The sequence below is a fragment of the Pavona decussata genome, unplaced genomic scaffold, assembly GCF_977016875.1.
Source record: "Pavona decussata unplaced genomic scaffold, jaPavDecu1.1 SCAFFOLD_25, whole genome shotgun sequence".
In the NCBI taxonomy this organism is placed as follows: domain Eukaryota; kingdom Metazoa; phylum Cnidaria; class Anthozoa; order Scleractinia; family Agariciidae; genus Pavona; species Pavona decussata.
In genome coordinates this window covers 734,136-848,471 of record NW_028145448.1, presented here as the reverse complement: position 1 = coordinate 848,471, position 114,336 = coordinate 734,136, and the positions used below count along the sequence as shown (strand labels likewise).

Below are 114,336 nucleotides of genomic sequence, written 5' to 3'. Positions count from 1 at the left end.
ACATATTTTCTAGACAAAGACAGACTTGCGTGGGCTGATTATTTAAAGAAAAAACGTCAATATTTGTCAGAAACGATTACCATTAATATTAAACTGTGGTATTACAGCTACAAAGTGGCGGCCATATTATATTATTAGCCACCAGAAATAGGTCAAGACTTTAATTTTTTAACGTAATCATAACTTGGCGGGAATCTTACCACCAGACTATCGACGACTCGCTGGCAAATTCTGCAATTTTTTGGCTAGTTATCCTAACCCCCAATATAAATGCTAACTGCAAGCTACCTGAGCTGAATTAAACCAACCGGAGTGCTAATTAGCCTTACCGTAGTGCTATGTAGGCTAGCTTTTTAAGCTAACTGGAGTGTTATTTTGCGCTAACCTAAGCTTCACTTCATGTAATTTTAAGTAAATGTCTAAGGTCAGTATGAGATATGGAAACGAGTCTTTAGCTAAAGAATCAGGGTCAACCAGCGAGACTACATTTAAACAAAATACTTGAAATGTCTTCTCCTTTGTCCCCAGATCGTTTTTTCCACTTAAAGACATATTTGTGTAAGCAAGAGAGGATCAAGCTAACACAGACTGCTCTGTTCGAGTGCTTCAGCTGAAAATTCCAGTTGCAGAAAGTTTTAGGAAACGGAATTTTATTCCATGAATTTACTAGCTGTTAATGGTTTTATAAAAGTGCTTGCTAACCTTTTTTTTTCGTATTTTAAACGACACATTTGCTTCTTCATAAACGAAAGGAATTAGTTTTCCAGTAAAACGAAATTTTGAGCTGACAGTTTTCCGTACAGAAATTAGATTTTGTTCACGACCAAGAGAAGATGAAGAGGTATACTCCCCCCCCCCCCCCCCGCCGGGTGGGGACTCTCATATGAAAGGGGCGGGGATGCTTGTCATCTCGCTTAGGGGTTTAAATTTCGGATTTTGGTCTCACTTAGGGTGTTCTGGGTAAAGAGCCATTATATTTAGCCATGAAGGTCTCGTATAGGGTTGCACGCGAAAAGTTACTGTATTTTTTATTTGCCTGTGTTTTAAAATGGTCTCTTTTAGGGGATCAAAAAAGTTCGGGCCATGCCCAGATTGGTCTCCTTTAGGGGTTTGATTCAAAACTTCCGACGAGCATACCCGCCCCTTTCATATGAGAGTCCCCCGGGGTGTACCCTTTCATCCTCTCGTGGCGAAACGCAGTACCAAGAAAGAAAAAAAAAAAGGAAACAGACTAGCGTTACGGTAAAATAAAACTAGTGTCGGTGAACTGAGATCTCTAACGTTTCTAGCAAATCCCTTTGCCACGTTTCTCTCAAATTTACTTTGATAAGTGTATTGACATGAAGTGTTACTGATTCGTGCTCACGGCAATTATCGTAATGTCATCTGTTGTTTATTTATTTATTTGGCTGCATGTGAAGGAAAAGGGTGGGAGGGGGCTTAACATAGAGGGGAGTGTAATAAATTTCTTCCTTTAAAAGAAGTTGGGAGGGGGGGAGGGGGGGTTAGTAGAGGGTTTATGTTCAAACTTCTAGCAATGTTATTTCTGAGAATGATGTATTATTCAGTAAGTGACACAGGCATACTCGGAAAAAAATCCGAGTACACCTATCAGGAGTCGAACTTGAGACCTTCCGCTTACCAGTTCGGATGTTCTACCACTGAGCTACAGGAGACTCGTAGGAGCTAAGGCATTAAACTAGGTTCATGGGACAAACATCCTGCTTACTGCTAGGATTGGAATGTCAATGTGTGACATATGCGCAATAAAAAATAATGTGATGGAATATTTTAAGCCTGGTGAATGAATGATAATGATGTATATTATTCAGTAATTGACACAGGCATACTTGGAAAAAATCCGAGTGCTCCGATCAGGAGCACTCGGATCTCTGTCCATTTTTTCAGTCAGACGAAAAACTTTCTTCTGAGAGAGTTCATTCTGGGGATCTAAGATTGCAACAAAAGAAATCGGCTAAACTGAAAAAAAAAAATAAATAAAATAAAATAAAATAAAACAACAACGACAACAATGAACAAAAGGAAACAGAAAAAAAAATAACATTGTTATTGAAACTTTTAGCAGACGATTACCTGACACACTTATGTTCACTTCCTGCACGACAGGTACTTCTACTTAGCGTATACAATTCCGTCAACTGAGGTAAGATAAACGAAAGCAGACATCACGTACAAGACGATTTCGAACCTGCCTCACCAAGGAAGTCAATTTAGATAAAATTATTTATAGTTCCGAATACTAAAACGTATCATTGTATCACCATCGAAGATTGAACGTGTACGTGCTGTCGAATTATTTACTTTAAGGCAATCCGGACGTAGAAAGTGGAACCGGCTATGTTTATTGAAGGAATCTACTGTCAGGTTATGGGCGCTAAGATGATGGAAGGGTAAACTGCATAAAAATAGGGTTAATAGAGTTAGAGGAGCATTTCGTAATATTCAAGAAGAGAGGAAGGGAATAAAGAGGCTTGGAAAAGAGTTTAACTGGAATAAAGATGGCCAAACATTTTAAGCATGAAATTACCTATTTAAACTTCCTCTGATTTCAAATTCGATTGTTGAAAAAAAAAAAAAATAAATAAATACTAAGGCTACAAATCTTTGACATTTAATTTCAGTTTTGAGGAGAACTCAGTGATTACTTAGCTTCTTGGCTTTCCCGGGACGGCATAAGTGAGCAGTGGTTATCTTTAGTTCGCGACCACTGACCATCGTAAAGGTACATTCCTAAAATCACGTCTGTCACAAATTTAAGCCACATACAATAAGACAGGGGCGCTTCTGAGCTCCATTGTATCTAATTATTTTTTAAATTGTTTTTAAAGCTTATCAAGAGATTAGGTAAGATAAAGCGAACGAGTTTATTTGCGTGCTGGTTGTCACTTTTGAATTATAGCAAGAGCCGGGATGAAGGTATCCTGTCTTAATTATAGCCCGCACAGCAGGCGTAATCGGGGAGAGCGAGAAAAGTGAGAGACAAAAGGAGGACTGGGGAGAGGTCCCAGTCTCCGGTCGGTCCCCGGAAAAATTCTAGGGGTGCGGGGTATTTTGGTGTCCATACAGGAAGTCGAAAGTCGAGGAAGTCGAGAATAGGTTTGCGTTCTCCTACGTCAAACGCAATAAAGTGATACTTCCGAACGCTACTAGGTAAGTGGATCGCGAAACGTTCAAAGACAGGCTGCTTTTCGTTACAATCAGTGTTATAATTAAATTTCTTCCTGTTTCGATCTATCATGGTAACATTAAGAACTGAAATATAAAAAGTGGGGAAAAAACGGTCGACTCTAACACTGCGAGAAGGTGGTAAAAAAGTACACGAGATTAGGAATTTGGCAGTCAAAGCGTACTCAAGCTTCTTCTGAAACAGGCAGAATCACATGTTAAGTTAAACGTATGGTTGACTATGTATTTCGAACGGTAAAGTTGACGGTGGACGCCGCGCGCCTATGCAAATAAAGGAAAGGAACAAAAAGTGACTTCCCACTAAAATACCGAACAACTCCACATGAAATGACTGCTCAAAAACGTTTATTTGAATGGGCAAACATCAAGCTGGACTTTTATTTACAGACAAATGAGTCGGGACATAATTTTGTACACACTTTATGATGTGAGTTCCGGAGGGCTAACGCTGTAATATAAACGAAATAATGTATAATCAATTCGGATGAGCAAATAAATGAAAATTATGCGTCTATCGTAAGTAGCTCATTGTTTGTTCGGTAATGAATATCCATGAATGTCTGATTAAATATACGAAGAGGATTTCCTTTTAAATGAAAATAATTGAGACAAGCTCTATTCTGTTGAAAAACGTTGGCTTCTCCATGACTTTGCACACGCAACAAAAATGTAATACAAAAACTGAAGTGTATTTCAAGCTGATTGTAACCAGGAAAAACAGCAAAACATTCAACTCTTTTTCTCTCTAGGTACATTTCCATTACAATAATAATAACCTACGAAACTAATTTTCAATGTTTTTACCAAGCTAAACAATTGCAGAAAATATATCCCACGCAATGATTTCATTCCAACAATAATTTGAATTTCCGATGACCGTGATTGTATTTGCGGCTCTTGCGTGGTATGTATCGCGTATAGATTTTACTTTTGTTCTTGTACGTCTGATACAAAGTTAGAGATAAATCACATAGAGCTTAAATAGCGCTTTGATATGCCATATCGGCCTAACGACTCAGATATTAAATTGACACCAAATGAAAAGCTAGTCACTTTCATTGCCAGACGTATTGAGATTTTTCAAAAATTATGACATCTAGTGGTGTCATTATGCAAGAAACACATCCAACAACGAAAGTATCATTGCTTGTACATGTTCTTAGAAAGCAAAAAATTAAAAAAATAGAAAACTAAAAATAAAAAATAGATCGATGTCTTAAAGTCAAAGTCCGAATGAGCGTATTCGTCTAAAACATTTCTTTGAATGGAATTTATTTTCCCGAGTTACCACTCGTATAGCATATATACAGAATTCACGCATTATTTGCCCAGCAACGAAAGAGCTATGACGCACTTTCGAGTAAACATTTACTTTATTTCTCAACTTATCGCCCTGACGTGCGACGTTGGCATGCTGAATTAGTGTACCCGGTCACGTTAATGTTGTTGGAAGTTTACAGTGACATCTAAAATTCATGCGAGCGGGTATATGAGCAACTTACGACCTCGTCTGGCATTTCCATGAAGGTGTCGCCTGAAGCACACTAATCCATTGTTTGAAATATATCAGACCCGATGACTTTCAAGCAGCTTTAGAATCACTTTGAAGCGTCCGGATCTACGTAACAATAAGCGTTACGAACAAAAGGCAAAGTAATTTGGTTTACATCGGGCTACGTTGCGGTTGCTGTACTCTGACGTCTTTCACACTTCTTGCTCGTTCAAGTAACTTGCATAGTTGACAACTCAGTCTTGAGAACTGTGCGTTATTAACGCGGTTGCAAAGGGAACTAGTGAGAAAAGAGGAGAAGAGCTTTTGTAATATGGCAAAAACGTTGGGGCGTCTGAAGAATCGATTCATGTCAAAGCTACGTCGACCATTCTGTTATAAGCGAGTCCGCAACAACAAGGATGGACTGCGAGAGCTTGTTGGTAGCTGTGAAATCAAGACGCAAATGGAGATAAGTCCAGATTTGAAAGCTGCCTCTTCTCATGGCTCGCAACTTAGGAAAGAAAATCACCGCCAGAAATATGGCACAGGAAAGCCTCGAATACAACGAGACCTTTCTTCTACAGAAGTAACGGACATGGACGATTTCCAAGAAAATAATGCCAGGAAAGACGAGATTACAGAAGAAGAATTCTCGCAAATGAGACCAACTATGCAAGAACGAAGACGCTCTTCGGCTTTCCAGCGATTGAAAAACTGGGTTAAACCCGAGCACAGAAGAGATGCGATTTGCGAGCAAATGGAGAGAGAGATTGAAACAAGCGGAGTGAGTTTGAGGCAGTATAGAAAATTCTTGGCGACAACGTACATTTTGTACGATTTAAAAATGCTCTGAGTAGTTGGAACGGATATCCTACTGCGTGAGCTAATGAACGATACAGGACAAAACTGCAGTGGAAGAATTTAAATTCGAAATAAGTACGAAGCTGAAGTTAAATGCCCACAGTAGCGTAGTCATAGAAGTTCGAATAACTGAACAAACTAATCGAGACATGTTTCGGTTTGGAATATCTCTAGTGTCGAAGGGAAGATAAGAAAATGCAAATTCAAAAGCGAAAAAGAAAATGTCTTTAAGCGAAATTTAGAATTTAATAAAATTACGAAAATTAAGGCATACAACTGAGCCTTTTCATATTCCATGGAAAAGAATTATGAAAACTAGCTTAAAAATTGTCTATATTTAAACGGGAAGTTTTAAGATTTAAGACACCGACAGGAAAGATAACAAATTAAACATGGAAAGCATAAATCAGAAAGCTCTATTTGACAACCGAGATATTGTCAAATTTAGAGCGGTAGGTACTTTTTCGAGACTGTAGCAAGCCTTTAAGGATAATTTAGGGTAGCTTAAGATTTGTGTAAAGTGTGCAAGACGCCACAGACTGCCCTTCTCTCCGAGTTGAATTTTCACGGCAGAAGCAGTCCATTACAGGCAGCGATGCTGAGGGTAAACATTTGAGACAAATGCTAATGGGTATAAACTAAATTGAAAGCATGATAGCCAAAATGTGAACAGCTGAAAAAACTCCACAACAATAGAGTGACGAGCCAAGCCGAAGACGATGGTTGTCAATAAACAGAATTACACGACTTAACTCTGTGCAAGAGTTTGGAAGAACATAAAGCGCGTGATTTTTTAATTTACGTGGTGTGTTTTAAATATTAAACGAGTTAGTCTTTAAGGCAATATTGTAAATTTTGCTGGTGGTTTTTCAATTATGACGAGTTTTACTATGTATTCTTCAAAAATTGGACGACATTATCGTCGAGACCAGTAAACACAAAATTCCGCTCTCAAAACAGACGTGCGGAAAATACATAGCTTTTCTAACAGTCAAAATTAAACGCGAAGGAAAGAAGTGAGATTTACTTATAAACATAATCCAGGGTTTACATTTACAGGTGAACAACACCTGGGCAGTGTTAAAAGTTCTCAAGAGATAGTATTCAATTTTCATTATTCATACGCTTTTATGAAGTCAATTTCCTGTGAGATCCATCGACTGATTAGCCCTTTGATAAGTATAAATATTCTCCAAACTGTTTTCTATCCATTTCTCGTGGTACTAGTTGGGAGATTCTGTTCTTCGTTTATTCTTATGTCCCGTATGTTTCATGACGTAGTGAAATCGTAAGGAGAAACGAGGTTTTGGTCACCATTGGTTAATAGACCCTTCTCCAGCCATACAAACGTCTGTAAATGTTTCATTTTTCAACTTACATTTTCTCAGCTGCTTTTACACCTGATATGCTGAAACTTTGCAGGGTTACCAAAGTAAAAGTGCTCTTTCTAGTGCTGGTATACGTTTTTAATTCCAACTTATTTGAAATTTCGGCACCATTTTGGAGAAGTGTCTATTAAATCCCGGGAAACACTGTTGCGAATACTGAAAACAGTGATTTCCCTTCCCTCTGTAAGTCAACTTAAGCGATTAAACTCCTCAGCAGTACTTTCCTCCAGTCTTGTACCCAGAGTCCTCAGGCACAGTATATGTCCCCATACATAACGTACCTATTCTGGAGAGACGCTAGAGTACTGGAATTTTTTCACCGCAGGAATTTTGCAGTAAAACAATACAATAGGCCATTTCCAAGTTTGCTTTGAACCTCATTACGAAAGCGAGGCTAAGGGCGCGTTTTTTTATTCACAATTCTGGAATGAGAATGGACAGAATGTAAAATGCGCGCGTTTTTCTATTCCGCATTCTTATTCCGGAATGGACAGAATGCCATTCCATCCATTCTGCTCTCAGGGGCAGAATGAACAGAATGTTGCGAATGAAATCCAAGATGGCGAACGGCGAGATGAGCGCTGCGGATTCAAATACGTCTCTACAAGGGAAAAAAATCAGGTTACACTTTTGGACAAAATGAAACATTGCTTCTAATTTCATTGTACCAAAAGTACAAGGAAAATTGCTGTGATAACGGCTACAATGGCAGCCTCTTCGTCGGCCGCCATATTTGTTACGCACTGTTTACTCGGCCAGGACCGACGGGAGTTTTTTTATGCAGACAATTCGAATTATTCCTCGCATTCCGTACCAACCATTCTTATTCCAGAGTTGTGGATAAAAAAACGCGCCCTAAGTACTACTACTAAGCTTTTTACGCGAAAATTTGTTTTGTTTGCGTATGAATGAAAACTAATTTTCATAATAAAAACTATGCACCGAGCGTCGCTTTCATGAGGTTCAAAGCAACTCGAAAATGGCCTGTTATTTTTCCCGGGTAACCAACCGCTGGCCAAAGAACCTGAGGACTCTGGGTACGAGCTTGGGATCATGGGAAGCTCTTTTAGAGTCTGGAGGGATGAAACACGTGACCATATTTCACCCGTGGCATAATTATGGCGTCTGCTCAAAAATGGGGTTACAGAGGAACAGCGTAATAGAGTGACAAGGGGAGACAGCAATAAAAAATAAAAGTTGGGGACAAAAGTACGACACGACCACTGACTTGTTGTATCGACGTCGCACCTACAAGGAAAAAAGCTGACCCTGCGACGAAGTAACCTACCCTACGACAAAGAAGTAACCCACCCTACTAAGGACGAGAAGCGATTATGTCCCCAATCTGACGCGAGTGGGGAGCCCGTTGAAATTTAACTGTCAAGAAGAGAGAGGGGTTGTGGGGGCGAAAAATCAAATTACTTTTTTTTTCATACTAAAACGCCACGAGAAAATGAGCTGTGTCACTGATTCGCAAGTAAAAACAACAAATGATGTCGCCAGGGACAGAAAATAGACACGCTGTACTGCTTTAAATTGAGCATTTATTCTCACTTTTACCAAGGCAAATATAATTATTACATTAAAAAAAACCTCCCTTTTAATTTAAATGTACCCTTGGATTCACCTTATCGAACAATATAATACAACATCTAGGAAAATAAACGTGCAAGGATGCATAGACGAGGCATCCTTATAATAATTTGATCAAAATTTGATCTCCCCAACTTGTCCGAAACCAGGTATTGAAAGGGACATTTTTCTCCCGGTTACTTATTCCGTCGTTCAATTCAAAGAAAAGGAAACTGCCTAGAAACTCACACTGCCCATTGGCCTGCGCGCAGACGTCTTCAACATCATTCTAGCCTGTGAACAGGCGCTGTAGTTGGGAAGCGAGCGAAAAACTGGTGGGAATAGCGAGCAGATAGCAGATGGGAAAGCAACCCGGGGCACTAAAAGAAAGAAACGATCACAGGGAAAATCAGCCAAGTCCTGCCTTAAGTTCGCGCAAGCAATTCCTTTGGTGCGTCGAGCTAAGAACTCTGCAATTGCTACTGAACACAGACGGAATTACTAGCGCGAGTTGCATTGCATGTTCACCAAGAAGCTTTTACAAATAGAAATTTGTATTGGACACATGATACAGACAGTGATCGAAGAGCACTTACAAAACATGAACAGGAACAAACACAACCTTGAAACCGTGACTTGATTTGGAATTAGAAATATAAACTTGTGCAACGACCATCTTTTGGGGAATAAAGTTTTCAATGCAAGTCACTTTGGCCGTAGAATTTATAACCCTTTTTTCTTCTTCTGATTTTCGTTTAATCCTTCAATATGAAAATATTCTCTGAACTAGGTAATCCATGAATGGTAAGCGCCTGTTGGAAGAACTGCTTCTGATGTGGTCTAACTGGTCTGGGTGGACTAGAAAGTCTTTCGTACCAGTGAGGGACATTTTCGAGGAGCTAGAGTTCGTGTGTCCCGTCTGGCTTGGATGGCTGGACCGGTGATTCATGAATGGCGCGCGCCTGATGGAAGTACTGCTTCTGATGGTCTAAGTGGTCTGGGTGGACTAGAAACGCTTTCGTACCAGCGAGGAACATTTTCGAGGAGTTTGCCACAAATACCGCAGAAGACGCCGCGAAATCTATCAGCGCAGTTTAAATACGACTGCACGGAGCCACAAGAACTTGTCTTTAGACAATCAGTCTCAATAGGCGAGCCGCCAGCCAGGCCTTACCAATAGAAACCGCTCCGGACTATTGTCAATTAAAACCTAAAACACTATTGCTTTGTACATTGGATAGATCCATCTATTTACACTCGCTCTTGTAATCAGTGTGGAGAGACACCTTTGTAGATTCACAGAAGGGTCGCCCGTCCATTTTCAACTGATTTTCTTAGTTTATGAGTTGGTAGTAACTCGTGCATTTATCTTCACGTTCATAGTTTTGCGGCGGACAAGAGCTCCTCGCAGATTTTCTTGTAAGCCCACGTGTCTCCCTTCATCCGCTTCCGACGAATACCTGGGAAGACCAAAATGCGCGATAAGGACAATTGTGCTTAGTGACCTGGTCTTTGATTGGAAGCGAGGCTGGGGGTCTCTTGTTTCGATACAAACCTCACTACTTTTCATATGTAGATAATGCTACTCTTATGCTAACTAGTTTCTATTTACATATGAAAAACAGTGAGGTTTTTATAAAAACAAAGTCACAGTCTCGTTTCCAATCAAAGGCCAGGGAACTAAGCACACAACTGAAATGGGTAGTTTCTCTCGAAAGATAACTTAAAACAAAGAGCCAAGAGGTCGCGTCCATAGATGCACAGCTTACCTTGCAAGACTTTCATCCGCGTGTCTTAGAGGCAGCAATGGAAAAAATGATAGCTTTTAGCGACAAGATCGGCTGGTGATCGAATTTACCTTGTATTTTTATTTGGTACTGTTGTTATTGGCCACGTATTTAACCTGTATTTTCATCTGCTAGTGCTACCGTTGTTATGACAAACATAAAAGACCAATATTCCAGACGCAAAGATAATGCACAGTTCTTATCTTTTTACCAACGCCAATCTTTACCTTCGATAAAATTCACACCGAAAAATGGATGCCACACGACAAATATTGAAACATTTCCGAGGCTATCGATATCTTTTCTCTTTATTTTACAGTCGATGTACATCACGCGTGACAAGTATTTTTGAAATTCACACGTCAGTTCTGAACATCGCCAGCGATATTTCAGAGTTCCCGCAGAAATTTTCGTTAGTTTATTGACGGTATAAAGATGTGAATTTTTCTTTACATTACAGCATTACGTATTTCAAAAATAACAATTGTTTCTTAGGTATTTGGATTTTTTTTTTCAGTTAATGCGTCTTTTTCGAAAACTTCAAGTACTATATCAAATGCCGGACATTACAAAGAGGAATTTAATAATCATTCCATTCTCGGAAATACTTGTCACATGTGACGTAGACTGACTGTAAGTTAGATTCAAGAACTCGTTTACTTTTTTTGACAGGCATATAAATACAGTGTTGTGGGTAAAGAAAAGAACAAAGCTACATTCCTGTATACCTATCATTTCCATCTTGGGGATAAGGCAGACTTCCATTTCGAATTCAAGGACAACTTTTCCTCTGTCGTCTATAGATTTACATCGAAGCGTATACCTGCAAACATAAAACCGGTCGAATAATCCAGAAATCGATTTCATCGGCTTAGACAATAACATTTTATGGTTCAAAGGTTGGGTGAAACCGAACACAAATCAGAATAGTAATCATCAACGAGGAATTTTGCTATGCAAGTACAGTGACCAATACTACAAAGAAATATAGGTGCGTTTTTTTGGGAGAATCCAAAAACGGATTTCTGATCTCAGATCATTCGGATAATGGTGCATCAAAGGAACCGACGAATCCACTCTGGACAAGGATTCGTCGGTTCCTTTGGTGCACCATGATCCGAATGATCTGAGATCACAAATCCGTTTTTGGATTCTCCCCCCCCCCCTCCCCCCCAAAAAAAACCGCACCCCTCTTGGGCTCTAAAGGCCCGTTTAAACGGTTTCAACATTTGCTTCAACATGCGTTCAACACAGTTGTTGAACCAAATGTCGGGGCGTTTGAACAGGTCGTCCAACATAGCTGAAAGTGTAAAAAAATGTTGAAAGCTTGTTAAAAGCGTCTTGAATCAAATTTACATTGAATTCAAATTTCCTTTGTTCTTGAAAATGTTGAATTGAGTTGGAACCGTTTGAACACTCCGTTCGTCCACCATTTGCCCAACATCCGTACAACTTTTGTCGGCGGAGATTTCACTGTACATACCCTTTCTGTTTAAACATGATGTCTGCGAGCTCCAGTACACGCTTAAGCTCGTCCAGAACCTCATCTGAGCTTCTTGTCGAAGTCGAAGACACGTTATACAGAGCCTGCAAGACAGATAGACAGAAACAAAGATCGTTTATTGAATAATGCGTACTTTGCAGTCTCAACAAATGAATTACAGTGGAACCCCGATTTTACGATCGTCGATCTAACGATATTCCCGATTTAACGATCAACATTCTGTGTCCCGGCAAAAGTTATTCAAAAATCGGGAGTTTGTTTACAACGATATCCCGATTTAACGATATGATTTTGCTGTCCCCTCGCCATATCGTAGAATCGAGGTTCCACTGTACGTGGTAAATCAATAATGAAAGAAAAAGTGTTCAAGGCACATCACATACAAACATCAATATTAATTTAACCATGGTTTTACCTTGACCTTCCTCGGCCCGTGTGACCCGAGTCCTCTCGGTGTGATCGCCTCCACAATTCTGTTCAGACCATCCTCAATGCTACCCATAATGGCCTACAAAAGAAACAAGATTAAGGAAGGCCATTTTATTGTTGACAGGGTGGGAGGGGGGATTCCAGATAAAATTCCAAGAAAGCTTTTGCTACACTGCAAAAGCAACCAGGATCATTCGCGGTCGGGAGCGAAGGGAGGTACACTGTAGCGGGCTAGCAGCAATGAGACGCAACCAAGTTTTTGCAGAAGGAACACAACACAACTAGCACAACTAGCGAAAGATAATTCATTTTTAAAATACTTTTAGTCATTAGTGAGTGTCACAATGAAAAAGTGTGCAGCTTAAAAGGGACAACCCCAACCCCTCCACTCAATGCACTTAATGCCGTCGGCGAGACGTTTAAACCCTTGGATCTGTCCCTTCGGGGTCCTCATCAGAGAGGTTCAGCTGTAATTAAAAGAAATCAGTGATATTTTGTTATTCTCAATGCCTAAACTCACCCTTGAGCTCCACTTGCTCGTACTAGAAGGCGTGTCTACTGAACCGAACCTCTTCCTTCCAATCGTGAATGGAGACTTGAAAGGTGTCTTCTTAGCGGCCTTGTCAAGGTTTGTGTCCAGCGACTGGGACCAACTAAAATTGCGATACAGTGTAAGTTCCCGTTTAGTTTTAGTTTTAGACCACGAACGGCAAAGCGAGAGAACCACGCGCGCGAAAATTGCTTCCCGCGGGGAGAAGCGACGCGCGGAAGGAAGCAAAAAGATAATAATAATAACAAATAATTTATTCGCTTACATTGCGCATTTTCCATGACAAGATGATCAAATGCGCATTACAGATACAGCACTCACTCACTTTACTATCCCAAAGAAAAATCAGGGACTACTGGTAGTCTAGTTGAGTTTAAAGGATTGTTTGTTTTGATAGGGTCTGGCCTGGTGAGCAGGAATAATTTTATGCTGCTTTCATAATGAGCACCTTTAATATTAGCCCGCGTGGCAGACCCAAGAAAGAGGAAGGGAGAAGGGAAATCAGCCGTGCGCGCGACGCGCGAGTGGAGCGAGGCTAACTACTACTACTGTAAAACTTGCGTTTAAAGTTGGGATTTCTTTTGGCCCTAAATATCAGCGCCAAAAGAAATAACAGCTTTAAACACAATTTTTATCAATGGCACTACACAGTGTTTAACATATTTTGGTTATACTACTACGGTATCCGGGCTAAGACATAACACGGTGACAATGTCATTTAACAACTTTTTTTCACGGCATTCCAGGTTCTTGTTTTCATATGTCCGTGTTGTTCTGCATCTCAACTAGAGGGTAATGCAGGATCGAGCGTGCCAAGTTGGTGGAAGGTGCTGAAATCCTCACAGTACTGTATCTTAATCTTGACCATATTACAAAAGGGATCACCTACATGTATGCTGTACACATAATACTTTTGTTTAATTAGACCTTTATCACGGTAATTTATAATTTTGATGTGGGCCAGGTTACTTACACGTCTCCATACAAACGTCTAAAAAATTTTCAAACTTGACAAAACTATACCCTCGCTGTTTTAAAAGACAAGATTGTCAAACTTGGCCTTTTTACTAATTTAAAGGTGCTGTTTACAACAATGTTGATGGTTTTTCGTTACCTAGCCTTTTTAATTGTCGTGATAAATGTGAAGTTTGTTGTTGGTTCTCGCCCTTGCTCCAACAGGTTCTTCTCTGGGTACTCGGTTTTCCGCTCTCCTCAAAACCCACATTTGCAACTTCCAATTCGATCTGGATTATTGTCAAGCACTTTATCATGAGCCTCTAGCTCGGGAGATTGTGCGCTAGCCACTCCCCGTGTTATTGACATTAAATATTAAATTACTTTACTTTTAAATTACTTCAACAAGTACAAGAGTTAAAATGCTTACAGTTTAGCCTGGGACATTGGTGTAAAGCCACTGGCACCAAAGTCGTAGTCGGAGTGAGACATGGGTACTTCACAAGCAGCTCCTTTACAAAAAGAGGCAAGATTGATAACAAACAATATATCAAACCTACGGTAGCTATTACTAATATATAGAACCTAGTTTAATGGCCTTAGCTCCCACGAGTCTCCTGTAGCTCAGTGGTAGAGCATCCGAACTAGTAATTGGAAGGTCTCAGGTTCGACTCCTGATAGGAGCACTCGGATTTCCTTTTTCCGAGTATGCCTGCGTCATTCATTGAATAATACATCATTTTCAATACATAAATTAATAACCTTTTCAATGGCATAGCTTGCTGTCTCGACTCGTTCGTACTGTATGCAACCAAGCTGTTAAAATAACGACTTCAATTGTCGCAGATTATAAGACTGCAAAACAGCCCGACCGTATTGTTTGTACGCCGTACCAGTGCAGAGCCTCTCACGCAACACAAGCATGAGAATACATGCTTCCAGCACTTCTCGAGTAGAAGTCGCGGGAGGCAATTTTCACGCAAGCGCAACGCAATTAAGGGGGCCTGCTCGTAGTAAACTTGTCAGAATTCACCCTGGTAAGGCTTCATATATTCGGGCATATACTGTACCTTTAGCTGCTGGTGTTCTCCTTGAGCGAGGTGTGATTGGCGCTAATGGTGGTGGCATCTCCACTGGTGCCTTTTTACTATTGGGTGTCGATGGCACACTTAAGGGAAGGGTTCCAGCACGCGGCTTTCTGACTGGAGGTTCCATATTATCCTCCTGTCTATTAAACACGGCTTTTCTGGCTTGATGCTCTGTGTAAGGCAAAGGTTTGGGTGGCCGAAGGATGTATTCTGTGTTTTCCGAGTTGGGCACATTGGGATGCTAGAAAGAGCAGGGAGCATTGTTAAGCCCAATGGGTGATGAAAATTATTGCTTGTGTCATAAGGCTAACTTACAAAATAAATCAAGGGAAATGGGAAATTTGGCCCTAACAAACAACAACAACAAATTAAATGACTGGATTGCGACAAATGGATTTCAACTCGCAACCTGTCCATTCGCGCATAAATGTCACCGTATGCACTGACCCTTCGGAAAAGTTTAGTTAGGAAGCCCCAGATGTCTGAGAAAAACAACTGAGGCAATTTTTTCTGCTGAAACTGATATGAATAGGAGTTGAAATTCAAACATTGCAATTTTATCACGGGCATAGTATTCCGTCGCCTACAGGTCAAATTTCAGAAGGCCACTCCAGTGATTTGCTTAGTAGAGTAACTATATATTGCACTCCAGTACCTCGTTCTCTTTGCTGTCAATGCCCTTTCTTGACAGTTTCCTAAAAATACATAAAAATGTACATTAAACGTCTCCCGTTTAAAATAGATCACAACAACATTTATCACTGAAGAGTGTAATATTGATCAGCTATCTATTTTTACTAAGAAGCCACTATAAGGCCTCGAAAACGCTTCCTTTTAGATACGTTTTTATCTATTGTTCACACTAAAATGATAGAAAACGCTGATGAAAACGGAGGCTTTTGAAAACGCATCCTAAACATGAGTTGAGATAATTGCGAAGTAAACAGATGAAATAAAGTTATATTTGCAGGTGACGTTTTCGTTGGCGTTGCCGTCGTCGCTGCTTAAAAATTAGTCACTACTGACCTACTGTTGGGGTGGTGCAGATATTTTCTGGAACCAAAATAAAAAGTTACATTTAACAGTGACGAGTGAACCTTAGAGTAATCCTTACTTGGAATATCTTGGCAACAACTCTGGTACTTGACCCTTAGTTTTCTTCTTACACAGAAGGAAATACGTGGCCGTGACTTCATCAAATTTCCACTGAAAACGTACAAGCAGAAACAAAATTTAAAAATGTTTGGAAAAAAGCGAAGTTCTGCCAGTTTCATTTCCAGTGTGAACTCTCTGGTCCATCACTCCACAAGTTGGTCAAGTTGGGTAAGCCGGAAAAAGAAAACAAACTGAAATCAGGGTGTACTGTTTTCAATACAGATGTAGCACTTTGCATCCTAGACAACGAAATAGTTACTTAGACTGAATAAGTGTTTTCCGTTTGCAAGAACTGGCCGGCCTGACTGTAAATCAAATGCATCGTTTTAAAGGGGTGGTGCTACAAAATCTTCAAAAATAACTACTTCGAAAATGGAATGCGCTATTTTGAAGAAATTCGAAGGACTAGGATAAAACTAAATACTTCAAATCGGTGCACTCCGTTTACGAACTGACTGGTCTGGCTTGCCAGTTCTGACAAATGGAAAGCGGCCTTCATATAACATGATGTTGCGTAGGAGAAAACGTGATAACGACAGTGTTCAATGACGAGGACAAGTAAACACATTTCAATTTGCATGTTATTGTAACGCGGCCTTTGCTTTACAACAATATCATGACCCAATTGGTACTAACCTCTGACACTCTCTTCGTCATGGTATCAAGTGGAACGTCATAATAGAATGCAATCTCTAGAAGAACATCAGGGTCAGGCTTGTCCTTCTGTTTATTCAAAAATTTAAAGAAATTGTTAACAATGAATTCATCTGCCGTAGAACAAAAGTGAACTTTCAAACACGTACAGAAGTGTCAGCCACACATACCCTGATGCGACTTGTCCATCTAACAGGCGCTGCATAGCCCTTCATCATCCATTCATGACTTAACAGACCCTTGATGGTGACACGTTTCTTGGGATTCACCTGTTATGTCATCAGCAAAAAGTTTTCATTTACAGACTATCATTACTTCAGAAGGGAAGTAAGAGATAAGCATTAACTGGCAAAATGACAACTAATCTTTATTGTATTTAGCACCAACCTGCAACAACTGGCTTAAGATTTTGGCGCTACCTGTGAGGTAAAAAAGATCTATTATGCAATTTTGATTCACAATTAAGCTCTTATTAAATAAATAATATAGCAATGCTATGCCAAAATTTGTACTTTGACTGCTTACAGGCTCTTTCTTTCTGCAAACATGTTGTGGCATAAAAAGGAGCATGGGCCGAGCAATTGGGATGACTCGAGGAAGCCACATGCAAGTTGCCCCAAATGTTGGTTTCTTCAATTGCACATTCAATTCAACAGATAGTTTGTACTCTTTCTCTCAAAAAACGTTTTCTAGGAGTTTACCCTTTGGAATTTTAAAATTTCAAAAACAGACAGGGACCTATGATTGTTACATGATAATCAATCTATGCCAAACTAGGACAGTTTTATTTTTAGCCATTCAAATGTCACTACCAAATTTCCAGCTGACACAGTTTTCAACCAAAAACTTCAGTTTCTGGTGCTTTCAAGACCTTCGAAAATGCCACAACGAACAAAATTCTAGGACTTAAGAAATTTCAGGGTGTTTACATATACAAAGATCTAGCCTGTGTAACAAGCGATTCTGAGGGGTTTCATACATTTTTCACTGTTTGAACGTGCAGAAATTGGGATAAGAGAAAAAAAAAATCCGTTCCTTTTGCTCTCATCCCAATATCCGCATGGTCAAAAAGTGAAAAGCGCACAAAACCCTGGAAACGTTTGGTACGGTAAGCAGGCTAAAAATCATCTTCAAGTGACATCATTTACCTGGTGAAAGCCACTCTGGTACTTCATACTCCCCCTTCTGCAAAACATTAAAATGGAATAACATGAAAGACTAAAATGCTAATTGAAATCATAAACTAAGGGGAGATTGGTACGAGTGTGGGAGTATAGGATTGTTTGGATAGACAGATGAAAATTGTGCCGATGAATAACTGCATTTTTTAGCAGTTGGTTGTATAGGAAATACTTTCTTAGTTGAAAAATAATTAAATAAGGGCTTTGCCGTCCCAAGTAAATGCTGAAAAATGCACTTATTCGTTGGTGTGATGCCCATCCATCTACCCAAACAATCCTACTATCCCCTACTCTTACTAATTTTCTCACAGCTTTGGAGTGGGTAATTGCTTCTGACTAATGCCATCCAATTTTTGTTTGACAGAACTACATGTAAATAACCATACATGTTTGTCCTCTCTTCAACTCTCTCCAACCTCACCCACCCTCAGTCAGGGATAAAAATGGCCCTAAACTCTTTCTCTCTATCAAGCTACCCACCCCCCCCCCCCCCCCGTTAAAATTGGACTTTTTTCATGTTGGGTTATCTCCAATATGCTTTACATGAATTTTTAATGTCATCTCAGTCTGCTACTTTTTCTAACAATTAATTTTATTCATAGCAACTGTATTGTTACAGTAGTTTAAAAATGCCCAGCCACAATGCACTTGTACAAAAAATGAATATAAGCTTCTACACAAACCTGAATTAGCTTGTACAACTTGAATGTGTTTTCGTCATCAAATGGCAAAAATCCACAAAGGAGAGCATAGAGTAGCACTCCCATACTCCACAGGTCCACCTTAGAGCAATTAAAAAAAACATTCAAAATTTACACTCTGCACGATGATTCAGAGCCAATTGATATTAATTAAATAGTTCTACAGTTGTATAATTTTTTAATGCCATTTAATGTTGCAGTTAATTGTGTAGGATGTGCACATTTTGGTTGAATTTAAAACTTTTTGATGCTACACCGCTACAGAGTCGAAAGCTTAGAATTTTACTTTCAATACAGTGTTAGCGGCAAAAATTTATCAGGTCAACTGAAATACAATTTTTTTAGTTGTATTACGATGCCAGGTGGCCTCAGCTAACCTCATTTCCATGATAAGGGAAACCTGATATAAGTTCTGTAAGGGAAAAAAACATATCAATAAAATTGATTAAACTGCATGTAACAACTTCATGACAAAATGGCAACCAGGCACCTGTGCCAGACCACAGATGGAGGAATTAAAGAAAGATTTAGCATTATGTTTATGGCAAACTGCAAAGAGCAGAAATGACCATGTGGCCACATTTATTTCACTCTACATTTGCCACTCACCGATTTCAGTTTATCAGTAAAATTGATTAGTTGTCAGTTTTGCATTAGCATTGAAGGCCAGAATTTGTTTGCACTATTCTAATGTATAAGAGAAGTACCAAGGAACAGATTTTTTAGCCTGCTTTTGTCATATTTTTTAGCTGGCAAACTTCCAGGGTGTTGACACATCATGAAAGACGAATGTTTGGTTTTACCGACTGAATTAATAAGGTAATTTGGCCACTGAAAAGAAATTTGACTGCTGACATTTCAAACTCTCTTGTTCTTTTCCTTCTGTGATGTTTGCAGTGCTGACTGTTGGTCAATTTGTTGAGCATGGTATTGGTCTGTATTGACAATATTTTTTTTATAGTCAGGATAGCCATGTGATTTGAAGAATTGACACATTTCGTCTGATAGTTGGAAAATCTGAGTCATCACATGACTGCATAAAATGTTGAAGTCTAGGAAATTGAGATAGAGTCTTTAGTGTGTAACGGGTGAGAAGCTGAATATAGTAAACAACTCTGTGAGTCTGTAGGTTTGTAGAGCACACTGCAGCTGGTGGTGAGATCGTTGCTTTTGATTGAAACTTTGATATCAATGAAAGCGAACAAGGTTTCAGAAATTTCCCAGACCTTTATTATTATTATAAAGTCGGGTGAAAGGACATGGGAATGAACATTTCCACTCATTGAATTGTGCTTGCTGTTACCTTTGAGCAAAGGAGCTGTGAACAATAAAGTGCCAAATGAACTCAAATATCAACTAGAACTAACCAGGAGCTGCATATGCAGGTGAGCCACAACATGTGTCCAAATGGTCTGTCATTCCACCTCTTGGTTTAGCCACCAATCCAAAGTCAATAAGTTTTATATTCTGTAATTGAGAAATGAAAACAATTGAAGGGATTTCTGCAAAAGGGGCATAAGCACAGTTCTGGACTTGAAATTTGAATAGCTTCAAAACAGCATTTTTTTGGCAAACAGACTGGACATCAAGTAAAAAGGATTTTTCTGTCAGTATTTACGGAAGTTTTTTTACCTAGAGGGTTACTTTAAGTAGACCACTTTCCTTATAAAAACAGGGTTTACTGATATCACTTGTATCTCATAATTGCTTAATTTAAAGGTTCCTTTTCTAGCATACCAAAAATCAGTAACTGTCTATGCTGAAAACTTAACGATAAAAACCAAGGGGATCTCCACTCCAATAAAAGCTGAGGACCACCTTAACATAATTAGACATGTAATCAGTTACCAACATAATAATTTATAATTTAAAAATTTATAATGCGCAAGTATCTATACAGTCTAGATATAATCAAATGCGCGATAAAAATAAGCATCCTTTGAAGAGGCTTTGTGCCACAAATAAGAATTCAGGCACATTTCCCATATAATTTAAAAAGCAGTGTTCAAGAAAAGAGAGGGGTCTCAGATCAAAGATCCGAAAAAGCTTGCTTCTCGACCCAAAAAAATGAATGGGAAACTTACAGATTACCTTACTTGTTTAAAAACATGTACTTTGTAAAAGATAACATAAATGTAAAATTATCTGTAATGTAAGAAAAGTTAATTTTTGTGCTTTTTACCTGATCCTCATCAAGAAGCAAGTTTTCCTAGAACACAAAAAAATTTAAATTTAAATATTTAGTATTAGTATCTCATAACAACAACCCTAACTTATCCCTACCCTTCCTTTCCTAATCCTCATCTTCCCTCCCCCTTGATGCTGTATCTACATGTACTCTACCATTTCTCTTCCATCCTCTGATAGCCAGTCCCATTAAAAACTTTCATTTAACCATTTTTGGTTGAGACTGGGTTGATACACTGTACATGTACAGTGTGTACCGTGTATCAGGGAGTAGGAATGGTGTAGTGGTGAGAGCACTTGCCTCCCACCAGTGTGGCCCGGGTTCAATTCCTGGACTCAGTGTCATATGTGGGTTGAGTTTGCTGTTGGTTCTCGTCCTTGCTCTGAGAGGTTTTTATCTGGTTATTCCAGTTTTCTCCTCTTCTCAAAAACCAACAGTTCTAAATTTCAATTCGATCTAAAAAGTGTCCCCAATAGTGCTCTGTGCTAAATACATTGACACTTAAATAACGTGATTGCTTGATTGATTTGATTTGACCGACTGTACAATTCACCCAACCATTACAACTGAGTTTAGTGGGGACTGAACACGTTAATGAGCCAACTAAAAGCAGTGGAATACTTTTTGTTTAATCAAAGAATATAATGACATGAAAAACTTAACAATGCCATTACTAATTAGCAACCAAGATCAGTTGATCCCAGTAAAACACAACCAGCCCTACAGCTGTACAGGCAGGTCACATGACCCCAGCTGCAAATTAAAAAAAAGAGACTACTGCTTACTGGTTTGAGGTCACGGTGAGCATATCCTCTGTCATGAATGTAAGCCACTGCAGAAACAATCTGCCTGAAGAAACCCCTAGCTTCATCCTCCTGTTATTAAAAAAAAAAGAAGAAGTAGGTTTTGTATACAAAAAGGTCATTGAATTACGCTGACAGTTGGCATCTAAATTACACCAAAATAAAATAGAAAATAAATAAATAAATAAATATAGATATAAAATACTATTGCATCTGAGCTCACCTTTAGTTTGTCCTTAGCAACAATGTAATCAAACAATTCTCCACCGGGTGCATACTAAAACAAAATGAAAATATACATGAAGCATTAGTTATGTGGGCACTGGAAACATGCATACACACAATTTGTCCATGTAATATATGTCTCAACAATTCAATTAAAAATTAATGCAATTTACATTAACTACTAAATTCCTTTCTCCCTTTCAAATGTTTGTCGGACCTAAACTGGACTCATGGCACAGGTCAAAGGGACCTGTAACTGGGTTTTTGATGAAAATGGGTACATGTATGTAGTTCACACAATGGGACAAGTCCTTGGGACTACAGTGTACTTCCCACAATACGTCCCAAGGACTTGTCCCTGTGTCTGACCTTTATATTAAAAACAAGAACAAGTACAGTAGTCAACCACAGTCATGCCAAAGTGCTCACAGTACACCTTGCCTTCAACAACATACCTCCATAACCATAAAGATGTATTCATCTGTCTGGATTACATGATACAGCTGGCACACATGTTGATGAGTCAGGTTTTTCATGGCATCTATTTCACGCTGCACTCTTGGTAGGTCAGACTGAGTAAAACACAATTAGCATATAGTTGGTTTAATCAGGATCAAGGCTGCTGCCTAACATGAGCCCGATAGCCTGGGGCACCCAAGAAAAAATTAATGTTCTGGGCGCCTAATTATTTTACAGCAGCACCTACACTGTAACACTCCACACGTTGGGCTCCTAACTTCTGGGCTTTTGGCCTTGTGGGCACCTTGAAATTTTTCTAAGGCAATATCCGAGAGGATGACACTTTACTTGATTATGAAAACGTCAGTGGCACATGGATGTTAAAATGAATTACCATCAATAGAAAGTTAGAATTTTGTGTACAATATATGGAAGAACACCAAGGAAATCTAAAGAAAATCTTACAAACAAGGCCAAGAAAACTGGAGAGGGCATGGATAAAGTCAAGGGAAGATACATGTACACCTGTACTACTGACCTAAACTTTCACATTCCTACAATGTAAGGTTGCCTCCAGGACATTCACTTTTTCATGTACTATACCCAAATTGCAGAGACTAATTTGACTCCCATGATTAATAACAGGATTTCCACTTAACATAGCTTTCTAAATAGATGGAACAAAGTTTAATAAGTGTGCACAGCTGTACAGGAAGGTGTGCAAGCTACAGTTACTGTAGTAGTGACTCACATATCATTATTTTGAAGGGTGCCATTGGTCTATGTATGTATGTCTTCCAGCCTGCTACTGACAACTCAGTTTGTGGAAGGTCAGCCACTAGCACCAATTAGCAACCCTTTAAGGTGACTCGACCCAGTTATTTTTTGGTGGTACCACCCTACTTTGAAGCTCTCTGGTATCCCCATCTTTACTTTTATTGTAAGTGTAACACATAGAATGTATAACATATAGATTAATCTACAATATAGCAAAAAAATTGTGGCGATCGGAGTAAATGTCACGTGGTTATAGTGCCACGCCCCTTTGAGGTCTGAGTCGAAATTCTGCTGTTGCCGGCTTTTTTTTCGTGAGAATCTCGCGGCTACACATAGCGCGCATTACTGCCTTGCGCTGAACAGAGTTTCAACAAAATCGCAAAGACCCAATTCGAGAAATTTAGCGCTTTCCAAATTTAGGTCATAATTTATGTAAAAATGGTAAGCAAACTTTACACGATTATATCTAATAAACTATGAGATTTATTCCTTTATTTTGAGGAACTTTATAACAGATGGGCCCTTGCAAGTCAGCAGAATTTAAGCTTTAGAGTCTTGTAAATGCGTGCGATTTCGAGCAATGCAAACATTCAGAAATTATAGTTTTTAGCTATTTGTTGACGCTTGTCAACGTTTCAGAGTCCTCCTCACAAAAAAAACATTTTCTTAAAAATTCATAGTTTTTTTTCCTTCAAATTTTTCAGGGCTACAATTAATGAAATAACTACCCGGATTCTGAATTTCATGGTCATTGAAAAACTGTGACATTATCTTCTATAAGCCCAAACTTGAGTAAACATTGAAGATTTTTAGCGTTTTGGCTGAGATTGTGCTTTGGGAGTTTTCTATTGTTTCGAGTCTGTCATGATACAGCATTCTTGGTCAGCACGCGTGCTATGACCACGCTTGTCTGACTTCCAAATGCACTCATTCCACCGGACATTGAACGGGTGCTTAACAAGAATGCTGTATCATGACAGACTCTAAACAATAGAAAACTCCCAAAGCAAAAACTCAGCCAAAACGATAAAAATCTTCAATGTTTACTCAAGTTTGGGCTTATAGAAGATAATGTCGCAGTTTTTCAATGACCATGGCATTTAGAATCCGGGTAGTTAGTCAATCAATTGTGGCCCTGAAAAAAATTGAAGGAAAAAAAAAATACCAATTTTTAAGAAAATGCCTTTTTTGTGAGAAGGACTTTGAAACGCTGACAAGCGTCAACAAATAGCTAAAACTATAATTTCTATATGTTTGCATTGCTTAAAATCGCGCGCATTTACAAGGCCCTAAAGCTTTTTGATGATTTGCAAGGACCCACCTGTTATAAGGATCCCCAAAATAAAGGAATAAATCTCATAGTTTATTAGATATAATCGTGTAAAGTTTGCTTACCATTTTTACATAAATTATGGCCTAAATTTGGAAAGCGCTAAATTTCTCGAATTGGGTCTTTGCAATTTTGTTGAAACTCTGTTCAGCGCAAGGCACTAATGTGCGCTATGTGTAGCCGAGAGATTCTCACGTAAAAAAAGCCGGCAACAGCAGAATTTCGACTCAGACCTCAAAGGGGGGTGGCACTATAGCCACGTGACATTTACTCCGATCGCCACAATTTTTTTTTGCTATATTGTAGATTGATCTATATGTTATCCATTCTAACAGTGTGTTAAAACTAACGATAAAAGCAAAGGTGGGGATACCAGAGAGCTTCAAAGTAGGGTGGTACCGCCAACAAAAAACTGGGTTGAGTCACCTTAAGCCTGGTTTCCATATGTCAGGAAAATCCCAGACGATTGGCGATTTTGCTATTTCCCAACCATCCCAGATTTTACCGACTTATGAACACATGAAACCACAGGCATCCCTGATAATCTGGGATGGTTGGGGATACATTGTAAATCTGGAAAATCAGGAGTATTTCTGCAGTATTTTGCCAAGCGCCTCTGATTTCTACGATGGTTGGTGATCATTCATGGCATATGAAAACATAAAAATAATGTTGGCTATCGGTGGCATCAGTAATTGCCTAAATCGATACCAAATCTCTCAAAACCTCAAAAATTCAAAATAGAGGACCTTTCCTGGCATATTTATTCTTGTCGTCAATGACAGTTGCCGATACTTTTATCCAGTAATGACAAAATCTGGGACAGTCGCAAAACAACAAAACTGCTGGTCATTTGGGATTTCCTCAACGTATGAAAACCAGTCACCACAGCTTGCTTATTTAAGCCCACTACTCTGTTCCCTGATCCCTAAAAAGGTACCAAACATGTTTTAATTTGGAGGTTAAAATATTAAAAAAACAAAAAAAGCACTTACACCAAGCTCTTTCTTGTTCATGACTTTTATGGCAACCTAAAATTAAAAGAATGTTAAGTAAAGTGTACAGTGTACAAAGTAATTCATCAAGAAAGGATTGTAAATATGTGCACAGCCCGATTTAGTCAGGGTCCAAATGCCAGGATTTTAAGTCCCATGGGAATTTTGTGAAGCAAGCAAGCCACTGGTCTAGATGTCTTTAAAAATATAATGTACGTAACTCATTACATGGTACAAAAACAGATCACTGGGAACCAAACACTTCTTAAATCTCATTACATACAGTACCTTCTCTCCAGTCAGATTATGAACAGCAAGCTTCACCTTTGCAAAACCACCTAAAATACAGCATGAATATATTAATTATTATAAACAATTTTTTTTTATGAAAATAATTTGATTTTCCTAACACTGATATTTACATGTACAAGGTATTGTCAGTGGTGACAGTAGACAAATTTCATGATCATACGTGTTAAATTTTACAATAACTGTCAAAATTCCTGTGCACTGATTGGTTTGTAACTATTGTCTATAAGAGTACAGACAATAAAAATGAAGTCAGATGTAAGATGCATGCTTTTTCCAGGTTATTGTAAATAACAAGTTGACGGCAGTTTTCTATGGTCTATACTCTGATAAACCATAAAATGATGTCATAAAATGTTCAAAAACTCGGCAGTGAATTGTAGAAAGCTGCCGTCACTTTGTTAAATGTACAGTTGACTCTCATAACTCAAACCTCATGCTAACTTGGACCAAAATTGATTTCACCTGGATTTGTCATACAGACAAACAGTATTGTAATTTTACCCTTGGTAACTCGAACCATCGATAACTCAACCTCCTGCAAACTCGCTAACTTTTCGTTTCCCTTCAGGTCATTTTCTAGACAATTTTACCCTTGACTACTCAAACCATGTTTGTCAAGACGTGACAGGTCAAAACAAACAGTACTGAGTCTGTAGTCCAAAACATTGAATTTATTTTGAAGCAGCCGTGTGTCAGACACTGACAGTCCAGTTCAGGTTTCACAATACCTTGACAAAAGGACATTTTTACTTTATATTGTCCCTTTATAAAAACTCAGTGTTCATGTACTAGGAAACATGACATTTCAGGTGAATTGAAAACTGCTTTTGAATTAGTCATGCGAGCAAAAATTGTTCTTCTGATAATCATGATCGTGATTACCTGGTTTTGATACTTTAAACTTTTAGCTGCATTTTTTAAATAATGAAATGATCTTGATCAAGGTGTCTTGAAAGCACATTAACTCTTTCAATCATTTATTTGATAATTAATAAGATTAAAATTAATAACATTACTAAAACACTGTTCAAGGGACTGCACATGAATGATGATTGTATAAACAGTTCCAAAACAATAACACTCTCATGAGGTTTTCACATTACAATCAACATTTTACCCATGCCTAATTCAACATTTTGCATTGCATTTTGTAAATCTGATTTCCGTCTCTGGCATAACACCATTTTGATAAACTGATTTGGAAAACAAAAGACTTTTTAGTAACACTGATAACAGTAATGCTAAACAACTCTTGAAAAGATTATCCCATGCGGGTCAAGCTATGTAAGTGGACTAAAATTTTTCTCTTCCAGCAAACGAAGCAAGTATTGTAGAAATGAGAAAAGTTTATCTTCACAGCACTACATTTAGTTTTCTTCTGTTTGCGTCCTGTTGAAAAGTAATTTCCCTTGCATGTATTTTTGAGTACAAACATGAACACTACAATTCCCATGTTTTGTTATCAGAAAGATAACAACAATAGAACAAAAGAAAAATTGCTATGTGCAAAATTCCAAGGATTTTGCAACCCAAAGGGCAGACATAACATTAGTCATATTTATGAACCTTGGCAGTAAAACAATCTGTGATATCCCCCAAAGAGAGCAACAATGAATTTGCAGTGAAAGAATTTCTACTACAGTATTTCTTACACTCTCCTCTTGTGTATTCATACATGACTTTTACATTAATAGAGACTAACCAATCTTATCATTTATGCATGCCTACGCACAGTGTATGTCACATATCAATTACAATGTAATATTAGTTTTTTTTAAGGACATTAGGTCAAAATTTGATCTGAGTTCTCACAAAAATTTCAAATTCTTATAAAGTTGGTTTATCATTTAACAAAATATGCTAGACATTTGGTCAAATGTTTCTGATCAACAAGAACACGTTCTGTTAAATAAAGTTGGCCTTTCGAAGAGTTGAGAAAGGAGGTGTAAGCACAAAAGATCTCAAACTGGCGTAAGAAAACTATAATATAAGACCAGAAAAAAAAAAAAAATCAATTTGGAATGTCCCAACCGGAAAATTAGGGAGACTAAAGTTAAACAGGATGTCCTCTTTGCCTCTCACCATAAAAATTAATTTTTGGAATTGTTTACATTATAGCCAATACTAACCAACTGCATCTGCAAGAGCATACATGTACATGTACAATATTTCTACCATACATGTACAAGCTCCTTCAAAAGATGCATTCTACTGTAAGCACTCTATTGTAGGAACATTTGGTTCTTGGGCTTACTGCGTCTCTGTTAATGCACTGTTACCGTAAATGATCTAATAAACGCCGAGGGCGTTTATTGAATTTCAAGGGTCCGAAGGGGGTGTTTAAAAGAGAGAGGCGTTTACTCTAATAACTGTCACATGGTAACCGAAATACAGTATTATAATAACCTAAATGACAGAGTTTTAGCAGACTATCAAGTCCATCTGCTGGTAAGTCTAAACTGTCTACAAATCCATAACAGTATATGGTACATACAAAGCATACAATGTCAACATCCAAGTCCTGGAAATTGAGCAAGACGCAACTCGCACACTGGTGTTAATAAAGCAAGAACGCAAATAAACTAATTGATTGTATTGTACACCTGTTTCTAGTTTATGTGTGGTTTTCAGAGAGGGAGGGATGTTTATTAGACAGGGGGCATTTGTTAGAGAGGGACATTTAATCCAAACTTGTCAGCTTAGGGGAGCATTAATTAGATAGGAGGCATTCATAAGAGAGGGGGCATTTATTAGATCATTTACGGTATGTAAATGTTATGTTATTCTTTTACAGCTGTACAAGAACAAAAACTAAACTAAAAAAGCGACTTGTCATCAGAAGGATTATAATTTTGAAAATGTTGTGAGGCAGTCAGTGTGCCTTTAAAATTAAATATTTTGTCAATAAAAGGAAAAAAAAGTTAATAAAAAAACCCAGTAAAACAGTAAGCACGATGAAAAAGACACCACAAAGTGCTCCAAAAATACATTTATAACAGGTGAATTAAAATTCATTTAATATTCCACACTTTTTCAGCAGGTTTGTTTAATTTAAACAACAGTATTCGGCTAACAATAAGACCATCGCTCTTTTTAATAACAAAAACCCTTTTCAACAGCATCACTGCATAATATTGTGATGAACTGGCTAATTGGTAATGTGTAGGCGAGTTTTTAATTTGAAGTCTATGGATGAAATCCTGAAGTGAGATCATTCTAGAAAATGACTGTTTTTCAGATTTCTGGCTATTCCATCTTCTAATTCTTGTTTTTTTTTTTTTTTTTTTTGTAATACGCTGCACCTTTTTTGTTCCTTTGACTGAATTTATGACAAATATTATTTGCAGTTGCAATGCCCACATGTTAGAAGTAACAAAATTGGCAAAGTGCAGGTGCATTTAGAACATTTTTAAATTGCTAATTTTGACAAGAAATCTCCTGGACTGGAGGTCAAATTAAAAACCCTCCTTTTGCCGTATAAATCCTCTTAATTTAAGACAATTGTGTCGTAAAAAAAAGATTGCTCGGTCAAATTAGATAAGGTCATCAAGTTTTCAATTCTGGAGTGGCCTTCTTTTTCATACCATTCTGATAATGTATTGACATAATTTTCTACTTGTTTGCTATTTTACCGGTGACAATTTGACATCATATAAACAGCACAACCAAATTTGAATTCAATAGCCATGCTTTTATTTCCAAATGATTTGCAAATTGCGGAAGTCTAGTCGGTTTATAAAACAGGAATTCAAATTCAAGAAAAGGCTTTTGTTTTCTCAGAGATAACGTGTACTGTGTGAAAACAAATAAGTTCTTTTCATAACCAAACCCGCTGACATCCAACGTTAGATCAGATATCTTCTTCCTCTCTCATTTCAATCAGCTTCGTGCCAAGAACACAACACGAAACACAATCTTATCAAAACACGATCTAGTACCTTACTAGTAATCGAGAACACAAAATTCAGCTCCAAACTAACTTTACTAATGATCGGAGTCTGCCTTTCTCAAGGAGAGATATCTCTCTCGAAAAGGCACTTTAAACATGTTGTTTATTGTAAATGTTTTCAGATTAGAACGGAGTACAAGGGCAAATAAACCTCACAAGCTTATCCTTTTTTTTCTTTCACCACAACTATGGCTTTTATACAACGAAAATATCCCGAAATATCGTGCGGCGGTTGTCAGTATTGGTTAACTAAACCAAAATTAAACGCAATCAACAAATTCTATCTACTGAAAGAGACTGAGCCTCTGCAGCTGTAATATTTCAAAAGCAAGACTCAAATTTGAGTTTTCATTCATCACAAACCACAGCTCAAGTTTCGGAGGGTGCAAGCTACTTATAAGTGACACGAGGCGACCAGTGTGCTGAAATTGATAACATGAAGAATCGAAGCAAATATAAGTCTCATGAAAGAAAAAAAAATTAGAAAAAATCCTTAAAACTTGAAACGCTCCTCTAAACTCTCTCGGAAACATCTTTTCACAGCTGCACAGGAAACGAACGGTTGAAATTCTATTCGGTTCGATTTCCCACACAGCTAGCAAACTCACAGCTCGTTCGTGGCCAAGGCTTGCTTGCATGAATATACAGAATTTTAGCTCTGAGTACGATAGATTAGCGCATTCCGTGTCGGTAATATTAATTCACAACAATTGATCAAATATACACGAACAAAACTACTCACCGCTTCCAATGGTTTCCCTCAGTTCATAGTGTTTTGTAATTTGCGAGGGAAAAGCGGCCGACGGCATCTTGAAGAATAGCTACAAGAACAGAAATTCGAAGTCGCGAGCGTAAATTCTCCCACTGATCGAACGATCACCAGCCGTCAATATCGGAATACGAACCACAACACCTCTTGAGCTTCAAATCGCTGCTAATGAACTCTCTCGAGAAATAACAGCCTGTAGATGGACACCCTATAAACGCCAAATCGCTGTGGAGTTTGTAACTGAAAAGCTACGTTTTAAACTTGTTGAATTGACTGCAGACGGTATGCTCCAGGTGAAGAGTGATCATGAAGATCACATTTCAAAGTTTTGAATTTGGTTGATTGACGCTCCTCACTGCGTCAGCCAATCACAGCGCGCTCTGCCAGCACAACAGACAAAACGGTTTACTCGTCCTCAGTCTTTCTCCTCTCATCAACTGGCATTTATTGGCTCTTTATTTCCATAATGCCCTCATTCTATACTGCGAGCAGCCTCTCTTTTGCTTGAAAATCTGCGAGAAGAACGCAAACAACTGAGCAAGCAGGAAATTCGAAGCGCGACTCGCCCCTCTAATATCGCGGATTTTCGAGCAAAAGAGCCGGACTGCTCGTAGTGTACTATACCCTCAAGCGGGTACGTCCGCATCCAAGTCTTGATCGCAATAACAATAATAATTTTTGGAACACTCAACAGTTCAAAATCAAAGGGAGGATTAACGTGTTGCAGAAGTCCATATATGAAGGAAAGTGTTCTCCGTCTGAGGTTGATAGACTCGACAGTGAGCAGAAGGTAGTACCATCATCCCAGGTTGTGGGCAAGAGAAAATGGGAAGGGGTGGGGAGGGGGGGGGAACTTTTACATTTACCCATAATTCTTAGCGTACGAAAACCCTAAAAACGCTCATAGAACGCACAGAAAAGCTATCAAAACTCCAAACCAAGCACACACAATGTAGTTAGTATAGAGACGAATTTTGCAAAAATGTGACTTTCTATATGTGCCTTTTGGCTGTGTTAAGTTTGAAAGGTATTGTGGTAAAATGTACAGCCTAGCCGCCATCTCCGTAGGGTAAATTGGGTTAACACATTATTTTATCAGCTCTATTGGATCATTACAAAAGTTATTGAGGTATTATGATTAGAAGATGAAAAAAGGATCGAGTCGATTGGAAGTTAGCCTCCCACGCAGTTGAATTTAGGGAATCATATAATACTGCGAACGGCCCCGAAAACGACCGTTCGTGGGAGGCTACTTGGAAGTGGTCTCGAACCACTTGTTTCTCCAGATACTGCTTCTCGTTATCGTTTCTCAGTGTTTTTTGTTTTCCTTTCGCTATTTCTTTCTTATTTTTTCTATTCTACCTAGTTACTTTTCTTATCAATTTACTTTCTTTTACTTTACTTACTTTTGTATTTTTGAATTGAATTTGAATTGTATTTTTGAGCTGCGTATTATTCTATGTTTAAAACTATATTAATATACTTGTAACAGTACAGTGGAGAGTACAAATAAAATATGTCAAATGTCAAAGAAAAATGTCAAAAATTTCAGATATTGCGCGCAAATGTGCCAACTCTTTTTAAAGGGCCAGTGTCACCTATATTTAGTGTAACTTTGAATGGCGAAAAAACATATTTGTATTGATGGGAACATTAAAATAATGGTTCAAATGCGTTAGAAATAACCCTACTAGTGCACAGAAACTAGTATCAGTCATTTTTGTCTGCAAATGGAAAGGATGGAAATGGATTGCAACTTAAAAATTGGCCAATTTTTTTAAGTTTCTCCTGTCATTTCTGGAGAAATTGCTAAAAACTGTTTATACTTTATTCTTCCCAAGAGAAATCCGGCTTTCATATTTTATTCCTGTGCTATAAGAACGTTTTCACGTTAAAAAAGGAATTCATTGTAAAAATTTGAGCCAACATACAGCAAAAGCTCCGTGACAATGCCCCTTTGAACGAATATTTTTTATATGAAATCGTCTTATTCTCAAGTCTATAGCTAATTATCCCAGAATGGACAGGGTGGGGGGGGGGGGGGGGGGTACTCAGCCTATAGTAGCCGGAAGGAGTGGGCCTGGACCCTCGTGTGAGAAAATTTCTGGTAGATCTTTTTGGGTGGAAAGATTTTTGCAAAACCTTTTTTTTAGGGCTTTTAATTTATGCGGAGAAGAACTACTTTTCTTGGGGTCGACCGTCGCCTCATTCAGCACCTCACCGTCATTTCGCAATCGTTCGATCGCTCGTGGTAACCCTTCATAGAATTTGAGCGAACATCTTCCCTGAAAATGAACCAAATCTACAAGTACTTGTGTCCCAGATACCCGAGACTCAGTCTCTACAGTGGAACCTCGATTTCACGAACCTCTGTATTACGAAGTCCTCGATACAATTAACGATATTCTCCAGCCCGGCCTTTTAAAATAAAGAGAACAGAACCTCGATATAACGAACCAATTTCCCGAGTCCCTTAATTGGCACTTCGTTAAAGGGGAAGTATCATGGGGTTTTTTTGATATCTTTTGTTAAAAATGATGAAATAAGACCTTCAATCAGCTGCCAAATAATTCTAGAATGAAAAGAGGAAAAAAGTTAACTCAATTCTTTAAAGGAACAACTCATTTGAAATGCGAGAACTTGAAAAACATTAGCCATAACATTTTTCAAGTTTCAATTCATACTGGCTCTGTCTCTGGCCAGAGGCACTAATCTACAGTTTTATTGCAGTGGGATGATAATTTATAACAAACTTGACAATTATTTCGTTCAGGTTTCTGCTGACAGGCAAACAATTTTTTGACAGCAAATTTGCGTGATACTTCCCCTTTAAATCATTTTAAACCGAGGTTCCATTGTAATGCAGTTTTTGGCAGTGCTACAGATTTTTCGAAGCGAGCCGATTTTCACTATGCGCTACACCAACAGAAAAAAGGAATCTGCCGACAACTTGTAACGTGTAAATAGACCATTTCCGAGTTGCTTTGAACCTCATTATGAATTCGAAGCTAAGTGCAAAGTTTTTGTTATGAAAATTAATTACCATTTATATGCAAACAAAACTAATTTTCATGTGAAAAGTTTTGCACTTAGCCTCGCCTTCATAGTGAGGTTTACGGCAACTCGGAAATGGCCTATTGGCCCATGCGATTAAACCTACGTTACTATTCAGGCCAATGAGCAGCCTAGCAGCCTATCACCGATTCCCTCAATCGGGAAACCGAGACGAGTCGAAGTCGGCGTTCCGAACTGCTGTGCTCGGATAACAAATAAAATAGAACGCACCAAAACTACTTTTTCTTGTCATTGTTTATTGCCATGCTGTATTGTCACTTCGTTCTATATTAAATGTAAGGCTACACTTATTTCTTTGTCTAGGCTAGGTCCCAAAATGCCGAGGGCCTTCAATTAGAAATGCAAAATTAGGTAAATCTGATGAGGCAAGTGACAAACTTGAAAGCGATCCTGCGAGAAGAAAACAAAACCAACCGTGAGAATAAACGAAACCTCTGCTTAAGATTACGTTTAATTACCTAGTCATATACTTTTTTACTAGAGCAATCATCTTTCAATAATTATATATCGGTTCGATTTTATAGAAAAATTTCACATGTGCATATACGATCTGTACTCCGACAGCTTATTCTTGTCTCTACTCGCACACTAGTAGAGTGTGTTCTTGTCGAGAGAGAACTTTTTGCGCAAAGAATTAGTGAGCTTTTATACGATTAAAGCTTATAGCAAGTCTAAGGATTCATATCCTTGCTATTTTTCTGAATGACTAGACCATTTCTTAGTGTACAGGGGGGGGGGGGGGGGGGGAAATTGAGCGAAAAATTTAACGAACTGCAGTGAAAGAAAATCCCCTAAAAGCAAAAGATTATCTTGTTATTTTATGTAATGTTTAAAAAACGAGCAGAAGTGTTTTACCGGGTTTAAAACCACGCGGCGCAGCCGAGTGGCTTTAGACCCGATAAAATACTGCTGCGAGTTTTTTGAAAAGCTTCAAAAACATTCCTGGAAAAACGTGTGTAAATACAGTTCAATTATGCTTTTGTGAACGTTGGAAATTAGCATACGAGAAAAACACCGCATAATAATGAGGAGTGTTTTATCAGCTGATAAAACACCGCATAGTAACGAGGGGTGTTTTAGCAGCTGATAAAACACCGCATACTAAAAAACGGAGGAGGTTTATCGATATAAAGTCATTGCATGTGATGTATTATCGACCATTTGATAGGTCAATGGGCTTATGAATTATTAATAAATTTTTGAATTATTTTTTAAAAATCATTTTCAGTTTGTAGGATTTCAAGTGTACGCACTTGCGCATGTGAGTGTATGATAGCTACGCCTCTGGTAATCTTCTGACCTTTAGCGAAGAAATCGAACTCAGGATACCTTCAATAACCTTCAATTAACCACGAGACGATTTTGCCGGTTATTTATTACTAGATTTCAGGCAAAAGGAAATGTCTAAATCAAATTATTAAGCAAAATCGATGAACTAATGACGCATTCTTTACCAGTCGCTTATTGACAGTCCTCAATGGCGGTGGAAGCTTTCTGAAGAGTCGTCTTGCCTGCGGGGCATGGCTCACATTTTTTGGCTCGGAACTTTGGTTGGTATGTTCCAATTGGGCACATCAGGCAGTTAATGACACCCGATTCCTCCTGGACCGTGTATTCACCAGGCTCACAGATTTCTGATAAAAACAACCAAAATAGTAAATATTTCAAATGGCCCATCTACAGAAGGTAAAAAGGTCAAGTCGCGCAAATCCACAGGCGCCCCACACCCCCGAATCTTTTTCTCCCCGCCATCTACCCTCTACCACTGTGGATGGTATGCTGGTCCATCGCAGGGCTACCCCCAACAGTATGTCGCTGGTACCCATTTATACATCTAGGTGAACGGGCGACCTGCACCGTTTGTAACGTCTTAAATGATTGGTCGAGAGAACAAAAGAATGATTAACAGAACAATGCTCCCAGCCCTAAAACACAATGCAGCTGCAGGTTATCAGGGTCCAGTGAAAATAGAGCTTTTGAAGGGTACAGGTGTGCTGAGGTGAAGAGAGCAATACGGATTAATGTTTCTTGTCTATCGAGGCAACACGACGTCAGAGGTCAGGCCTCGAACCACCATGCAACAAAGTTACAACCGAAGTCCACTAAACGCCACACTAGACCAGGCTTAACTTTCACAAACCATCTCCTATTCAAAATGGAAGTAAATGGAAGATCCAAATGGTCTCAGCCGGGATTAATCATCAACTATGAAATTGGCCAAGTTGTTAAAATTGCTAGGTAGCAATAACTCAATGCTTTTAAAGTGATGATAGCCTTTAAATTCCACGATATAGTCATAGATAGATGAACCTTGATTAGGGAACTTAAGTAAAGAAGACTGCGACGGCAGCGAGAACGCTGTAAAACAATAGGTTTAATGAGCAAAAACAATCGCTTGGGAAATGCGTCATGCATTCAGGGACATTCTTTGCCCTCCTCGGCAAGAGACAACGTGAAATGACCAAACTCAAGGTTTTGTGGGGAAAGTGAGCACACGACGAATTCAGTGCCTCGATAGTTCGGTCAGATTTCGCTATTTGCGGGTAGCAGTAATAAAATTTTACTAAAGTTGCCCAAATAAACAAGAAAGTTGAAGTTGAAGTTGAAGTTTGATTAATATGAATTTGTATCTTCAAGCAACGTTTTCGTTGTCGTCGCTGCTCAAGTCCAAAATGGATGATATGCATGAAGACGAACTTTTCTGAGGGGATCTCTTGTACGTCCGGTGTTTTTCTAGTTTATACTAGTTGGCTTCTTACGCAGAAAACCGCAAAAATTGAAAGCAAGAATTCATCTTCCACATTCTGGCACTCTTAATCCCAGCGATATAAACCACAAACAACCTCAGTACAATGCCTTGGTTCGCTCTGACGAAAGGCTGACGATCGACACTCGAAGATCGACAGCTATCGAAGCTCTTTACGGTGACCAAATTACCTTATCAACTGTTGGTAAAACCAAATTTTCTTTCCTATTCTCCCACCGACGCAGCACCGACCCACCACAGTTTCTTCAGAAACTAAGGGCCTCTTCATATGAGCCCGGTCGACCGGGCTGGCTCGGTTTCCGAGATCTCGGCTCGACACTCTTTTCTTTACAAAAGTTTTGATGTGTTTATATGAGAATGCGGGCTGGCCCGGTTACCGAGATCTCGGTTTTTGCGACCGAGATCTCGGTAACCGAGATGGGAATTTTTCCCATATGAACACTCCAGCCCGGATGCCGGGACTGACCAAGACGAAACAATTTTAACTGAGCATGGCTTCCAGTGGCTAGTAAGGTCGCTGACAAGTCAGGGAAATTGTTTTTATACAGGGTTGATCTCCCGATTTCCCTATTCAGGATGTTTTTGTATTTGTGTTGAAGCCTCCTGAACTGAAATGTCACGTTATGTTGGACCGCGCCGGTCCACGGGTATTTTGGGCCTTTAGGAAATTTTTCATCTCGGTAACCGGGATAAAATTTCCCATATGAACAGAAGACAAAATTCGTCACGCCTACTGGGCCAGCCAGTTAACCGGGCTCATATGAAAAGGCCCTAAACCGGCCCCTTTTGTATATGTACGTTCCTGTTAGCAATATATATCATGTGACTTACCGTAGCACTCCGTAAAGTTCCTAGCGTGACCCCCCGTGCTCCATGTTCCCGCGGGGCATGGAATACAGGACATTTGCCCTGTACCATTTTGGTACGTTCCTTCTTGGCATTTCTCACAGGTTTGGCTGTCTTTGTTATAATATGAACCTGCAGGGCACTCGACTGAAAAAGGAAAATAAAGGGTTAAAGAATGAGAGTATTTGTAACCTTCTAATGTCATACCCTCCCCCCTTTTCCGGTTATAACCTCGCCTACCTGTAAATAAAAATACATTTGTTTTTGCCGTAAGACCCCTCACCCCGATTTAAGCGCTGCTCTACTTTTCATTGTTCTTAATATTAAACACCTTACAGAACACTCTACAACTTCAAAACAAAGATTCCGGAGCAATATATACGTCTATTACTATCTTGTCAAATACAATTAAAGTAACTGTTCAATGTTTTATGTTATGTTTAAAAACTAGCAGGAGTGTTTTATCGGGTTTTAACACGTGCTGCGGGTTTTTTGAACGGCTTCAAAAACATTCCTGGAAAAGCGTGTGTCAATAGAGTTCATAACTATGCTTTTGTGAACGTTGGAAATTAAGATACGTGAAAAACACCGCATACTAATAGGGAGGAGGTTTATTGATATAAAACTATATAATTAAAGTCACTTCAGGTGATGCATTATCGACCATTTGATAGGTCAATGGGCTTATGAATTGCTAATGCGTTTTTACGTAGTATTACTGTAAGTGTGCAGTACTGGTATGCAAAGCATATATTCAACATGCTTCAACTTAACGCAGCATCAGATGCTCTATACAATGCACTCTGTGTGTTGCGTTTTTGTTTCCATGCTCGTGATTTGCGCTTCTTGTACCCGAAAGATAATAAACACACTCTTAATAATCCCATCCAAAACCCCTCGCTAAGTTGTATGATTTCAGGACTTATAAGCAGCAGTTTACGGTATCCATTTACATTGCATTTACGTTCTGTTCGGGGAACGTTACCCTACTATCTTTCCCATAATCCGAAGCCACCATTCCGACCCCATGATGGTTGCCGCAATCGTCCTTCAAAAGATATTTTGTGTTACTTCTAGCTATCAACGTTGTTATTAATTTAACCAACAGTAAATCTCTGCATACTAAACAGCCCACCCCTAATCTTTCTCTTCAAGTAAGAGCACACTTCCCGCATTTCCAATTCAATGGAGTTCTTAACTTCCAGGTGCTACCACAATCTTGTACCCAGAGTCCTCAGACTTTTTGGCCAGCGAGCTCTCCTGGCGACCAACCGCCCGCCAAATAGCCTGAGGACGATTGGTGCTGACATCACTTTTTTTACCCACGACGCCTGATGCCAAACTGCATCATTAACCGACACCCCACCCCAGCACTTCTGCCCTTAGTGCATGAGATGATGCTTACCGCATACTGTCCTCTCCAATTCTGAGTTATCCCCAGGCAATACCATTATGACTTTACCAGCAGGGCAGGTTGCTGTGCTGGCCGCCGCTGACACTTGTAGATCAGGCATGTGGGCGTCATGAGGAAAGTTTTCCTGGATGAATTTTGCCATGAGATCCAAATCCGCCATCATTTTCTTTACCCTATTAGGAGAAATAGCGTGCGTCAAATAAAGTCGCGATTTAGGAATGTGTGTTGAAAGTAATAATTTATAATTACTTACAATTCAATTGTGAATTGTTAATTATGGTACAAGCATTGTGGTATCTTTTCAAGTGTGTTCAAGTAAATCACGCTTCTAATCCAACACTGAAGTATGACCACCGTATATGAAGAAGAAGAAGGGTCGTTTATTGATAAAAACATCGCAGTGAAACACTGAATTACGTCGTATCTACTTGTGTATAACGAAGGCTTAAATACAATATGTAATAACATACAGTCAAACCCTGAAATTAAAAATGAACAATTTGCAAGAAAAGTTACGTGCATAACTTGGGAATAAGAAAACAATTCTTAAAACGTCCCGTTGTAAACTGATCTAGCTAACTGATGAAATTCTGCTGTTTCTCAGTCTCATTGTGATAAAGTTAGCCATTGGTGGCAATAGGTGGGTCAACGTATGGTCTACGTTACAGACAAAGTCATCAAACAATTTGCTGGACAGTTCATCATGTCTATCGTGAAGTGCTGGAAGACTGGCCTTTTAAGGAGTAGACTCATGAGACAAGTGTAGAAAAATTACACGCATGGCTTTCTTTTCTGAATCCTTGTAATATCATCTCTGACATGTGCGATATCCAACAAATGACTGATCGGAAGTGTTTCCTTTTTACAAGAAAAATCCGGAGATCAGTAAAATTTGTTTGGAAGGCAACATATCAAATGGTAAACAGTATAACAATAGCCCATTTTACAGTTGTGTGCTTAGTGACCTGGCCTTGGATTGGAAGCGAGGCTGGGGGTGACCTTGTCTTGATACAAACCTCACTGCTTTTCATATGTAGATCATGCTGTTCTTATGCTAACTAGTTTGGAATTGCATATGAAGAGCAGTGGGGTTTGTATCAAAACAAGGTCATCCCCAGCCTCGCTTCCAATCCAAGGCCAGGTCACTAAGCACACAACTGTAAAATGGCCTATTCCTAGATGCGCAGAACGTATGCGCAGTTATTGTAGCAAAAAGAGGGACCGTTCTTAAACGCCTCCAATCTCTTAGATGAGCGTTTCAGACTTTAATTGGCTGGTCTTGGGAGCGTCCGTTTCAAACAGAAAGCGTTCGTTCCAAACAGAAGTTAAGACTTAACACTTTAAAAAACCTTTATCTGACTGCGATACTCGTAACCTTAGCATAGATACATACTTGGCGGCTTCTTCCTTGGGATCTGAAGATGCATTTTTGTCTTGAATGACAAAATCAAACGTAATGATTCGCTGATCGCCTACACTTCTCTTCCTAGAGTTGGCGCCACAGTACACCTTAACGTTTTCAACTACGCAGTCTTGACCCTGGCTAACGTCACATAAGGCTATTTGGGCAAGCGGACTATTCTTCACGGCTTCCAAGAAGTTCTGTCGGATCCTTAATAAGGCTTCTTGTTCGTTGGCAGCACACGAACCAGTGTAGAAAGTGAAGTTCTTCTTCGCGGCGTTGACATTTTGCTCGGCTGTAAAGAAAGTGGTTTATTACTGAATCAGCAAAATTGCCTCCGTGTTGTGTTTCAGTGACGGAAGCGGCATGTAGACGCAAAACAGGCTTAAATGCGGTCGCATCATGGTAAACAGCTAACTTAAATAAAAAAAAAAAACGTGTTTCACATATAAAAAAGCCTCAAATGTTGACGAAAATGCGATGATGATGTCAGGTAAAAAAGCCACATGTTCAACATTATGATATTCATATTCTAAGACAAATCACACAGCAGTTGCCTCTGAGAGTTTGAAAGCTCTGCTACTGTAGCTGCTGTACACCGGACTCCAATGTATATATTTATTGTTTTTTTTTTAACCTGTATCAATGTTTACTGTATTTTTTCTTCTCTCTTGTTTTTCTGACCAAACAGTGTGGAATTGATACTTGATTGATTTGTGCTGCATCCAGACTCAGATTATTCTGTCGCAAGCCAACTAGAGTTCGCGAAATAATAAAATATCCCTGTCTCAGCTTACTTACGTGCACAGTCTGGCCACGGTCGCAGACTTTTAGGGTAAACTGGTTGAGTAAATTGACCGCCGAACAGGAGTTTGTACCAGGTGCCGTCTGACTGACACAAGTAGGTATTCGGTGCATTAGGATCCGCAAAGGAATAGCCTTCCCTACACTGGATGATGCAAACCATTTCATAGAGTACGCCGTTAGAGTTGACAGTCTTCTTATTACAGGATCTTACTCCGTATGCAGGAGCCTCAAAATACGTACACGGAACGGCTGAAATAAATGCACTTGGTTGGTAACATTTTCATTGGGGCGGGGAAGGGGGGGGGGGGGGGGTGGGATGGCGCATTGGTGAGAGCAATAGCCTCTCACCAATGTGGCCCGGGTTCGATTTCCGGCGTTGACGCCATACGTGGGTTGAGTTTGTTGTTGGTTTTTGTCCCTACTCCAAGTGTTTTTCTCCGGGTTCTCCGGTTTTCCACCCTCCCCAAAAACCGACGTTTCCAAATTCCAATTCGACCCGGAACGCACGAACAACTTTGAATCGAGTTTCTAGGTAGAGAGTACTTTGGTGCTCCGTGGGTAAAAAAATTACATTTACGTTTAGGTTTTTTCTTCCAAGCCAAAGGGCAGGGGCACCCATGGCCAACGACAGTTTTCTCTCAGATACTTAAAAACACAATTTTAGGCTATCTGGAGTGCCTTTAGAACTCTGCAGGTTCATTTCAGGCCGCGCTAAAATATTTTTATCTGTTCGGTCATTCTAGGGGAACTTGAGTATTTTCGAAATAACTAGGGTATCTTTGTCCATTTCCCGAAAACCTTAGGTCTTATTTCCTTTCCGAAAATCTTAGCTGACCTTTCTTCAGTACCCGAAACCAAATTTTTATCAATCCGAAATCACTAGGCCTTAAATTTCCCATATCACGAATGTTCGAGGGGAAAATTTCCCTTTAGAAAATTGTAGGGGATTAAGGGCCTTACAAACAGATAATTTCGGTACCGAAACGATCCGTTGGGTGCCCCTGAAAGGGATAATGTTTAATGCAAAGTGCGACTAGAAATTAAAACAAACAATAAAATAAAAAAAAACAGGCCAACTAGCCAACAAAGTTGCATTTCAGAACGACAACCAAGGGACCTTTTGTCTTATTTTACGGCTGTGTGCAAAGTTATCAGATTTCCACTCGCAGGTAGTGAGATATATTAAAATTCTAACGTGATTAGGAGGCTCAGTCTGAATCTCTAAGTTCTTAGAAAAAGACTTGAATACATGAAAGAAGCAAACAAACAAAAAGAACAACAATAAAATCTTGTCGAGATATAAACCTTCCAGTATCCATTTATGGGGATTTGGGTAGCTTACCACGCGATACTGTTGGATACTGTTCTCTCACGAACCATTGCAAAACGATACAATTCCACATTGGGCTCCGATGCTTCAAGAGGATGGAATTTTCCTGCTAGTTTTGGCAAATTGGCGGCGGTTTCTTTTCTTTTTCATTCGAACAAAGCGTAAAATCAATCATTACATCAAAATCAGTTCGTCATGCAATTTGGTTTCGATAGAGCGGTTTTCAATTGAGTGTGGAAAGCAATTTCGCGTTTGCTTTGGTTTTGCCTTAGTACGGCTGTGATTGGTTAGCAAAGCTAGCCGGCGAGAGTTTCTCAACCAACGAGAAGCTTAACCAATGCAAATCGTGTCTTGGTCGCAAGCGTTTTCCCGCGCTTGACGCCAGTATTCTGATTTGAGATTGGTTCATTGCGCTGTTTACGGGTGTTGTGATTGGCCAGAACAATAGACCATTTTCGAGTTGTTTTGAACCTCATTATGAAAGCGAGGCTAAGTGCTAAGTTTTTGTCATGAAAATTAGTTTTCATTCATATGCAAACAAAACTACTTTTCATATGAAAAGTTTTGCACTTAGCCTCACTTTCATAGTGAGGTTCACAGCAATTCGGAAATGGCCTATTTCTTAAGTTCTGGTTTTAATCGAACGCCGCTTTATCATATAGTTTATTTGCTCTGTTTACTTGGTGAAAAAAGAAATAAAAGAACGGAAAATGAAACAAAATCTTCTGCAAAGATCGTGCTGTAATTCTTTAGCAAGTCGACTTACGCCCAACTTCCACGAAGAATTCACAAGTGGCCTTGTTTCCAGCTCTGTCGCTTGCCTCGTACAGCACTTGGTACCTCCCCCAGGAAAAGGAAGTACCGGGGTTTTTGTTGCTGTTGATCCGCAATTGCACAGGCGGGCGATCAAAGTTATCCTCGAACACAGGATAGTCCCAAGTGACACGTACATCGTTTTTATTGGTTTGTTGCTTTATGTCCTTGGGGCACGAGGCAACACGTGGACGCTCTTGATCTGATTAGGCAATAGTAATGAGAGGAAAGATAACAATGTTCTGAGGCACTTAAAGGAGAAAAAGGCCATACAGAGTGGCAAACCTAGACGAGTGAGGGAGGCGTTACAAAAAACTATACAAGGTGGATGGATGGAAAGGGGAATACCATCCTCCGCAGGTTTAATTTTTTACTTGTTCTCTCGAGGGTGTTTTTTATCGGCAGCTTCAAATTTAAGTAGGTCTTCATTCAGAACCTGTCACTGTCAGATCGTTAGAGATTGTGGGGCTGTTTACATGGACGGTGGAAGATCCTAGAAGGCAAAACAACTTTTCGTTTGGTTTACTTGTGCATGCAGGAATTTCGGTCGGGGTAGCTACCAAGTGGAGAAGGAAAGAAGAAAAATTGTCGGCCTTTAGCAGCTGAACGCCCGGCTGCCGCCATGTTTGTTCTTTTTTGTCCCTAATACTAGGATCTTCCGAGCGAAGGTAGTTTACAAGGTGCTAGGATCTTGCTCAGTCTCTCAGCTAGGAAGTTCTTATCGCTAGAAAGATCCTAGCGCTAAGGGCCAAGTACAACCTTTTGCATGTAAACTGACTACAGAAAACATATCGCGCTAGGGTGATCGACCTTTTAGGATCTTCCTCTCTCCATGTAAATGTAAAATTATAAGTTGCGCGAGGTCTAGTTAATTAATTGCACGCATAGGATAGGTTGAATGATCAAAAGTTTCTTTCAGTACGACCTCCAATATCCACCTTAAACTTTCTGTGACCACTCTGCCTTGAAACTGGAGTAAAATATTTTCACACTAAATTCTGTCAAACGCAGACAGAAACCTCTGGACCTCTTGCTTACTGATAACTACTGATTATACGGGCTACAGAAGCACAGTAGACGCCCTAAATACCAAGGACCATAACAAAACATTCATAAATTGAATGAACGCATTCTAATTTTGCAAATTTACATCACTCGTTAATATTAAATTAGGGTTACCCTCGATTACCCTCGCCTAACTAAAAGAAGATTTTACGTTAAAGTAGACAAATAGAATTTATCTCCTCGATGACCTTGGACTGCGAAGAACACCTATATAAACCCGGCTGGCAAGTAGTCACGCGTGCTTCCAAACTCAGATGAACTGAATTAGATAATAACCGCTACAATTCCGACCCTTACGAACTATCAATCAAAAGATGCATTCCTAAACGTAAGAAAATATTTAAGCTGTTTGGGGACATGATATTGCTCGTGCGTAATGGCAATGGTAACGATTTGAATACGGCGAATTTTCGTATAGATAATCAAATATTCATATAACGCTTTCAACTGAAGAGGAGGTTGGATGTCAGTATTCAAGGCGTCCACGGCTTTCAATATTAGTCCATGTGTAAATTTTTCCCACCCCTCCTCCTAACCACCCAACCACCCGCTGACCCTATGTATGTTAACAAGGTGAGTTTCTTACCTGAAACGGTAATTTGGAGTGTACACGAAGACGACAGGCCAGCGGCATCACGCGCAGTATATTTTACTGTATGTGGGGTTGAACTGACTACAAACTCTTTACTCTCCGCGCCTACGTCATTTGTGATAGTTGGCGCCACACCAGTATTATCGACGGCGGTAGCGCTGGGGATGCAGACCTTCTTAAAAGGTTTCCCTGGGTCTGTGCCCACTGAAATCGACTGGGGGCAAGTAATCGTCGGAGGTCGAATGTCTGAAAGCAGTGATTGGAAGGACAAACTTTAGAAATGTAACGGATTTTAATATGCGAATAGGAATCCCACAAAATAAACTAGACCTTTTTTAGTAGAGACAACTAGAATACTTTAGAGATGAAGTCGAAATTGATATGAAACGATAAATGGAAAGCTTAATTCCATATTTAGCTGTTTTAGACAGAAGCTAAGCGCAAATTCTGGAAACTCAGCTTCTTCCCCTCAACGGAAAGGAATCTTGCTTGTCCAGCTTTGTTGTATACGTTGTGGTTCAATTTTTCTTTGGTTTAAATTTTATTTTCCGTTGTTTCAAATTGTTGTCATTCAATACCCCAAAACAATAGGAAATGGATAAATTTGAACCACAACATATATATTATTGTTGTGCATGTACAATCATGGCTTGCGTCCTATTTCCTGACAATCTTATTGGCACGTATGTAAAGAAACGAAGAAAAAAAAGAAACAAAACAAACAAACCAACCATGCAAAACATAGCAAAATACCGCTTTGTACTACAGACAAACTAAGAAGGGCAAAATGTTTTGTGGTTTGAGCCTCCTGAAACGAATCTTGAACCGTCCAAAACCATATTTCCTTGAACAGTGTTGCCCCGTCAAACTGTTTATATCAAGCTTTTCTTTCTCAGTGCGTGAGCGGCGGAATTCATTTATCTAAATAATGCAATCTTATTGGTTCGGGCAGCGGGTGGAATTTTTCGCCCTAGAATCCTGGCGGATTTGTTGCGTGATTGGTTACAAGAACTGGATCTTGTCTTCTTGCGTAAACAAAATAAGAAAAAAAAATTATTCGCCGGCCCAGGTCGGTTCAGGTCGGTTTGGGAAAAACTGAGTCCTCTGTCTTGGGTACTGCCGGAGGCTGCACTCAAGAGCTCGACCGGTGTACAAAATATATATCGTATCCACGTCGAGGAAACGACAGAACGACCTTATGTAACCTCCTGAACCTACCTTTACAGTAGGAGTTCCATGGCGTCGACCACTGACCATTTGCTTGGCAGTCTCTTCGGTCTGGACCTTCGAGTTGAAAGCCATTAACGGTGTCACACCGCAGGAGGCAAACCGACCGACAAACTTGCGAGTTTGCTCCGCAGTCTGCTGGTTGCCACCCTCCGTGTGCCGGAAGTGCCAGAGCAGGGCAAGTGACGACTAAAAAAGAAAAAATTTTGGCAAGCGCAAATCCATATAACTCGTTGATAATAACACTAAGCTTTTTATTCACCTTCTTGGATTTATTTAGTTTGGTCCACAGAAACGCAAGGAAGAGCTATGGTGGTACTAGTTGTTGTCTTAAGGTTGTCATATTGGAAATTCTAGCAAGACGGGGAATTGGAAATGACTGAAATAAAAAAGAGAGTCGAGTAACAAGTCACAAAACATAACCACTCTCACTCTCACTGATTATAGAAAGGTTTTTCTCACAAATCAAACCGGTGAACAATCTACGTAAGGGTGTTGGTTTCCAAATAAACTCCACTGATTTCATTCAAATGCGATAAAAGCGAACTAGCACATAACCAGAAGACCTTAACTGATTTTTGCTTCAAAGTGACGAGCATTTTGGTCATGTGACCTGTAAATGATCATTGATTGTTAAAAATTTTCGAAGCCAAATGGGGTATATAAAATGAAATAGAATTAAATCTCCTTTGGAGTCATACGTTTACATGTCAAGGGCTTGAAATGAATTAGCCTTGTTTGCGTGTCCACATTGAATAACAGTCCTACAATTTAGGGGAAATAGGTCACGTGACATTAGAAATGACTTAATAACTTCTAATAGGAATGAAAGGTACCACCATACAAGGCTAACTAATAATGAACTTTCATAGTGTAATAGTACGACACCCTAAAGGTTTGATTGTAGTTTGTTTTATATGCCCTGCTTTACTTTAACGATTTTAGACGTTAATCATCATTTAATAGTCACGTGACCAAAATGTTCCACACTTTAAAGCAAGAATCAGTTACCGTCGTCAAGTTTTATCTGACCGCCAAGTTTGACATTTCTTTGTTAAATCTACGAAGTGTTATGATTGTTTTCGGATTGTATGCAAATTAGGCTTTTGGCCATGCCTTAATATGCCTGAGTCTGGTCAGTCAGTTCTGATAATTGGAAAGCGTTACCATTACTGTAGAGCAAGGAGCCTCCTAGCCAACCTCAAGATTTACTATCTTTCTTGATACAACCAACAAGAATATATTTAGGGGTAAATTCTGATCAACTTTAAGCAGGGTTGGCGCAGTGGTAGAGCACTCGCCCTCCACCAATGTGGCCCGCGTTCGATTCCCGTACTTGGCGTCATAAGTGGGCTGAGTTTGTTGGTTCTCTACTCTGCTCCGAGGGGTTTTTCTCCGGGTACTCCGGTTTTCCCCTCTCCTCAAAAACTAACATTTGATTTAATTTGGTTTGTGTTTTGTTGAGTTGAATTGATTTGAATTGCTTTAATTTAAAAGGGGATACACTCGATAGGGATAACCTTTGGTATCTTCTGTTCATGGTATCGATGTTTACATTGATCAGATTGAATAAAGTATTATTATGGTTATTATTATTATTATTGAAAGCCTGAAACAAACACATCTGTCCCATTACCCTTTTCTCTATTTTCAACGTGGGCTCCTGGGCATGACTGTGGTGACACTCCATTACAGTTCTCTCTCTCCGTGTATAACCACGTCAGACGGTAACTCCGGGTGCGCCGCTGGGAGGCGCAGTGGCTGGCTTTAACTGGAGACGACAGATCTGCCCACGAACTCCAACTCCCAAGGGTGCATTGCGCGTACCTGCAGGAGCCTTAGGAAAAAAATGACAACAACAATAAGCGAGCATAGCATGATAACGACGAAGCGATGATATCACGAAATACATTTTTATGATTCCCATGAACAAGGCGGGCCATCTTCTTGTCCTAATCTTGGATTGGACCTTCTTGGAAAAGTTAAGGAAGTATCGTGTTTTGTATGAATTATTCTGAATTATTGTCTAATTGGACAGGAAGGTTTTTCCTCTCAATGGCAGAACGAAATGAATAACAGCTTCTTTAAAGTACAGAGAATTTAATTCTTTATTAACTTCGAAAAACGAAAAAAACTGAAAGAAGAAAAAGAACATAGTTTTTATGATCTCGGTACTCTTAGAACAACTCCTTCGTTGAGCAAGTGTATTTTGTAAAATATATTGACAATGTGCAGTTTCATTAGATCTACATACAACAAAATCCACGCCACAATTTCCCTTTTAGGAAACTTTGAATTGTTTTGTTTAGGTGCAATTGTGTCCTGATCGGAAATAATATTAACTTAGTCAGACTCTGTAATGAACAAACCCATAAATTACAGTCCGTAAAGAAATTGAACAACATCTCCTTAACCCCCTCCTTCCCTCCTCCACACGCACACACAAAACAACTGTCATTTAGCTCTTCAAGAGATTCTCTTTTAGTGTTAAGATTTCATCTACACACAGTTCAGTTCGAATGCAACTTACACCAGTCCTTGTAGTTGTACTGCCGCGAACCACACGAGCTTGGGATGCCGTTGCAGTTGTCTGACCTAATATCGTACCGGTAGCTTGGATTGTAGTCACGGTAGCGGCTTTTCCTTCCACAAGTTCCTTGTGCTACGCTCCCAGACCAACCAGACCAAGCATGGAACGGACAATAGTAGGCGTTTCGACAGGAGCCTGCAATGCGAAACGAGAAACATGAACATTGAAGGTAAGTACTCGCCTCTCCCACGGGTCCGGCTTTTCTCCCCGGGGGAGAGGAGGGGAGAGTGAGCGCGGGCTCATTTTCCCGAACAGCGGCTGGTAATGGAGCCTACTAAATTCCCGCCCAGCTTCAACGCAACCTTGTTCCCAGGGCCTTCGTCTCCCCACCCCAGAGGGTCCCATGGGTAATGGGGAGGGGGAGGGGGTAAAAATAACCCTGGGAACGAGGTCGCACATTCAGAAGTTAAGTGTGCAAACTTGAGATCAATCAACATCAAGTTGGAAACAATTGTCATTTCTGCGTATACATATGTGCCAAATCAGTTTCCTCGATTTTATAATTCTAGTTTTGGTTACCTTATAAAGCGATTCATTTAGCTTTGTAATTTAACTAAAGATATCTTATGTCAAGCCAAACGGCATGTCTTTTAAATTCAAAAGCGTTGCATGTGTTTCAGTATTTGAAATGATTTTACTGATTATTCAGTTGTTTTTATAATTTTATTATACCAGCAAACTGTGCGTACATTTAACTGCTTTTATGGCAAAAGGTTAAGTTTTATTCACTGGAATGACTGAAGTATTTAGTGTAGTGCCTCCAATCAGGGACACAAAACGATTCGTTTCGGTCACTGGATTTGTTTGGAGGGCATTTCCCACCTCAAAAATTGGGTATAAAAATTGTGAAAAACAAACAACAACAACAACAACAACAACAAAAACCAAGCGTTTTCATTGATGAAATGTCATCTCAAATCTCAAAACTGGACCATTTCATTTTCGGGGGAGGGGAGGAGGGGGGGGGGGGTGGTGGTAAATGTGTCGTTTTTTAAAACACTTAAAAGTGTGGAAGAAGATCAGCTGGCATTTTCGAAATGCCAACAGCAGCTCGTAAATTCGAGGAATAAGATTTCGTTTCCTAAAATTTTCCGCTAAAAGGATCCGAACAAATCAAACTGCGTTAGCTTTTACAGATTTGCCTTTAAAGTGACAATAAAACGATCTGTGAACACAGGGGACAGGATTTCCAGTCTTTTACTCTCGTCATTTGGGTGTTCCTGCCCAGTTAGGTTCGCTAAAGGTAAACACCCTCAGCACCGCGGAGATAAATTTCTCATGTCAATAACCGTAGCCGCGGACTCTCCTTAATCCGCCTTGTGTAATCATCTGAATAGCATTACAGTATTAGACAGGACCGAAGTAAAAGGGCGAGGAGACAAAAGTGAATTCGTTCAAACCAATTGATTCTCCTTGGCCGCTTCTCCTCTCTGTTGTTGAGTAGCTAAACAAAGAAGCTCACTAGGAAAAGATTACCGAAATTTTGCGTTCAAGATTCGACAAATTTCATTACACTCGGACTTCCATCCTAGATTTCCATATTATCAGAGCAAATTGGGTATCCAGATCTCTACGCTCCCTTCAGATTGTCCTGGTTTCACCATCAATCTTGCAGACGTTTGTTTCTTTCTTTTTATTTCTACCTGTTGTGTTATCAGGGCGGTAAGATATTCGCCGTGGCTTCCATGGAACTCTGTTGCACCATCCAAGTCGGTCAGTTGAATCTCGAAGAAAACTGACCCGGCGCGACCGCACTTAAATGTTTGCATTTTTCTATTCCCAGCCATAAGAATTAAGGAATGAGCACTCTTACTGAACTTGGAGTCCATGCCCTCAGACTAAGTCACAATGCTCGCGTTATTGGCGTTTTGACACCAAGTTTCATTTAAAAAAACAGAGACATTTAGCTTTGAGTACGAGAACAATATTTATTTCGAGTGCGACTTTTCAACCTTTATAGATATAATTATGCACCTCTCACACCAGTTATCTGGAGTCTTGTTAATTGTTGGTAAGCAAAAGGAAAGAACAAGAATTCTGGGCACTTATCTCGTTTGAAAATTAAAAGCCGTTTCTCTTAGCCTAATCTAAAGGTGTCCAATGTTGACCGACTGATCGAGGGACACATTGGCTTTGAATTCCAATCACTCCCTTTATGTATCCTCCCGTTTTCCGGCTGCAAAAGTCTTCAAATCAAACTGATCCGGTGTTGATAGTGACCGGGTAAAGTTTCTGCTGATTGTTTCAGTATAATCAGAAAAATTTATTCACTTCACGGCCCTGTAAAAATATACTATTTTAGCGGAGTTGATTTCAGTATTGGTTGCTTGCTTTCAATTGCGGGAGTGAATTTACCTGAAAAGCATCAAACATGCCTTTGTTTACAGTCGACAACGCAGCTATGCCAGGACTGATCGACAATCGGTGAATAGAGAGAAGTGAAAAAGTGAAAAATTCTAGACTGCAATCAGGAATAACGTAAGGTATAAGCTTTAAACCAGCTCTCCCTTCAAAGGTTTGGCCGGGGCGAGGATTTCACGGGAGCGGAAAGTTTACAAGACGGGTATGAAGAACCCGTCTATGTAAAAACTTTCGCCAGGGAAATTTTAATTCCCCCTGTCTCTAGAATCTACCCCTGGGTCTCCGAAGATAAGGTTCTGAAATAACGTCATTTCCAAGAAAATCAGTTGACGAAGCTTTCCCTGATTTCAACTGAAATTTGAAAGAACTGTTTTTAAAATAACTGTCAGAGATATATTACTATCAACTATCGGGCATGTTAAACAGAAACAGCCCGGCTCTAGTTTCGATTTGTTATAGGCCTGAAATAGCTTGACAAATTACTTTCTCTCTTCCCTTTTAAGAATAGTAATGAAAAAAAAAAAAATGTTTTCTACAAATGTTTCTGCGACACAATGAAATTTCATTTGCGTTTATCTAAATACAGCCGTTTTCTTGGACATTGCAGTTTGCTTTGGAAATAATTTATTGCTCTATTAAAGTCAATACAATTAAAGTCAAATAAGAAAAATGTCTTCCCCTCATGTTTCTGGTTTTTCCCGCTTCAGTCTGAGAATTACGGCTCGAAGTATATGTATCGCATATAAATATCATTTGGAACTTCAGTAACAATTCCAAAACTGAGGACGACATTAACTGATTCATAATCCGTAACCTAGCTTAAGTTTCGTTCGCAAGCACAGTTGTGTTTGTTTTCGCATAAACAGGTGCAATATCCAAAATTCATCAAAAATTCTCCCTTCTTCGAGAAATTAAAAGCGTCGTTAGGTAGGAGCAAGCAGCAGTTCGTGACCGCTACATAAAGCAGAGGAAAGAATAAAGAAATACCTGTTGTGCAAAAGAAATTATGCCGTATTGTTCAACTGTGTAAGAAGCTATGCCCAATGACAACGCATACATGCAATCATTTTGTGGGGTTAAAGTTGTCAGTTCAAATGCCATAGTCAGTCAGAGGAACTAAAATTCATGTGTTTTGTGGGAGAAAAAGGAGAAGACTTAAAGAAAGCCGAAAGCCAAAAATCCAATGTAATGAGCCTAGAAACGTTTAAAACCAGTTTGAGTTTTATACCATGAGATCGTCAACCTCGTAAACCGATATTCTTGCGATGAACACTGACAAATGACGATAAAAGTGCACTAAATAAAATTTATGAATATATACATTGATAAACAAATTTGCCCAAAGATACGCGAATCTTTGTCTGACCTTCAAAATACCAATTCTATAAGCGTCAGAGTTCCTTCTCTACGAATTTTTGAACTTAATTTTTGTAATTGATGAATAATTATAAATTTAGTACTAATGATCACGTACTGTTTCATCAAACAAAGTAAATTTGTTTTCAGCATTTTAACATCGGTTGAAGTCAATTAAGAGTTAAAAAAAAATTGTCAGCTTACCCTTGCGATTGCCCTTTTGTCTTACTGCTTCTAAAACAGAACTGCGTTGATGAGAAGTGTTTGTAGGTGGCACTAATAAACCTTTACTCTTTTAATAAGACAACTATTATTTAACGAAGATGCTAAAATATTTTCTACTTTGCTAGCTCATGCATATTGCCTGTTTCGTTCCCACAAAGGAATAAACAGGTTGTGAAGATCGGCCAAGATGCCATATTTCCTTTTACGTTTAAGATCTAAACAGAAGGCTTGTTGAACTAAGCTGGAAATGTCTTTTTATGCCTTTAAACAACAACATTGAGAACCGCAGAGAAAGAATCGAAACCATACTCACACGTAGTCCTGGACTGGGTTGAAGGACTGCAGTGTGTTGGAGAGGGACATGATCCCGATCCGCTATGAGACGAAGTTATGTGATGCGCATTACGGCGCTGATTCACACACCGTCCGTTGGAAATACCCGGACCCCAGTCGTTTCTCCATTCGTGTCTGCACGTTGTCCAGGAACACGGACTCGGTCCCCCTCCACCTCCACAAGATAGCACGGATCCAAGGGCGTTGGCAAGAGCAAGTACGCTTAAAACTTGCGACAACGCCATTATTCTTAGAGGTAGATCGTGGGGAGACGACTTGCCTGAATGGAACACTTTTGCGGAAAGTACCTAAAATCAATCCTAATATTGTCGGTTGTGTTTTCGGATCGATTGACTGACAGCCGCCTAGGTGATCAGTTTACACAGCTGGTATGTAAACAGAAAAATATGTTGATGTCTAATGCGGTGTTACCTAGGTGCATTATAAACCAGGACAGTAACGGAGAAAGTGAAATACAGTGATGTGCATGCTTATCTCAGAATATGTTACGTTGCTCAGCACTGAGTGGAACTGTCATTTTAATCCATGAACCAAAGGAAAAACAAAAAATGTGATTTCTTGTTTAACTGTAATTAGCCAAATATTTGACACTGCTAGCAAACCCGACGGAATGGATTTTTCGTTAGCACCAGGCCTACTCTGCAGCATGTCTACCACCAGGTTACCTTGGCACACACCACGGTTGGGCGATTTATATTCGTACACTAGGAAACCGGGTTTATAAAGCAAGCTCTCATCTTGTTTCAGTTTTTCCTCACAGTTCTTTTATTTGCTACCTATCACAAAACCTTAAGCAGGATGTTAAATCTCTTATAACGATGTTCTTATGCGTAGTATCGCTGCCAATCTTTATTAGGAATGCGCTCTTTCTACGTCGAACGCAAAAAATGGCGTACCAATGTTTTTCGCTCACAATCACGTTTGTAATGCCAGCGACTGTCGGCGAGAGTTTCAAAGTTTAATCGGTGCTGCCGGATTAACAAATATAGTGTTTCGCTAGATCGCTTACAATTTCTAGCACCAGGAGTCTATGTCAGTACCTAGAGAAGGTTTACACAAGAGGAAATTGTGATCCGGACTCCGGACGAAACTGAAGCGTTTTCGCTGCGGATTCGTTTTCTCGTTTGCCGACGAAACATAAATCCGAAATAAAAACCTCCGTAGACGCCACAAATAAGGTAAATTACGAACCCTGAATCCATAAGGATAACTTTGTATCTGAACACTTCTGAATCAAGGAGACTTCAGTGTTTTTTAAACGGGTTTTCAATCAATCCAGACACTTTCGGACTTCGCGTTCTAAAATCGATCTTTCTGGGAGTAAAAAAATTTGTTCGCTTGAAGCTGATTTCTACCCTTTTTCTTAAATTAGTTGATAAATTCGCCTTTTGTTAGATATATACACCTGGAATGGTCCAACTCACAACGCCTAACTTCAGCCTTTGGAGCTCATTTCTCCGCGAGGAATGTAAGCCAGTATCTTATTGGCAAGATTTAGTTTTGTTCTCGATCGTTTGTGCCATCCGCACTTTCTTTTAAATCGGCACTGTTTTTTCACATATTGCTCAAAGACCAATGTTCAACGTAATTAGTTAAAAATTTGGAAAACCAAATACACTGTAATGTAATATAGAGACTTCACGAATTCGTTTTGAAATGTGGTGGAGGGGCTCATCGTACACGACGCCAAGCGCATACCCCTACTGTGTCCTTTCCTCCTTTCCATAGTTCGTTGGTACAAGGAAGCCTCTTTGGAATCTAAACAGTGTTCAGTGTGTCTGTAATGGATTTGTGGTAATGCATAAGTAGGCAGTTGTTCAGACGATACTGCTTCATGGTGCTTCTTAGGTAACTCTTGAGTCGTCGGAGGAGAGAAAATGTACGCTCTGAAGTCGCCGATGCCACAGGAAATGTCACGAACAACCTTAAGAGTAAATGTGGACCTCTCCTTGTAGCGTTTTGGTGACAGGAGTTTTGTAGAAAGCTTCGTACATGGTTGCTATATTTGTAACCTGACGTACTTCGGGCCGCGCAATTCTCACTGCACCATGTACGTGGTGAAGCTGGTGCCCTAGCATGCGACAGTCTATGTCAGTTCCAAAGCAAGACCATTGCAGTTCTTCCAAATGCTCCCTGAAGTCGTCGCTGTTTGCTGCGCCTGCAAGAAGTTTCTCCAAGTTAGCGACCTGGCCTTAATTTGGCTTGGTTGAATCGGCTTTGTAATTCCGTTTTAACTTCGTCGTAGGCTTCATAGTGTTGAACTCGATAGTAATCCTTAGAACATCCAAACCGACGAGGAGGAGCTCCGTTATCAAGCCTGGTTGGGGCTTTTCTGTATCGTGGCAAAACTGGTTCGCCAGGCTTACTCTCTGAAAAGGGGACAAACACCTCGTAAAGATTCTTGACATTGAACTCTGTCTCTGTGCGCAGTTGTGTATAGTGATTCTTGGCTAGATTTACAGCGGTAATAGCTTCTTTCAGAGTAGTATCTTTTCCCTGAAGTGCTATAGGAAGCTGCTCTGCAGCTTCAAATAGAAGATAGCCAAGCTTAAGACCAAATACAGAGTCAAATTTATCAAGGCTTGATAGCACTCCGTTTGCCCTCAGTCCATACTCGTCAAGAGTGGTGTCGCTTATCTCTTCCATTGTCTGTTGAAGCGCAACGTTAAGTCTTCAAGAACAGCATTGAATGCTGCTCTCCTGACTGTACAACGGTTAGGGCACAGTGACTTCAGCGTTATCCCTCCTTCATAATTCTCTAAATTTTGCGCTAAAATCGTAGATCTCTATTGAGACAACTTGACCAATTTGAAGGTATCTTTCGCTTACTCGAGCGTCTCTCTTAAACTTCTACACTTTCTGCCAAATTCTTGCAAAACTAACCGGTTGCATTGTGCTAGACAGTGAATAGGGATCACCGATGGCATATACCTCCGCTTGAATTTGAGTGGCTACCCCATTCCTTACACCTTGCATATTTTCTGCTCCATCTTATCCCAAACCGCGGCACATGCCAAGTGGGAGGTTGCAGCACCTTAGCACCTCTGTTATTGCAGCGACTAGAGTGTTGGAAAACGTGTCGGTCAACTGCACAAGGCCAGTTGGTTCTTCCGATATGGTATACTCATAGCCGACTCATCTCATGGAAATATTGAATTGCTCCTTGTTATTTTCATCTGTAGCTTCATCTGCTATCATCGCATACCATGATGGGTTAGGCGATTTCACACTATCAAGGATCCGCCCTAGTACCTCCTGTCCCATTATGTTTATAAGCTCGTTGATTATGTCGTGTGTATTTTCTTCGACCAGCCATGCTTGCAAGCGGTATCAATGCCTTCCATCTGTAGTTTCAAAAGCTGAGTTATGTTTCGTTTCGTCTTCTTTGTGGCCCCTTATTGCTAGACTGCTTTAACAAAAGGCGTATTGACGTTATCTGTTTCAAAAGCCCTGATCGTTGAATGGCTTGTAGGGTTACAAGTTGAGATGAAACCGTCTACTCCCTGGACCCTCGTCTTCTTGCAGGACAATTTCTTTATTGCCTCTTGGCCTCTTAGGACGCTTTCTGCTTTCTGAACTTCTCCAACGACTTCTTCCAGTTGTCGAAGACACTCGAGGCAAAAGCTGCTTGCTAAAACTTAGGAGACCTTGTTTATTGGCCTCTCTGCAGGTGTAACAAAAAGCTTTATTGCGTGTTGTACACGCTGTTATCCAGGCCAAATCGAAGTCGTTAAACTACGTTTCCTTGAATATACGGCTCTTTGTTTCGGATTAAAAAGTCCTTTGTAGATGACTGAAAAGGTTTCTTCTGGGGCGAAACACAACAGACTTCATTGCACGTCAATGGTGGAGTGCTTCACTGAGAAGCGGATACTTCACTGCTGCAAATTTCGATGGTAACGTTGGAAGCAGCTGGAGTATAACCTCGCTTGGCTCTACTACTTCACCTTCCGCCGGGTCACTAGTGCGTTTCTATTTGTTGGCCGTGACCTTAAAAAACGATTCGAGTGTACCCTTTGGAGGCATATTTAAAGCTACATGCACAAACAGAGTGCAAACTGTGAAGTTTACGATGAGCTCCGTCTTGTAAGCGTTAGGCAACGTAGTCTGTAGCAATCTGTCTCACTGGGGAGATCTAAAATGTCTGCAATGTTTTGGCCTGTATATTTTTGTTACTTGGTTTCGTTGTTGCACAGTAGAACCCATTGCAGAAACGTCCAAGTAAATAAAATTCTTCTACTCTAGCATAGTCTAAAATCTTTCAGTTTAGCATCCGATTACGTTCCCACAGACTCAAAGACTATGGGGTGCTTCCTTTGGGATGATCCATATCAGGATCAATGATCCACGATCACTCGGATCATGGTGCATCAAAGGAACCGCAGAACCCTTGCCCAGAATGATGCACCATGATCCGAGCGATCCTGATCTGGATCATCCCAAAGGAACGCACTCCCAGTCTATTTCCTAGACACGCCTTCGCGTCAATGAGAAACCGCTTCTGTCTAGTTTAGTAAGGTAACTTAAGCCAGATTGTTTTCAGTTGATCATTTACTTTTTTCCTCATGTAAAAAAAAAAACAAAAAACTTTTGTCCTCATGTATTGTTGACGTTTCTCCCAAGACGATTAAGGGTAGAACGACCAACTTTTATTTGACCATGAGTCTGTAACAGAAAGGTGAAATGAGTCTGGTTTGTGAAACCTTTGTTCCAAATCCTACGTAACCTTATCCAGGAAAAGCTAAAAGAAATTTTAGCATATCTATGGCTGGAAAAAAAGCTTTCAGTTATAATAAATTGCCGCAATTACAATTATATGATGGAGAGCCAATGATCGTATGCATTACAGCGTTTGAATATCAACGAAAGTTCAAGCCACCTGGCATTACGCTGATCCACATTTCAAGTTATGCAACTTACTGATAACATAATCAACGCTTAGTACTTAAGAAAGCTTTTGTTTAAACGCAATCAACACTTGGTTCTTTAAAATCATGAGAACGTGACATTGATCTTTGCAAGGAAATATACCATTTTAGTATTTTCCTAGACAACTTTGAGACAAGTAAGCACTATCTTTGGATACACTTATAATAATAATAATAAAAGTCTTTATTTCCTCATGTCACAATTGAATACTTGAGTAAAAAGTACCTACATCTAAGTTATTTACTTAAACGCTTCTACTGTACACAATTTCCAGTAGAGATGCTTGGACCCCAGTCGTTTTTCCATTCGTATCCAGTGCACGTACTCCAAGTGCATGGTCTGCTTGGCATGAAGCCATGTACAATGGCGAGAAGAAGAGTGAAGACCTTCAAAACTTCTGAAAACGCCATCCAGTCCATTTACAAACATGTGCAAATTACGAAGGACGTCTTAGTTTAAGCCTTTACTTTGTGCTTACTGAATGAACGTTACACATATGAATATTTGAATCTATTGACACAGCTGTGTATTAAATGGTTCTAATTTCGCAAACACATCGATATTCATGAAGAGAAAACAAAAGAAATCACTGCCGTGAAGGAAGTTTGGAAAAGCGATTTTAATTATCATAAAATTTGACGAACTTTTGCTTTAAATTTCTCCAAGAATTATTCAATAATATAGTTTTAGACCCTATATCAAACACTTGGAAGAGTGTTTCACCCGATTTTCAATTCAAACACCTCGAGGTTGGTTTAAAAAGAAAAATAATAATAATAATAAATAGATACCCTTTATTTACCCTCAGCAGTGTTTATAGCACAAGTGCTAGCCAGAGGGCTGAGCGTTAAACTTCATAAAGAAATAATACAAATTGAAAAAAATTTTGGCTGCGCCTCGTTTGTTTCAAATCGCATCACTCTGAGAAAAGCCTCGAGGGAGTTGTCTCTTCTTACATTGGAAGAGGAATCAGCTAAGTGATCACACCAGTTCAAGCCAAACTAGGACACGTTGATAAACATTGTCAATCTGAATACGAGGAAACCTGAAACGAAATTATTTCCTGGTGCACTGTGTTAAGGAAACATCGCCTAAAAAATGAAACTGGTTGAGAAATTGAGAATTTTGTCATTATATTAAGAGAAAGATGCATGCATCAATGTTCTACGGTCACATTCACAAATTGATGTATGCTTCATTGGTGCCTTCGTTCATCATAATTATTACAACTTCAAGCACTGAATATCATGGCAATGATGATGGCAAAATTCATGCGCAGTCTCCCATCCTAGATTTTCGGACTTCTAGTTTCGTGGACTCACCAGTTTGGCCTTGATCCAGGCCCCATGTTCTTGTCAAGCTAAGGGATTGAGGTCGAGGGACACATGATAGCGCGAGGTGTCCTGGAATCGTTCTCCGATCAGTTCAACTGCGATGCCACAGTACGATTGGAGTCGAGGATGACCCTGATCCAGTAAGTTCTCATGAAGCGTTCACAACGTTTCGTGGGGAAGCAATTCAAATTCGGCGGTCACTCGACCATGCGCTCCTTTTCGAAGCTGATATTTGTTCTCCGAGAACTCGGGAGCCCCCCTCATTATATTTGCTTATACCACGAAGGCTCCTTGATTTATATTGTTCTCTTGTCTTCTCCACTGCCTGACTAGGGGCGCCTGTTTTCATTACACTCTTCTTTTATAAGAATATATTTTGTAAGAATTTATTCAATGAACAGTGTAAACTCGCGTTGTGATTTGTGGAGTGGAGTTTGTGATTAGAGTATAGACGCACGATTAACGTCATCGAGTGGTGTGACCGGCGCACGTGATCAGAGCCCAGAGTCCAGCCAGAGTGACTGGTCAACAAAGTTTTGCAAACTATTTTTGCGAGTAGCGGACAAACAAAGGCAAATTTTTGCAAGAAAGGAAAACTGCCCGACGAAAAAATTGGATAAAGACCGTTGAGAGTGACCACAACCAGGTTTAAAAAAAATTGAACTTTGTTGTTACGTAAAAAGGAAGGAAATATTTGCTCAAATATTTTGGGGGCAAGAAATTCCTACTGGAATAAAGGTTATTATTAAATAAATATTGTTAGTGAAATTCTTTCGGATTATACCATAATTTGGAGGATCACAAATGCGTGTGTGTATAAATGGTCTTAAAGTTTGTTTGAAAGTTTTTGACTCGACTCAGTCAACGTGATGCTCGCTCACGAAATGTGGTCAATGTCTTTGTTATTGTATGACACAAATAGATTCCATTTTGCCGTGGGTTTGTACTCTGATAACGCACAGAGGACGTCAAAACGTGGTGAGAACATCAGTTACGCTACTCGCTTGCAGCTCGTAGCGCACTTCTTTGTTCTCACTACGTTTTGACGTCATCTGTGCGTCATCAGAGTACAGACGCACGGCAAAATGGAATCTATTTGTTAAATCAAGGCGGAAATTTGCGAAATTTTAAGAATATTTTAAGATGATAAACCCTAGGCTGAGATTTTGAAAAGAATATATTTGTGTGTTGAAAATTTGTAAATACAATACAAGTATATGTTTTTAACTTAACCGTATAAAATCATTCCTTTCTCTTAACGGCAAACTAGCCAACAAAACGAAAAAACCTGCACTAGCTGTAGCCAAATGTTCAATGTTAATGACAGTTCGATGAACGGTACATGAATACATATATGTACAGTATACAACACAAAAGAAATAAACTAAACTACAAAAAGTATCATGATAAATTCTTTCTTTGATATCAGATAGCCCAATACATTCTAAAACGGAAATGTCGTAAGCTATAATTTAAGAATAATACAAAAATATTTTTAGCCTAAAAACGGCAGTAAAAATAGGAATATTCAGCCATCGCCGGAAAAAAAACATTCTTATATAAAAAAAGAGTGTTTTGCTGCCATCGGTTATCAAGTGTAATTCTCTACGATGTCAAATGTCATCCAGCACCTTTGCAATATGCTTTATTCAGTATGACAATGTACTTAAAAAAATTATCACTTCCATTGAACGGACTGGTAGTCGCAAGAGTAAACCGCTCGCCATTCTCAAGCCATCTAGGCCTTCAATGTATTTGAATACTTAGTTCACCTTGATATTTCTGACTTCAATTAAAGGTGGATTTTATGAGCCACCCTATAGTGTATATTTTCTAGAGCTTCGCAAACGAAATCACGTAAATATAAAACGTTCTCAAGCCCAATCTATGTAAATTTCAGTCGTGTCGAATGCGAAAGAGGGGCTAGACAAACGAAAGAAGAAGAAGAAGTAAAATCAGCCTAATGTACTTAATTTTGAGATTTGAATGGGCGAACATAGTGCATGCATAGGCCGAAAGCCCAATACGATATTAAGTACGTGGTATTTTCGCAAGTAATGGAAAGAAATTGTTGTACTGAAATTTCAGCATGATTTCTTTTCAGTATTACCGTGAAAACCGAAGTCGCCTAACTAATGCCATAACGCCCAGGAAACTCTTTAGTTTCACCGAAAACAAAATCTTTCAGTTTTGGTTGGCTAAGCTGATGAATTACAATTCGCTTCTATACTCCTTTCTTGCGCATTTCACTCTCAATGGAGCGCCCCTTTAACAACAAGTTATAGTTAATATATCTTGTTGCATTTGGCTTTTTAGCATTAATTGACATTGGCTGCTACGATTTCGATAGTTTGTTGAGCAAATGTCCATTTGAACAACGGAAAACGCGATTATTGTCTAGTGTCTAGTGAAATTATTGAACAGAGGTGATTAAAGTATCATGTCAACATCACAGCTATTTTTTTTATTATATTGAAAAAAAAAAAGAGCACACCGAACTCATTGTTGCCATATAAAAGCAGTCGTGATTGTAAGAAGCCTGGATAAACAAAAAGAGGCCGATGATCTTAATTATGTATAGATAATCTTCTTATTCTTGCCAAGTGGTATAATGTTCTACTGAAAGACTCAATGTCAGATCACATAAAGAGTAAAGACTGTTCGTTAGCGAACAGGTGGATTGAAAACTTAAATAAAGAACTTACGCATTAAACGTTTCATGCAAAATAACCTGATTTGTCGGTGCGAAATTATACTGATAATTAACAACTAGCTATTGCGGATAGATAAAATAAAACCGTGAAGTTCACTCACACATTGTCCTGTACTCTGTCGGCACTGAAATACACGGAATTGACGGGGGACAGATTATCTCTTTTCTTGTTCCATACAAGGGATGACCATTGCGATGCTGCCTCACACACTTTCCCGTGGAGACACCCGGAGTCCAATCATTTCGCCACTCGAATCCGCGGCAGTACTTAAAAGTGCAAGAAGGAAGTTTGATCCAGCCATGGACCCCAGCAAGGACGAGACCAAACAGGCTAAAAACCTGAAGAAGTTCCATTTACGCACGTACCACAAAAAAACGTTTGACTTTGGACAAGCGTTTTAGAAAAACACCGCTTTGAATTTTAGGGTCTTGGAATTGAAGAAAAGTCACAGATATGGAGATTTTCGTCAATTTACACAGCTGTTGCAATACAAGATGCTAATACACGTTTTTAATTATAAACACATATTCCGTGAGTTTTCCCCCTCAAATAATTATAATAGAAAATATTCCAGTTGTAGTTTCAGGGTAAAGGTAACTTGGCAAAGCAGAAGCTCATCCCAGAACGAGTCCGTTATCAATCACTATGGCCATCAAAATAATTCGAAATTGTTTTCTTTTTAGGGGTGCATAATATTTCTTTCAACAATCCAGAGTCTCGCAAATCTTGGGCAAAGTCTCAGAAACCTGAGTTTCGTACGTAGATGTAACCCTAGTATAAGTATATTAAGTGTAAGGGGGTGCCTTTTGTACTGTCTCGGTGTCAGCGTCCCAGCGAATCTCAAAGTTACCTGGACTCGACACTCCCATATGCAATTTGTACCCAGCACACAGTGCATACACAGCCTTTGTAGTTGCAAAGTGCTAGAAACTGGCCTGCAATGGACACAGACTTTTAGCAGGCAATTCAAACCCGACATCTTGAGTACCAAGTAATTTACACCAATTAACAACACGATTATCGGACAATTATACTATTAACAGTACGGGTAGCCAGGTAAGGCGTTTTCCAACTTACACATTTTCCTGTGTTGCGCTTGAGGCATGCATGCTATCGGCGCCGGACATCGCTTAACCCACGGAGTTTTATGACTTTCATACAAGGGATGTCCAATTCTTTGTTGATTCACACACGTTCCCGTGGAAATTCCAGGAGTCCAGTCGTTTCTCCACTCTTGCCCTCGGCACTCTGACCACAGACAGTAAAAGATGGAAGGTTTTCCCGGCAAAATTACTGTTCCATGGCTATTAGTGAGGGCGAGGAATAAAACACCCAAGACGCGTAACAGTGCCATTGAACTAGAATCACTTTGGTGAATGCTCCATTTCCAAGTAGTGCCCAAGTTCAATTTGTACGAGGAATCAATTTTAAGGTCTTCATTCTATTATACGGAGTGACAGCAAAAGATATGGAAATTTTAATCAATTTACCCAGCTGCAATATATGAAAAGTTGTTGTTTTATTTCACTTCTAAGCCTGGAGAATGACAAGAAAATTGACTCGCTTACTGTAACTCTAGGTCTATTTTCCTTCTACTGAGTAGCAATATAATTGGTGAGTGATTAATAAATTTGAAGTGAAATTCAAAGGCTTTACGTGTACAATTGCCAAGCATCTTTTCCCATTTACTACTCCGGCAACAATGAGAAAGCCTGCTTGACTTGAAGTCTAATTTTTTCTACGAGCAATGAGTATCATCATCTCAGCGTAACCTTACGCAGCGCTAAAATGCCACCGAATTTTAAGAAACTTTCTGCGCCTACGCGTACGCTTAAGGGGCGCTCTATTTATTCAGGATGACCCAGTGAACAATAATTAGGCGAATTCGCATTATGATTGGCTAGCGCAAAGACTTTCTTATTTTCGATGATCTAACCTGGAAGTACATTAAAGAAAATTGCCGAACTCGCAGACCGACATGCTAGAAACATTTCCACCGATTTGATCGGGTCACTGGGTTATGCTCAAACAATTAGACGGATCCCTCTGTGCTGGTCGACCTATCGACTTTTAACAGTTGCAGGGTTCATGCTTTTACCTGTGTACATGTATATAGAGGATATTACACGGCCGCGAAGATATGAATTTCTGAGTAGTTAAAACAAAACGTTTTGTTATGGAATAATTTGGATTATAACATAGTGGGCGCGCTTTCCTATCTAATTCCTATTGGCGTCATCATGGTACATTTCTCAACATACGCACGGCCGTGTGTCCATAAAATGCCGTGTGCAACTTGCAGACAAATTCGGGTTTCTATCGCTTAGTTTAAATTTATATAAACTAATTCAAAGAAGCAAATAAATTTTTATTGACAATTTCAGATGGAACGTTCTCATTCAGACCATATCATTGTAAACACCTGATAAGAACCTTTTTTTTCGGAACAGCGAAATGAGAGAATTTTGTGATCAAGCACAAATAAAACCTGTTTTCCGCGTACTACTTTTCGATACTTTGTTGTCACTATGTTATAAAAGAATTGGTTTCTTCTTTTAGCTATGCATATCCTTATATCGAGTAATGGATGTATTTGGGCAGTTTGGACAGCATTTAAGAAGCTAGAGTTGGTCTCTGCTCTAGATACCTCGTGCACTAGGCTCGATTTCCGCTGCTTCCTCGGGTCCGGCTCTTGAATGCCGAAGTGAACAGGGGAATAGTGGTAGCCGTAAAGCAGTGCTCGCATCAAACTACGCTACAAGGATTCGTGGACGCCAAGCCCCATTGCGGGAATGCATTATGTATAAACTAGTAGTTTCCAATGGAAAGTGAAGTGCTGCGGGTAAAGTGCATGCAGAAGAAGAATGGTTTATTGCTAACTAGGCTTGATTACCAGCCGCTGTTCGGGAAATGGAAAGCAGGACCGGAGGGAGCAGCGGTAATCAAGCTTAGCTCACAGGAATCTTTGATCTATTGGGGTTATGCAATGTCAATAAGTGTAAGATTACAAATTGTCCTTGTTTAATTAAAAAAAAAAAAAAAAAAAAACAGAAAGAGGAAAAGAAAAAAAGGTTTCTTGGTTAGTTTTTGTCACTGTTGTACTAGTTGAAATATTGGCTCAAATAAATAAGCCCTTTGCCGTAAGGTCAGCAGTGCAACCAGTTTGATATTTTTGTCCTCTATTGCTGTTATTGTCTTCAAAGAACGGCCCGATGCTGAGAATCGATTATCTGCTAGTGTGTCAGTACAGATGGAATTGACTCATCCATATCTGTGTGACGTCACTGAGCAGTGGAAGGCCTCGTTCACTGAAATTGGTGGCCATATTGTTAACATGCCAATAGACTCAAATATGCCGTTTTCAAAAGCCGGAAAATTAACCCAACCCTTTTGAAGAAGTAAATCGAAAGAATAGGGAGTTCAAGAAGCTACTGCGGAGACGGCAACGAGAACGTCTCAAAACAACAGGATTTGAGGAGATAAACGAAGGCCCTACACGCGCGTTATAAATTTTGGTACATTTCTTCACCGTCCTCGACCAAACAACAATGAAAAATCACCAAATTAAAGGTTTTGTGATAAAATTTTCATTCTCTGTCTCAAATTGAACGCCGTTACCACCTGTTCTGTTATTGGATGGTTCGGCCACATTATACAGTCAACTCTCGCCTGGCGGACACCTCGCTATTACGGACACCCCGAAAAAACGGACAGCAGTTAAATTCCCGGCAAAAATAAATTACAGACGTTTTACTGAAATAATTCCCGCTACTACAGACTCTTGCTATTAAGGACACTAACTTGCGGTCCCGCAGGTGTCCGCAATAAAGGAAGCTGGTAGTACTCAACATTCCCATTCCTTTTTTGCCCACACAATTTTCTTGCTCTGCACACGAAAAATAACTGAGCAATAGAGAAATCTCAAGACAAGCGTTCCTGTATTGATAGTTATTACCATTTGCCAATCCTCCTATAAAGTTGGAGAAATTCATTTTGAACTAATTAATACGGTCAATATGAAATTTGGTGCACTATAAAGAAGTCAGACTAGAAAGCTTCAGTTTCCTTTTCCCATTTCTGTTGAAGTGTGTGACGACTGGACCTATGGTAGCAATTGCAGAAATACCTGTCTATGCAATCAAACTCAAACTGAAAGGTGGGTGCGCTGACTCATGAAAACCTACGTCGTCAATTTTTGGTTTTGTAATATCCATTCAGTTTGCAAATTAATAATTGTATGCACTTGATTGATAGTTAATTGAAGGGATGAAAGCGTACCCACCTAATGTAGAATTTTAGGCCATTTTTTTTTAAAAAAAGAGTGTGCATTTTTGCATGTTGCCTTCAGTTTAATCAAAAAACATCGCTCTGCTTTTTTCGTTTCAAAGCATCTGTTGTTTCTTGTTTTGTTGCTTTCTCTCAGGTTAAATGACACTGACTTGATATTTTGGCCTTAAATTTTTGAAGCTACCAGTTAATATAAGCCGGTGGGAAAAATCGCAAGGCGAAATTGTTCTCTAATTAAATTGAAGGCGAAATGACAAATCAGCCTAGAATTTGACTTACAGCGGTTAAGCTCTCAGCGCTTCAATTACACTACTGTACTCCATTTTATTACTGCCCGGCTGTTAATACCATAATCTCTTGGGGTGCTTACCATTTACAGAAACCACCCGGATCGAAATTTTCGGCATAAATACGAAATGATTTAGCTTGTCTTAACAGAAGATGGATAACACTGAGGAAAAATGTATGAGCAGCAGCTGTAACAAAAACAAAAATGCGTCACTTTGACCAGAAGGCCATAATTTCAAAAGTACTCCAAATGGAATGATGTTTACCATTTGATTTTCCAACTGGAATTTCCAGGTTTTCCATGTAAACGTTAAGCATCCTTGGTTTCCCCTTTTGAATACACTTCTGTTCTCTAGTTACCTTTTATAATCTTCTGAATCTGCTGGTTGTTGCTTTATTTGCGATGTCTGTCCTTTGTAGCGGTTGTCTTCAGATATTTGACTAACTTATATGCTGAACAGATCTGCAAATGTTTCTAACCTTTATTTTGCTTTATACTGTTAAACCTATTGTTGTGGCTGATGTTTCAGGTGCCATAAAATGACGGGAAAGTGTTTCTGCAAGAGGGGCCGGGGTTTACAGGCCTACATTGTGATAAGCAGATAGGTAAGAATCGACTAGTAATATAATTTATTGCTGCAAGGTGCAGAATGGAGTACTAATAGAAGTATGTCATGATCACAAATATATGAATTTTTGAAAATATGGGATTTATTGAGATGTTCCGAAAAAGCAAATCCTTTGAAAACCAACATGGCGACAAACTGACTAGGTCTTCCGACGAAATTAATTGTGTGTTGAAAGTAAATGTAACTGAGGTTTTTCCTGATCAAGATGACGTTGATTAATACTTTCTTGGCTTCGATAAACAAAATTTCACAGAAATGTCTTAAAACAATAACATCACGGTTTATTTTTCACACAAAGCTTTGAAAGCCTATTTTTGTGACCCAAGTATCGAGACAGAGAGTTCACGTGATAATCCATTGACTCATTGCTGTACCAGGTACGGAGACTACCACATGTTCAAGCCAATGGGATTCGAGGTCTAGCGGTTCTAATCTGGAATGGTCGTGATATTCGTCTTTCTTGTCTTCGTTATCAGATCGCTATCGGACATATCCCCCACAATTTCTTTCCCCACTCCTCCCCATTTCACCACCCAGCGCTTTACTGCCTTAATTTAAACTCGAACAGGATCCACTGCACCATAAAATAGATCGGGGCCTCTGCCTACACCCCCCTAACTCAATCTCAAAAGATGGTGTCTTCATTGCATAGCCACTTCTCTATCCAGCATAAATAAATGTCAATTAGATTTAAACCTTATCTTTTCTAGCTTGCTCTTGCTAGCCGCTAATTTTAAAGCCAATACAATTTTGAAGGTAATGTTCATGAGATAGGTGGTGTCTCTACCCCAGACAAGGTGGGTGCTCTTCGAACAAACTTGTTATGACCAGTTCAGTTATTGAAACAACTTTTGTTTGTGAATTTCACGAGTGTTTTAATTAACCTCCCGCAACCGCGGCTAGAAGTTTTGATTACCACAAACTTTGATATAAAAGACATTTAACATGCTTTGGCTCATTACTGATTTCTGAAAGTACTTTTCTTCAAAACATATAAGTAAATGATTTCAAAGTATCTTAATTATTATATTTTGTACTTTTTATACATTTAGCGCACGTAATTCAGTCACGTAGTCTGCCATGTGTTGGTTTTAAATAAACCATTTGATTGATTGATTGGACATGTGGATACACTGTGCTGACAGCTACTTTGTTCTCATATAATTTGCTTTTTTCTTTTTCTTTTAATTTTTTATTGGTCGTCTTGCCTGGACAAAAAATTCCTTTTTAAAGACCACTCATTAAATTATACTATTTTTGATTTCAATTTGAAACTTTTTAATAAAGTTTGGTGCGAAAAGTCATTGACCTTGATCTAAATTTAAATTCTACTGCCTCTAGACTGAAAGTCTGGTCAATTATTTATTTCACTGCCATACTTATTAACATGTTTCCTAATATCTGTTTTTGAGAATTCCTAACGGCCCCTATACTTTCCTTACCAGTTTCGTCCAAATAATAATAATTTATTTGGTGAAATTACGTACGTTGATGTCCCATAGAAACAGCAAGATAGTGATATCACAATTCTAGCGAGGTGCCTCGTGAAACGAAAGAAATAGGAGACTGTTGCCAGCAGGCTATACGATCAGCGGATACATATTAAAAGGCTTTATTGTAACACAATTGCTGCAAAACATGATTTTGCAAGCATACGTATTTCATCTAGGATACTAGGAGGGTTGAATACATCCGCTCTAGTTGTCAGGAAAGAGCAAGAAGCGCATAACACTGATGTCGCGCCGGCGTTTGCCTTGCTACTATTGCTGACTTCTCCAAACCATTACTACAGAAAACTGAACAGTAACTGCACGCATTCTTTATATAAAACAATATAGGATACAAGAATCTACCAAAAAAAAATACAATCCCGAATATCGACTAGAACGCACAATGCTTTCAAAATGTGTCGCGTACTTTGCTACGATTGGTATTGTTGTGGGTCTTCTGATAAATCCGGGAGGCGCATGGAGGCGTCGTCGTCGTCGTTGCACCCCGACAAATTGCCAGATGAGTTCTTGGTCCTCTTGGTCTCCATGCAGCGCTGTTGTATGCGGAAACGCTGGCTCTCGACAAAGAACAAGGAATGTTATTAGCAGTCCCAGTTGTGGCGGAGCAGCCTGTCCAGCAAATAGACTCGAGACTACCCTGTGTTATGGATCAACAGCTGCTAACTGCGTGATGAGTTCTTGGTCTTCTTGGTCTTTATGCAGCGCTGTTGTATGCGGAAACTCTGGCTCTCGACAAAGAACAAGGAATGTTATCAGTAGTCCCAGTTGTGGCGGAGCAGCCTGTCCATCAAACAGACTCGAGACCACTCTGTGTTATGGAACAACAGCTGCTGACTGCGTGTATTCGACTTGGTCCACATGGAGTGCATGTCCCCCATTTCAGTGTGGAGATACCCAGACAAGCAGAAGGCACATCGTATCAAGAGAACAATGTGGTGGCACCCCATGCAATATGACGGCGTTACGCAAAACACGACCTTGCAAACAAACGTTTTGTGTTAACCAGGGAACTTTACTTGACGGACGATGTTTCTGCAAGACGGATTACTATGGAGGCTGTTGTCAGTACAAAAGTAAGTATGCATGCATGCATGCACACTTTTGAAAACTTTTAGTCGAAACCTTCAGATTAGTAGTGATGGTACGCTAAGTTCACGTGTCCTGGATTTATAGTATCACTGGTGCCAGAGAAAGCTTGTAATTTTTTTCTCCTCTGCAACAGCAAAGGATTTGAGTCTATTGCGATCATTGGAGAATGATTATCTTTGTCAGGGGTTTTTTCACAGACTTTTGTTAACTTACTATTTGTGTAAAAAAGTTAGAAGCAGTCATCGCAACTACATATCTAAATGCCATCATTAAGCGCTAAATCTACTCAATCTCTAGCCTGAAATCACTAAATTATGAGACGAAAACTGTGTTGCATGACACATGGCAAAAATTATGTGAAATAACAGACTTATTTACTGTCCATTTAGTTTGAACAACAGATAGTTATTTCAGTATGAACTTTTAACCTGATTTAAGTGAAAATAAAAGTTTTTTTTAGTATTCTCATGCACATAATGGACATATGATCACTACATTGACAGCATCCTGTGTTAGAAGTGCCACAGGCCCTTTTTCAGCGTCTCGTCTAAGGGACGGGCATTTTTTAATGGGGAGGGGCCGGGATGGAGAGTGGAGAGTGCTTTAGCCATTCTTGTTTTTGTGACCATGCGTTTGATTTAATTTTTTTTCAGCAGGTTACAAGATATTTCCTTGCTTTATTACGCATTGCAGGATTGTGTTTCTTCTGCAAAGTTTTTTTTCCCGCAATTCAGTTTTGTTAGATAACGACCATATAGTGTTTCGTGTCAGGTGAAGACAAAGGAAGTAATAAAAACAATGAAACAGCATGAATCGGATTTCAGGTTCCGAGAGAGAAGCCTAGCCTGTTGGGTTTTTTAATTAAAGCAGCTTAGGAGACGAGAACCCTTAAGCCATGAATTGTTTTATGTTGGATGTGGAGCCTACAGCGCCAAGCTTTGGATCCATGAAAATATCTAATGGGAAAACGAGTAAAATAGGAAATGTAGATTGTTAGCGGGCTAGCACAAACTGGGATAACTTGTTGACTGAAAGGTTGAGACAATGAGATTAAACTTTGGCGCCCTGCCACGGTTCCCTTTCAGTTGTATTCCTTTAGCAAGATTTTTTCCTTAACGAATTATGATGCTCAATAGTCCTAGACGAAATGTTTCCACTACTAAACCCATTTGGAAGTATTGCCATGAACCTAACCTCTCTCAGGGAGAACATCACGTCAACAATCATAACCTTGCAATCATGTCTGAGCATCCGATATTTGCCCGGGCCTATTTCGGTTATCATATTTTGTTGTTTACGCACAAATGTTACTTATATTACAAATAGAATGGCTCAATCTGGTCTCATTTGGGAAAACGCCTCCTTCCGGCTCAAATAAGCATTACCACAAATTTTGAGATAACTGGCGCCTTGAGCAAGGATTTGTTGTAAATACAAAGACTTAAGTCCATGCAAATCTTTTAAAGTATTGACTGCTCGGGTCAGTAATTCTATGGTTTGGTTAAGTCAAGCCGGCTTGGCCCGGTAATATCTGTGGAGGTCTAATTAGATCTCAATTGAGCTCCTGGAGCTCTTCTTCTATAGTCTTTTGTCGAGTTTTTCTAGGACAACTTCCGCTCTGTTAGTTTCCCCTCTATACGAGTACAGAGCCCTGCAACTTTGGTGACCTATCTGTCTTCAACGAGGACATTAAAGCAAAATACTTAGAAATGTTGTCTTCTGTGTTCCCATAATGTTTGGTGGCCTTTTAAAGGCATATTGCGTCAACCAATACAGTATGATTTCTTCGGATGCTTTAGTCGAAACTTTAGCCTTAGAAAATTCTACTGAAACGGAGTCTTATTTGATCCGAATTTACTTGTGTTTTCGATTTATCAAAACATTTGCCCGTCCCAAAACTGAAAAGAAATTAGTTTTTCAGTTTTACGAAATTTTAAGCTGTCATCTTGCTGAAGAAACGTTTGGTGTTCTTTAAACGTTAATCCGAATATCTAAGGCGATTAAGGTCTTCTTAATAGAAATAACATATATCCACCGACAAAATGAGCGTTGGGTGCTCGTCCTTCAATGCCGTGCGAACCGCTGTAATCTTGTCATCCTGAATTGCCAGATATTGTATTTGAAATAGTATTAACACGGACAGTACCATAAAGCTCGAAGCCACCAAAATAATGATAGAACAATCTTAGAGCCTTTTTTTTAATGATAACTCCGTTCAATGGGTTTCAGTCTGTTTCATATAACAATTTGTTGGCGTTGACAAACATCGCGTAAGGTCAGACTGTCAAGGAAAGCCTGGCCATTAATTACCTTTCTGAAAAGTAATCGGCGGGATGACCTCTTTGTCACGTCAATATTTACCTTGACATTGATGGTTTGCATGTGACGTCATGGGGGCCATTTTGGTGGACAGGAACAATAACATTTTTCTCCTCAGGGAGTTAGCTGCTATTTTTATGCAAACTATGTAAGCACATTTTCTTTTGTTTTGTCCACCAGCATGGCGGCAATGCAAACCACCTATTGCTTACGTTAATATTCATTTGTCAGGAATTAAAAAAAAAAACAAAACATCAGTGAAGGTTTTTATCTTGTTCTCTGCGTAAAAGGCAAAAAAAGCAAACAGATTGAGTTCAACATCTTCGAGCTGATCAGCAAATTAAAGGACTGCGAGAAGATACAGATTAATAAAAGCTCTTTGCCTTCCTAATTTGTGTCAGATCAATCAGTTCTTTGTAAATTTTCATCTTTGTATTTCCTGCCAACCAGTTACTTCCTCTTACTTGCTTGGTTCCCAATTCTGGCCTTTGTTGAAGATGAAAGTTAAAATGTGTTTTTTCATTGCCAATCCGCTTGTAAATTTCTCATACGTAATCGTTCTTATATTACTATCTGAAATGAACTTGGACGAAACTATTACGAAATCGTGCCCATGCATTGAAACACGTCGCACGTCGAGCTTAATTTTGGACGTCAATCACAGCAGCTATTATGTATATCTAAACGAGCACGTTTCATCTGAAATTGTCATGAGAAATTTGCGTTTAAAGTCAATAAAAATGCAGACAATCGAGTTTCCAATCCCGCAAATGTTTAAGGATACTTCAATGTTGAAATCAAAGATAAAGGTATGAACTCAGTGTGTCTAGGGTTTCATATTCTTAGTTTACTCCTTTGGACATTTAAATAAACAGAATCCTGTGACAACATACAAACGTAATTGCTCAACCAATCGGTTTTAAGTACTATAAATACCCTAGTGTTGTCAAAGGACAATGGTATAAGATTAGAGCTAGAGACGGCTGGGAAGAGCGGACAGGAATTTTGACTGACCCCAGAGCTCATCACAAGCATTTGAACCGAAGATGAACCTTAATTGCTTTCTTTTCAAATGTGCGATTATTTTCCTTGCTTCGTTGAATGTATCTGGTCAGCAAGTTGCCACGTGCACCAACTGCTGCCAGGCGAAGAACTACCGAACGATTGACAATTCTCGGCGTAGTGTACAGAGTCAGTGGAAGGCAGATCATATTGCATTGTGTGACAAGGATCTTGTAGCAGGATGGTACCGTTTTACTAGCTTTGTTGGAGGTAAAATGCCGACGACAAAAGTGAACCTAAACCACTGTGGCACCAAGGGTCCGATATGGTTAGATGGTACAACTGGTAATCATCCTACGAAGACCAATGATCCTGTGGCTCGTATCAAGGCCTGTGTGAACGTAAATGGAAGAAGAGGCGGTTGCTTCTTTTCTTTCTACGTAAGCGTCAAGTATTGTGCCGGAAATTTTTACGTGTACTATCTTCAACCGATCTATTCATGTTATGCTGCCTACTGCGCCGGTAAGAAACTGAAAAATTAAAACACATTTCAGTATACTTTGTTTTTAAAGGGCGAACGATCATTAAAACTATGACCTCAATTGTTACTGGAGATTTTGTTCACTTGAAGGATTTAAAAGAAACTTTTTTCTGCCATATTCCAAGAGCATCAGTGCCAAAACGTTTGAGAAAAAAAGTAGACCGTGCGAAATTTTCGCAGCTGGATAAGTTTTTGAGAAATACGAGTGGTTTTGCTTTCGTCTTATTCTTGCGCAACAGTTGAAATGACGAGCATGGAATAATACAGAGTACTTTTTCAAACCAGAACTTTCAGGGGAAACAAAAACAGTGCAATACTGTACTAACACTTTACGACTGGTTAAGAGTAAATGTCCCTAAGCATCAGATATAATCGTCAAATCGCGGACCCAGCTCAAAATTCGATTTTGCTCATACATTTTCTATAGATAGGCCTTTGACCCAAACTAAACAAAACTGGGTTAGTTTATTTTAAAATTCGTTTCTTTAAAAGTAATTAAATAAATACTTTCGGGTTGGTTTTGAGACTTATTTGGAGCGGAATTTCACAATGTTTATGGCTTTTAGACTAGTGTTCATCAAAAAACCCCTGCAAATCTTCCGTTGCTAGAACTTTATAGTTTGGTCTATAGAAAATTCAGCAGGGATGAAAAAAGCATTCTTTTTTTCTTCCTAAACAACAGCTTTGGGTTTTTTTCTTGAAGCCACCCTCAATACTCTGTTTAAACAGTTTTGAGGTAACTTAAAATAACTCCCTAAAAATCATGTCGGTTCGCTACACTAAGACCTCAAACTATACTGCAGATACAGATAGAGAATAGATGTCAAATTTTTGTTTTGGGATGTGGGCTGGTTGTGTGATACGACTTTGTTGAAGTTTGCTAATTTGACAAATTTGCCGACTGATGCTATTTTGATAACTTAGGGCCAGCACTAAAAGCAGGAAAACCGGAATCCAATTCCAGAGGAATTCTCAAGATTCAGCAATTTGATTGTACAAAAATTGTCTGAAAATAATGTCAACGCAAATGTTATATTTTTCATTCGTGACACCAGAGGAAACATCTAATCAAGTCATTATTTCCAGCACATGAAAAATGATTGGTCTCACGGAAAAACCTGTAAAAATGATCGCGCGTGCAGTAAGGAAAAGAAATTTGATAGTCTATATCTTGCTTTTGAAACTATGTTAAGGTTTCTGGAGACCACAAATATAACCTACAGCTACGCTCACGAAGTTTCATTTTGCATAGCCAGCAGATTATCTGTTTTCATTTAGGCAGACTAAATTGCTCACTAATTTGTTACGTCCAGTTTGATGAATAGACATGTTCCACCAGCTTCAGGGAGATTAATGAAACCCCATCACTGGAAACCCAAGCAAATGTTTTGTCTACCCTAAGAGATAGTCAAGACTTTAATGGTCCCCCTTCCCCCTTTTGCCTCTCCCCACGATGCTGCAAGCCATCCCCTCGACAAACCATAAATAACGAGAAGCCCCTCATAACGATGATGGTTACGATGATAATAATGAAGAGTCATAACGATGTTGTTGATGATAATGATGATGATGATGATGATAATAATGATGACGACGTCGATGATGATAATGATGATGATAATGATGTAGGAACAGTGTTTCTTCCCTAATTTGTTAACTTTGTTTATATCAGGAAATGGAAAACCATGTCCGTATGGACAAACGGGAACATCGCTAGCAACTTGTAGTGGTGAGTACTTTGTTTGAGTTTACTACAAATATCCTAAAATCTAAGCAAATTAAGGACGGTGCCTACTGATATCGAAGTATTTTTGTGCGGTTTATGACTATGCGGGAAAAGCAGATCTTAGGAGGGCCTATTGGAATCCAAAACGAAAATTGGGGGTAGCCACGCATTTTTCAGAGAGAATTAAGCAATAATATCCCTAAAAAGCGCCAAAATATGAAGCAATGTATGGGATGTGTTCCTAAACTGAAGCTCTTTCTCTGAAAAATGTATGGTTACCCCCAATTTTCTTTCGAGATACCAAAAGCGTTTGGTAAGTTCTGCTTTCTCCGCATAGTTTTAAACCGCGCAAAAATATTCCTGTATTAGCAGGCACCACCCATAGGGAAACCCGAGTATCTCGAGATGCGCAGAACGTATGCGCAGTAACAATATTATGCACCGTCCTTAAGACAATATATTTACTGAGTCTTGAAACAGAAAATCTAAAATTGTTCTAAAAGACAGGATTCAACAGTATTGACTTGATCAAGTCACGCAGTAATTCAAAAACACACGTTTTTGAGAGTTGATATACTTCTTCTTGCTTGGACCAACCAAATGAGGCCATCTGTTATACCGCTTAGGCTTGGGAAACATATTTAGTTTTTGACGAGCTGAAATAGGCTTTTCCCTGCCGCTTAAATATTCCTAATAAATTGTTCAGTGTAACCCTAAAGATGACATATACTGGGATAATTCTCATTACACAGGTTCATGATTTTTTTAGAAAAATTAAAACTTTTGTTGATCCTGAAAATTTTTGATCCTGAAAACGTAACATTTTTGTTTGAAATGATAATGATAATGATAATGATAATGATAATGATAATGATAATGATAATGATAATGATAATGATAATGATAATGATAATGATAATGATAATGATAATAATAATAACAATAATAATAATAATTTAAAATTTAATAATAATAATTTAAACTTTAATAATGAAATATATCTTTATTAGAATATTCCACACAAATTGCTATTTACACGTTAAAAGTATACATAAAAAGGGCTATTAAAAACCTTTTTTCAATTTATTTCGATTAAAAAAAGAGACTATTTTCAAGAACAATTTCAGTAATAATTTTTTTGGGGTATGCGATCGCGAAAAGAAAAAAACGAGACTACTTTCAAGCGTGATGTTTTTGTAAATAAAAAGAAAAAAAAACTAATGTCATGGAGTTAAAAAAAATTAAATTCGGCATTTTAAAATCAGCTCCACTTGATTAAAAGAAAAAAAAAACACATAAACAAAATTATGCATCTCTCAAATGGCTCCTTCTGCAGTTTCAATGTCAATGTTCGCGTTCTTGATGTCACGTTAAATTCTTTGTAATGTCCTAGAACCTCTAAGACAGACGAGTGCAGATCTTGACAGTGCGAATGAAATTCGGCTTCTGATCCATGCCATGGTTTTGGCATATTGCTCCCCTTTCTTTCTTGATGATGATGATGATCATAATAATAATAATAATAATAATAATAATAATAATAATAATAATAATAATAATAATAATAATAATAATAATAATAATAATAATAATAATAATAATTATAATAATAATAATAATAATAATAATGTTTTTGAAAAAAAAAACAACACCGGAGCTGCAGAATTTCAGAAAATATTCGGTACCTATACCTTTAAGATTGTACTGAAAGATTATGTAATTGACCGATTCTTCGTGTTCCTACTAGTTCAGTTTGCTAAAAGAGAGAAAAAAAGGCCCCTTTAAAATGACTGGCGCAACAGTTAAATTAGCTGGTGCGTACCTTTCTTAAAGCAATCTTGCGAAATTATTAAGATGCTATTCAATTTAATGAAAGGAAATGACCAAGACTACTCTCTGTCGCCGGTATTTTAAGAGACTGTAAAAACATTTTGCCTTAAAAATTATAGCCATTGTTTATGTTTTGACTTTGCAATTTTTGTTTTTAACAAGCTGGACCAGTGAAGTTTCCAAGCAGGCACTACTTATGCTGTCCAAGAATAACATTCAAGGAGGAAACAGAAGAGCCAGTCTCCTTGTACTGCATAGTACCTATTGATAAGAAAATAAGGCAATGGAAGAATGTGACATATGAGATTAAATGGTTTGCTGATGGAAAGAAAGCTTACACAGAAAGACCATTCTGTCGTCCGCTGGGAGGTCAAACTAAGAACAAGGACTCGTGTCCAGGTGACAAAGAAATTCGCTCTCTTCTTACTCCTGATCTCTATGAACCTGGACAATGGGTGAGTTGTCATTGTTGTGTGGTTAAACCCCCCGAAGGCGCTCCTCTCACTGTTGCACGAAACAACAACAACAACAAAAGAAAATAATAAAATAAATAAATAAATAAATAAATAAATAAGTAAATAAATAAGTAAATAAATAAATAAATAAATAAATAAGAAACTAAAAAACAGACAAAAAACTGAAACCTATATTTTCCTCGACTTTAATCATTCATTTCTCATTGTACTATTTGTATTGCGTTTGGTTCTCATGAACAATCTATAATTGGTTTGATCAGTCCTATTTATCTCTCAATCTGACATTTGTAACTTTGTAACATTTGTAAATGTAACCCCTTAGGAAGACTGTTTAAGAGCCGTTGTCAGTAACTTTCAAGAATCCGGGGACAGAAGCGAAAATTCGAATTTCTTTTTATCTGCCCCAAAAGACCCTTTTGGTTAACTTTTTTCAAAAATAATTCTCAAAAGTTCCAGCGAATTTTCATTTTGGCAAAAATTGGGAATTTCGAAATCGACCTAAACGTGCCAAATGGCCCTATTGAAATTATGTAAATTAGTACATTTTCAAAACTCTCGTTCAAGACAAGGAAACGTTTTCTCGAGTTGATGTTTTCACAATCGTTTTTACATCCCTTGTGCTTGCTTCCAAACTATATTTTATCTCGACCTGAACATTCTTTCATTTGAAGTTGCCCACGTAAAGAATACAATGTTTGCTATTCTTTAGATAGAGTGATTTTTGCCATATTTCAGAACAATTGTTCTTATTAATCATGTTAAAATATTTAGTTTGGCCCATGAAAAGTGAGCGCGCTAGGTCGAGATGCGTGGAATGCACTTTGACACAATTCGCCGTTTCAGTACTTCATACGTCGAACTTTACATGAGCCGAACCTAATACCTTTTAAGGTCGACCCAAATAATTAAGTTCGGCAGTTGGGATTCAGACGTTGAACCTAACTGAAGTCGAACTTAAAGCTTAAGTGAGAAAATAGGTTTTCGTGGTCAGCGGCTGTTGTTTATACTCAAGAAGATTCAAAATGGCGGAAAAGATAAATTCTGACATGGAAGAGCTTGTTTGGTAAAATAATGAAGACAGGCCAAACACGGCTCCTATTGGTCGAGATCTTTGTAGATCCCTCTTAGCGGAGGCTGATTTTCTATCAAGTGCTATTTACTCATCTGAATGGTTTTAGGTTAGGCACAGAAGGGCGATATTCCGTAACAAACTGCAAAATGTTTTTGCGCGTTTTTCTACGTTAAAGAAAAGGCAAACACATGTACCTAAGAGCGTAATCTAGGTGCAAAATTATTGTTATACTTACTAAATCTACCGGGTTTTTTTGATGTTCTCGTTGCATCTTAAACCCCCAAATCGGGGGGGGGGGGGGGGGGTGGTAGTTTTGTTTCACCATTTTGCTAAGCCCCCTCAGTTGTTTTAGCCTTGCTACGGGCCTGTTTCCTGTAATGTCATTGATGAGAATTCGGCACAGACAACACAGAGTGGATCTCGGGGGAGGAAAACTACATGATTATCGTTTCAGTCCATTAAATATACCTTGCAGACCTTGACTTGCCTCAATTTCTTCCTGTTGTAATTTCAAAAATTATTTTCGCACTGTCATCACGAGCACGAATATTGACGTAGGTTATTCCTGTGCTTGCGTATCATATTTCACATGTCACGCAATGAAAGTTATTCGCGTTGTTCAAAACTTTGAATCTCTAATATGCGGAATTTAAGACAATTTTCAGCCTTGCCTCGGGAATGTGATATCGCCAGATATAATGTGAGTAACGATTGCAGACAAGTAAGAGCATTTCTTTATATCTAGTTTTCAGTCGTGTTATCCGGTTGTGATTGAATCAAGTAGTCAGTAACAATGTTGCACTATTCTTCAGTATTTTCGACAAACACGCAGAAAAAGAAGGCTTGTTTGGCAAGTGTATTTGTACAGATGGGCATAGAGAAGATTTTTTGTTTCTACTTTCTGGTCACAAACGTATACAAAGGTAAAACAACGGACGCGTTTCATCCATGTGGCAAGTCGAGAAATGGCTGACGTTTACATTTACGTCGGTGCGGGATTTTTTCAGTTTTTTTTGTGGTGGACTTCATTTGTAATCTTTTAAGCAAATTCTGTTTTAGGTCACGTAAAAAGGGAGCATTTACACTTTCTAGCTGAAAAATAACGGTAGTTTGGAAGTGTAGCATGATATGAGAGACAGGGTTTTAATTTCACTGATTTCCGAGTTATTTCCCTGTGATCTCGCTTGAACGTCTCAATATAAACTCGAAAATGTCACCTGAAAAGAATCATTTGATAACTTAATGCTAATATGGGGAGCACTCAGGTTTAAAGCTAGTTATTTACGTGCATAAAAGCATGAGATGAAACCAGAGACCTTGGCTTTTATCTAAAAGCTTCCGTGAACTGTATTGACACGTGCAAAGTAACGGGAGGAACGTGAAGTACTGAAATGGCGAATTGTGTCAAAGTGCATTCCACACATCTCGACCTAGCGCGCTCACTTTTTACGGGCCAAACTAAATATTTTAATATAATTAATAAGAGCAATTGCCCGTTAAAAAAAGTTATTTTATTGCCAGTATATTCGTATACCCCCGATGATATGGTCATCTGAAATATGGCAAAAATCACTCTATCTAAGGAATAGCAAACATTGTATTCTTTACGTGGGCAACTTCAAATGAAAGAATGTCCAGGTCGAGATAAAATATAATTTGGAAGCAAGCACAAGGGATGTAAAAACGATTGTGAAAACATCAACTCGAGAAAACGTTTCCTTGTCTTGAACGAGAGTTTTGAAAATGTACTAATTTGCATAATTTCAATAAGGTTAGGTCGATTTCGAACTTTCCCAAATTTTGCCAAAATAATAATTCGCTGGAACTTTTGAATATTATTTTTGAAAAAAGTTAACTAAAAGGGTCTTTTGGGGCAAATAAAAAGAAATTCGAATTTTCGCTTCTGTCCCCGGATTCTTGAAAGTTACTGACAACGGCTCTTTAATGCAGCCAAAATATATGCTTACCTTTACGAAGTCACACCCGAGTTGTTTGTCTTTATTTGTGATAACTATATTTGTACCTGGAGACTACTGTCTTTGTGGTTGATGTTTGTGACATAATGTAAATATAATAGAGATAGATAGATAGACAGGCAGACAGACAGAGAGACAGACAGACAAACAGAAAGACAGACACACAGATAGATAGATAAATAGATAGATAGACAGATCGACAGAGAGACAGAAAGACAGACACACAGATAGATAAATAGATAGATAAATAGACAGATAAATAGATAGATAGATAGATAGATAGATAGACAGATAGATAAATAGATAGATAGATAGATAGATAGACAGATAGATAGACAGATAGATAGATAGATAGATAGATAGACATAGATAGATAGATAGACAGACACACAGACAGATAGATAGATAGATAGATAGATAGATAGATAGATAGATAGATAGATAGATAGATAGATAGACAAACAGATTGTATACGAGATTGACGGATGATTGGTTGATGACTATCTTCACAGATATCATGCGAAGTTAAAGCAAGGTTCACTACTTCGACCGATCATCCTTGGTCCGATACTGTCTCCGTCAGAACACCATTTTTTGCGGGAATTAAGGTAAGAGGCTAGCTGGCTTGTACCATGACCATGAAATATAAATTGAGGGCGGTCTATTTTCTTTGCGACCCGGTGGCAAAGCTCCAAATTTACCATTACCCTGAAAAATGTTTTCGTATTGGGTATCCATTAAGGGGTCCTCACTTCACACAAGGTGCATCCTCCCTATGCCTGCGCTTCTGCAGCCTGCTGTTGCGTATTCTGGAATCGTCGAAAATGAGATTGAGGGGCGCCGGACCAGAGCAAAACATTATTACGACAGAAAACTTATGGGGAACGCCCCATGATGCAATTCAGCCAGGACATTGGGTATATGCAAAACCCAATCCTCAGCACAAGCATTCAGCCTGGCTCCATGGCGTTGTCGAAAGTGTCCTCGCCAATGTCATACACTGTCGTTACCCTTCATGGAAAGATACGCAGAAATCGAGTACAGATCAGATTGGCTGCTGCTCCACCCACTGATGCAAAGACCTATATGTCCCAGTATACAGATGGCCAAATAAAACAGTCTGACCCTGGTGACTACTTCGCATCACTATAGCCCAGCCGTTACATTTGGCAAATGGCCCAAAGCCTCCTCTTAATCAAGGGCTTCAATCACCGCAAGGGGAATCCCCTTACCCTGTGAACCAACGTCCCCCAGCAAAGAGCCAAAGTCCAGCTATTCCAAGTCCACACGTCCAGAACCAAAGTACAGATTCAGTGGTCAGCGAGTCAAATCAGACGCAACAAAGATCTTCAAGAGTGCAGGAATCATCTCAGCACACAGACGGGTCGATCATTAGTGATGCACAAGCACTCCAGTACCACCAAAGGAAATGAGGACTCGCTCAGGCAGACTCCACCTGAATTTGTAGGACCAGATTCTTTCTAGACTTAATTGTGTAAAATAGAAACATATATTTGGTCATTTAGATATTGCGTTTGTCTTTGTTAAGGAAACGCTCTTTCAGCTGATGAGCTGTGATCAAACTTTGAGCTGATGAACTGTGATCAAACTTTGAACTTTCTCGTTAGCCCGGATCATAAGCTGTTCATATTGAGATACTCTGTTATGATTAATATTATTTATTTTATTTTTTTTGGAAAAAGGGGGATGTTACATCATACCCCTAGCGTTGTTATATCAGGTCCCAGCATGGTTTGGGGTTTGTAATAAACATAGCATCCATTTTGTACGCTTAGTCCTCGTGTCTTTCAACAGAAGAAGGGTCGGTATTCTGAGTTCCACTTGAGCAGTCGCTAAGGTTTATGATTTACATCACCAAAATTAAAGAACGATCAGCAAGGACGAATACGGAGTGGTTGAAACGGCTTTTTTTAAACCTAAAACTTTTTCAATTTGTCCAATCTACGCCCTTCTGTGAATAATGCGTTCTTTTATATTTTGTTTCACATGCGCCATTACTATTATTTTACCTTCTATTATTCAACATGTTGATAACAAAGCGCAGTCCTGTGTTAAACTTTAGGCGTTTATGCACATAAATTGGGTAACACCAAAACTTGCCAATCGGTGACCTTTGCATTGTGTGTAGTATTTTTCTCCAATTGAACAGGATATATATTTTTTACTTTTCAGGTTACTCCGTCGACGATCGTTATCCCAGAATGCAAGGAGCCCTTCCATCAAGAGCTGACCCTGACTCCAACGATACCAGTGAGAAAAACCCTTTCCGTGAAATTTTATCTTCCTGACGGATTATGGTTATTGAATAAAGACAAGTGCTCCGTGAAAATAAAAGGAACCACGCCAGTGAAAGTGAAGATTGGCGCCACCTGCACGACGCTGCATGGTCTAGCAAAGCTAAAGGTTATCACTCCCAAAATCACCAACAACGAAGATACTGCGTTTTGGAAGTACTTTGGATTACCATTAGTCTGGGTACGTTGAACGCTATTTAAGTTTTGATCGTCATTTCATTGTCGTACGCAGTGTCTAACGTTTGCTGTCCCTATATATAAGGGGATAACTCAAAGTGACCCCCCCAACACCCTTGAACTTTAAGGCCCCTGAGGTTAAACCTCCTTCTTTCCTTCCGTCCTTCCTTCCTTCCTTCCTTCCTTCCTTCCTTCCTTCCTTCCTTCCTTCCTTCCTTCCTTCCTTCCTTCCTTCCTTCCTTCCTTCCTTCCTCCCTTTTTCCTTCCTTCCCAGCCATTCGTTTAGTCCTCATTCGTTCTCTTTTTAAATAGTTTATTTAGTGTTTAACGTTTTATTTTGCTTTCATTTGCAGGTTACTGTGTTGCAGAAGGACGAGCCACTCCATAAATGCAGGAGTGTTACTGATCCCCATTACCGCATGCTTGATAAACAAAACGTGTACGGTAGAATTTCACTTATTTATTATGATCCACACTCGTCTGATAAGTCCTGATACTAGTGACGAAGTAGGGCAAAGATCGAACTGTGAACTTTAAGAGTATTTGAAAGGTACGATGGGAATGGGGTGACAACACAGTAAGAATGTTGGGGAATCGATCGACAAGACTTCGTCGATTCCAGATCCTGACTACTCTCTCTCTCTTCCAAACCAGCTCCATTGCAGAGATCATTGATGGCTTTTTTCGAATTTTGCGAATCACTTTTAGTGTGTCCATCAGTAAAATATTTCAATATCTATTCTACATTGTGTTGAGTTTTAAGCTCTGATTTTTTTTTATTTTATACAGTAGCCCAAGATTGAGGCTACCGTGTAGGTGATAGTGTTGTTCTTTCTACGAGAACATAAGCTAATATATTAGAGATAACGTACAATGTTCTTCAACTAGTAATCGGAAGGTCTTAGGTTCGACTCCTGATAGGAGCACTCGGAATTTCTTTTCCCGAGTTTGGCTGTGTCACTACTGAATAATGTATCATTCTCATTTGTTCACCAGGCTTAAAATATTACGTCAAATTTCCTTTCATGCGACTCCCATGAGAATCCCAGCAGTATGCAGGATGTTTGTCCCATGAGCACTCGGAATTTCCTTTTTCTGAGTTTGCCTGTGTCACTACTGAATAATAATACATCGATCTTAATGCTTTAAAACGTTTTCACGACAACGTATTCTCGCGTAGCCTTTTTGTTTATGAGAGTTTTATCTTTGACTTTACTTCCGTCCGTCCGTTTTTTCTCGACCTCATATCAAAGCAAGTGCTTTTGTTTTGCCAGTTTCTCTTGAGGGAAGCGGCTGCTAGGGTCAGTTATATATTGCATTGAGTGCGTTTCTTTTAAATTCGTCTTTTAAATTCTTAGCGTTCACGAGAGATGGCACGACTTCTTTGGACATGGAGATTTTGTTTTGTATCGCAACAAAGAAAGAACTTTCGAGGTAAGGAATGTTGTTGGTACAACAATATAGAGTTACGTTTTCTATCTAATTTTATATAAACTGCCGCTAATCCTAACTCATATGTTGTTCCGTACTTTCACGCAAGTCCGTACCAGCTAGACCTTAGCCTATTCTTCAAAGTTAGGCTATGGCGTGACTGAAACATTTTGAACGATTTCAAGTAGAATGACTGAGATGCAGGAAAACGAAAAGGAACAAAACTGATGACCAAAAAAGGCGACAAAACAAGACACTTGTCAGCAGCGTTTCCTGGCAACTTCTTCAGTGCAAAGAAGGAACACGATTTTAAGACAAAACAGTTTTTCTTCTTGTTGTTTGTTAAATGTTTAATGCTGTCTTAAAAATGCAGCTTCAGGCGTTGCATTGAATTAAGGACGTTTTACACGTTTGCACCATTTTTGCTGGGAAGCCATGTGCCCCGTGCGAGAGCAGACGCCGTTTGTGGGTGGATAAGAGCTGCAACAGGTGTCGTCTGTTGTTGGAATAGCGACCTCGTTGTCGATGACGTTAGGCTTAGATGGTTAATACGTTTACTTTGTACTTTCTCACTTGAGGTAAACTATTTGGCCTCATGCACAAAATAAGCTCAAAGAAAAAAGGAAATGTGAACTACTAAACAATGGATAACAAAGCGGCTTATGCCGCATGATTTGACTTATTGAAAGGAGTGGGATAGAAACGTTGTTGCCTCCTCGATAGAATCCAAAAACTACAAAAATAACCATTGTTCTAATCTTTTCTTAATATTGTACGTATTTGCAAGCTTTTGATTGTGGAAAATTTTAACCTAAGTTGTTTGTTTTCGAAAATATATAAATTTTCACTTCTATATATCTGGCTTCGAGACCGTGCTACCAAAGTAGGCAAGATGGAGGTATCTTTTCGCTTGTAATTAGGCATCGAAAGTTTAATCCATAAACAGTCTGAACTATTTTTGTCGGAGAAAACGCTAACTAAGACGTTCGGAAAATTCTCCAAAGAAAAGAAAAGCAAAAGCGTATGCAATCATGATCTTGGATCAGTGTTCATTTTGTTTTCAAATGGTGCAATGAATGCGTCGCTAAATTGGTGAATTGTCAGATCAGGTGTGACCTTACCATTTGGTAAAAGCTTGCAACCTTGTCTCTGTTAATTTGTGTCAAGTCCAGATATTAACTCTTGCGTTAATAATTGTAAATTATGTTGTTTTTTTTCCAGTTTGCCGAACAATTTAACCGCGTTTTGCTTGTTGTAAACAACAAACTAGCTCCTTAACTTAATTTGGCTACGAGGTCCAGTTTTCCATGATTACATGATAATCTTAATCCTTCGAAAATAAATCTTTAGCCGGCTGACTGAAAATAATGTGTTTCCTGAGCAGAACAGGTTCATGTTTTTGTGATTTTTCTTGCCAGTAAGCCATATAATAAGTCCTTTATTGACCAAGCTTGTTTGGTCAAGACGGCTGATTTTTGCGTTTTTTACAGGAGCCCCACTGAATATCACTTTCGTGATGTGAGCTCCCCGTATAAAGATTGTTATTATTATTATTGTTATTGTTTTTGCGTTTTTATGGACCTGGCTCCAGTTGTTCAAAGAGCGGATAACTTTATCCACTGGATAGGTGGCTATCCGGCCGATGAAATGTGTGCAACTATTTTCCCGATAGCCCCATAATTTGTGAATAGAGTAGAAGTACCGTAAAGTTCCGATAGTAGCGACCCTTGTTACTTTCGGAATTAGCAGCGTTTGGGGCTCGTTACTTTCGGGGGGTCGTTATTTTCGGGGAACAAAAACCATGAAACAAGCTAGCGCTAGCTCTCTTCTCCGAAATGAAAAATTATATGATTCGCGCAGAGCTCAAACAACAGACAGAATTAACACCATTTGCACTACCCATTTCTGGTAGCAGGGACAGTGAAATGAAATGAAATGGTCTACCAGACTACCGCATGATAAATCAGCCGATGTAGAATCGAATTCTTCTTTGACTCAGGGGAGGAAAGATAAACTCAGTGCTTTTAGTCCATGACACACCAATGCGTTTTATACTGCAGTATATATAGAGTTTTCAATTTTAATTTGAAGAAAGGTTCCTGTTGTTAATTAATACGAAATTCTACCAGTTTAGTTTTCACATTACGCCATCAGCGAACTGATGTCAAGGACGAATGATGGCTTAAGGCTTTTTCGTTGTTGTAAAGTGCCTTATCGTGATCAATTTGTCCATGCACGAAGATATTAGTATTGCGGTACATTAAGAATTTGACTATGGATTGGAAAATAATAAAGGCATTCGGTATTTGTACAAAGTAATTTAAAAAAATGACTTGCATGGTCTCGCTACTTTTTGGGGGACTCGCTACTTTCGGAGGGGTCGTTACTTTCGGGGGCTCGCTATTTTCGGGATTTTTTAGTGGCCACAAAGTTTTGACGTTACTTTCGGGGGGTCGTTACTTTCGAAGGGTCGTTACTATCGGAACTTTACGGTATATGTCAAATTTAAGTATGGGATTGTGTGGAAAACTTACCAAAAGCATTATTTGAAGTACACCTGGTCCGCTGAACAGTGATTTATCCAGTGGATAAAGTTGTCCGCTCTTCTACTGATGGTAGCTGGTTCCAAATATGAGAAACAATATACTCATACGAACCATGAAAAAATCTACTATTATAAGAATTTTGTTCTACTTTTAACTCACTTCCCCTAAGGTTGTATGGTGTAACTCGGGGTTTGAAACAATTAGCTATATAAGTGGGCCTTTCTCTTTAAAGCATTTAAAAAATATCATTCAGAGATTGTTCTATACGTCTAGAGTTTATACACAACTATAATTTTCTATACGTACGATCTAGCTACAAATAACGGATGAAGGAGTTAAAGAAAGAGCCTGGTTTACCCTGGCCTTAGCTCCCACGAGTCTCCAGTAGCTCAGTGGGAGAGCACCCGAACTAGTAATCGGAAGGCCTTAGGTTCGACTCCTGATAGGAGCACTCGGATTTCTTTTTTCCGAGTATGCCTGTGTCACTTTCTAGAATAGTACATCATTCTCATTCATTCACCAGGCTGGAAATATACCATCACATTTATTTCATATAACCCTTCTGTTGTTCTTAATGGCTGGCAAAAATGGGGCATAACGTGTGATACATTTTCTAAAATCAAAAGTTGACATCCATGTACCATCATGGCGTAGTCTTTTTGCCGTAGACGGAGTTGATTTTAGAAGGAAATTTACCTGGAGAAAGCAGACTCTCTGCTACAATTGCAAAGAATAAAGGTCGTCGTCGTTATAAAGTTAGCAACCAATTTAATTTAAATTTAGTAATATAAATTAAAAAAAAAAAAAACTTTTTGCTATTTTTTTACGCAGATCGATTTTCGTAATTAGATCCCGCGAATTTCAGTTCATGCGAAACGGTAATATATAATAAAAAATATTAAATAAATAATAATTGCTTAATTATTTTGAAGGTGCAAACAAGGCAATGGTCTTGCAATAATGCCAGGTCGGTAACATGTAACTGTGGAGTTATCATTCGTGATCACAACGACCTCATCCGCTTAAGCTGCTGTGGCGACCCACCAAAACAGTTTAGAGATCCAATATCCCCAGTAATGGTTGATATACCACGCGCAAAGTGCCTGGCTCCAGGGATTACTTTACATCAAGTCATAAAAGGCATCAATAGTAAATATGAGGTATATGTTTTGTGTTGTGCTTAAACGTTTACAGCATCAAATATTCAACCGCTTGACACTTACAACGTAAGATTTGTTCGTGTTATTTCAATGGAAGGAGTTAAGGGTAATGATTGCACTAAACAGTCGAAAATGAAAAACAAAACAAAAAGAGATCATATTTTGTATGGAAAAATGAACGGTTCTGTGGTTGTATTTCCTAGTGGAATAAAACCGTGAAATCGCTTAGTTCAGAGTTGGAAGGAGACTGTGGAAATAGAAGTTGAAAGGAAAATTTTTTTTCATAATTTTAGGTTATTGTACCAACCGGAATAAAAGTGGTTTTAGAGAGAAATTCTTGGGGTATTGATGTTACCATTTATACCCCACGGACCAAGAATCGTGCAGATGAAGAAGGACTGTGTACGTATGACAAACATCGTCATGGTGATATAAATACATTTGGATATAACTACAGGTAATTATAAAAATTAATTTATTAATTAATTAAAAAAGAAAAAAAAAACTTTTCTCCTTCAGTTTTTATGCACCTCTCCGATACTTAATTATTGGTCACTGATCGCATTCCTTATAGAAACTCTACATCATCAGCAGTAGAATATTTTGAAAGCTAACCTGGAACTGATGGAAAACATTCAACTTGAAAACGGGACAAATGATTCAAAAAATTCTTGTTGTTTCCACACGTTACCCGCTTTATCTTTTTCTACTCCTCTTTCTTTCCTTCAAATTGAAATTGAGGTTTTGAAAACCAATGCACTTTGGCTATAATTAAGATCAAACTAAGAATATGAATTTAAAAAGGTGTGAGTAGATCAGCAAATGAGAGCTCTTCCTAGAGAGAAAGCGAAATCAAATTACACTTGTGTAAGAAAAATCATGTAAGTTAATTAGCAACGAGATAGGTAAATGGACCCTTAAACTAAGAAGGGGAGTGACGATACCCATTGAGGCCAAGAGTCTTTGGAGCGCACGAGAAACTGGAATAGTACATGATGACATCATGAAATTAAAGAACCTTAGGAAAACCTTGACACACCATGACCCGATCGGATTCTCTACCACTAAAGTCTTAGGGAGGACTCCATTTTTGATTTGGAAATGTATTTCAGGTTATATTTATTGCAGGAAATGGCCAAGCTACTTCGATCAGCTTCCACCAGAGATCAATCAAAACAGCGATGGTAAGAATTATGAGCAAGCGTGCGCTTGTGATGAAACAAAAGATAAAGGGACAACAAAGAAATGCGTGGACGGTATTGCTACTGACTGGCCAAGTTTTGAGCCAGATAAATATAACCGGATAAAAATGTGCGACAGGAATCCTACGAAAAGAGAAGCAGAGGTGTCGGATGAGTTAACAGAGGAAGATTATGAGTTGTTTATGAAGCCTCTAGAGGCTGTAGCTCATAACAGGCTGAAGCGATCGGTTAATGCAATTTCTAAGGAGAATGCGACCCGATACTGTTCCGAGAGATTAGCAGAAACACCTGTTGGGAAGATGTGTGCTAAATTGGGAACAAATGTACAAGCATTGGTTAAAGTGTGTTCATCTGACGTTGAGGTAAGCTGCATTCTACATTCATATTTAACTCTGGGTGAAGGCAAAAAGCGTAGAAGAAGAGTACTTCACTCGCTTTGATAGACGTTTAACAGGATCGATTTCTTGTAATAGTATGATTATGGTGTAAATTCCCTATGATTTTTATACTTGGTCAAAATAAAATCCATTTCCTCCCATTAGACTGGTCATCGAATTCTAATGCCATCGAGTGAATGATTTCTTGGCTAAAAAGGGTTGAGAATGCGTGAGCAAGACTTAATAATGGGACTTTTGCAAACAAGAAAGACAAGAAGTAGCTGAAAAAGTAACATAGTTGCCCAACATGAGAAAAAGCGTTCCGCGTTCGAATGTTGCCCAAAGTCAGCCGAGCAACTCGAGGACAGCCATAGACGCGTCAACAATTACGTCCACCAATTTATTGACACAGCCCACCGCCTTGGGGTCCGTCCTCTTGAATGAATGAATGAATGAATGAATGAATGAATGAATGAATGAATGAATGAATGAATGAATGAATGAATGAATGAATGAATGAATGAATGAATGAATGAATGAATGAATGAATGAATGAATGAATAAATGAATGAACTTTCTTAACGTGTCAATAAAATATCTAGTGGGGGGTAAGCCCTCAGCTAATAGGGGACGCCTAACTAAGCGTAACTAAGAATCTAAAACTGTGCAATGTATAAAAATTGCTTTTTTTGGATATTTCCAATGCAAACTACAGAAAACGTTATTTAAAGGAAATAAGAAAAGCTTGAATAAAATTTTCTGAACTTTAAAATAACGTTGAATTGTAGCCACAAATTGTACGAGAATGATTTTCCCTGTTTTAAAAAAGTGTTCCGATATCAATTTAAGAAAATGGTGTAAAGTTCAATAATGTTGACTTGGTTTTCGAACAAATCATGTGTTAGAAGTCTGCAGATTTACTTCCATTACAGCTGGTGTGGATGGGAGTAATGTCGCATTTTCTTTCTCTTTGCAGTCCACTGGAGACCTGTCTTTTGCAATAGGAGCTGTTTCAATGTTGATGAATGAATGTAATGATGTAATTATCGAAAACATTACAGTCAATTCAAATGACACCACTAATGAGACAACACCTACAATACCTCCAATGGTGGAAACGATTGCTCAACTTCTTTGCCCCAATGACTGCACGTTTAATGGCAAATGTGTCAACGGCTCCTGCGTTTGTAACATGAACCACACAGCTGAAGACTGCTCTGTATCAATTTATCAAAAACCAAATATCGCTAGGTAGGTTTTTGGAAAAAGACACTTTCAGAAGTAGAAAAGTCTAATCTTTTCTATTTTTTTTGTCAATCTAATTAGAAAAAGACACTTTCAGAAGTGAAAAAGTCATTTTTTTCTAATTGCGTTAGTAAGAATGGAGTTAGTAAAAATGATCTTCAATTTTACCCCTTTCTTCCCAATTTAATATATTTATATGTTGTTTTTTTTTTCAATATATTTGAATGGAATAGAGCTCCTCTGGAAGTATGTGCTAAATAGAGGTGAAACTTGCATTCTAATGCCAATTGATTAATATCCGGCAACAGTAATGGTTCCAAGTTGATCTTTGGGCGCATTTCTCAAAGTTGTTCTCGTCAGATCTGGTGTTTCTTGACTAATACACAAAATAATTGCAGTTAGATAAGCTAGAGCAAAGAGTAGGTAAGTAGACAGAAATGCGATGGAAGCAGACTGTTAAGAAGTTGTCAGGTTAGTAGCTGTCATCAGTTGATTTTCCATGACCTAATCCGGGCCGTTTTTATTTTAGACTTCAAGGTAATGGCTTGTGTGATAGACGAAAACGAGCGTGCAAGAAGGTTACTGTACAAGGAACTGGTTTCTTAAATTCCACAAATATGACCTGCCATATCACGGAAACGGAGGTACAGTTACATGTATTTGTGCTTGAATTATATCATATCGCAATCGCTTTTAGTATTTTACTAAACTCATAAAGCGCTTAATATTATAAAGTATTTACCACTGTGTCACGTTCTGATAGCTACAGTCAACAATTTTCCTTGTGCATAAGTGAGTGAACAGAAAATTAACTATTCTCCTAAAGCAATAATAATCTGCCTACGGTCTGTCCCCTAACATAACTTGGTACAATCCTGTGCTGTATATATTTATGTTTTTAAAAAGTTGCCGATCACTAGCGTACCTCGTCCATTGAAAACACGCATAGTTGAGCTATTGACGGCATTTAATAACAACTACTTGCTGTTTTTCTATACTGCTGTCAGATTGTCAATAGTTCTTGGATTCCGAACAAGAATGAGTCAAAATACCCAGGAATTATGACAGACCTTGTACTTGTGGAGTGCTTTCTGCCAGAATCACCGGTGCTGCGGATGCAATATGACGAAAAAGTTGAAGGAACTCCAGCTGCTGGACTGATGATATCTGTGTCCAACAACGGCGTCCACAAGAGCAAACAGCAGCTTAAACTGATATCCTTTGACTCAGTTTGTATGGAGTGCAATATTTCTACAGGATGTTCTCTGAAGGTAATGTTTCATCTTAAAACCATTTGTTAGGGCGTTTTCCTCCTTTGGTGACCGTACGGAACAATCCATTCCCCTTCACAGCCACTGAAGCGAAGGCGATGAATCTTGGATGACAAATAGTAGGCCCAAGAATTTGTCCTACCGGTTTCGCAACGGGAACTAATTATGTCATTGTTTCCAGAGACGTAAAAAAAAGGTTTCCATTAATACTAATAATAATAATAATAATAATAATAATAATAATAATAATAATAATAATAATAATAATAATAATAATAATAATAATGCCCTGTTTGATCGGCGTAGTGATTCTATGTTACAGGCAAAATGAGTTCATATGATTACAAAATAATTAGTGCTTATAACCTTCATTGCCGCTCACAGAACTAACAATTAGGAAGACTCATTGACTTGTTCTCCGACAATGATATAGAAGAGTTCATAATTATTGTTTCCTTGCACCTTACTAGAACAATTCATGCTTTATTAACCGGTATTGCTTTGCACCGAACGAGCCAAACCCGATGGACTGGTGCCAGCAATGTCTCCCTGACGTTGAAACAAACAGATGGACCAAACGACAAGGTAAACGGTGCGACATTAATCCGGTTCTTGTATGATATTTAAAACCCTTAAAAATGACGCTGAAAAGAAAGACAAGGAAAAGTTGAGACTTTTGTCAACTGAGTTCTCAGCGCTGGCCGTTCATATATTGATTGATTCATGTGCCTTTTCTCCTATCACAAACACGTGAAGTGCTAAAAGGACTTAATTGTGTTGTCAGTGACACCTTATAAAAAATAGATCAGTTTCTTTACTTCTCTACAACTTCTTCAAAAATGATAGAAACTCTTTAGCTAGGAAGTTTAAGATTTTTTTATATTTTTCGTCACGCCAGCGAATTCAACTCATAGTGACAACTGTACAGTGTCTCCAAATGTTTTTTAAAGGAGAAAAAAAAAAACGATGAAGTTTAATTTAGAGGATGCTAGTGTGATGTCGTAATCAGGAAGTGAAAAACACTATGTCAAGACTTAAAATGGTGCACAATTGTTACTCTTCCTCGGCAGAAATACATTGGGAGTCGACCAGTTCCCACCTGTTTTCACTCGAAAAAAAAATGAAGATGTATCACTGAAGACAACTTTTATAATTACTACTTTTCCCCCATCATTCTCATAACGTTTATGTAATATATTTCAGTGAATCACCCACCCAATGTCACATCAATAACCGACTACTACGTGGTATACGGAGAGAAACTCGAATTGCCCATTGAAGCCACTGATCCCGAAGGAATGCCAATCACTATCACCCTCATGGAGGGAAGCCCTAAGGAAGCACTCATGCAAAACAACATTCTACTTTGGAACGTCACTACAAACAAAACAACTCAGTTTTTCTTCAAGGCCACCGATGCATGTCAAGCTTCGTCTACTTTAAACATCACTATAACTATCAATGTCTGCCAGTGCAATAACAGTGGACTGTGCATTCCTCGGAAGCCTCGCGGACGAGGATATTATGTCTGTAATTGTGCACCTGGATTTACTGGACAATACTGTAATAATGAGATTGATGAATGCGAATCTTTTCCTTGCTTACGAGGTATGCGGCAGATTGTTGATTTTTAGTTTTCATTTTTCAGTTATTGTTCAGTTATTTTCAGTTTTAAGTTATTGTTTTTCAGTGTGACATAGACGTTTTTCTTAAACTTGGAGACAAGTTGTTATTCACCGAACGCCATACGATCAAGAGAAAACCTAATCCGTTTGGTAATTTCTTACTTGTGATGCTTCTGATTTACCAATAAACCTGGTTTTCCTGTGATCATTTATGAAAAAAGGCCGATAATTATTAAAAAAAAAAAAAAAAAAAAAAAAAAAAAAAAAAAAAAACACACCAGCTGTTTTTTTTTTAATTTCTTTATCGAATTGGCTTTTACTGTTTACTCTAAAATCAAAAGAATAGCCCTCTAGCTAGTCGTTTTCATATGACATTATGGTTCTAAAATTTTTAGCCATAGAAATCCGAGATTCGTTCACCGCCTTTATGCTAACCCAAAAGGTCCAGCACTTTGATAAATTTCCTTACGGCGGCGACCCCCCTGGCACTTATTTACAAACCAAATCATCTAAAAAGAGTAACGTTTCTCGTAAGAGGAACCTCATGGCACTTAGCCTGGAGCTGGTGAGCTTCAACCGATCGTCGCCGGTTTTAAAGGTCGATCTGTCATTACCCATGTCTCTTACTGTTGGACACACAGTTCAGCACAACAGACGCCGATAGCAAGCCATTGTCCGTCAAAACGTCCTTGAATTCAACCGGATGTTTTATGTCATACTAACGAAAAAAATTACTATTGTTGCAGGGCGATGTATTGACCAAGTTAATAACTACACATGTTCTTGTGATCTTGGGTTTGAGGGAAGGAACTGTGACGTTGACATCGACTATTGCAAGTCATCTCCATGTGTTCATGGTAACGTCTTTCGTAACCGTCAATCGCTCACTGTATAACGGCCGTAACAAGCGAGATGAACTAGTTTACGAGACTGAAAAAAATATGGGCTATCGAAGCTAATGTTCTCAGAAAAAATAAGCTGCTGCCCCTGATTCTTTAACCTCCTTTGAATATCTGTAGAGTTTGCAGGGAAAGTAAGTTATTTTTAGTTGTTGTTAGGGTAAGAATAGGGTCATTTAAACAAAGATCATTTCAACCATTTGAACAAGGGTCATTTAACTAGTTGCGTCTAATAGTGACGCAATATATTTGCACTTATTTATTCATCCTACACGGGTATATTGCGAACTCACAATATGACCAGCTTCCAGTTGGCTTGATAGCTCAGTTGGTAGAGCACTGCACTGGCATCGTAGAGGTCATGGGTTCAAATCCCGTTCAGTCCTGATCTTTTTTAAGGCTTTCGTTTCGCAACCGCTTAAGTTGCGTTGTAACTGCGAGGATCTATTTTCTATTTAATAGAAAGCGAAGCTGCGGGTTGTGATTCATTTTCTTCTCAGCATTCTAGCATTAAGCAGATGAGTGACCATCAACAGGCAACATGTTACTTACATATTTTAACCGGCATTTCTTTCACTTTAAAATATAAAAGATCGTATGTCAAACTGAGACATTTCTTTCCTCAGGAAACTGCACAGATCAAGTTAATGAGTACACCTGCAGCTGTGAACCTGGTTACTCTGGACAGCAATGCGAAACTAACATAGACGAGTGTAGTTCATCGCCGTGTACCAATAATGGTGAGTAAATGATGTAATTAATCATTAATTTCGCGTTTTCTTTCTTTCTCTGAGCTATTTTAATTTGAGGGACTTTCCATTATAAAAGTGGTAAGGTTGGGGAGGGGATAGGAATTTCACCCATTACACCCTTCTACGATTTTTTTGAACCATTTTTTGGGATGGGACCATTGGTCAGGATGAAACTCTTTAAGCATGGAGTTTTTAGACAGCTATCATTTGGTCTAATATTTTAAGTGACTGAAAGACCGTACAATTATAAATTTGCCTGGGAATCTCACAGTTATCTGTGTAACAAAGTGCCCCCTATCTAGTATATGTCTATTTCACTATGTTACCCATCTTTATATATAGTGACGTTGGAACTACTAACAAAAAAACCGATGAAGTCATATTTAGTATTTACTCAGTGATCGTACTTTAAAAGACGACGCTCTTGAAAGGTATTTTAGTTCTGTAGTGCTATACTTCTAACAATAACGGCAAGTTAAGGACTTTTACTTAAAAGCTACGCACTGGGCAGCGCAAAAAAATAAGGATACCAACGCCTTCACAGAACTGTGGAACATTCATCACTAGATGAAAACAAAAAGCACTCAAAAATTTGGAGGTAGCAAAAAATATTCGACCTTACCTCAAACTTGCCACTTGACTCGGTTTTGAACTTGACCCGCACTACGAGCAAACTCGAGTTATTCTGTCCAAAGCGTTCTTTTATCTGCGCCTTCATTAGGTGTAACAGCGTGTGCCTTTTTTTCTTCTTTAGGAACCTGTCAGGATCAAGTTAATGGCTATAACTGCCAGTGCCTTGTTGGTTTTACAGGACGAAACTGTGATGTGAATATTAACGAATGCCAGTCTTCTCCTTGTTTAAATGGTACTGTCTCTTTGTCTCTGGCTGTATTTTAAGTTGACCCGAACACATAGAACAGAATTGCTATAGTTGCCGTATTCTACTAATTTTGGTTCCAGTCACCGAGGAGACGAAATTTCCTGCTTTTGACCTCTCTCCGGTTTAAACTTCGACCTTCACTGGCTTGGGATTTTCCTAAAAAATCAGAATCCTTTCGTGACGGTGTTGTTAGAAATGCTGAGGGGGAAGTCCGAATGTTTGCCCGGCTTTTATTTCGAGTGGCAGGCAAGTTACAGTTCAATTTTGAAATGATCGCAATTTGGAAGACTTCGCAAAACATTTGGTATCGCTCAAAAACAGGAAGCATTAGAAACTGTTTTTTTTTTGTTAAAAGCTGAGTCCTTTGAGAAAATATAGACAAATAGTTAAAAAAAAGTAAAACAAATAAATAAATAAACGAAACTAAAACAAAAGAAAAATGATTATTTTAAAATCTGTTACTATTTCTTTGAATTCTCTTGTTCAGTAATTTGTTATACTGACGTGATTCTTTTTCCACTAGGCACTTGCATTGATAAAGTCAATGGCTTTAGCTGCAGTTGTCAAGCTGGATTCAGTGGCTTACTATGCGAAGAGAATATAAACGAATGTCTTCACGTATCTTGTGGAAATGGTGGGTTACAAGCAAATGATCAAAACATATTACGCCTTCTCAGTTTTACTCTTTGCAATTTCGACCGCTCGGTCGGTTTTCAAATTTAAAACCTTGGGACACACCGCTAAAAAGGGAATGTCAAAAACTTTATTCTTCTAAATGAGTTTTAAGATTAACTGACTGTAGATGACCAAGATACTTTTCCATTCTTTCAAACAGGGACTTGTCTTGACCAAGTGAACAACTACAGCTGTATTTGCAACGTTGGTTACACAGGCCGACATTGTGATGTCGTCATCACCCACTGTAGCAATGATTCATGTTACCCAGGTGTACCCTGTAATGAAAATAGTTACGTCATCTCTTGTGGCTCTTGTCCACCTGGTTTCACAGGGGACGGAAAAAACTGTAAAGGTAACTCTCACTTCGTGTTACGAAATTGTTTCTCATGTTTACATTTCGACTACCATTTGAGGAGCGAAAACTAAAATTGAATTTATTTCCTAATTGCTTTGCCAGACATAGACGATTGTGTAAATCACACATGCGCTAATGGTGGATCCTGTACAGATGGGATCAACAGTTATTCCTGTAACTGCCTGGTGGGATATACTGGAAAATATTGTCAGATTGGTAGGTTTAATTTGCTCATGGAGAGCTGTTTAATATCATGTGCATGCACCGTAAACTATTTTTTCAACTATTTGTCTATGGTCCTTTTTTCTGTGTTGCTCTTTCCTCATTTTCTTCATCATTTTATTTTCTTTGTGTGCAGACATCGATGACTGTGTCAATCGCACATGCGCTAACGGCGGATCGTGTGTGGATGGTGTCAATAGTCACTCGTGCAGGTGCGTGGCGGGATACACTGGGGACCACTGCGAAAAAGGTGAACTTTATGTCAAATTTACTTGCTTGAAATTCCCAGTCATCAGTTTTGGTCGATTAATAAAACTAACGATTACCATCGTAAGAAATACGGTTCAGCTAATCCACTGCAAAAACGTCAGAGGAATGGGTTGGGTAGCATTTTTGAAATATTTGGCAGAGCTGTCCACTAAGTTGATAAGGTGATTTCGCCGCCGTAAAGTGGTCAAATCAACAGTTATTCCTGTAACTGCCTGGTGGGATTTACTGGAAATTATTGTTAGATCGGTACACCGTACACTATGTTTTGTCTATGGTCCTTTTTTCTGTCGTGCTCGTTTCTCATTAATTTCAGCATTTTATTTCTTTGTGTGCAGATATCGATGACTGTGACAATCGCACATGCGCTAACGGTGGATCGTGTGTGGATGGTGTCAATAATTACTCGTGTAGTTGTGTGGCGGGATACACAGGGGACCACTGCGTAAAAGGTCAAGTTTATGTCGAATTTACTCGATTGAAATTCCCAGTCACCAGTTATGGTTGATCGCTAATACTAACGATCACCATCGTAAGAAATATTGTGAAGCTAACCCACTGCAAAAACGTTAGGGGCATGGGTTGAGTAGCATTTTTGAAATGTTTGGCTTAGTTATAAACTAGTTGATAAGGTAATTTCGCCACCGTAAAGTGGTTCAAGACATGACGTTTCGAGCGTAAGTTCTTCGTCAAAGCGAATCATATAGTTGTGTGGTTTGTATGCTTCATAATTATAGTGAGCACAGAGTTTACATAAATTACATCCCCTTTTCAGACATCGACGACTGTGTTAATCACACGTGTGCGAACGGTGGATCATGTATTGATGGTGTTAATAGATACTGGTGCAATTGTTCGGAGGGCTTTACTGGATCAAGCTGTGAGAATAGTAAGTAATATAATGGCCTTGTTTGCAATATCATTTATGACTTTAAATCGAAAACACAAAAATGTGTTATTTTCTTCTATGTTTATTTGAACCTTGGTCGAATATATCTGGAAAAAATACATGCCATTGATAAAAATGATGATAACAGATTTAGTAATTGCTATAGAGATCAAATGTCTTTATAAAGAACTGAAGTATTTAGGGCCTTGAAAGCATACATAAAATTATCTGGCATTGGTTCTACAAAATAAGATAAGGATCTTAGGTCCTAGTTTTTACTTAAATTCGGATTGACAGGAAAAAGTTGGCTTTTGGAAATTATCGGAGAATCTCACAGTGTTACCACCTCTCGTTGGGCACCACATTCCGAAAGAGTCGATTTGAATTAAAAAAAAAAACAAAAAACAAAAAAACAACAACAAAAAAAAAACAACAAACAAAAAAACAGCAGCATCAACAACAACAACAACAACAACAACAACCAATTTTTCAGCAGCTACCTCTTATAAAGGCGCCCGCGACTACTTTCATGGTTCATTATTTGCCCCTTTATCTCAGTGGCGGAGCAACCGAACTAATAATCGAAAGGTCTTAGGTTGGAAAATTGGTCATGCATTTATATGAATTAATTTTGTTTTTCAGACATCGATGACTGTGTTAATCACACGTGTAAAAACGGTGGATTTTGTATTGATGGTGTTAATAGATACTCGTGCAACTGTTCTGAGGGCTTTACTGGATCAAGCTGTGAGAATAGTAAGTTTAGGCTATGTTTGCAATATTGCTTAGTCGCATATTTTTTTTTCGTTTGTACTTTAGCCGAATGTACTTATATTATGATTCTGAAATTAGACAGTCATTGTGTATTCCCTCATGAACATAAACTGTTGATTGAAAGCTGCTCCGATGATCACTTAAATATTAGCAAAATTTTGGGCGTGGTGTATTTCTCCACTCGTACACTGTATGTGGAGAGATTAGGTCTACAGGAGTTACACCATATATAAACGCGATCTACTCACGTATTTCTTGGTGACGTTCCGAATGGCGTTGGGAGGGATCTTGACGAAGCCATCAATTAAGATTTGCGAGGTTCTCTCGTGAAAAACTTAAGGCGACCATTCATCGAGATCAACCATCTGCTACTGATTGTGATCTTTGAAAAGGAGTGCTTTTTTGTACGTTAATTAAGAGGCAGGAAGTTACTATAGTCGGAACATTAAGGCAGACAACCTAGTTTCAACAGTTAATTAAGGAAGAAGTCAGAAAAACGGGACATGTCTTGAGCAAGTGAACAGCTACAGCTGCTGTTGGTTACAAAGACGACTTAGTGATGTCTTCATCACGCACTGTAGCAAGGATACGTGTTATCATGTTGTACCATGTACTAACATGAAAAAGCATTCGCTCGTGACTCTTGCATACCTGGTTTCACTGGTGAGGGGAAAAAAACTGCTAATGTTTCTCTCACTTGTGTTAAAAAATACCATGTTTACATTTGGACTACTATGTTAGGAGCGAAAAGTAAATTCAACTTTTTTTCCCTGTTCCTTTGCCAGATATTGATGATTGTGTAAATCACACGTGTGCTAACGGCGGATCCTGCACAGATGGCATCAACAGTTATTCCTGTAACTGCCTGATGGGATTTACTGGAAATTATTGTCAGATCGGTATGTTAAATTTACACTTGGAAAGATATTTAATATCATGTGTATGCACCGTTCACTGTTTTTTGTCTATGGTCCTTTTTTCTGTCGTGCTCGTCTCCCATTAATATCAGCATTTAATTTTCTTGGTGTGCAGACATCGATGACTGTGTCAATCGCACATGCGCTAACGGCGGATCGTGTGTAGATGGTGTCAATAATTACTCGTGCAGCTGCGTGGCGGGATACACTGGGGACCACTGTGAAAAAGGTGAAGTTTATGTCCAATTTACCTGTTTTTAATTTCCCAGTCACCAATTTTGGAGGCCGAGCGAAAAATCTGCTGCGAAAATGACTGGGTGGAGTAGAATCTTTCAAATATTGGTTTTATCACCACCTTAAGAGATTCTAGAGATTACGTTCCGGGCATTATCCCTTCGTCATAGCGAATGAAAGGAATTGTTGGATCTGTATGCGTTGTAACAGTTAGCATTGTAGCTATGCCATTGATGGAAGTCTGGTAATGGGGAAACTGACAAGAATGAAAAAATTAATTAGACATACTTTTATATGAATTAGTTTTCCTTTTCAGACATCGACGACTGTGTTAATCACAAATGTGCAAACGGTGGATTATGTATTGATGGAGTTAATGGTTACTCGTGCAACTGTTCTGAGGGCTTTACTGGATCAAGCTGCGAGAATAGTGAGTAAAGGTCTTATATTCACTATCGTTTATTCTTTTTACGACTTCAAATCAAAACGACCATTATGCAATTTTAGCCGAATGTACTTAACTCTTCCCTGGGCATCTAACCATGGCGACCAAGTACACGCACGCTAGACGAGTCCAATGTTCTACGTATCTAAGATAACCATTATCGAAAGCATATTACTTGTGTAATCATAGTGGTCCGCTGTCGCTCTCGTCCCTTTTTGGAGTTCAATATGTGGCAAAGATGTGCTTCAGTCTCTCTTTGTTGGCGTGGAAGTTAGATGATAGTACCGGTTCTACCACTGGATATCTGCTTCTCTTGTCGAATAAGGTTATAGTGACCATCTGGTTATGGTTCAGCTTGATCTATGGATATTGTGCCCCAAGGTCGCCTTGGTTTGTCTGTCATCTGGATGGGTTCTTCTCTGTTCTTTTTGGTAGCTACTTGGCTGTGTCGATCATACTGTTCATCATGGGGAAGGGGTATTTCTCTCTTAGTATCTGATTGGTTTTGGTCTTGCCCAAGTGTCATTGGCTCTGTCCTAGCTTGACTACTATTCCCCGTAGCACTAGAGGAAGTATCATACGTTGTTCTATGAATATCAGTTCTCCTGCGACCGATAACCGTTTTAGCTAGGGTTCAAATTCTTTGTCTCGCTTGTGCTTCTCCCAGTCTAATTCGCTGCATTACGTGATCTTACTGGGCTTCTTCTCTGATTCGCGTGATGACTTCCGCATGCTCTATATTCACAGTCTATCTGATGACCGTCTCAGTGTTGTTATTTCCTGTCGCAGGTTGCGCGTGTTTGGACAAGTATTCTCGGGGGACTACTTAATCCTTTCGTGGCTCGAACACTAGTTCATAGCCTACCACGTAACCGCGTCTCTCCGTCTGGAACCTTCTCGAATATTTCCTCCTTGGCTCCCCTTTTCGATCCATTCTTTTAGTGGTTTCTGGAGATGGTAAGGTACCGGGCGTCGTTTTTGGACTACAAGAATTGTCTCTGCGTCAACCACTACATTGACCTCCATCTTCTTCTCTGTATTCTTGTCCTAAAAGCATCCAATCGATTGCAATACCTCGCTGTATTGCCTCAATGTTGTTGTCTGTTGGCTTCACAGTCTTCATTCTAACTTCGTTCGTTCTCCTTAAGTGTTCCTTCCGGATCAATTTTGAGCATTCCGAGTTCGATCGTTGTACTCTCGCTTAGAAGTGGCAGGAATTTCATCTTCCCTTGGATCAATCTTGCTCTCTGTTCCTCGGTTCTTGTTTCGGAGTGTTGCAAAGAATTCACCTTTGTATGTAAGATCAGATTAGAGTGTCTTTAGTGTGTCGCTTCTCTTGTCTAGTTCTTTAATTATTGACACCATTCTGGTTTAATCTAGGCCTTTGAATTGATATCCATCCATAACGTTCGTGCTTCCCCCACTGTCTGTTTCTACAAGTGCATCGATATTTCCTATTCTGATGAGTATAGTGTCTTGATTCCCACCTAACCGTGCCTTTTTCAGTCGGTGTAAGTGTCGTGCTGTCTGCTGGAGAAGTATCCAGGGTTTCAGTTACTTTTCCTTGCCCCGCTCGACCTCTATGGTTTTCTTCATTTTTCCCCTGTTCATCTCTTCAAGTTTCTCCTGCTGAGATTTTGGTCCTGATCTAGAACAAGATGTAGAGCGGTTAACTTACTTTAGGTACTGTTAACGGTAGGCTGGCCTTCTGGCCTGGAGGGTGGAGTCCTATTTTCCCACAATGATTAAAACTCTTGCAAGTTCTTCTTCTTAATTTTTTTGTGGCGTTCTTGCTTACCGTGTGAACGCTGGGTTGGTTTTCTGCCGATAAGGCCTGAGGGTCTTCGAATTTGTCCACTCTCTTTGCTATGTCCTGGTTTACTCTTCAGTTGGCGGATACTTTTGCTTTTTTGTAGTCGTCTTTCATATCCTTCAACTGATGATTGATGACTTCAATCTGCTTGGCTGGTCTCCTCTAGAAATTGCTCCAGAATCTATTTTATTTTGGATTCTTCTCTTGGTCAAATCATTGTCCTTTATTGTCGTCGCTTTGCTCTCCGAATTCGAAATCCTTCGCTTTCTGGCGCCGTCGTGCAAGGTAGGTTACCACGCTCTCTCCTTAGGGTTGTTGTTTGCTGAATGTATACCTCATGTGATGTTTGATCTTCCTCGGAAGAAAAAGGTTGTTTAATTTCCTCTTCAGCTTCTCGTAACTGTCTTCTCCTAGTTGAGGGTACTGCTTCCGGTAGGTTGCGTGCGAACTTCTTTACTTCTTAGCTACCGCAAATTTTCAACACACTTAAACTTTATCCTCCACGTCCATAATTTCGAAAATCGCCGTTACTTCTTCGAAGCCTTTGATGCATTCCTTCCACTCTCGCCTAGTCTCTAAATAGCTTTTATGGATCTTAAACGAATCGATCTTCAATGTTTTCCCGACGCTGAGCACTCGCATTTCTGTCAGCGCACTGGTGGTTCATTTCTCGGCCGGTGCATCTGTCATGATTTCTCTCAATCACATGCTTTCTTGGCTAGTTTTTTCTGGTGTTTCTTTCGGTGTTCTTCGCAGTTTGCACGAGCCGCTAATTTCCGGTCGTCGGAGTGCTCCGAGGGTTTATCTTTTGGTTTCGCTCTCTTTGCCGTCTCTAGCGTAGTTCCGCTGCTTACGTTTGCTTCTCCTTGTCTCAGGAAATGCGAGACGCCATGATTTATTAAAAACTGGGGCACGTGGTACAATACTAGATGTTAATACAACCGGCGCACAGAGTCATGGTTACTACACGTAACCCCAGATTAACCGAACTGTCAGCCATTCGTTATTTCCTCATGAACATAAACTGAGGATGTGGCATTTTTCTGCGCGTGTGTGGAGTGATTAGGTCAGAGGAAATAAAACGTATATTCGTGATCCCGTAAATTATATCATAGCCGGGTTCATTTTATTCGTGTTCCCGTTAATGTCTCGAAACGCGTTACGTTGGGTTTTGACGAAGCCATCAATTAGGATTTACGAGATTTTCTAGAAATAAGGTAACCATTTATCGGGGTGAACCATCTGCTATCATTTTTGATCTTTAAAGAGGAGTGCTTTTTTGTACGTTAAGAGACAGGAAACAAGTATTATGAGATTATCAACGAAGGCAACCTAATTTGGAGAGCTTAAGAAAAAATGTCAGAAAAACTGGACATGTCTTGGGGAAGTGCATAGCTACAGCTACTTTTGCAACGTTGGGTTTACAGGCCATCATTGTGAGGTCGTCATCATGCACTGTAACCTGATGTACGACGTAGTGAGAATTTGGGGCCACTTGTCCACCTGGTTTCACGGGTGACGGAAAAAAATTAAAAGTAACTAACTTCGAGCCAAGAAAATTTTTCTCATGGTTACATTTCGACCACTATTTAAATAGCGATGACTAAAATTCAACTTCTTTTTTACTTATTCCTTTGCCAGACATAGACGATTGTGTAAATCACACATGCACTAACGGTGGATCCTGCACAGATGGAATCAACAGCTATTCCTGTAACTGCCTGGTGGGATTTACTGGAAATTATTGTCAGACAGGTAGGTTTAATTTGCCCTAGCAAAGGTGTTTAATATATGCGCACGGAACGTGCGCTTTTATTTTTTTAATTGCACACACAAGTGTGCAAATGGTGGATTATGTATTGATGGTGTTAATAGTTACTCGTGCAACTGTTCCGAGGGCTTTGCTGGATCAAGGTGTGAGAATACTAAGTAAAGGTCTTTGCGTGCAATATCGTTTATGACTTAAAAACAAAAATGCCGTTCAAAACATGATGTTGTGTACCTGACTCAACCGGCAGTTTATCCTTCAACTTCTCTACATTCTTTTTTTTTTTTCGAAATTCACGAATAGCTATCCCGGCTCTTTTCTGGACATGACCAACACTGTCAAGTTTCATCACTCTTGGACAATTTACATGACCAAGTTCATGGTCTTATCTCCGTTTCTCATGGGAAGAGAGTCAACCCATTTCTTATTACGTTGCTCTTCTTATCCATTCTCTCTCACTTATTACAATCGTCACAGCAACCATAAACATCCCATACATTGTTGTAAGCTTTGTTGGCACCGTCACAGACCATGTATTTATAGCGAAGGCTGTAATCAAGATAATTGCTCAATATTCTTCTTTCTATGTCTTTCTCCATGGCTCCAGTGCAACTGGAACTGTGGGAGGCATACCACGTTCAAAATTCTTCCAAGTTCTCTGTAAACTGTGAGTTGATTTGAAATAAACAAGCTGACACCACCACCACCTTCGTTATCTTTTTTAGCGGGCAGTAGACCTGTCCACTTCGTCTGCCAAATTGTAAGAAATTGTAACGGAACCTTTGAATAACAAGAATCTTGTTACTAATGTAATCCAAAAGTCGTGTATAGCCAATAATATGGCCAGAAATGGTTTGAAGGGCAATGTGCAGAGTCGCCATCAAGCTTTTGTACCACCTGCATGGAATACTTTCCTGGCACATTACCAAAATGTTAATAGGAAAAGAGTATAAACAAGAAATTTAGATAACTTGCGTATACTGATGAGCTTTAAATTTAACATTGGCTCACCACAAACCATCGGGTACAATGAGGCCCTCCACAATGAATGGGAGCGGCCCTCACTCAACAAACAGCTTAAACACTTTTACTTTAATTTGTTTTTTTCATTTCTCATTACTCTGTATTCTCTCAGTATTATACAATTTGTTTCACATCTGTCCTTGTAATCAGCCACATGTTTTAATCATTGTTTAATTTGTATTCCCTTTAATATTATGTAACATGTAATTAGCTACATTGTTCATTATTGTAATTTTCTACCGCTTGTTGTATATATATGTATATATATTTTCACAACTTGTAACATCCCGAAACTGACGATGGTAACGGTTGTATCCGAAACATGTTTTCAAATTCAAAAGTGTGTGTATTTTTCTCAAATTATTATTATTATTATTATTATTATTATTATTATTATTATTATTATTATTATTATTATTATTATTATTATTCTTATTCTTATTATTATTCCCAGTAGTATTTTGATTTTTAAACTTTAGTGTGTGTAAATAAAAGTTTTTGTATAATACTAATTTGTCGTGTTTTCTTTGCTTTGTCGAAGACATTGATGATTGTGTTTCTGCAAATTGTGCCAACGGATCAACGTGTGTGGATGGTGTCAATCAGTATACCTGCGTATGTCCCGAGGGATTTACTGGAATGCTCTGTGAAAGTGATAAAATTATTTTCAGTTCATATTTATGTATTTATTGGACCCTACGGCCTTCAAAAGAGTAGGAAAAAGTTGCGCTTTGATGGGCGTCAATCGGAGTAAAACCGCTGAAAACATTTTGAATTCTGACAAGATTGCAAGGCAACCCGACAATTATCACCTGTAGCGATTCTAAATTTAAAAATACAGTATCCTCTAAACGATGCCCTTTCTTATAGATAAACTTTGATAAAAATTACCATCTGTTAGCGGATAGAATTTTAAAATTTCTTGGTCTTGTTGAGAAATGTTGTCAGATTTAAAAAATAACTTCAACGGCTTTTCTTTGATTGACCACCACCAAAATGCAACTCTATCAGACTCTTATGAAGGTGATAGGTCGTGTGTTATTGGTAATCGCTGTGAAACTCTTTAACTAGGCACAATACCATGTTATTGATTATCCGCTAACGTGTTGCTTTTCTGGTCCATTGAATGAGCTTTCAGTGGCAATACTGAATTGATGCAATGGTAACTATGCACGTGCTGCAGTGTAATTTTACTTATCTATGGGTGTCATGTTATCATGCTTATTGATTTCCAGAATAAATTTAGATTTCGGCTTTCCTCATCCACTGTTGGATATTACCCTCCGATAGACACCACTTGAACCTTTCTATTGTATATCTTGGTCTTCGCCTTTCACTTCTGTCCATTCCTTGGTCCCCATGACGTAGTTCTAAAATATCTGTAGGTTTTTTTTTTCCAAAACTCAGCCCACTTACATCGTAACACGTGTCCCTGCCTTTGACTAACTTGCTGGGCTCACATCTTTCAACGTGATGCCAAGTATCTTGCGTCTAATCTCGACTTTAGGTTTTGAGAAAAAAGAGCCCTTTCTGTATACTCGTTAAAATAATCATCATATAATATTGCTAAGGAGAAGTGTACTTTTGTTGCTTTCCCATTATTTTACATGGGGTAATTGGAATTAATTTGTGCTTGGGAACGCGAACCGTGCTCCTTTACTGGTCAGTTTTCTTTTTTTCTGGGTTTCTTAATTTCTAAAACACATGGAAATTGGCGTATAAACACTTAATTTTTGTCACCTAACTCTGGCTTATAAGCAAAATAAAAATAAGTGGCTAGGTATTCGCCTTCTCCTCCTTCAAATAAGATACTATTAAATTTGTATTTTGGATATTGTACGTCAGTCCTGTCCCAAACGTCTTTTAACAATTCGATAACTCAGATTCCCTTACATATCTACACATTAAAATTGTGTTAAGTATTATAACACTATAACTGAAGATAAAGTGCCCGAGAAGTCGTTGTTAAAGCCTTATTTCCACCCTGCCCCCTAGTCTGTGTCTGTGTGGTATCTTCAGTAAATTTGATGAAACTGATAAATTAATTAGTGTTTCTCTTACGACGTCTTCTTTTTATAAACCGTACACGAACTGACCTTTACCAAAAAGGCGCAAGCCAGACAGAAACTAAGAGGTTTAGCTACTTCTATGTTATACACAGAACTAGTACTGCCGACCGCTGAACCAACTGCTACAGAGAGAGAAAGACCCTCGTCGTCGACAAACGAGGAAAACCTAACCACAGAGCCTACAACTGAAGAAGGGGAAGGTGAACGCAAGACAGGTATGTTTATTGAAAACATAAAAAAACCGCCTCCCATTTTAACACTAAACTTCTATACTTAATGCAACTATGCATGATTACGCAGACTGACCTTAAACGATGAAAAGGATATTGAAAATGATGTCTATTTTTTTTTCGAATCTAAAGAGGCAAGACGGAATGATGTCCTAAACTTTAGTAAAACAACACGAGTCGGATAAAATCCTTCCTCAAGGCTTTGAAACTGTTTCACACCATGGGGTCCTGTTCAGACTTAGTTTCAATTTTGGATGTCCCCTTTTTGACGCGTACAAGTGCATTACGCTTTTAAAAGGAAAATAATTACCATTTTATTTCCTCATGTTTAAAATAGATTTCACTTTTGAAATTCGTCTTTACGAGGAATGGGACGAACGATTCCGAGACAAAGGAAGTGAGAAATTTAAGAAATTGGCCACCCTAATGAAAAACGAGGTATGTATGTTATTCATGGTTACAATTCATGCATTAGTTATAAAGTGTATCTAAAGCATAGAATTATTTTGGTTATTAGGGACCTTAAGCAGCGACGACGACGACGTCAACGAGAACGTCAGAAAACAATAGTTTTAATTAGCAAAACACTGGCTCTGCACGTGCGTTATACACTTTGGTACATTTCTTTGTCGTCCTCTGCAAAACAACAACGTGAAATGACCAAATTTAAGGTTTTATGGAGAGCGTGAACGCATGATGATTAATTTACCTTTCTCTTTCTGAACTTTAAAGGCGCCCCTACGACGTTAGCTACTCGATAGTTCGGCTACATTGCACAAACTGAGAGAATATAAATCATCGCAAATTTATTCAGTATACGTGAAGGTAATTTTTTAAGTTTCGTCTTCGTCTTCGTCGTCGTCGTCGTCTCTGCTTAAGGTCCCTATTATTGGACAGCAAACAGCGTAAGCTATCAAAATAGACTCAGTAAAACAACTGCTATATAGTCTATTGCAGTAAAAATGAAACTAAGACTGTTTTCAAACCAAACTGAACCTATCTACTCATGGGTTGATTTGATGGGTACGTAGTTCTTTTAAAGAATAAGGAAATCGTTGATTGAAACGGAAACCAATCAGAGGAGAAGAGAACTTCTGATTGCGGCAACGAGGAACAACTTTGATAAGCTCTGTTTTTTAGGCGAAACCGGTTTGGTGGGATATCTGAAATCGTAATACCGGGGGATAAGACATAAAACATTCTACACGTGTGTAACTTTTTATTTATTTTTAAAAGTTCCAATTTAGATATAGCGATATCTCTCTAATAAAAAGCAACATTTTTAGATTTGGAAGGCATATTCAGGAAACTCTGAACTGAAAGAAGTTGAGATACTTTCAATGAGGTAAAGTATTTTATTCAGTCATTTACATTTATTATGTACATTTTAAGTGTTTCTTGTTTTTAGATTTATCTTTTCTTTTATTATTCATTCCCTTTGCTTTTTCGTAAAAAATAATAATAATAATAATAATAATTTAGAACAGGATGAGGACCAACAAAAGGAAAAGAAACAGAAAAAGAATTGCCAACTTTTAATCTAACTTGCCAAAACATTTCGGCCAGGAATATTTTTTCTCTATTTTTCTGTGTTTTCAGACCTGGCAGCGTAGTAGCAGAATTTCAACTGATATTTAAAAGTAAAGTTACTAAAGAAGTGGCCCTGGCTGAACTGAAAAGAGAAACAGCCAACGGTAAACTAGGAAGTTTAGGAGTGGATCCGACTTCCCTAAAGGCAGTCCCTAAGCAAGGTGAGGTACTACGTAGGGCTATATTAAATTGCCAATAAATATTATTTGTTTTGCATGCACAAAAACAACCTTATATTTATTGGAAGTTTAAGGACGGTGCCTAAAAGTACAGAGCTATTTTTGGCTGTTTATGTCTCTTCGGGAAAAAGCATATCTTAGCAAGAACTGTTGGAATCCAAAAAGAAAATTGGGAGTAACCATGAATTTTTTAGAGATAAGTAAGCAACAATCATTCTAAAAAGCGCTAAAATACAATGCATTGTAAGGTATTTTCCCCCCAAATTAAAGCTTATTTATTTTTTAAAAATGCGAGGTTCCCCCTTATTTTCTTTTCTCATCCCAGTAAACCTTGCCAATATCTGCTTTTTCCGCGTGCTTATAATCCGTTTTAGTAGGCATCGCTGTTAAGAAATCCCACTTTCTCGGACTCACTGAAGCTGCGCAGAACGGACACGCAGTAGTCAAAGTAAACACCGTCCTTAATTTAACGATCAATCAATCACTTCAAAGAGGAGAAAGACGAGAAAACTTTCTATCGTTGTCTCATAAGCCATCCTCTGAGTTGTCAATCAAAACTGAAAAGAAGACAGCCAATAAAAGCAAAAAGAAGACAAAAGGGAGCAACAGCAAGCTCTCTGTCAACAAAAAGAAGTTCAGCTCTTAGCAAGTGCTCGGAAATTTAATTTGATCAATAAAATAAAATCAGGTTTTGCTATCGGCAATACAGGTGCCTTATTGCTGTGTACGAGGCATAGTTATCAGCTAGCTGTAGTTCTCAATCCCTTGCTTTTAGTTATCCAGTTAAACAAGTTTCGCTCGGGCCCTTAGAATCATCCAGGAGCCTAAGCTCTTGAAGTACTACGTACTTACACTTGACTTAATTGTTATCACTAGCCTATAGATGTAATGCTGCATTCTATACTACAAATTTTTAGGTGCCAACAAAGAAACTCAATCAAGTACCAATCTACCACTAATCTTAGGCGTTTCGATTTCCGCCGGTGTCGTCCTTCTCGTGGTCTTAATAGGGCTTGTTTGCTACTGCACACGGCGTCCACCATCTCACAACAGCATAGCCTTGGGGGATGGAATGCCTACTGAGGAAGCCTCTCCGAGGCCGGAGAAATATGAGCTAAAACCAACTAATTTCGACGAGGAAGAAAATATCTTGATGGAAGACAAAGGAGTATGCAACGAAGGAATGGAATAAAACAGCCTTCGAAACTTCCAACCTGGTCCCTTGCAATAGACATGTCACAAAGTTCCGGCCAATCACTTTGGCTTTCTACCGTTCTTCTGTTTTTTTTTTTTTGTCATTTCTACAACGCCAGTTAAACATGCACTGCATATCTTTTTTCTGGCTCACTTAATTATGTTTGACAAAATGTTTTTTTCCCTCTTCCTTCCCGAATTTTTTTTTTGTAAGGGCATAGCTCTTGTTTCAGAGTTTTAATAGCGTTGATCTTGTGTTTGGGTTAGGACTTTAATAGGGAGCTTAAGCACGACGATGATGACGGCAAGGAAAACGCTGCAAAGCAATAGGTTTAATTAGTCATGACATGCGCTCTACACGTGCATTTTAAGTTTGGTACATTTCTTTGCCATCCTCTGCAAAACAACACATCAAATGACCAAATTTGGGGTTTTGTGGAGAACGTGAACACACGACGGTGAATGTTTGGTTTATTTCTTAACTTGAACGCCACTCCTACCAATTTGGTTCCTTGGTAGTTCGCCGTTTCTGTAGAAGTTGAACGAGTTGAAATAGTCGCGAAGTAGCACAAATGAAATAAATTTTTATTTTCAGGTGACGTTTTCGTTGGCGTTGCCGTCGTCGATGCTTAAGTTCCCCATTGTTAGCTCAGTTATCAACTTTTTAAATTTTTTTTTGTAATATCCAAGTTGTATGTCAGCGTATTTCTTTCATCCAGAATTTTAGTCGTCAATATCAAAGAAGAAAGATAAATAGATTACCCTTATTTAGTTTGATTTCGGTGAGGGGGAAGTGGGGGATTAAGATACACTTGTAATGTTTGCTGTGTGGGACAAGGAAAATCACCAAAGAGGATGTGGAACTGGGACAGTCCAAGGGATAAGATTTGGCCTTTTTGATACCTTTTTATTGATTGAAGACGACAAAAACTATTTGCTATCGCAAGAATTTTTTTGAAGGAGGCCTGGCCAATGCTATACAATTTAACATCTATCCAAGCTTGCGGAAAATTCTCATGAATTATGTCGAAGTTGGCTTTCACTTTTAAATTGTGTAATTCCCTTCAACAACACGGTAAGCTTGTTCTTTTTGTCAGATAGTTGCTGCTATAGAATGGTTAAAGGCGGTTAGTTAGTGTCTAAAAAGCGATTTCTCAAAAAAGTAAAAACTATAGACTTTGCTCCTGAATATTTTAAAATTTATATACATGGTAAGACAAATCACAACAAATTAACAACAAACTTTTTAGCTAGATAGGTACAGTTATGTGTGTGTTTTAGTTAGCTTTGGTCGTCACGCTGGCACGGCGACGTAGGGAGTGACAATTGGTCTTGGCCTACTGCCTTCGTTTAATGCTACTTATATTGTTACAAGCCTCGCAGATCCCGTTTTAAGCGTTTCTCTACGTTCGTCCTGACCAATCTGGATTTATCTCGTTGAACATTAAATGTGTTATACCTGTCACTTTCAAAGTCGGAGGGACTAAGAACTCTGCAGCACTGCACTTTAGAAAGTTTGAACGTTTACGGGTTCGCAGAAAAGAACTCTCGCTAGTATTGGCATTTCGCAAAGGCTCCAATTTACTGTTCGTCACTCCTCGTTTTGTATCACTATTGTCTTGAACATTTCTGCCGTTAATATTTACCGGGATAGTTCTGCAACAGTTCTGTAATGGCAAACCGCACAAAGCTAAATATATATTTTTTGAAAAAGTACTGATTATACGATCTAGTTTGGTTAGCAAAAGAGCATTCTGTCCAATTTATTTAGTGTTCAGTTCGGTTCTTTTCTTCGTTTTTCGCTAACGGAGATGTTCTGTTCTGGAGATGTTCTGTAATAGCAAACCGCACAAAGCTAAATATATATTTTTTGAAAAAGTAGTCTTGACGTGCGGTCATGATTATGCAATCTAGTTTGGTTAGCAAAAGAGCATTCTGACCAATTTATTTAGTGTTCAGTTGACCTAAAGCGTTAAATTCGTGTAATGTTAAATTACTCCGCCTTTTATAGACTGCTTGTTTGCTGAATAAAGATATGTTTACAAGATATTGAAGACTTTTGATTTCTGTTTTCCGAATCCGAAGCGCGGTAAACCGATGATTATGCGGTTTATTCTCTGTGAATTTACCGGTGTAACAAACCATTTTTAACCAATTAAAACTTGTGTAGTATCTCTTTTATGTTATCAAACTAGTCATTAATAGTTTAGCCTGCGCTAGCGGACACCTTTTCCGGCTTTTTTTTCACCCATTAGAAAAGGCGTCTGCTCTCACAGTCTACTAGAATTTTTGAGTTCCTGATAATTTTCCTTCTCAGATAGTGAATTATTATTACCTTATTTTTCACTGACGCCATCAGCGTGCTCAACAAATTTTTTTTAGACACTATTGGCAAACAAGAAAGGGCTTTTTACAATATATTTTTACAATAAAATACGTAACTTACGGATGGTTATACAGCTACGTGATAGACAGATTAACAGTTATCATTACTTTACAAAAATTAACAATGCTACAATGCTCTTACGTACCTGTTACGAGACTAAACTTACGGAGATCTGAGTACATATGAATACCAGTAGAGTCAAAGATCAACTTTTCCAGATTTGCATGGTTGCAAATTTTCCAATCCAACTCATTCAGTTGCCTTTTAATTTACACGTTGCGATGTTATGACAGTTACGTCTTTTCTTTACATTGGTAAAGGAAATGGGGCGCCGCCGCTTTTATCCCTTTTGGAAAGTGAGCAATTCCAGTCATCTCCTAATATTAACGTTGTCAAAATTTCTGCTAAATTGTATTGTTACAGGACAACAAGCTAACTCCTGAAGGAAATATACGCAATGCTGGTTGCATATATGTTATTTATATTTGTAATTAACAATTATTCGCTAAAGGCGAAGTGAATATTGGCCAATATTTTAAATAGGGTTGAAACACATGGATAACGATGAACAAAAGAGGGGCCTTTCATGAGCAGGTGATGAGTCACCTGACAAACGATATTTTGTGTCAAATTCTACATCGCATCTCATCGCATCAGAGAACCTCAAAACAACGGCACTCAGTGAACCTGTTTATAGAACTAAAGAGAATGAGCTCAGGACGAAATGAGCAGTTCAAAGTCTTTCCTATCGAAAAACAAACTAATTTACTTGTTAATGTTTGAATTGAAAGTGAACGATCATCCGTGGAAATTGCCCGACGGTAGAGAGACTTGTGAATTAAGACCAGTGGAATGGAGAACGTTTTCTTCGTTTTTCGCTAACGGAGATGTTAGTTGTTGTCACTGAGAAGCTTTCCTTTTAGCTGGATTTACTGAGATTGAGACACTTGTCCTTGGAAGAGATGTTATGGTGGACACGGTTGTTGGTGACATGATTTCATCGCCATAAATGAATGAATTAAGGTTACTCCAAACCTTCGAGGGGCTACTTTTTGCCGAATGTTTATTTTTCGATCAAATTAAAGTTAATTACTTAAACTTACATTTTCAAAAACAAATTATTTAAAATCTTAAAACACGCGCGAG

The 114,336-nt window shown here is 38.8% G+C and overlaps 5 protein-coding genes and 1 long non-coding RNA gene across 10 annotated transcripts; 4 read left to right on the top strand and 2 right to left on the bottom strand.

The window, feature by feature from the left end:
- Positions 1-4,623: 4,623 nt before the first annotated feature.
- Positions 4,624-6,413, top strand: LOC146485665 (uncharacterized). The gene has a single exon (XM_085103063.1). The coding sequence runs from the start codon at positions 5,031-5,033 to the stop codon at positions 5,550-5,552; it is 522 nt and encodes a 173-aa protein (XP_084959189.1). The 5' UTR covers positions 4,624-5,030; the 3' UTR covers positions 5,553-6,413.
- Positions 6,414-8,475: 2,062 nt separating this feature from the next.
- Positions 8,476-30,644, bottom strand: LOC146485664 (maternal embryonic leucine zipper kinase-like). 2 transcript variants are annotated; one of them, XM_085103027.1, is made up of 23 exons: positions 30,304-30,644; positions 25,589-25,638; positions 25,301-25,336; positions 22,195-22,311; positions 21,738-21,791; positions 21,497-21,586; positions 20,706-20,732; positions 19,891-19,990; positions 18,901-18,935; positions 18,506-18,604; positions 17,790-17,826; positions 17,029-17,060; positions 16,812-16,910; positions 16,624-16,710; positions 15,947-16,038; positions 15,488-15,527; positions 14,914-15,073; positions 14,175-14,256; positions 12,761-12,893; positions 12,227-12,319; positions 11,791-11,894; positions 11,036-11,130; positions 8,476-9,980 (listed from the first exon to the last, which is right to left on the bottom strand). In XM_085103027.1, the coding sequence occupies exons 1-23, from the start codon at positions 30,368-30,370 to the stop codon at positions 9,898-9,900; spliced, it is 1,812 nt and encodes a 603-aa protein (XP_084959153.1). In that variant the 5' UTR covers positions 30,371-30,644; the 3' UTR covers positions 8,476-9,897. The 2 variants fall into 2 exon arrangements, with proteins under 2 accessions (XP_084959153.1, XP_084959152.1); XM_085103026.1 differs by having other exon boundaries at positions 14,815-15,073; positions 30,304-30,643.
- Positions 30,645-33,623: 2,979 nt separating this feature from the next.
- On the bottom strand, positions 33,624-61,954 carry LOC146485663 (sushi, von Willebrand factor type A, EGF and pentraxin domain-containing protein 1-like). 2 transcript variants are annotated; one of them, XM_085103022.1, is made up of 12 exons: positions 61,632-61,954; positions 48,199-48,393; positions 47,305-47,505; positions 45,660-45,857; positions 44,436-44,687; positions 42,738-42,986; positions 40,636-40,890; positions 39,826-40,129; positions 38,424-38,605; positions 37,004-37,165; positions 34,860-35,039; positions 33,624-33,795 (listed from the first exon to the last, which is right to left on the bottom strand). In XM_085103022.1, exons 1-11 carry the CDS (start codon positions 61,882-61,884, stop codon positions 34,867-34,869), a joined length of 2,424 nt encoding a protein of 807 aa, XP_084959148.1. In that variant the 5' UTR covers positions 61,885-61,954; the 3' UTR covers positions 33,624-33,795; positions 34,860-34,866. The 2 variants fall into 2 exon arrangements, with proteins under 2 accessions (XP_084959148.1, XP_084959147.1); XM_085103021.1 differs by lacking the exon at positions 61,632-61,954 and adding an exon at positions 52,514-52,846.
- Positions 61,955-65,616: 3,662 nt separating this feature from the next.
- LOC146485662 (uncharacterized) lies at positions 65,617-67,405 on the top strand. Its single transcript, XR_014863339.1, has 3 exons — positions 65,617-65,687; positions 66,637-66,712; positions 67,113-67,405. It is a non-coding gene; the product is annotated as an uncharacterized LOC146485662 (long non-coding RNA).
- An 822-nt stretch (positions 67,406-68,227) lies between these two features.
- Positions 68,228-69,870, top strand: LOC146485661 (spondin-1-like). Its single transcript, XM_085103049.1, has 2 exons — positions 68,228-69,319; positions 69,469-69,870. The coding sequence occupies exons 1-2, from the start codon at positions 68,629-68,631 to the stop codon at positions 69,606-69,608; spliced, it is 831 nt and encodes a 276-aa protein (XP_084959175.1). The 5' UTR covers positions 68,228-68,628; the 3' UTR covers positions 69,609-69,870.
- A 2,527-nt stretch (positions 69,871-72,397) lies between these two features.
- Positions 72,398-112,853, top strand: LOC146485660 (von Willebrand factor D and EGF domain-containing protein-like). Of its 3 annotated transcripts, XM_085103008.1 has the most exons (35): positions 72,398-73,178; positions 74,870-74,926; positions 76,916-77,208; positions 80,790-80,885; positions 82,471-82,773; positions 83,123-83,208; positions 84,128-84,203; positions 87,679-87,906; positions 88,200-88,363; positions 89,035-89,470; positions 90,462-90,736; positions 91,260-91,374; positions 91,738-92,001; positions 92,472-92,586; positions 93,205-93,609; positions 94,373-94,483; positions 95,152-95,265; positions 96,032-96,142; positions 96,681-96,791; positions 96,993-97,187; positions 97,293-97,406; positions 97,549-97,662; positions 98,018-98,131; positions 98,455-98,568; positions 99,211-99,324; positions 100,128-100,241; positions 100,375-100,488; positions 100,810-100,923; positions 104,393-104,506; positions 106,084-106,198; positions 107,705-107,826; positions 108,179-108,279; positions 109,128-109,186; positions 109,441-109,592; positions 110,528-112,853. In XM_085103008.1, exons 1-35 carry the CDS (start codon positions 72,701-72,703, stop codon positions 110,800-110,802), a joined length of 5,883 nt encoding a protein of 1,960 aa, XP_084959134.1. In that variant the 5' UTR covers positions 72,398-72,700; the 3' UTR covers positions 110,803-112,853. The 3 variants fall into 3 exon arrangements, with proteins under 3 accessions (XP_084959134.1, XP_084959135.1, XP_084959136.1); XM_085103009.1 differs by lacking the exon at positions 98,018-98,131; XM_085103010.1 differs by lacking the exons at positions 72,398-73,178; positions 74,870-74,926 and having other exon boundaries at positions 76,922-77,152.
- The last annotated feature ends 1,483 nt before the right edge of the window (positions 112,854-114,336 follow it).

Coding starts and splice junctions, on each gene's coding strand:
- LOC146485665 (XM_085103063.1), top strand. CDS start 5,031: ATGGCAAAAACGTTGGGGCGTCTGAAGAATCGATTCATGTCAAAGCTA.
- LOC146485664 (XM_085103026.1), bottom strand. CDS start 30,370: ATGCCGTCGGCCGCTTTTCCCTCGCAAATTACAAAACACTATGAACTG. Junction 18,936..19,890: donor ACCTGCATATGCAGCTCCTG/GTTAGTTCTAGT, acceptor TTTCCCTTACAG/AACTTATATCAGGTTTCCCT. Junction 12,894..14,174: donor CCAATGTCCCAGGCTAAACT/GTAAGCATTTTA, acceptor TCGCAATTTTAG/TTGGTCCCAGTCGCTGGACA.
- LOC146485663 (XM_085103021.1), bottom strand. CDS start 52,778: ATGGCGTTGTCGCAAGTTTTAAGCGTACTTGCTCTTGCCAACGCCCTT. Junction 48,394..52,513: donor AACCCAGTCCAGGACTACGT/GTGAGTATGGTT, acceptor TTCGCATTGCAG/GCTCCTGTCGAAACGCCTAC. Junction 40,130..40,635: donor ACCGTGGCCAGACTGTGCAC/GTAAGTAAGCTG, acceptor CTTTCTTTACAG/CCGAGCAAAATGTCAACGCC.
- LOC146485661 (XM_085103049.1), top strand. CDS start 68,629: ATGCTTTCAAAATGTGTCGCGTACTTTGCTACGATTGGTATTGTTGTG. Junction 69,320..69,468: donor AGGCTGTTGTCAGTACAAAA/GTAAGTATGCAT, acceptor CCTCTGCAACAG/CAAAGGATTTGAGTCTATTG.
- LOC146485660 (XM_085103008.1), top strand. CDS start 72,701: ATGAACCTTAATTGCTTTCTTTTCAAATGTGCGATTATTTTCCTTGCT. Junction 83,209..84,127: donor ATGCTTGATAAACAAAACGT/GTACGGTAGAAT, acceptor TTAAATTCTTAG/CGTTCACGAGAGATGGCACG. Junction 92,587..93,204: donor CAGATGGACCAAACGACAAG/GTAAACGGTGCG, acceptor AATATATTTCAG/TGAATCACCCACCCAATGTC.